Below are 133,092 nucleotides of genomic sequence, written 5' to 3'. Positions count from 1 at the left end.
CAACTGTTATGAATGATGCACACATTAAAAGACTTTAACTTAGAATATAAAAATATAAAAATCTATATTGACAACATTAGTTCAATTAACTTAACTAAAAATCCAGTGCATCATTCAAGAACCAAACATCTTGAAATAAAACCTCACTTTATTAGAGATCAGGTCACCAAAGGAGACAATAAACTCAACTATGTTGAGTCCAAGTCAAATTTGGCTGACATTTTTACTAAACCATTATCAGAATCTAAATTTAGTAATTTACAAAGATGACTAGGAATGTACACGATATATTAGGACTTTTATTATCAAACAAATTTTCAAAAAAAATTGTAAATTCCAAGAAAATTATTTACTTATATTTTCTAAAAATTTTCCATTTATCTAGTGTTGGAAAATTATTTTGGCCTTAGTCTAAATCAAACTCATAGAAAGTATGATCTTATAGATTTAGGAAACAAGCATCTCACAAACACACTAGGTATACCTTGATTGTGTATTCAAAAACATAGAATGGTGTGAGATGCGTAGGCCTCCTGCCTAGACTTTAGATGCTTATATTCGTGCATCAACATAAGTCTGGGCATAAAATACCAAAATACAGTTATCAAGCTAAGTAATCCTTCTTACCAAACAATAAGTTGGATCAAATCTTACTTAACTTGACTAACCAAGTGAGCACTGTCATCCTCTATATAGTTAGTTAGTAACTAACGATTAGATATGCACTAAAGATATTGGTAATTGAATAATTATTTTTCAAATAAAGATATCAAATTCAGGGGGAGGATAGAAAATTTTTCTGAAAAAAATTTTTCGCAGAAAATTTGTTTCTAAAAATTTCTTTAAAATTATTCCTTAGAGAATTTCTTCTTAAAATTTCTTTAGAAAATCTTACTTAGAGAATATTTCCTTAAGTTTTTGTTAATCTTACTAAGAAATTTTTCTATACAAGTTTTTTTGAAAATCTTATTTCGAAAAATTTCTCCTTAAAACTGCTTTGAAAATCTTTACTAGAAAATCTTTGGAAAATATTTACTAAGAATAGCATTCTCTTGCAAATATTTACTTAAAATTACTTTGCAAATATTTACTTAGAAATTTACTCAGATATTTTTTTTTTAAAAAAAAAGAGTTTTTTTTTGGAAACTTTTGAAAAAAGTCTACTTAGGAAATTTTGAAGTCTACTTAGAAATTTTTGAAAATGTTAACATAAAAATTATTGAAAAACTTTACTTAGAAATTCTTGAAAAAATTTACTCAGAAATCTTTGACAAAAGTTTTCTTAGTAATTTCTAAAAAATTTACTTAGATTTTTTTTAAAGTTTTCTCAGACTTTCCTTACAAAATTTTTTTTAAAAAAAATCTACTCAAATGTTTTTAGTTTCCTTAGAATTTGACTTGGAACTTTTTGTTCAAACCTATCCCTAAGTATGAGATATACAAAGTATTTGCTTTCAGTTATTTTCTACAATACTATCAGACATTATTTGTATACTTCTACTTCCTTTATCCTAGTTTTTTTTATGAATGTCAAAGGGGGAGGAGGAGGGTAAGGGTTAATGTAGAAAAATAACAAACAAATTTGATCACATAAAACAAATTCAAAACAAACTAAGATCATTTGTTTGCCTTTTTATATATTGTCTCAATATTGTTTTATTTTTCTAACTTTAACTCAGGTTGTCATTGCATCAAAAAAGGAGAGATTGTTGGTACAATTTGTACTAATAATCTAACTTAGGTTTTGATGAATGACAAGGAGCTTAAAGTTAGAATATTTTGTGGTCTAATTACTGTACCAAGTGTACAGGAGTCCAGTTAGGTCTGAAGGACCTGATACTAGGCTGAAATCCAGCTAGGTTTGCGAGACCCAATAGCTAGTAGGAAGTCAAGATAGGTCCCTAGGGCTCAATATCTAGCAGGAAGTCCAGTTAGGTCTACGGGACCTGACAACCAACCGAAGTCCAGTTAGATTTGCGGACCTAACAACTGGCAGGAAGACCTGGTGAGTCAAAGGCAAGTCAAGAGACTGCAAGTGGTAAGTAAAAGTAAGCAACTGGAGGAGAGATTCAATTAAGACGCATTCCCCGTTGAGAGAACTGTAGGCATCGCTCCAGCTTAGGTCCATTTGGGAAACCTAAGCTGAGATCTTTATTAGATCCTGGTCTCGGGGAGACAAGATCTAATTACTACTCTTATTTTATTATGTTGTGCTAACTCTGTTTTACAGGGTAAATATATTTTATATTGCCTACACTAACCCTTTTTGCAGGAAAAAAACTGTTGAAGAAAAGAGGAGTCCTAGCGCTCAGAAGGGATCCGAGCGTCAGGACCAGCTTGCCCGGGCGGGTGTAACGGGCACCCGGGTGGTCCGGACACCCAGAGTCGATCCAGGCTATCGGACCCAAAAACTCATCCAGAAGTTGAGGTGGAGTGGATTGACTGGCCAAGCCATGTGGCCCAAACGCCCGGAATGGGCCTATATAAAAGCCTTAGACCAGGAGCTTCAAGAAATCAACTGCTACAACTTTTACTCTTGCGCGGTGCTCCGAAAAAGCTCCTACGACACTGTGAAGCTCTTCCCACAACCTGTGATCAAGACTTTCTTATTTTCTTTGTTGTTGGTAACATTGCTTTTAGTTCTTGTACTTAACTTGTGTAATCGTTCGAGGTATTAGTGGGTTGCCCAACGAAAGCACTCGACGAGTACGAACCTTGGAGTAGGAGTCGTTGAAGGCTCTGAACCAAGTAAAACTACTTGTGTTAGCGCTTGATTTCTCCGTTTCTTTTCCTCCTTTATTCTTCTGCTGCATACCTATTTTTAGTCACAATTTTTGACGAACGCTATTCACACCCCCCCCCCCCTCTAGCATATTTCCGATCCAACAACTTATGGAGGAGGAGAAGTTGGGATAAATAGTCTTTCAACTTTGTGAAGGCCTGATTAAATGTATCATCTCATTTGAACTTGGTAGCTCTTCTTAATACTTTAAAAAAAAGGTAGACTCTGACCGGCCAAGTGGGAGATGAATCGAGACAATATCATGATACAACCCACTAGCCATTAAGCTTCATTAAGATTAGGAGGGCAGCATGTTTTGGAGGGCTTCCACTTTCTCTAGATTAGCTTCAATTCCCTATTCAATGAGGATATACCCAAGGAATTTTCCACTCCTGACTCCAAACAGACACTTGTGAAAGTTTAGCTTAAGACCGTATTGCCTGAGGGTGTCATAGGTTTCTTCAATGTCTAAAATAAGAATGTTGGTCCATGCAGATTTGATTAAGATATCATCAATGTATACCTCCACGTCTTTCCCAATCTGATGTTTGAAAATTCGATCCATAAGCCTTTGATAGGTTGCCCCTACAATCTTCAAACCAAAGGGCATAACAATGTAGCAAAACCTTATGTTGGGACTGATGAAACTAGCCTTTTCTTAATCCTCCAAAGTTAATAGGATTTGGTGATACCCTTGGTAGGCGTCTAGCATGAATATGATCTCACAACCAGTCATCGCATCCATCAGTTGGTCAATACAAGGAAGTAGGTAACAGTCCTTCGAACAAGCTTTGTTGAGGTCCCGTAAATCAATATAGACCCGTCACTTGCCCCTCTATTTAGAGACTAACACTACATTGGATAGCCAGGTCAAGAATTAAACCTCCTGTATGTATCCACTCCTAACAATTTATCCACCTCTGCCTGGATCACTTGGCTCTACTCAAGTGAGATTCCTCTGCCACATGGGTCGAGCCCCTGGCAAAGTGTTCAACCGATGGACCATCACCGAAGGGGAAAGTCTTGCAACTTCTTTAGGTGACCAGGAGAAGACATTATGATTGCGAGAGAGATAAGCAATCAATTCATTTCTAAGCCATGACGTGAGATCACTAGTGACTTCTTGGTAACATTGAAGAAGGTGTTTTAAGTTCAACGAGTTTTTCGAGAATCAACCCGAATTACCTCTACGTAACATTTTCTAGCCACTAGCTGACTTCCCTTTACCTCCCTGATTTGATTATCCACTAGGAATTTGATCTTTTGATGGAAAGTAGAGACAACAGCCTGAAAGTCTCTTAAATCCGGCCTTCCCAATATAGCATTATAAGTCGACTCCATATTTACGACTAGGAAAGGAGTGCACCTAGTTCTCCTCCTCAGTTCTTCTCCTAGGAAAAAAGAAAGATAGATTTGCCCCATGGGTTGTATTTGGTGTCTGGTAAATCCAAATAAAGAGGTGTTTACAGGGTATAACTCCTCCCCATCCAATTGTAACTGCTCAAAGGCTTCTTTGAAGATGATGTTAACGGAATCGCCCATGTCTATGAATACTCTCTTTATTATATAGTTGGCTATAAGAGCCAGAATTACCAAGGCATCTTCATGAGGAATCTCCACTTCCTCCAAATCATTATGCTCAAAGATGATTATGGGGCCTTGAGTTGCACCCTGACCTGAGATGACCCAGTAGTTTTCCAATAGCCAACCTGGGCCTTCCAAAGCCGAGTGGAATCTCCATGTGTTGGACCTCCAAAGTTCATGTTAATCATTCCTAAAGGATCAATTTTACCTTTGCCCCTTTTGTCATTACTTTTCTCTCTAATGATTGTAGGACCGTTGCGGCCGGCTAGAAGAGGAGGGTTGAATAGCCCTGTAAAAATAAAAACAAACCAACCCTTCTCGAACTCTTAAACTAACACTTGCATAAAATAATAAGCAATAAATAAAATCAGAAAAGTAAAAGGCACACCGAGATTTACTTGGTTACAACCGAGGAGGTTGTTAATCCAAGAAAGCGTAGCACTAGTGTCTCCTTCAGGCGGAGAAGCCTTTTACAGCAATGAAGCGCACAACAGAAGCTAAACTACATAGAAGCGTACAAGTGTAGAAAGAATGCTTGAGTTCTGAATGAATGAAAAGCTTCTGGACCAAGGCTTTATTTATAGCCTTGGTCGGGGCGCTTGGAAGGGGTTCCGGGAGCCCTGGGGGGATAAAACTTTATCCCCCAATGTTCAGATCGCGTTTGACGTGATCTGGTCAACAATTCAAGTCCGAGCACCCGGAAGGGTTCCGGGCGCCCCGGACTACTCCGGGCGCCCCGGAGCCCAAAGTCAACAGACGTTGACTTTTTAGTCCGGGACCTCTTCTCTAGTTCAGTCCCGCATCGGTCCGGTTCTTCCGCTCTGGATCCGCTCGCTTGGGTGATCTCTGCCATCCGGAAAAGGGCTCACCCGAACCCAACTTCCGGTATTCTCGAGCAGGCTTCCCTCTGGCTTCTCATCCCTCGGAATCGCCGCGTGTTTCCTTCTCGTCCACCGGCGTACTCATCCGTAGTCTTCGTCCCTCGGACGAACCACATGCCGTCCTTCTCGCTAGCTGTGTCTCTTGCTCCCCGAGCAATCTTCCGCTCCGGCTTTCGTCCCTCAGAACCACCGCGCGCTTTTCTTCTCGTCCACCGGTGTACTCTTCCGCAGCACCTCGTCCCTCGGACTGCCGTCCTTCTCGCTAGCTGCATCTTCCGCTCGAGTACCTGTGCTCCTAAGCTCCTGCACACTTAGACACAAGGTTAAACACACACAGGACATAACTTAACATGTTGATCACACCAAAATAACCTTGGGGTTCCAACAATCTCCCCCTTTTTGGTGTGATCAACCCAAGTTAAGCTAGGGTTAAAATAGATAAAAAAAATAAACTAACTAAATTTACAATTTAGTGCACAAAGATAGAAAAAATATTTTTAGTCTACCTCCCCCTAGACTTATACTAATCCTTCTCCCCCTTTGATCACAAAAAAATGGGGTTCCAAAAAAAATCTAAGGGTTAAAAACTTAGAAAATTTTGAAGAATAGAAAATATTTCTAAATCAGAAAAAAAAATCTAAAATAATTTTAAGCAGAAACTTCTAGTTTGAAAAAATTTTAACTTAAAAAAATTTGAGAATTTTTAAGAAAATTTTCTAAGAAGAAAAATTTTGACTTAGGCAATTTTAGAAAAAAAAATCTGAGCAAGTAATTTTACAAAAAATGTTTAAATAACCTTCTTAAAGCATTAATTAATTCTTGTCTTAATGCTTTATTAGTAAGTTAATCAAACATTTATTTCAATATTTTGGCTTCCAGGTCGTGGCGAGGCACTAGGCCTTCTTGGTTATTGGAGCAACAACCACTTCTTTGACAAAGCCATATAAAGAAATCTTTTGTTTAATTTTCTCACTTAAAGCGCTAATTTTAATTTTAAAATTTTAGACTAAGCAAGATTTAGGAACCCAATAAAGGTTCTAACCTACTGGATTAACTAAAAATTTCTTAGGGACATATTTTTTAGAGATATTCTTAATTTGTCCCTGGTGATATCTATAATACCAATTCAAATTATTAAACCTTCTAAAATTGATTTTAGATGAACATGCATAGTTTTTCAGGTTGTCTATTTGAATTTTCAAATCTTGATTTTCTAATTTCAGTTTTTCATTTTCTAGATTTACTTTATCTAACATTTCTAAAGGACAAGATGTAGCTAATATTCCTTTAAAATTTTTAATTTCATTTTCTAATTTCCAGCAATCTTTTGTTAAAATTTTAATGAATTTAAACATTTTATCTGGAGGAAGAGAACGTACCTAACTTACCTTGTCAGGTTCGTTGTCCGTGTCTCTCCCTGAACTGCTGTTTTCTTCTGACAAAGCTCCCCCTTCATCAATGCTCTCGATGCTCATTTCGGAAGAGCTTGACTTGCAGTCGTCGTCTTGATGACTCGCCATTAACGCGAGCCCGGAGAATGCCTCGATTTCCGATTCAGACGACGTATCGTCCCACGTTGCCTTTAGGGCCTTTCGCTTTTGGATAGGCTTCTTACCCTTCTCCTTGTCCTTGTTCTTTAGCTTGGGGCAGTTGTCCTTGACGTGCCCTTCTTCGTCGCAATGGTAGCAGCGGATTGTTCTTTTCTTCTTCCTTTGCGGATGGTTAGTAGTTCTGGATTTACAAAGTTTCTTGAATCTTCTTACCATCATTACCATTTCCTCATCGTCGAGAGAGGATTCCGATTCTAGTTCATCTCTCGAGGCTTTGAAGGCGATGTTATTCATGGGCTCCTTCATTCCTGCACATCTTGACTCATGCACTTCAAATGTTGAAAAGAATTCTTCTAACGAAATCTTTTCTAAATCCTTAGAAATGTAAAAGGCATTTACTAATGATGCCCATTTGGTATTTCTAGGAAAAGAATTTAAAGCGTACCTTAGTGAATCTCGGTTATTTACCTCTTCTCCGAGATTCGAGAGTCCGGTGATGATCTCCTTGATTCTCGAGTGCCGGTGTGCAACTGTTTCATCTTCCCCAAGTCACAGGTCGGTGACCTGATTTTGAAGAAGATCTCTTCTGGCGAGTTTGGCTTCGGATGTCCCTTCATGCAGTTCGAGGAACTTCTCCCAAAGTTCCTTTGCCGAGTCGTAGTGTCCGATTCTGTTGACTTCTTGTGGCGGAAGTACACTTAGCAGATGGAATTCTGATTTCTTGTTTGCCACGTACTCGGCCTGCTCTTTTTTTGTCCATTGATTTTTCGCTTTGCCCTCGGGAGCTTCAAAACCGAGTTCCATTGTTAGTGATAAATCGAAATTGGTACTGAAAAATACCTCCATATGCTTTTTCCAGCTTGCGAAGTCCCCCCCCCCCCCGAATTTTGGTGGGTGGATGTTAGATCCGGCCATCTCGTTGCTTCGTTCGGCGGTTAGTCCTCCTGAAGCGCCTCGGCTCTGATACCACTTATAGGACCGTTACGGCCGGCTAGAAGGGGGTTGAATAGCCCTGTAAAAATAAAAACAAACCAACTCTTTTCGAACTCTTAAACTGACACTTGCATAAAATAATAAGCAATAAATAAAATCAGAAAAGTAAAAGGCACACCGAGATTTACTTGGTTACAACCGGGGAGGTTGTTAATCCAAGAAAGCGTAGCACTAGTGTCTCCTTCAGGCGGAGAAGCATTTTACAGCAATGAAGCACACAACAAAAGCTAAACTACAGAGAAGCGTACAAGTGTAGAAAGAATGCTTGAATTCTGAATGAATGAAAAGCTTCTGGACCAAGGCTTTATTTATAACCTTGGTCGGGGCACCTGGAAGGGGTTCCGGACGCCCTGGGGGGATAAAACTTTATCCCCCAACGTTCAGATCACGTTTGACGCGATCTGGTCAACAATTCAAGTCCGGGCGCCCCGGAGCCCAAAGTCAACAAATGTTGACTTTTTTGTCCGGGACCTCTTCTCTGGTTCAGTCCCGCCTCGGTCCGGTTCTTCCACTCCGGATCCTCTCGCTTGGGTGATCTCTGCCATCCGGAAAAGGGCTCACCCGAACCCAACTTCCGGTCTTCTCGAGCGAGCTTCCCTCCAGCTTCTCGTCCCTCGAAATCGTCGCGTGTTTCCTTCTCGTCCGCCGGCGTACTCATCCGCAGTCTTCGTCCCTCGGACGAACCACATGTCGTCCTTCTCGCTAGCTGCGTCTCTTGCTCCCCGAGCAATCTTCCGCTCCGGCTTTCGTCCACCGGGGTACTGTTCCGCAGCACCTCGTCCCTCGGACTGTCGTCCTTCTCGCTAGCTGTGTCTTCCGCTCGAGTACCTGTGCTCCTAAGCTCCTGCACACTTAGACACAAAGTTAAACACACACAGGACCTAACTTAACTTGTTGATCACACCAAAACAACCTTGGGGTTCCAACAATGATTTCATTTTTTATTCTATCTATCCTCATATATTCACACATCCACCTTAACATCCTCATCTCTACAACTCTCATCTTGCTCATGTACTCAAGTCATAACCCAACATTCAGCTCCATAACATAGCAGGTCTAACTGTGATTTTATAGAACTTTCCTTTAAATTTTAGAAGTACTTTACGATCATAAAAAATACCCAATACTCTCCTCCATTTCAACCATCCTGCTTATATTTTATGTAATATATCTCTCTCAATCCCTCCATCATTTTACAAAAATGATCCTAAATATTTGAAGTTCTCAATTCTAGGCAATTCGTCATCTCCTATCTTTATAATTATTTCATTATGTCTAATATTGCTAAACTTAAATTCTATATATTCTATTTTTATTCTACTATGCCAAAACTTTTCTCTTCTAGTGTTTTCTACCAAAATTCTAGCTTAGCATTTACTCCTTCACATGTTTCATCTACTAAAATAATATCATATGTAAATAACACGCACCATAGTACTGTGTCTTGAATGTGTGTAGTGAGTTTTGTTGGAACCCCAAGATTGTTTTGATGTGATCAAATAAGTTAAGTTAGGTCCTGTTATGTTTAACCCTGTGTCTAAGCGTGCAGGAGCTTAGGAGCACAGGAAGTCAGGCAAAAGACGCAACTAGCGAGAAGGACGGCACGGGAGAGAGCCGACGGGCTCAGTGCATCTGAGGGATGAGGTGTTGTAGAAGAGTACTACACCGACGGACGAGAAGGGAGCGTGCGGTGTTTCCAAGGGACGAGAAGCCGAAGCGGAAGATTGCTCGAGGAGCAAAAGACGTAGCTAGCGAGAAGGTCGACACGGGAGAGAGCCGACAGGCTCAGTGCGTCCGAGGGACAGAGAGTTGGAGAAGGGTACGCTGGTAGATGAGAAAGAAGCACGCGACGATTCTAAGGGACGAGAAGTCAGAGCGGAAGGTTGCTTGAGAAAGCCAGAAGTTGGGTTCGAGTGAGCCCTATTCCGGATGGCCGAGATCACCCAAGCGAGCGGACCCGGAGTGGAAGACCCGGACCGAGGCGAGCAGAACCGGAGCGGAGGGCCCGGACTGAAAAAGTCAACTAGGTTGACTTTTCTAGTCTGGGCTCCCGAAATCAGGTTTTATCCGAATCGCGTTTGACCGCGATCTGTTACAAAGGGGATAAAAAATTTTATCCCCCTCTAGGCGCCTGGAACCCCTCTAGGCGCCTGGAACCAAGGCTATAAATACAGCCTTAGTCCAAAAGCTAAAGAACAACAAGCATTTCTGTATACAACACTTGTACGAGCTTTAGTTTACATTTAGCTTCATCTTTCTGTGCTTCATTGTTGTAAAGAGGCTTCTCCATCGGAAAGAGATCGTTAGTGCATTAACTTCCTTGGATTAACAACCTCCTCGGTTGTAACCAAGTAAACTGTGAGCCTCATCCTTTTTGGTTTATCTTTTTTTTCCATTCTATGCAAGTCTTCTTTTAAATCCGAGAAGGGTATTTTGTTTTTATTTATGCAGGGCTATTTAACCTCCCTTCTAGTCGGCCAACGGTCCTAACAAGTGGTATCATAGCCAGGATGCTTCAGGAGGATTAACCGGCAATCGAAGCAAAGACGATGGCCGGAGCTAGCATCTACCCACCAATATTCGAGGGGGAGTTTGCTTTTTGGAAACGACGAATGGAGGTATTTCTTAAAACATATTTTAGTATTTTATTAATAATGAAATATGGTTATGAAGCACCAAAGAATACGAACGGAGAAGAAATTGAAAAACGTCTCTTGACCAAAAAGCAGCGCGACGATTTCATGTCAAACGGTAAGGCTGAATATCATCTCATAAGCGTACTACCAGCGGAGGATCTTGACAGAATCGGCACCTACCAAAGGCAAAAGAACTTTGGAAAAAGTTCTTAAAGCTCTACGAAAAACCAGTTGAAGCTTAATCCAACTCCTCAATGGGCACCGGGTCATCGTTAGAAGAATCCGAGACCAAAGAAATTGTCAGGACAGCCCTTATAGCCAAATTCCTTCCTGAGGACACAGAAAGCTCATCCTAGATGAGCATCGATGAAGGGGGAGAGTATTCGGAAGAAAGTAGCTCAACAGGGGGAGCATCAGAAGGCGACAAGGTAAGTCAGGTACGGTCTATACCACCTGACCAAATGTTCAAATTTGTAAAATTATTAACTAAAGATTGTTGCATGCTAGAATTAGAAAATGATAATCTGAAAATACAAATAGATATTTTGAAAATCATGCATGTTCAGATAATCAATACATTAGAAAATTCTATGGATTAAATTGGTACCTCAAATACCATAAGAGACAAATAAGAAGAATTTCAAAGAAATATATTGCTAAAAAATCTTGGTTAATCTTATAGGAAGGAATCTATTTTGAATTTCAAAATCATGCATAATTTAATTCTTCTTCAACAAAATTTTAGACTTAGGGCTTTCAGAGAGAAATTTAAATATTTAATTTCTCTAAAAGGCTTTGACTAGAAAGTGGTTGTTGCTCCAATAACTAAGAAAATCTAGTGTCTCGTCACAGCCTAGAAGCCGATTATTGAAAAAGAATATTTAGTTGAATAACTGTTAAGCATTGAATTATGAATAACTTAAATATTTTTTTCAAAAAGTGGTTTCTATCGTTAAAAGTTTTTCAAATGAATATGCTTCGCTTTACAAAATTTTTACCCTTAGACTTGTTGTGATACCCCATTTTTTATGTGATCAAAGGGGGAGAAGGGAATATTAAGTCTAGGGGAAGGTAGCTTTAAAATTTTTATCTTTTGCACTTTCATGCAAAATTATTTGTTTCTACATTATATTTTACCCTACCTTAACTTGGGTTGCTCACATCAAAAAGGGGGAGATTGTTGGAACCCTAAGGTTGTTTTGATGTGATCAAATAAGTAAAGTTAGGTCTTGTTGTGTTTAACCCTGTGTCTAAGTGTGCAGGAACTTAGGAGCACAGAAAGTCAGACAAAAGACGCAACTAGCGAGAAGGACGCACAGGAGAGAGGCGACGAGCTCGGTACGTCTGAGGGACGAAGTGTTACAGAAGAGTACACCGACGGACGAGAAGGGAGCGTGCGGTGTTTCCAAGGGATGAGAAGCTGGAGCAGAAGATTGCTCGAGGAGTAAAAGACGCAGCTAGCGAGAAGGTCGGCACGGGAGATAGTCGATGGGCTCGGTGCGTCCGAGGGATGCAGACCTGCGGGAGAGTACTCTGGCGGATGAGAAGAAAGCACGCGATGATTCTGAGGGACGAGAAGCCGGAGCGGAAGGTTGCTCGAGAAGGCCAGAAGTTGGGTTCGGGTGAGCCCTATTTCAGATGGCCGAGATCACCCAAGCGAGTAGAGCCGGAGTGGAAGACCCGGACTGAGGAAAGCAGAACCGGAGTAGAGGGCCCGAACTAAAAAAGTCAATTGGGTTGACTTTTCTAGTCCGGGCGCCCAGACTCCGAGCGCCTAGAATTAGGTTTTATCCGGATCGCATTTGACCGCAATCCGTTGCGAAGGGGATAAAATTTTATCCCCCTTCAGGCGCTTGGAACCCTTCCAAGCGCCCCGACCAAGGCTATAAATACAGCCTTGGTCCAGAAGCTAAAGAACAACAAGCATTTTTGTATACAACACTTGTACGAGCTTTAGTTTCTATTTAACTTCATCTTTCTATGCTTCATTGTTGTAAAGAGGCTTCTCTGCCTGAAGGAGATCATTAGTGCATTAACTTCCTTGGATTAATAACCTCCCCGATTGTAACCAAGTAAAACTGTGAGCCTCGTCCTTTTTTGTTTACCTTTTTATTTTCATTCTATGCAAGTGTTCTTTTAAGTCCGAGAAGGGTATTTTGTTTTTATTTGTGCAGGGCTATTCAACCCCCCTTCTAGCCGACCAACGGTCCCGACAAATTTATCTATAATCAAAGTAAAAGATAGAGACTTAAAGCTTATCCTTGATGTAACTCTATCTTTATTGAATATTCTTTAGTTTCAGCTGAAGATTTTACTCTAGTCGTTACTATAAGACCGTTGACACGTGAGAGGGGCTCGTTGACATGTGAGAGGAGGGGCGAATCACATGTATTTAAAATCTTTTCTTTTGTTTTGAAATCAAGTACATAGTGAAAAGATAACTAAAAAAAGAAAACAAGACAAAAATGAGAACATAAGGATTTTTACTTAGTTCAGAACCTTCGACGACTTCTACTCCAAGATTCAGGTCCCTTGGACCTATTGATGAGTAATCTACTAAATTCTCTACCGGTAAACTCCCAGTAGAGTAATCGAATACAAAAGAGATAGGAAAGTGTAACGACCCTACTCTTTCCTTTTGCAAGTATAAAAGATATACAATCAATGAAATTGTTACCAACACTTAGAAGAATGGAATTTGATCAAGCTTGTGTATTGGTGTCAGTATGCTGGCAATGGTTGGGTATAGTAGAGTCACAACAGATGAAGAACGAAGTGGTAGAATGATTGAAAGTAAGCGTGTGGAAGTTCTGTTGTGGTTGCTGGTCAAAACCTCTTTTATGGCTATCTCCGGGTGCCTAGACCACCCCTGGCTGCCTGGATCGAGACCTATTCGATCTTGATTCATCACAGACTTATCCATGTCCAAGTGCCTAGACTGCTGGCATGGCTGCACCTCAACGAAACTCTATCTAGTAGCCTCTATCCACTCCTGGACACCTGAACTACCCTCGGGCACCTAGACGCTGATGTGTGTCAACCAATCAAAGTGCACCAACTCATCTGCACAGGTTCTAGTTTAGGCCGATCCATGCGCTTAGACCTAGTCCGGGCGCCCGAACCTCCGGGCACCTGGACCCTTCTCGGGCGCCTGGAGACCCCTTTTTCTAGCCAACTGATTTCTTGCATCATAAGGTTATCACAACAAAACATAACTTGCAAAACAGAGTTAGCACAGTTAAAGTAAAATGATTACTAGTCATGGTCTCAGCTTAAACTTCTAAAATGTATCTAAGCTGGACCAACGCCTACAGTCCCACTGGGACTCGTCCTCACTTGATCACTCTTCTCCAGTGACTTACCTTCACTTACCATTTGCAGTCGTTTAACTTGCCTCTTGATCCACCAGGTCTTCCTGCTGGAATCGTACATCCGAACTTTAGTAAATTACCTATAATCGAGCATCCCAACTGGACTTCTGTCAGAATCACACATCTAGACTTTGTGTCAGTTATTAGGTCCTCATACCTAATTGGGCTTCAGCTTGGTGTCAAGTCCTCTAGACCCGTCAATTTCTGCACACTCGGTAAAGAAGTTAGACAAACATAACATCTAACGTTAATCCATTTTGTTATTCATCAAAATCTAAGTTTGATCATTATTACTAAATACACCAATAATTATATCATCATATATATCCTTAGTTAGTTCAATATATGTTACGCTAACAACTCTTTTTTTAGAATTCTCTGTATAATTTCTCTTAGGACTCTATCACAAGCTTTTTCTAAGTCAATGAATATCATGTGTAGATCTTATTTTTTGGTCACAATATTTTTTAATTAGTTGTCTAAAAAGATGCATAGCTTTTATTGTCTACCTTCCAAGCATGAACCCAAATTAATTTTTGGTCACTGTGGTCTCCTTTCTTAATATTTTTCCTATTACTCTTTCCCAAAGTTTCATAGTATAATTCATTAGTTTAATACCTCTATAGTTTACATAATCTTGTACGTCTCTCTTATTCTTATATACGGGAACTATAGTACTTACCCTCTATTGATCAAATATTTTTTCATTTTTAATATCATGTTAAATAATTTTATAAGTCATTTAATATTTTGTTTCTCTAAGCACTTCCATACTTTTATCAGAATATCATCTGGTCCAATAGAAAAGTCCAATGGTTTTTCCATTGTGCATCCCATTTAAAACTTACTTCTGAAGTTTAAATTATACAATAAAAATTTAAATTTCTATACTCATTTGAGCTACTTAAATTACCTAAGTTAAGTTGGTCATCTAAATATTCATTAAAAAATTGATAAAAATACCTCTTCCATGACTCTTTTATTTCTCCATCATTTACTAGTACCCTATTACATTCATCTTTAATATATTTTATTTGGATAAGATCTCTTGTCTTCTTTTCTCTCACTTTAGTTATTTTATAAATGTCTTTTTCTCCTTCTTTTGTATCCAATTTTTGATATAATGATTTAAAATTTTCATTCTTGCTTTATTCACTACTTTCTTAATCTCTTTCTTGGCTATTGTATATTTTCTTAAGTTTTTCTCGTTCTTACAAATATATAATTCCTTATCAACTTTTAATTTTTTTTCTTCACTTTCTCTTATACTATCTCATTTCACCACCAAAATTCCTTACTTAATGGTGCATGTCCCTTTTGCTCATGGAGTACACTCTTAGCTATTATTTTCAACTTTGATATCATCTTATCTCATGTCGTATTAGAGTCACCGAATATTTCACCTAATTCTTATACTCCTACGTTCTCCTTAAATATATTTTCTTTCCTATTCTTTAACTTCTATCACTTAATTTTAGGAGTCATATGTATTTTTTTTCTATTGATACAATGCTTGAGGCATTTATCCAATATTATTAACCTATGTTGAGTAGTTAAGTTTTCTCTAGCAATGGCATTGCAATCTTTATAAATCTTTGTATCCCTCTTCCTAATCATAAGAAAGTTAATTTATGATTTATTATTCCCACTTTTAAACATGACTAAATGTTCTTCTCTTTTCTTAAAAAATGTATTAACTAATATAAGATCATATGCTATCACAAAATCTAACATAATTTTTCATTTTTTTTATTTCTAGTTCCAAACCCATAACCCCCATGTACCCTTTCATATTCCTCATTTTTCACTCTGACATGCATATTTAAATCACCTTCTATTAAAATCATTTCATTTGACATAATATTTGATACTATTTCATCTAAGTCGTCCTAAAATCTTGATTTGATAGCTTCATCTAATCTTACTTGTGGTGCATATATGCTAATTATATTCATAGTTTCTTTCACCACTATTATCTGAAGGGCTATAATTCTATTCATTTTTCTAACTACTACTACAACTTCATCCTTTAATGAACTATCTACAACAATGTCCACTCCATTTCTTGTTTTACTTTTTCTTATGTACCATAACTTAAAACCTAAATTCTCTATCATCTTTAACTTCTCATCTACCCATTTTATCTCTTATACACACAAAATACTAATTCTTCTCCTAATCATCATATCTACTACTTCTATTGATTTACCAGTAAGGGTTCCTATATTTCATGTTCTAAATATTAAACTATTAGTTTTCCCATAATATTTGTTCTTATCTAACCTATGGTGTGAGAACTTTTGCCTATTTAACACTACACTCAAGTTCTCATGGAGATGTAGTGGTCTTTGTCGATACGTTACAGTCGTACCCTGCAATGCGAACTCTTGCATATATAGCAGCACTACACCAGAGTTCTAGAGATGTAGCGGTCTTTGCCGAGATATTACAGTCGAACCCTGTAACGTGTTCCTTCCAGGGAACAACCTAGCACTAGTATAATTGTTTAATGGATCCATTCATTGAACATTTATCATAGTTTAATGTTGGCTGACAACCTAACACAACACTCCTCCTTTATTCAGACTTGGGACCAACCACGACTGGTTTGTCATGGACGGAGTTTTGTTGAGCAAACACCAAGGTTTGAAAATTTAAAATTTTCAAACCACATGCTTGAGCTTAAAAAGACCTTGTATGAGCTAAATCGAGCACCTATTCTCAACATTTTTTGCATCTAAAAGAATTTCATATAAGGTAAATTGACCCTACATTATTTTTAAAAAGATTGAAGGAGATATTTCTATTGTTAAGTATATATAGATGGCATTATTTGTAGTCAATAATAAAAATTATCTAAATGAGTTTATAAATTAAAAAGTGAATTTAAAACTTTGACATTTTTCTAAAGGCGGCAAATTAAGAAAATCAAAAAAGAAATATACATTTATTAATCAAAATATGCAAAATAAATTCTAAAGAAATTTGAAATGAAAAATGAAAAGAAAATATCTATTCTTATGACCACTAATATTAAGTTAGATTACTATCTTAAAGGTGAGAAAGTTGATCCAAAATTGTATCATAGTACTATAAATAGTATTATATTTCGTATAGTTAATAGACTTGATATTTTATTTATTGTGGGTATCTTTGCAAGATATCAATCTTGTATCCAAAAATTACACTTATGTACAAATGAATACTATGATACTTGAGAACACAAATAATTATGATATGATATGCTTGGCTAAAATTTTGACCCAGTTAAATGCTCCTATTTCGATTATGTTACTCTTTGGTACGAGTACACCTTAATTATCTACTCGCTCTGCTCTTTTTTTGTAATAAAAAAGTTGAATTGCGTTGAAAAAAGAAAAACAAATTAAAGAAAAAATAGCACATATAAATAATTAATACAAGGTGGAATCTATTAACCTCCAGCTTTGATAATATGAAACAAAATTATTGGCTAATGTTTGAGATTTTGGAAAGATTGACAAATTTGTTGTAAAGAAATGGGATTAATTTTCTATGGATATATGCCCTCCGAAAAAATTTCCTCCCACTCTTTAACTATGATCAACTATAAACTAATTCTTTAACATATATTGGAGATAGATCAAGAGGCATGCCTAAGCTACAAATAATCTTTTTTTTTTTTTACTTTAATTATGACATCTACTAATAATATAATCAAATTAAGTCTAATTCAAATATATCAATCAATGGATGATATTTGGATTTAATGGATTTATAAAATTTAAAATCCAAATCAAACAGAATTAATTAAATTAAAATTTTAAATTAACTAAGTCAAATTTTCAAAAAATTCAATTTAATCTATCTTTTCTTACTCTTAAATATAATCATGAAAATAAATAATCATCCTAAATTAACTTTATAACTTAACTTCCTTCATGGAAACAAATTGTAAAAGAGATAGGCATAACCAATTTTTACTATAATAAAAATAAATAATCATAATTAATTACCCCTAAAAATGTATTCTTTTGATAATTAAAACACCGTAAATAGAAAAACAAAATTTGCAAATTAGAGTTAAAACATTTTGCATAACTTTGAGAATAATTGAATTCAAACTCTAAAGTCTCCTTAAAAACAAGTTCATAAGGACATTATTTTTTAAAAAATAATAACAATAATAATACTAAAAGGAGGACACAGAAGACAGAAATTTAATGTTTGAAACCAATTAGTTTGAAAAATACGAACTAAAAGCTGTAGTGATTTTAGATAGAATTAATCTGATTTCAACCAGACACTATAATTAATTATAATAAAATTGAAAATGAAAAAAAAAAAACTAAAACAAAAAAAAATCTCTTAATTTTGAAGCATCATCTCTTGGCGAGAAGATAAATGGCAGCAGCTATTCCAGTGAATGCCACACCAACAGATACCAAAATTGTTGTTCTTGATGGTCCTGCACTTCGCACAGGGATTTCCAGTAGATGCTTCATCTGCAAGATAAAGAAGAGATCATATGAGATTCATCGAGTAAAAATTATTTATATCGACATTCCGACCACACGCAGACACAGTATATGAATCTTTATTGAGAATGTGTAAACATACATCGAATACTCGTGCACCCGAATCCAAGTAATAGTTTGACAATGACAAATTCAGATCACAGTTGATTGCAAAGGGCTGCCCGGAGGAGGTTCAGTGTGCCTGATGTGAAACAACTAGGTTTTAACTTGCGTGGACTGGGTCGAGTTTGGCCGGTAGAGATTTGATCGGGTTCCAGTTCATCCTAACTAGTACAAGTTCTGACAGGTTGCAATGGGTTTGAATGGTGCAATCTCTGCTTGTTCAAAGTGAATAGTGCGAGTTACAAACTAACTATTATGGTTGAGTTGCCGAAGTAGGGTTTTGGAGTAGGAAGTGATGTGTTGTGTGGTGTCTGAGGTGAGGGTCTAGAGTGTCAAGCCAATTTGAGTAACGCCAAATGACTCGAATATAAATAGTATGGATCCTATAACAGTCTAAAAAAATGACAGTCCAATGCATGAATCCCCCGGATCCCGAGGAAGGATCGCACCACATTAGGTCTATTGTACACAACCTTATGTTACATTTTGCAAGAGGCTTTTACTACGACTCGAACCCGTGACCTCAAAGTTACATGACAACAACTTTATCATTACGCTAAGGCTCCCCTTCCATCCTGCAATGGTTTCTCCCGATAAAAAAGGCGAAGTTACACATGGATCAAGCAATGTTCACACTAAGTTCGTCATGCATCCATCAATCCACACCACGGGTAATTTTACCCATAAGAAAAGAAAAGAAATTGAGAGGGACATGAAAAATGAGAGCAGACCTCAACGGGCTGTTTCCAGTACTTCTTTATTCCAGCTAAATGTCCTTTGCCAACAACTGCAACAACAGATGAGTGTTCTCTCGCGACATTTAGTAATGTAGAGGACATGTACCTGCGCGCACAAGTAAACATTAAACTATGCTGATGAGTATGACAAAATCATCGATAAATAAGGAACAATGTGGAATCAGAAATTGATGCTTACATAAATTATGTTGATGATCATGACAAATTACTGACAAAACTACAAAATGAAACAAAGCAGCTATTTTCGTCAATAAATAAGGAACAATGTGGAACCAGAAATTGATGCTTACATAAACTATGTTGATGATCATGACAAATTACTGACAAAACTACAAAATGAAACAAAGCAGCTATTTTCATCAATAAATAAGGAACAATGTGGAATCAGAAATTGATGCTTACATAAACTATGTTGATGATTACAACAAATTACCAACACAACTACAAAATGAAACAAAGCAGCTATCTTCATTGATAAATAAGGAACAATGTGGAATCAGAATTTGATGCTTACATATCTCTCTCATGAAGAAGAGTATCAATTAGAGTTGGGAACGCCTTGCTCATCTCTTGAATTACAAGAGTCAGCATGTCAACATTATCCATGTCCGCCAACTGGAAAAAAAAAAGAGAGAGAGACAAATATTACTGAAAATGCTACTAAGGGTAAATTACAATTTTACTTAAACAATAGGATCCTTATTTAATATTAAGTTACTCGGCGAACTAACGTTTGTAACTGAAACACAATGAAGGTGCCAACTACCGAAAGGATATTGAGCTTATCTGATTGCTAGCAAACTAAATACTAAAGTTAACTGATTGAGCAAATACCCCAAAACTTGAGTGATTAAGAAAGGGATCAATATGATCATCTGTATACTTAAACACTCCTCACGAGTGGACAGGCTGATAGGCCTGGCTCAATTTGACGAACAACTCTGCTTATGGTCTCTGCTGATAGCATGTTAAAGTTGACCCTGATCATTTATCCAGAAAGTTTGCGTATGTTGGAAGGAGAACAATCACATTTGCATTATTATTGTTTTTTTTTTTTTTTTGATAATCTAAGTGTTCGGGCTTCGCCCGATTAATCTTGGAGATAGATGGCCTACCCCTAGTTCACCAAAAGGGTAAATCTAGAGCATAGCTTATGCACACTCAGAAGTCGATCTCTAAGATATTCGTCCCATTTGGAATTTGAATCATGACCCTCTTATTTGTTCCTCCAAGTGTTTTAATCACTGCACCACACCGATAGGGGCACACATTTGCATTATTGATAGTACATAAGTAACGACAACAAAACCAATGAAATATGAATAATACAGACATAATGTGCAACGATATTTCTGAGTTTACAGCAGAACCTACAGGCAATAATGAATGGTTATTGGATACACAGATGTTCATGATATACAATTTACTAGGCAAAAAATAACAGATTTTAAGATCACTTCGATCATCGGAAGCTTCAGGTATTATGACATATTTGACATGGTGTGAAATGAGCAACATGCACGCAGACAAGCAAGGAAAATGGCAGTATAAGAAATCTTATTCTTCTTCCAAAAGGGGTATCAAATTATGTATTAGCAATTGAGGGTTCAACATACCATCTTATTTAGTTCTTCGGTACTCGGTAAACATACTGTTTGAAAGAGTATGCTGTACAAAAATTTTGTTCTAGCCCATAATGACATCTTCCCCCAAGTTCTTTTCAAGGTAATCTGCAGACATTGTAAAAAACAAAGTCAATGAGCAAAGAATGTGAAATTAGTAGATGATCGAATGAGAACACTAACAGTTAACCTCAAATACACTCTTCAATTATTAGCCACTAAGTTTATAAAAAAAAATAAAAAAAAAACTTTACTAATGCATGCATACAATAATCTTTCATAAAAAAGACCAATCTATACAAGATTATACAATAAAGAATAGAATTTAAAAGTATACAACGTTTATACAAATAGCTTGTTGATGACAAAGAAGGCAGATCAAACATGGTATAACAATTTCATAATAAGGTGTATTGAGAAGATATATTGTACATGAACAGGACGGTCACCCAGGATAACTTTGCCTCCATAACTCATTGCCTCTTCATATGCTACTCGGAACTCAGCACCTGGAAGAACTTCGAGTTTATGAGCAACCTAAGACGGAAACCATCTATGTTAAGGCCAAACATCCTACAAACAACAAATAATATAAACAGTAAGCGAAGAAAGGAAGGGCCATGCCTTGGCAAGAAACCAGCTGTAAAGAATTCCAAAAGTATTCATCTTCTTTTTCTTCCACATGTCAATCATTTCACTCATAGTCGGAACCTGAGGGGGAGAAAAAGAGAAGTAGCATCGTAATATGATATGCCTGGTACTGTTAAAGAGAAACTGCTGTAAGGCGCTAAGATCCCCATGTTGCCGGCGTTTGGTGCTTGCCTGAGCAATTCAAGGCACTTGTATGGACACACAAATTATCAATGAAACCTGAGTTTATTGTTTTTTAAAAAACAAAAATAAAAGCAAACAACACACTTAAATCAAACCTAAATCTGAAATGGAAATATTACTTTGCCTAATATTACCTCAGAAAATGATTATCAAACTCACAGTTCACAACAAGGGACAACATACTCGAGAACATTCAATTCCTAAATACTAGAATACCAAATACTGAAAACATTTTTTTTTTTTTTGAAAAAGCGTGGGCATTGTTGAGTATGTAAACCTAGTTCAGCTGTAACTTCACAGATGTTGTAGGTGGTTATGTAGTATCCTTGCACAAAAAAAGTCAATGCTACTTATTTTGTTGAGATTTAGAGATTATCTATTCCATATATGCACACTTTTGCAGAAATAGCAACAATAAGATTGCATGATATAGCCAACTGTATGCTATGCGTCACATTCTGTTCTTCCTCTGTTGAAACATAATATATTCAGCCACCAACCACTACTCTACATTGATCATCTAATCTTATCACAAGGAAATAAAAACTCATAAATTTTAGTATCTTTTTGCCTACTATTGTTTTAATAATAAAAAAAAGTTGTTTTCGCAATACTTTCTTTTATCTTTAGCTAGACTGCACCAATAATTTCCACAATATCATAGTAACCCTTTCTAACATGTCACATTTTATAGTAACGTCAATTGTATCCATTCTTTTTCTGTACATATTATGTTAGAACAAATTCTCTTGCATTAGTCATTTTGTTTCATGATAGAATCCTTGTTTGCTTGTACTTGTGTGCACTTTGTTGAAGTTTCCTCAAGGTCATACATATCTGCACACAAAGTTATATACACATCTTCTTATCTATATGAACTGACTATTTGGATGTGACCTTCAGTTTCAAGTCATGGAGCGCATAATTCACCTATTGACTAGCTAAACTTACAGGGAGGAATAGGTAGTGCTGCATCTGCAGCATCTCTTGTCTTCATTGGAGTTTATTTGGATTTAGAAAGCTGCAATGGCAGGGCCATCGAATCAAGAAGCCATATCAGTATATCTTTATGTTCCTAATGTTATAGGTAAACTTCTTTTTTCCACTACATTTTAGTATTTATGGTATATCAATCAGGATTTATCTAGTGCAGTAAAATGCTGGTATAGGTATAGATTATTTGACCAGACACTTGCTCAACACCACTTCTCATTGATTCACCTGCTGCATCTTGTCCTGACTGATCAATCATTGCTCTGTTTTTCTAAAAACTTTTTTGTATCTCATTATTAACAAAGGGAAGAAGGAAAATCCAAGGTTGAACCATCTTGAATTCAATGGACTCTTAAGTTTTAAAGGAATTGCTAGTATAAATTTGGAAGAATTGGGACTTCATATTCATAAGTGACCCTTCCAAAAGTCTCAAGTTAGTAACAATAGCATGTAAATATCTAATACATGGGTTTAATTAATGCTCAAGAGTCAAAATTAGTGCAGCCTAAACTTTTGAAAATTCATTCATTATGGTAATTATTTTATTATTTTAATAAGGTTTTTACATATTTCAAACTGCAAACACTTACCATATAAATTGTGTTTTTTGTTCATTCTGTAGGATATATAAGGGTCATCTTGAATTGTGTGGCATTTTTGGTTTGCTATTCACATAAATCTCTCTTTGCCATTCTTTATGTTACAAGGTAATTACTATGATTGTATTTTCAATTTTCTTTTTTCTCGGCTAGATTACAAATTTCATTTTGGTACTAAATCGACTGCATTACAGCTTTGTCTGTGATGCATTGGATGGCTGGTTTGCACGAAGGTTAAATCAAGGTAATGGGGGTTCTTTATATTTTAATCGTGCCAAGTTATTTCATCTGGTAAATTTCCTTCATGGCAACAATCAACCAAATTTTCTCCACTGCCCAGTGTTTCTGAGATGTAAGATTATATACCTGTCTGTTATACTGCCCCTGCTCTTGCAGAGTTAAGGCCCAGAATTATGAAAACAGGATGACATCTGGATTAAACATCAACAAAATTTGATTAGGATAAATTAAACATGATGAATTTTGTTTCAGCAGGACAATATTGATTGTGAATGAGGCCAATAAGTCACAAAAAACCACTAATGCCGATCAACCATGAGGGTTTCCTTAGGCCTAGATAACCAGCATTTATATTGTCTAAACTTATGAACATGAATTTTAATTCTATTTTTCATAATTACTAATGATATAATCTTAGATCGAGCTCAATGGATAGATAAGCTTCATGTAGCCAATGCCATCTAGTTGGGACAAACATGACTTGATGATGATATCGCATGGTTGCATCAAACTTGGCTTAATTTGGTATCATTTCTTTGTTATGGAATTTCTAAGAACTAATAAATGATTTTGTTGAGATGGAAGCTGGGATATACTTGTATTTGTTATTTTTCATTAAAAAACATTCTGCTAACAAGTGCTCGCCAAATATTAACGTTGGCGTCATAGAATATGATTTTACATGGTTGTTGCCTTGTTAATTTATTCTGATCCATGAACCAGTGTCGACTTTTGGAGCTGTTTTCGACATGGTAACAGACAGGTGCTTCTCTTCAGAACCCGGATTCTAGACGCTACTTCACTTGAGATAAATCATTCGTCTTCATTTTTTATTCGTAGTGAGCTAATATATGTTTTGTTCCATCACATTCTTCAGGGTTAGCACTGCATGTTTACTGTCTCTTCTCTCACAACTATACAGGTACTTACTTTTTTCGTTTCAAAAATATACTTTGGTTCCTTCGCTTGCCCAGATAACTGATTTTGTTTTCTTTTCTTGTTGAATTATTCAGACCAGGCTTAATTTTCTTGGCATTGCTGGGATTGGACATTGGAAGTCACTGGTTGCAAATGTACAGGTATTTATATTAATCTATTTTGGATCGAACACTACTTTTGTTCATTTGAATTCAACTCTTTTTTTTTTTCATAGTTGGTACCGTACACTTCCATTTTAAAGAACTGAAATGTATATTCGATGTGTCATACATGAAATGGATCTGTTAAAGTAGTGCTCTTTTAGAACCGAACCAGTTCGTCTCAGAACTAATGTTGTTGATATGAACAAGGCGCCCCTAGTCCAGCTAGACTCATTAATGTATTATTATCATCAGAAGCATCACTGGTTAAAGTAGTTCTTCTAATAACTTTTCTGAATGCCTTTAGTTTATCCTTTTTCTCATGTCATAACTTCTGTTCCCATGAAAAAAAAGAGGCAAAAAGGGTGCCTGAATCGTCAAAAGGGTGCATCTTTTTCAAAAAAAGTCAAAAGGACTCCCCATCATAATTTTCATACCGAAAATACCCTTGTAGCAACGGTGTTGTATTATCTGAAAGTTACAGTAGGTTTGTTTTTGCATGTTATAGCAGCTACTCCTAGCTACTACAACAACGTTGGAACAAGGGTATTTTTGGTACAGAAAAATGTGATGGGTGTCCTTTTGACCTTTTTTTTTTAATTTTTTGAAAAAAGGGCTAAGCTATAGGGGCCAAGCACCATTTTTTGCCGATATATTACTGAATGAAACAGTCGGTATGAATTCTTACACATTGGCATCGACCAAGTGGGAGTCAATCAGTTGTTATAAGAGGAGCTGTAGTCTCACTGAGGCTTTGTTAGTTTCGTAATGCCCACATAATTTCACAACGAGATCACTAGATTCAAGTTAACAATTTGACTATGTAGTACCAACAAGTTAACAATTTATGTATATATCCACTACACGTCGCTTGTTTGCATATCGATTATCCTATTGCTTCCATGTTTATGTTGAATGGTTAGAAGAAGCTTGACTTGTATAGTTATATATATATTTTTTGGTATTCCACCATGAATCTGGCACTTATTTGCCACACTACTATAGTTCGTTCTTATCCGGCAAAACTAGCCACAAAGATGTGAAAGACTCGAGCAGTTGGCTTTTCAAGTTGTACTACGGCAATCGCTTGTTCATGGGCTTCTGCTGTGTGGGATCTGAGGTAATCAGGATTAACTAGCAGTTTTTCGTGCCAAGGCCCATGTTTTATATTTAAGCAAAACCATACTGTGACACTGCAGGTCCTCTACGTTATCCTCTATCTTCTTGCCGGTGAGAAATCTGAAAGCTTGATCAGCGTAAGCTCTCGCAGCTTTCATCCCGTTTTGTTGATTTTGAATTCGTAAACATTTTTCTGCAGTTTATTTGATTTTGGTACGTGACAGGTCTATTTGAATGCTTTACGAATGAATACGCTCCTCTCTTTGCTGCTGCTTTTAGTTTCGATTGGATGGGCCATTAAGCAAGTTGTGAATGTCATTCAGGTAACTTAGAACATCGTATTACCGATTTTTTTCTTCTTTTTTTTTTTGAGATTCTATTTGACAATGAATCTTTACAACACAATCCTGATGGTTTCAGATGAAGTCGGCTGCTGATTCTTGTGTGAATCATGATACAAAGAGGAATGTTTGATCATGCGAGATGCAACTTGTCCATCGTCGAATGTACTATGTTTCAGCCGAGTGAACCCTAACGGTTTTGTTTAAGATTTGAGCTCAGCAACTTACCATTCCCTGGGACTTTAAAACGAGTCAATTCCATCGAATTGCACTTTGTTATCGTACCTAGCTCCTTAAAGCGCATTGCATTTGCAGTTCGGTTGCACTTTTGTCGGTTTTAAGTTTTAGAAATTTGTCAGGAGCTGCACGCACTTTATTTGAATCATTTGTCTTAACAAACACACTCCCGATTCATGGATGCTTTAAAGAAAGACCGAATCAAAATGAGAAGCTTTTTGACAATTCATTTATCTTAAAAGTTGCTCCGAGTCAATTCCATCGAAATGCACTTTGTTATCGTACATAGTTCCTTTAAGTGCATTTGTATGCTGTGCTTCTAGTGTTCTTATTTTTTTGAGTTTTAGAAGTTGATTACGAGCTTCACCTTCTTTGAATCATTTGTCCAGACAACCACTCTCGATTCATCGAGGTTTAAAGAAAGATGGATCGATCGAATCGGACCTCCTAACCAGTTAAACATTAAGGATTCTCTATGGCTAGCTAGTTTGGCTCGAGGGAGCTTTACCGTAACAATAAAATTACTACAGAAATAAAATTACTAGTGTGATTTGGAGATAAAGAGTTAATCGAGTTGAATATTTTAAAAATATTAATATTTGAGTTTAAGCTTGGAAAATATGTGATATTTACAATCTCTTTGGGTTTACGTTCTTATCCAGATTATAATTTGGATCGGGATGGACGACTGAAGGTCGCCCCTTACTTTGCGTCCAGCAGTCTGGTCATCTGTCCACCGTCGACGGTCTTTAACCGCTCATCCCAATCTAAATTATAATATGAATTTAGAAAAAGATCATAACTAATTACGATCGAATCATGCTCGTAATTCGACTGTAATTATATTATAGACCATCCTGGTCCTGAGGATCCTTGCTCACATTCTAGGAACTTAATGCATCAGCCTACATTTTCATGGCTAATCGGACTCGACTGGATTAAAGGAATAAAGTTCCTATCTAATAAAATCTTTACTGGATTCAATTGATAATAAAAATCGAATTGAATCTTTACTGGATTCAATTGATAATAAAAACCAAAGGGAACAGATGAGCTTTAACCAATGGACCCTGCTATCCAACTACAAATGTACAAAGGTTACAAACTCTCAATACGAAAACAATTTATTCACATCCTCCTCTCAGATTATATGGTAGATACATTGAGTGAATCAACTTATAATCAACTGTCAAATTACTAAAAATAAATAAAGAATATTTCCTCGAAGAGGCGAGGACATACGCCTATCGAACAAACATTTTATAATCATATATAAACTTTATCCCAATCATAAATTGTTCATGAACTTTATCGAACAAACATAGATAAACTTTTATCGAATCATATATGGAATATCAAACTCGTCAGAAGAACATCTTATTCACCTCCCATATACAAACAAATGAACCATGATAACCGATATGAGCACGACTAATTAGGAAAAACTTTACTTTGTCTACTTCAAAGGAGGCATTCGCAATCACACTTTGAATAATTCAAAATGACAACATTTTATCCTAAGCATTTTATAATCCGAGCTCTGAGAGGAGTCGGCGCCATCTTGGTGTTTCTTCCTCAAAAATGTATGTCAGATCAGATACCAAGACTCCACTGCCGCCGACCTAGAAAGGTTCGGGTAATTCAATTAAGCAGCCAGTTTGTCGATTTACTAACAGTTTACAGAGTTTAGATATATCAATATATCAAACTAGTTTCATATTAGGCAAAGTATCTCACTGATCGCAGTTGCTGAACAGATTTGTAAAGCTCCTTTTGCGGCACACATATGACTATCGCGAAGAAGTCCACTACGACCTTGCCGTCACGTTTGCAGAACACTGGACTTATCGTAGGGCCCTGTTTTCATGAACCAAAATTCATGTTTATGTTAACTAAATTCTCGTTGATTGAGCAAAAGTGGGGTGGACTAAAAACTCTTATTGTGTTTACCTGCAAGCCAGATAAGGAAGGTTGGCTAAGAACTCTCTCTGCCACTTCCTCTGCGCTGTTGCCTCTCATATTCGCAACGACCTTCCATTCGATCAAGGAAACTAAGATGAACACAAAGGATAGGATAAAGCATGATACTAACAACAATGCTTTTGGCATACCGTTACAACCCCAATAGCCCTTAAATGTGCCTCAAGTCGTTCGAGCATCTCGTGGGTGATTTCTAGTGCACCCTTGCGCATGTTCAAAGATCTCCGGCTTGCAACAAGCACAGCCTTCAAAACATGAAACGAAGTCACTTCAGAAGCCACATGGGGAAAAACAGTTTCGCCTTGTTTAGTAATTTGAAAACTTACTTGACTTTCTAAGACAACTCCACCTTCGATTTCTTTCAAATTGTTCTCTCGTAGTGTTGTGCCACTGCTCACAAGATCTAAAATGGCATCGGTTGTGCCCATCTGGAGGAATAGAAAGAACACCGGGAGTGCTCACATCGATAATATAATATTTTTTCATAAATAATTATAAATTTCAATAAAAAAACATTAACTCATTGAAACAATAGAATATATAAACATATACAAATCTTTTAAAAACAAAATAATATTGAATCTGTTCATTAGATGTTCATGTTATAGATTTGTCAACAAAATATAGCACTACACAAAATAAATCAATAGAACAAAAAGTTGACTCACTATAACTCAAATCAAGATATCAATATATTCTACTGTGGAGAAGACAACTTTATGAGTAGTGTTGATATTTCCTTACGATAAATAATTGATATAGTCCACTAAATATATTAGTGAAAGATTTTAGCAGGTGTAGCTAAATTCATCATAATGAAAAACTTTTTTTATTTACTTTACAAAATTTGATTCTACCATTATCAAAGACACTTGTCAAAAATTGTTCGGCGTGATACTATCTAACCCTCAAATTAGAATAAAGGGTCTGATGATGATACTTACAGCTGGATAAGCCTCGAGTGCTCCCTCGGAGCGTTGGAACTTGACATGCTCGAAACCTCTTTCCTTAAAGAACTTTTGTCCTAGCTGTCACAGAGATTTTGAGAACTTGATGATAAGCACCTAGTAAAATGAATGTGAAAAGAAAAAGGCTTGGTGATCACGTACATATGAGAATCCAGATTCTACCCGTAGCGGCCTTTCCTTGGTCCATTGAGGCATTTTTGATAACTCATATAGGGAATGTATTTTTTCAAATATTCCATATTGCGGTATCTGTGTAGCAGAAATTTTTAATCAATCGAAACTCAAAAGATTTCCTTTGGAAAACCTGCACAGGGAATACATACCGCAATTGATAGACGACAGGCACCAAAACCGAGTGCCTCATGAACCACAATTAAATCATTGCTCCCCTGCAAATTCGTAGTACTTGAATTACATATCTTCTTACAGATATATACCCTTCTGAAAATCACAACTAAAAGAGAAAAGCCTCTAAAAAGCATCTGGTCATTAGTGAACAAAAGAAACAAAGTACTTCTCGATAAGGGTGATCTCTGATAATTACCTCACCACATTCACAAACAATGTCGTAACCTACAATACCAAGATCCAAATCGCCTGACTTTATTTTACGAACTATATCTTTAGGTCGCTGAAACCACACCTCCAGGTTCGAGAGCTGAAAAAAAACTCATATGCATCAAATGAGACATATTCTAGGAACAGTCAACTTATATGGAAACTTATAAGTTATAGATAGGTTATAGAGAACAATACTAGTCATGAGAAAAGTAAGCAACATCCATGTTGCAAAAATGACAATTTGAAGGAGTAAATCGAAGAGGGCCATCAAATCTTTGATAAGAAATGTCACTAAACATCCACAACATCCTCATTGTTTAGTTAAGAATTGCTCAAGGATATGTAAGTGACTATAGCATTAGCAATTTCCCATACTTACATAATCTTAACAATCAAAATATCGATTTGAAATTTTTTAATACTAAATATTTTAGACATGCAAGTCATAAACCTGTCGCATATATTTATTTGCAATTATTTTACCACCATCAAATTGAAATATATGTTATGATTTTATTAGTCAAGAATAATCAGCCAATGGCAATGTGATCCCCATAAGGCCATTTAGACAACAAGGCTATTCAATACATTACACCTAGGACCTTTGTCAATTATTTACAAGTTTAACTATTGTTAATTAGTTTGCTTGATAACATTAATTGATTTGTCATTTTCATCATTCAAGCCAAGTCAAGCCAAGCTTTGTGTTTTTCAAGTTTGTTTAATAAGGTAACCGAGTCGAGTCGAGTCAAGCCAAGCTAAATTTAAAATAAACAAAACCGTTTAAAACGGTTGTTCAAGCTTGATTTGGTTTCTTTTGTATGAGTTTAAGCTTGACTTAAACTTGGGTTGTTTAGATGTTATCGAGCTCTCAATTCGAATTTGTTGAATTATATGAAACTTTTACATTTTTAATTTTGTTTGGTTGGTTAGTGAGTTTGATATTACAAACTTATTTGCTCATTTAGAGAGTTTCTTTGTTTATTTATAAGTTTAATAAAAGCTTTATTGATGAACATGATTCACAAACTATGTTCATGGACATTGTTTGAAAAATTCATAATTTTTGTTCATAAACATTAACTACTTGAATTCATGTGTTCATGTTTGTTCATTTGGTTTAATGAGTTATTAAGCTTGTTCATTTAATTGACTTTGTGTATATTGAACACACATAAACAAGTTATTACCAAGTCAAACACCGAGCTTGCTCATGACACCAACACATTGCTGCTATTGTGCATACAACGTCTAGGTAATAAGGAAATGACAGCAACAAAAGAGAAATACCTGAGGAATGTCAGCTATATACTGTCGTGGATTAAGTTGCCTCACAGAAAGCTGACAATTCTGATAAAGCGAACAAATCACAGAACAGAGAAGACTCATCAACCAAAAGCACAAGCATAAATAACCCAATAGAACCCAATTCACCTTAAGAAGATTCAGAGTTTCATCAGCCATACGCCCCTTGCTCGGGAGACCAAGCCGAACAGCTTTGCGCTCAGGCGATTCCAGTCCAGAAACAGCAGAAGGAACCACTACCGTAGAAGAATTTCCCGTCGAACAACACACAGTGCATGAGGAGAATGGCGAAGGGAAGGCTCGACCGGAGAAGGCGCGCGCATGGAAGAAGCTCGAGAGGTCCAACGAGGTTATCATCTCTTGTTGGGAGTGAAACAAACACCAGAAAAATCAAACCTTTGGTTAGACATCATCGAATGGAAATCATCCGAAATTGCCCCAAATCGCGCAGAGAATTAGCCTCGATACCTGATTACGAAAATGGCAAGTGATGATAGAGAAACTACCTTGAGATTCCGGTTGAAGCGAGCGCAATGTGTGCCGAGCGGCGGCGGGCGGCGGCGTCGGGGATTCTATCCAAATCTCCAAAAAGTTTAGGGCTTTAAGACGGGAGACGGAAGTTCAGTGGGCATTGCGAAAAGACCAAAACACCCTCCTTATATTCGAGTGATTTAATTACATGATAGGGGTGTTTTGGTAATACCGTTAAGGTTTTAGGCGCATACATAACGGACACACACATCTACTCTCACTGTCGCTCACTCACTCAAATCACGAGGATAGGAAAATTGTCGATTTTGCCCTCCTACTTTTAGTTTTTAGAAGACGTTTTCATTTTCACCACAAGAATTATCTTATTTCTTAAAATGCACTTTTTTTTCATAAAAAAAATATTACAAAAATTAATAAAAATGAGCGAGGTGAGTTATTGGAGATTGTTTCTTAAAGTAATCAAATTAAGTCAACTAAAATAAATTTATTCGTGTTCAAATTTGGTTTCAGTTTTTTTTTTATAAGTTTAAGTTTAGTTCGAATTTGACTTAAGTTTAATTGTTTAGATATTATCAAGCTGATTATTGGAGATTTGAAGTATCACTTAGATAGTTCCATAAGAAGCCAAATGAGAAGCCAAGTGAATGAAAAAGAATCATTTATTTACCTCCTCCGTTGGGCTGGGTCGCTCGATTCGAATTACAAAGTGTAGCAATCAGCTTGTTGTCGATATCATGGATATCTTGCTGTACATGGAAGTATCTATGATCGCAAAATCATGGGACGAAAGGTAAAGAACTCGACATAGATGCCCCCAACCAATCTATCCTTGTCACATGATGATGACCATCATCAACAACAACTAGGGTCTCGATGAGTAAATGAGGATGGCAGCCATGACAAGCCTTAGCCTCGAGTAGATTGTGGGAACTGGATCGAGCGAAAACAAAGAGCAGTGTCGGATCAAAGATTGTCTTTTAGCCATTTAAGCGCTCCATTAGCAACAGACCTGCGATGTATGTGATCCACTTAAACATGAAGTTATCAAGACATGCAAACTTAAGTTGGTCGATAATGGGGGAAAAGATATATAAAGTCTAAATACATATACAAACTTTCAACTCATAATACTCGTGAATTGATTGTTTGTCCGGATCCAAGTTCAACCGACTTTGATGAACGAACATCAGAGATTGAAACTTACGAAACTCAAACTGCCTAAAGGAATGTTCATATACTATAAGACGAGCGATGTGGAAATGAAAAGAGGACAAGCAATTGAGGAGGTGCATATATCACACATTGAGGGGAGCTTTGAAACTGCCTTATGTTTTTTTGATCCCATAGCAAAAAGTTAAGATTCAAATAGACCAACTAATTGTTGAGAGATTGTTGGTGCAATCATCTTCATCGGATAAAAGTTGACCAGTTTGACTAATCTCAAATGGGCTCGAGTTTGAATTTTGATGTTTGGACAATATATGAGAAAAGGTCAAATAGGTCAAAGTTGACCGGATATTTGATGATATGTGAGATGAGAGTTAAGTAGGTCATTGAGGACTAGATAGTTGATTGGAAAGTCTTAACTGGAGATTAGACAAGATAAAGTCATAACTCAAGGGTTAGGCAAGGACAAAGTCCTAACTAGAGGCTAGGCAAGGTAAAGTCTTAACTCGAGGGTTAGGCAAGGACAAAATCCTAACAAGAGGTTAGACAAAGTAAAGTCCTAACTCGAGGGTTAGGCAAAGGAAAGTTCGTAAAGTCCTAACTCGAGGGTTAGGCAAAAGAAAGTCCGTAAAGTTATAACTCAAGGGTTAGGCAAAGGAAAGTTCTAACTACGGTTAAACAAAGGAAAGTCCAAGTGGGTCAAGGAAAACTTCACGTTGGCAAAGGAAAGCCCTAACTCGAGAGTTAGGCAAAGGAAAGTCCAAGCAGGTCAAGGAGAACTGCACGTTGGCAAAGGAAATTCTTAACTGCGGTTAGGCAAAGGAAAGTCCAAGTGGGTCAAGGAGAACCGTATGTTGGTAAGGAAGAGTTCTAACTGAGGTTAGGCAAGACGAAAATCCAAGTGGATCAAGAATGACCGCACTTGGTGATCGGAAGTCCAACAGGAAGTTGGCACGAGAGGAGGTCCTAACAGGTCACGGTTGACTAAATATTGGACAAGGGAACCCTAAACTTAGATCAAGCAAGTTAGGGTTAGGCAATCGATTAGGACAATCAATTGATTGGGATAATCGATTAACGCCGCTCTGATCGATTAGGATGAATTCCTAATCGATTGGGAGCTTCACAAAGAGAAATCGCGAAAATAATTGTTGAATCAATTAGACAACCATTGCTAATCAATTGGATCAATCGATTAGGCAGTGTTTTGTTGTGAGAAGAAAGAATCGATTGAGGCAATCGATTAAGATTGACTTAATCGATTAAGATCTTTTCACGAGCAAACAAAGAGTTCAGAATCGATTGGGTAATCGATTAAGACTCTCTGAATCGATTGGGATGACTCACCAATCAATTAGGGTTCAAACTATTCCGTAAGTTTAAAGAGTTGGTTGACGTGTCAATCGATTAGGGAAAAAATTAATCGATTAGAGGCGTCGAGTGAACTATAGAAAAGGGTTTTCGCGAAGGTTTGAAGGCAACGCTCATACACATTTTGGTCACCAGTTCTTGGGTGTTTGGGAGAACAAGTGCTGTTGCATTTTCCACCACCAAGAGGCATCAATAAGCTACAAGGGATCAAGTTAGGTATTTATTGTATTGTGTATTCATTTCCTTGTATTTTTTTGTTGTGAACTTGTACGAGGTTTCTTCACCTCCGGATTGTTTATGAGAATAAATGTTTTTTATAGTGGAGTGTATGCACTATGTAGATCCTTAGATTAGTCACCTTAGGGAGGTGGATACTAAGTAAATCTGGGTGTTAGCATTGCTTCAAGTTTTTCTGATGCAACAAATCAACAAGACGAAGTGATTGGAGCTAATCACCCCCTTTAGCTCCCGGAGTGTCCTAACAAGTGGTATCAGAACAAGATCGCTCTTTATTGGACTAATCGCCGAGAGAGCAACAAACTAGAGGAAGAAGAAGTTTTGAAGATTGAAGTCTTAATTTCAACAAGTCAAGAAATTATCATTTAAGGAGCTCAAGTTCAAAAATAAAGTGCCAAGATAGATTCAGATACGAAATCCGGGTACCTCCACCATTTGGATTGGAAAGTTTCAGTTTTTGGAAATCAAGGGTCGAAAACTACTTCATGATGGAGATAGAGCAATGATTTGTCCTAATGGAGAACTTTGAAGCTCCAAGAGACTCAAAGAGAAAATGGACCGAGGAGTAAATCAAGAGGTGCGAGGCAAACAACAAAGTAACCAAAATTTTGGTTAATTAATTGTCGAGCTCTATTTTGTGCAAAATTAGTGAGTATCAAGATGCCAAGAAATTATGAAGTAAACTGGCAAAGCTTCATGAAGACTCATCCTCATCGAATGCAACGACAAAGGTAAAAAGGGAAACTCTTTGTTTCATGTGCATGAGGATCGGAAGTTGAGAGGTGCTCAACATCCGAGGATGAAGTTGAAGAGGCATCCACCTCAAGGATTGAGGGAGAGCGTCAATCATTGACACTGGAACAAGAAGAAACTTCTACTAAAGGTTTAACAATTTCAATTTGTAAAAATAAAAAGCATATCATTTACTTTGAGTGTATGGAAAATGGACCCTACAAGAGCAAGTGTCCAAAGTACCAAGAAAAATAGTCAAGTGGCACCTAAGGCCAAAGAAAAATCAAAAGAAGTCGGCCTCATGATACGATAGGGCAAGGAACACATTGTGTGCTTCTTGTGCAAATAAAAGGAGCATTATCGGAACCAATGTCCAAAGGGAAAAAATCCAACCAAGAAGAAAGGAGGAAGCTCAAATCAAGGGACGCTTCCGAGGGCAAGACTAAAATACCACTAGTTAATGATACTTATTTAAAAAATGATAAAAAATATACTAGAAATAATTTCTATCATTTTAATGTGATTTATCATAAAAACATGAAGCATTTAAAATCTAGGGAAAATTATAAATCTTTTCATACTAAGACTACCTTATCCAAGGATAAGAAGGTAGAAAACGGTTTAGGCAAAAAAATCAAAACAAATTAGATATGTGCCTAAAAATAAGAATATCCAAGGAAATAATAGAAAGTCTAAATTTGAGGATTTAAGGATAGAAAATAAAAATTTAAGGTCAAGACTTGATAAATTAGAGAAGACCCTTAAGAAAATGAAAAATGAAGTCTTAGGGTCTAAAAAGTAAAACCTATGTTTAGGAAAACAAGAGTCATTCAATAGCAAGAAAGGTTTAGGATACAAGCCAAAAGCTAAGAAAAATGTGCCTTCATACAATAGAGTTCCATATGGTTATGAAACTAAACCTAGGTCTAGGAGTCAAGCAAAGGTTACAAGAGAGGTTGTCCCTATAGTTGACTTTGAGGAGACTAGTATGACTACGGCTTCTAAGAAGTCTAGGAAGGTCATTAGAAAGATATTAAGGGAAGTTATCCTTAGTGAATATCTAGAACACCTAAGGAGCATGAATAGGTTTTGAGTTCCTAAGAGTGTATTCTCTACACCCTAAATGAATTTAGAGTGTGTGACATCTAGGTATTTTTCTTTATGCAAAAATTACCATGCTATGACATCATTGCCTTTGTATTCATATTGTTATGGAAAATATCACATGTCATGTCATACATATATCATTTAGATATAATAGATTTCTCTTTGAAAATATGAATTTAATGTATGTCATGATTATTTTCATGCATAAATTTTAATTCCTTTTAATTAAGGACATGACATCAATTAACATCCTAAGTTGGATGATCAAAGTGTAAATGCCTAGTTAAAAATGTATGATCCTTTAGTTTTAGGGAAAATCTTTTTTACATCTCACAAGACCATAGGTTTGACTTGTATATGCTTTTGAGACACATTAAATACAAGTGAAATGTTAGGAGGATGAACAAAACTCAAGATGTTGATTTAGTGTATCTTTTTGAAGTTTTAGTATCATCAAAATAATAGATTATATGAAGTTCAATGATTGGAAAAGCTAATGTACAAGTCATATGCATTTAGCCTAAAGAACATGGTTAGAAATTTGTTTTGAAAAACATTTCAAAATCATTTTGGAAGACTTTGATGAAGTCTATCTTAGGAATCACCATTGATTAGTTGAATACAAAGTAGAGTAAAACACTGAAGTTTTCAATGGTTTCCAATTTTGTATCAATCTTTGAAAATGAGAGGTATTTTCTTATAAAACTAATTTTCCATGATAGTATATGATATAACTAATGTCTACCCAAGTTTTATAATTTTTAGAATTTTGTAGTATTATTTATGCATTTCTGAAATTCGGTCTGAAATCGAAATTAGAAATTCAATTATAGTAATCGACTAGGTCAATTGATTATCACACTCCAATCGTTTAGGGCAATAGATTGGAGTGAATTTCTGCGAGCATAGAGGCTCGCGGAATTGATCAAGTGATCGACTAAGAGGTACTAATCGATTAGTGCAATAGATTAGCACACAATAATCGATTAAATCCCAACTTTAATCGATTAAGAGAGGTTGTAATCGATTGGTAGCTGAAACCAATCGATTAAGAAGACTGATTTTTGTTGAAGTGGTCTGATCTCATTAAGTCACGTTTAGTCGAGTTAATCATCCCTAACCCTCTAAAGTGCTTTAATAAGTATTTAAGGGAAATATTCTAGATGAAAATAAGAAAGGAATGGTTAAACGGGACTAAGTTGGAGTTAATAAGGAGGTTTAGTTTTGATTTCAATTTTGGGTTTCCTAAAGGGTTAGGAACTCTAAATTATTGTTAGTGCAATGATAGAAGTTTGGTCTATATTTTAAGGGAGATGTTTTCTTTAAAGGCATGATTTAGATTTTATTTTTTTAAGGATAAGGAGACAATGAAGGTTGAGAACCTTCATTGTTATGGATAAATGCTCAAGGGTGAGCATACGATAAATGTTCAAGGGTGAGCATACGATACAATGAAATGTATGAAACTTTCATTGGATTCCCTTTGAGACTCTCGAGAGAGTTTTTGATGTGTGTCAATGGGGGAGAAAACTATAGGGTTTAAATTAGAAACTCTCATTAATGGGTTAGCCTAACTTAAACATATTGTCAAAAATAAAAAAGGGGGAGATTGTTGGGAAATTATTGGTGCAATCATCCTCGGGTCAAGGTTGACCAGTTCGACTAAGCTCGAGTGGGTTCAAGTTTGAATTTTGATATTTGGATAATATGTGAGAAGAGGTCAAATAAGTAAGACTCACCGGATTTTTGACGATATGTGAGATGAGAATCAACAGGTCATGGAGGACGGGATACTTAACTGAACAACCCTAATTGGAGGTTAGACAAGGTAAAGGCTTAACTCAAGAGTTAAGGGCAAAGTTCTAATTGAAGGTTAGGCAAAGCAAAGTCTTAACTGGAGGTTAGGCAAGGCAAAGTCCTAACTCGAGGCAAAGGAAAGTCCTAACTGCGGTTAGGCAAAGGAAAATCCAAGTGGGTCAAGGAGGACTGCACGTTGACAAAGGAAAACCCTAACTTGAGAGTTAGGCAAAGGAAAATCCAAGTGGGTCAAGGTGCACCGCACATTGACAAAGGAAAGTTCTAACTGCGGTTAAGCAAAGGAAAGTCCAAGTGGGTCAAGGAGGACCACACGTTGGCAAGGAAGAGTCTTAACTGAGGTTAGGCAAGAGGAAAATTCAAGTGGATCAAGGATGACCGCACTTGGTGATTGGAAGTCCAAGGAGAAGTTGACATGAGAGGAAGTCCTAACAGGTCACAGTTAACTGAATGTTGGATAAGGGAACCCTAGACTTAGATCAAGCAAGTTAGGGCTAGGTAATCGATTGAGCTGAGTCTAATTGATTGAGATAATCAATTAAGGCCGCTCCAATCGATTAGGATGGATTCCTAATCGATTGGGAGCTTCGCGAAGAGAAATCACAAAAATAATGGCTGAATCGATTGACCAGCCATTGCTAATCGATTGGGTCAATCAATTAGGTAGTGTTTTCTTGCAAGAAGGAAGAATCGATTGAGGCAATCGATTAAGAGGCTTAATCGATTGGGCTAATCGATTAAGGCATTTTCACGAGCAAACAAAGAGTTTCTAAATTGATTGGGTAATCGATTAAGACTCTCTGAATCGATTGGGATGACTCACTAATCGATTAGGGTTCATAAAAAGAGTCATTTTGCAAGTGTTTGAACGGTTGTCTGACGTGACAATCGATTAGGGAAAAGCTTAATCCATTAGAGGCGTCGAGTGAACCCTAGCAAAAGGTTTTCATGAAGGTTTGAAGGCAACACTTACCCACATTTTGGTTGCTAGTTCTTGGGTGTTTAGGAGAACAAGTCTTGTTGCATTTTTCACCATCAAGAGGCATCTACAAGCTACAAGAGATTAAGTTAGGTGTTTATTGTATTGGGTATTCATTTTCTTGTTGTAGTTTCTTGTTGTGAGTTTGTACGATGTTTCTCCACCTCCGAATTGTTTCTGAGAAGAAGTGTTTTTCATAGTGGAGTGTGTGCACTGTGTGGATCCTTGAATTAGTCAACTCAAGAAGGTGGATACCAAGTAAATCTAAGTGTTAGCATTGTTTCGAGTTTTTCCACTGCAACAAATCAACAAGACAAAGCGATTGGAGCTAATCACTCTCCTTTAGCTCCCGGAGTATCCTAACATTATGACTTTGTCGGTATCAACTTTTGTAGTCGCAACAACTGGGTAGAAAAATACTAGCCAAACTAACTAATGAGGCCGAAATATAATCAACAAAAATTTGGATGGAATTCAAATTTTAAACAAGATTTGTTACTTAACCTAGTGTTGGTTCTTGTCTAACATTACGACATGATTTGTACCCTCGAAATGTTGAAGGGTGCATGTGTTGAAATTATTGATCAAAGAGGGAGCAATATTTGTAATTAAATCAAAATAAACAAAATTGCGAATAAACATTATCACTATGTTGAAAGTGAAAAGAAAGGAAGAGGAAGAGTAAATTGATAGATGATACTAACTAAATGAGAGAATGTATAATTGAGATAGGACATTAAGTAAAGGGCAAAAATCAAAATAAAAAAGGTGCCCTTTATCATTGTTTTCATCAAAAGGGCAATCATTTTAAAATTTTAAAGTCAAAATAGTACCCCATCATATTTTTCATCCAAAAAAAATACTCAAGTTGTTATAAGAGATACGATGTAGCTACTACAACATAGAGCAAAATTGCTCCAATTTAATCAAAATTAACGTGCACAAAGTATGCACCATTAATCAGAATATTCTTTACTAACTTGGTCATAATTGTTTTAAAACTATTGTAGTAGCTACAACATAGCTGGTACAACAATTTTAAAATGATTTTGACCAAGTTAATGCAATTTTGATCAAGTTTGATAAAATTGGTAAAGAGTATTTTGATATAAAAGTAATTTTGATCAAATTAAACAAAAAAAAAAAGTATTAAGCCAATTTACTTTAACACATTATAGAACTACGGCGCAACTCTTACAAATAAAGGTATTTTTTAAATGAGAAATATGTTGGATGTTGTTTTGACGTTTTTTTTTAAAAAATAAATATCCTTTTGATGAAAAGGATAGTAAGAGGCACCCTTGTGATTTTTGCCCTTAAATAAAATACGACAGCTAGATCCTGAGAAAGAAAAACGCATGCTGAAAAATGAAATTGTAAGCTATATGAAGAGCTTATAGAAAAGGTTTTGGAGGAGAAAAGTAGGAATGAAATGGGCAAGAAAATGGTAGGATGGAATTATCTAGGCCTGGCCTCGTAAACTCGATGAGAAAAATGAGAAAGAAATGGCGATAAAATGGTGCTGATGGAATTACCTAACCCTGAGCTCATCACAATCTTTGAAATATAAAGTCGATGAGATTAAGAAAGAAAAATAGCAAAAATTAACTAAAAGTACAAAGGGAATTGTGGATGTTGATATCAAAGGACCTAAGCATATAAAAATTGTTCTTAGCTTTCTTATAGAGACAAAGACATACCCGACAAAGTCCTTTAGCGGCTGCCAAAAGTCATTTTGACTTGATTGCTCTTTCTCCGAATCCCGAGCCTCTGTAGTTGTTTGGCTTTTTGTTGTGTCAACTGCAAGAAAGGACATCAGGATTGTCCATAGAAGCATAAATCATTTCCAACTCAATACTCACAATAAGCAACTATGGCAGATAAAAGTATTGGTGAATTCTTTCTTATATCTAACATCAAATTCAGAAACTCAAACTTCTTACGTTTACCTAAATTAGTTTTAACAGATATCAAGCAGCAATATAATTTAAAAAAAAATTTGATCTTACTCTGTGTTTTTATATTTGAGCGAGAGCTTGCGCGGGGGACGGAATTACTGCTCAAAGATGCAAGTTCTTCAAGCAACTCTCGTTCCTTTCCACTGCTGACATATACAGAAGTGTATATAAGAAATACATGAGGACAGAACAAGAAGACTGCTCATCCAAAACCAGTAATTTGATATATTTGATTTCGACAAAATATTGGGGGAAAAAAAGCAATGTAGATCATGAGATTAAATGCTTAGAAAATTAGTTTTAAAAGATGACCATGATGATCCCAAAACCAAAGTCAAAACAACTGAAGGTCGCTTCATGCCACTGGAACAATACCATGTCAAAAATCTTATGAGCATGGACTTTATCCATATTAGTCAATCAATTGGGTAAGATTCGTGTAGTCAAGCCGAATAGTTAGGACTCATGGCCTATTACTGTCGTAGTTTTCTTAAGTGTCAGCACCAAGTTCAAATGACATCTGTATGTTTACATTATGTCACTGAGAGCATGAACTTGACTGTAGCTCATTAACAAGAGTATTGTATGTTGACAAAGTGTGTAATATAGTTCATCAGTTGGAAAACCTTCTATGATGAAGATGTTTCACATACACACGAGCAAAGTGAAACAAATGACATGCAGCATGTGGATGTATATAGGACAAAACACCACATTTCAAATACCAGAGGCAGCTTTTTCAAACACGATATAATGGCAATGTAGCTGATAGAAGAAATGGTCAACCTGATACGATTTGGTATAGTTACTTTGATATTGAATAAATGATCACCGCGTATTGATGACTTGTTTAACTTAGGAACACCTCTTTTTGCTAGAACAACCACATCACCAGGTTGAGTACCAGGAGGTATCTGAAGTTCACTAATCCCATCAACTGTCTTGACCTGTCAATGCATGTTTTCAAAAAATCAGACATTTATGACATTGAACTATGAGAAAGAACTAAGGAGAGAAGACTTTCACAAATACTAAAACCTCAAACCTAGCTTGTCCTTGTTATTCTTAATTTATGTGTCCTTGTCTAATCAATTGATCTCCCCTAGTTGGCTTATTCCTGTGCCATCTTCACGTTTTCTGGTTGCACTCACAATTCTAAACTTAGATCAGATTGGCCATGAGAGGAATATTACAACATAGACCTAATCAGTAGTTTGAAATTTTCCTAATAATTTAATTTGGGATAACTGATACTGAATCAAATCTTTAACACAATCTCAAAGATCAGTTGGGATTCTCATCAGCATACTTGCACTGCAGAATAATCTTTCCATGGGGAACTTTTCAAATCTGTATTGATCAATCTGTTACTTTTCATCAGCATATCTTTCCAATTTTCCTTTCTTTATCTTAATGTCTTTCATTGTCCTTGAGGATTCCTATTCAAAATTGTTTCTTTCTAATGCAAACTATGTGGATGAAATACTTTATTCTGCCTTCAAATAGTATGGCAAACCATTCTAATTCTCAAAAAGAAAGTATTTAATGGAAATTGCAATTAATCATGCACCTAAAAAACCAAGACCAAGCCTAAATATTATCAGTTACGAGAGAGAGGTTCTGACTTGTAGAATACTTCAGTGAGTACTTGGGTATTAATAGGTATAGGTCAGTTTTTGAGGAGAGGATAAAATGTAGCTCTGATACAATGTCATGAAGCGCCCAAGGAGAGCTTGTCCATTAACTTGAGAATCCCAACCACTAATCTTACATACTTAGGTCCAAATTAATAATAACTCACTCATTTAAGCTGTATAAACTCATTAGCCGACCAGTTTCACAAGACTTAAGTGAGGTGTTACAAAGCAAGACAAAGACAAGAGGAGCATCCACTGAGTTTGGCTGATTTCCATGAAGCAGTCCATGATGACCAGGAAAAGCCAGTTGGCAGGAACAATAGAACAAACTTGTAGGCATGAGTAACACACACTTCCCTGCCTGAAGCAATAATGCCTCATTTTGATCATGAAACCAAAAAAGAACACAAAGTGAGCAAATCTAAGTGGAGTTCAAGTCTTTGTATAGTCCGTACCTAACATAAAAAGGGCAACCTGGTGCACGAAGCTCCTGCCAACGTGGGGTCCCGAGGAAAGGCCTATTGTACGCAGTCTTACCTTGTTTTCCAAGAGGTTGTTTATGAGACTCAAACCCGTGACTTCTAGGTTACACGACAATAATTTAATCATTGTACCAAGACTCCCCTTCATAGTCAGTACTTAACATGACCATTTAAAATGGAAACTATGACAAGCCCTTGCATTAGAAGTTTCAGTGCACACAATTCTAATGCAACCTTTCTCATTTCCCTTTCATCACCTAGACAATTCATTAGACATAAATGTGCACTAGATTTTCTAAGAGAAGGTAATCATTTTATTGAGCGACAGTGATGCATTTGAACTTGGTCCAATTTCTCTAGCAATAGTAAAATAAAAATTAAAAAAGAAGTTCAGGCATCACCTTAACAGTTGTCCCTAAGATAGCTTCAATGTAATTAATAATAACAATTGAGGATAAGTTAATGCCATCCCGTTGAATTTCAGGAATTTCTTCAATGTCCAGGAATACATAAAGATCACCAGGTGGACCCCTTAAAACAACAAAAGTGCAACATGTTAGCCATTAGCCAATTCTAATAGAAAATAGTGCAGTATAGTTAGTTACCATGTCAGAAAATCAAAATCAATGTGTAAGAACAATTTAACACTACCCTGGAGAAAAAGTGGCTGGAGAAAAAGTGGTGTGCTTGGGAGCAAATTGTTGTCTGGAATAAATGCATCTATGACATATTCCATGTACAACTTCAGCTAATGCAAAACATGTAGTTTGACTAAGGCTCACTTTAATGTACCCACAATAAGGCTAATGTAAAACCTGCCATAACAGTCACTCGTTCAACCTGAAATTATTCAAGAGCCATAGTCTCCAGTAACACAGATCTGATCAATATCATTTTAGTCAGATTCATGCATGAAAGCTATTGGTTTCATACTTCCTAAAAGCTGAATGAGCTTGGTCAAACCACACTATAAGAAGATAAGAGGGGAGTGCCTTTAAATAATAACAACAAGAAGTTTCAACCAATAGTCGTAATCCTTTTTAAATTTGGTCTTTTTTTTCTAGAAATTGCAATATCATTTAAATATCTATTAATTGTGTTCATTTTTCTAGCCATCCCTCTTCCCCTCTTATTGTTCCTCATTGATTTGAATCGTAAAACTATGAAATCTACAAATCATCTTTCAACATAGTTAGTACTAAACTTATTTCATCATCTATGAGCTTTCAGCACATTATATGATTCAGAAAATTGAACTAAAAGCAGGTGTAAATATCCTCTCTGTTTTTACTCAAAATTAGATAAATGATCACTTAACATCATAGCATGGTCGGTCTGATTACACTTGTTGCACAATTCAATTAGATTGTTTGGATTCAAGGTGAATGACAGGAACAAAGGAACTTAAGTTTACTTCAAATTTTGATCCCATGAGAGCTAGATTCTTAAGTTTCTGATTACACTATTGGGCCAAGAACCTAGTAAGAATGATAGCTGATGTATGAGTTGAACTAATACCAAACCCCGGATGATTGTTGTCCATAGAAGCACATACGCTGTACTTTTAATATCTTAAAAGCCCATTTACCATGACAGAGAGAGGAAAGCACCAATTTCGAGGTGTTCTCCCCTAGTTACCTGTCTTAGATTCAGGCAGAGAGGAACCATTTTCCTTCTCTGCGGACCATCACACTTTAGATATGAAGGATACAGATATCTGAACTAAGGAAGAATCAGACACAAAATTTTCAAACAAATGAAGAATACATAAATTAATCCTGGTAAATAGATTCCGATACCCTTTTGGTCCTGCATCACCTTCACCCCTTACACGAAGAGTACTGCCTTTGCTAACACCTGGTGGGACTTTTACATTGATATCCTTTCTAACGCGTATGCGTCCTTCCCCAGCACACTTCTGGCAGTATTCTGAAATAATTTCACCTTCTCCCCCACAAGATGGACAAACGGAAACCTAGGGAGGAGCAGAAACTTAGTGCAAAGGACATTAGCTTTCATGCAATGAGCTTCACACATAGTTGCATACAAGAAAACTGCAGTAGCATGTACGATAGACTCATAATTGAGACTAACATGACTTATCATTGTTGTTATTGTTTATGACTTTCTGTAAGCTAAAATTCATTTGAAGTAAGGCCAATCAATGGTCCCTATAAAATGTCATATCATAAATGCATAGTCAAAATATGTGCCCTAATACTACAGCAGAAGGCCAGAAGCTGAACCAAGAGTAGGTCCATCATCACTGAACAATATAAAGAGATCTGGAGTTAGCATCACTTCCCATGTGCCTCTTGCTTTGCTTAACTAAATAAGAGTTAATTAAAACAACAATCCACTATTACATGCTAATACAACATCACAACTTTTGAATTTCTTAACCATATTTTGTAATTGAGACCAAAATTTTCAAATGCAGTTACTATGATGTTTCACAGATTCTTAATTCCATTTCCCAAATTTTCATTATTTATCACATAAAGTTCTGATTTCCCTAAAGTTATTAGATTCACCATGTTACCATCAAACTATGTGAGTCCCATCTATCTAAAAGTCGTTGGATTGCGCCCAACCAAATGTGCACTAATCAGCAGAAACAACTATATGATAAAAAGGTACTTGCAAACCTGGGAGAACATTCCAAAGGGTGTTTGCTCAGTTCGCATTACTTGACCTCTACCACCACAAGTTGAGCATATTCTCATCTTGGAGCCAAGTTTCGATCCCGTACCAGTGCAGATATCACACGTCTCCAAATGAGACAATACAATTTCCTTTTCTGCTCCAAAGATAGCCTCTGAAAACTCCAAAGTTATGTCATACCTAAGAATATTCCAAGTATCAGTTAATAACTCTGTAATGCAATCTCTTTTTCTTATAAATGTGGGTAGCTGGATGAATCTGATAAGGATTGAGGTAGAACCATAAATCAATATAAAGCTGTGTAGCATAGTAAATAATTGAATCTAAAAACTTAATCCAAGACAAATGAGTTCTCTTACTGCATGTGCTAAATGACAATACATAAGAGCTAGTAACAAATACATCTTTATTAACCTGAACACATTATCTTAGGTTCAAGAATTAGTCCAAAGTCAAATGCACTAGCATGAAGCATAACTAAAAAAATGCTAGAATTATAATTTCAAAACAAGAAAATTGTCATAATATCTTTAATGTAGCTTACCGTAGATCTTCTCCCTTTGTAGCAGCACCACGTCTACGTGTTCTAAATGTAGTTTGATCCATACCAGAGAAACCACCCATGCTCGCACCAAAAAAGGTCTCAAATAGGTCAAAAGGATTGGTCTGCGAGTAAGGGAAGAGATGAAAAATATTTAATAATTTCACTTCATATATCTAAATACTTTTAGTGATCGTCGGCAAAGTTATCATCACCACAAATTATTTGAATGCTGGCATAAATCCCTTGGCTACAAATTGTATATTGTGGATAGGTAAGAATGAAATCATAGTCACAACTCATTACCGTGTATGCTCCAGTTGAACCACCTACCCCGCTCTTCACTCCAGCTTCACCATATTGGTCATACAAAGCCCTCTTTTTATCATCTGACAGCACCTTTTAAACACATAAGCAATACCATGAAGAGGGAAAAGAAAACCATATTATAACTAAACTGTTAAAACATAACATACTTATATAAGTAAATGACAGGATTTTATAATAGCGAATTGCAAAATCCAGACCAAATTTGTGAAGGATCTGATACAATTCATAGGTATACAAATTGGACATATATAGTATTTGCACTACAGCATGAGAGGAAATATTAGGAGTATCAGAATTAGTATTAATAATCATAATGTTAAATTACATGTTGATTGATATAATGATAGATATACTAGAAGCATGGTTGAAAAAAGTCATCATAAGGTTTCAAATATAGGTAAAAAAACTAAAGAAGTAACAAGAGTATACCAAAAATTAAATAAACTCGAGTAATAAAAAGTACCTCATAAGCAGTGCTTATTTCTTTGAATTTTTCTGTTGCTCCAGCTTGTTTATTGACATCAGGGTGATACTAAACATAACAAACCAAAAAAAATCAGCACACTGTTGTGGATGAGGCATAAAGGATTCACAAGTGAATTTTGCTAAGCATGATCAAATAACTTCTCCAAACATACTACTGAATAACATCAATATTTTTATTGTGTGAATCTGTAAAATCTGCAAATATGTATATTTGATATGATCTTAAAAGTGTTTTAAGCCTTTAGAAAACATAATGTAGATAGCATGCTATCCTGGACTTACTACGTGAGCAAGGCTCACATAAGCACAGATAAATCTAATGATCCATACAAATTTTGGTGTCCCAAAGAGTAATAAATATCCATGAATGTCTGCAATAGAAGACTGAAGCCAAGGTTATGATTCGACCGAATAAGAAAAGATCATTGGCTATACATGATATATGAATTTACACTTTCAAGTAAACCAAATTTTTATGAAGTTCATATAATCTTCAAATATTGTTATGTTCACATTAATATAGTAAAATACCATATGCATGAATTTGTGAAACATATGAGAAGGAAGCACTAGATTCTAATAATAAGTTGTGGTCGAATGGACAAATCAAGCTATATGAACTTATAAAAGGCAAGAAATCCTTGAAGAGGCAATTAATTTTTGAGAGAGAAAGGTAAGTAGAGCTCCACCAAAACTGCTCATATGATAATTATTATAATAGTTATAAGAATATAAGGGTAGAATGAGAAACAAAAGATTAGAGTAATGCAGACTGTTAGAAAGCATAAATCCTTCGACTTGAATTAAAAGTAAATCAAAAAGACTACTCATAGTGGCTACTTTGGTATTTGCGCATCTTCATGGTTTGTTTTCTCCAAGAAAATAGAGAAGAAGTGGAACGCTTTGGGTTTAGGTGAAGTTAGTTACAAAACCATGAGGAACACACGACTAAACAATCTAAATGGCATCTATCAAGGAGCCCTCCAATTCCATGAACCAGTTGCTCGAGTACTCTAATTTCAGATGGAATACTTTGTTACAGGACATTTACATTTGCCGATTCTAACACACAAATACCACGGAAACAGTCCCAACAACGCCAGGATAAGCAACAATTTTGAGGGATTGTAGTGATGAAAAAAACAACAACAACAATTTTTGTTCCAAATTCTTCATACCCAGAATGACGAGGCAATAGGATAGACCATAAACATCAAAAACCACAAGGAGAAAGGAGTACCTGACGAGCCAATCTTCGGTAGGCGGCCTTGATCTCCTTGATGCCGGCAGACTTGGGCACTCCAAGTGTGGAGTAGTAGTCGGAGGAGGCGATGACGAATCTGGAGAATCCATCGGCGGCGCGACGCCAGCGGGGCTTCTTGCGGCGGGGAGGGCGGAGGGAGAGGGAGAGGGAGCGGAAGTGAGTGGTGCGGCAGGCGCCGACGGAGGAAGGAGAGGAGGGGGAGGAGGTGGGTCTGGAGGGAGCGACGAGGAAGGAGGCGGAAGAGAGAGCGAACGCCATTGGAGCTGAGCGGTGGTTGGATTTGCGATTCTACTGCGAGTCCATTGGAAGATCGATTTCCTCTAGTTCGCTTGCGGCTTTGTATGGACCAGAACGTGGAAGAGGCGGACAATATTATTTGGTAAAAAAAAATCAAAAGGACCCTTTTATTTTCATTTCACTAAAAAGACCATTTGTTTTTTAAAAAAAATAAAAAGGTACATTATATTTTTAAAAAATACTTTTATTTCAATATTATTACAGACAACTTTAATTAAAATAACTCTAACTGATTTGATTCAGTTTGATTTAAATAAAAAGTTATTTTTTTATTTTAATTTAGGATTAAAAAATGGGAAGAATATTTTTGAAATTGTGTCCTTTGAAAAAAAATAAAATTACGATGCACTTTTTAATAAAAACAATTATCGGACATGTTGCAATTAAACTAAATTTAAGGGGCAAATTGACATACCATTAATATCCGGGGCTAAATTTAAGTTTTCCACTGCAGCAGTGGAAAGCCTCTTCTCCGCCATCCCATTTCGTTACCCTTCCACCGCCTCCGCCGGAACTCGGAGTGGCGCCGCTGCTCGCGATTCCGATCGGAGAAGAAATCTATGGAGGGAGTTGCGAAACGCTCCGGCGTGAAATCTCCAGCCATGTCCGTGGAGCAATTCGTCTCCCTCACGTCCCCTCTGATCGACTTGGAAAAGGTCCTCTCCTTTAGATAATGAACTTGTTATTCTTTATCCATGATGTCCCGCTGTTACCCTAAGTTCTATATGTTTCGGGTGTTGCTACAAATTTTACGGTTGTTAAATTTGTTCCATTTATACTACATTTCTCTGCTAAGATTTTGATGGCGAATCGTTCAGACCGTTTGTATCATGATTTTTAGGAGGCTGAAATAGCGGCATCTATTGGTTCTGCTTCATCGAAAGGCTTGGATGTTGCTCAAAAGAGAGGCTATGCTCTTCTTAATCTTAAGTGCACAGATGCTCAAGTTCGCATTTTTTTTCCTTTTGTTACATAAAAATACAGTTCTGTTCTTATCGTAATGCATTCTTACTTTTGTATGCACTTTTCCAGACAGGTTTGATGGGAAAAGCACTTCTGGAGTTCCAATCAAATAAGGGGGACCTTCTTCCTGCGCACAAGGTTTTGTTATTGTTATCATTATAAGTTATAATCATACAAGTAAATGAAGAAGATGTTTCTTTTTTGTTGTTTGAGGTTTTTGTAAAGTTTTCTATTTTGGAAATTTTCACTATGATAAAAAAGTCTTAGCTTAATATGGGGATCTCAATGCTTTTGGGTTCAGGGTTACTCTCAATCTTCTTCTTTTTTTTTGTACAAAGATGTAAAATCTGGTGGTATAACATAATTTTCCCTCCAGAACCAACACTGGATTTATCAACTTCTGTTAAAATGGTTGAGCAAAGTCAATCGGTTTAACTTACTTTTGCTCTAAGTGTTCTCAAGTTTGTTTCTTAATTGAGATTTTGGGTACAGTTCTCGAATCACGATGTGGTTATTCTCAAACCAAATAAGGCTGATTCTGGTTCTCCTTTACTTGGACAAGGTGTAGTGTATCGCCTCAAGGTATTTGTAGTACGAATACATAATTCTTGAAGGATTCCCTTCTCATATTTTGCCTTTGAGAACTGATTTTATCTCTTGTGATGTTTGGAAACAAGGACTCTTCGATCATTGTTGCTTTCGATGACATTCCCGAAGATGGATTAAATGGCTCTCTGCGTCTTGAGAAGGTTGCAAATGAGGTATGTGATTGACAACATATCATATTGTCAAGGGCTTATGCAGCTTCTGTAAGCTCATGGTTTGTTAAATAGTTCTGTTCTCTTTTCTCAACTAGATCCCCGGCTAACACCTGACAAGGTTTCAGTAAATTCTGTAATGCTCAGAAAAATCAGCCAGCTCTTTCAGCTAAGAGTTTGTGATACCCTAACCATCTTTAAATGTTATATGAACTTGCAACCAAAACCATAAGCACATCATTAATTGAATTAAAATCAATACCAGTTGGTCAATGTTGTATGGTCTATATGATTATATAAATTTATCTTGTAGCCATTTATTTTTTCCTTTTGTAACCATATTTTTTATCCTTATTCTTTGAATTGATTATTGCCAATTTGGAGCAATTAGGTGTACCCCAATAAATGATAAGCTGAGAGAAAATAGGTTAAGAAGTGGATATGTTGAAGAAGATCAACAGAGTGTATAGTTAAACTAGGTGAATATATTAAGACTTTTACAGGTGTCATGAGGGAGATGAATGAGGAATCTAATTTACATAAATTCATGTAGCCCACTAAAATCATTGGGACTTACATCACTGGTTGTTTTTTTTTATACTTTTTTCCTTGTTTTCCTCTCTCTAAATTACATCATGAATGTTTGAGATGGATCATTCAGTGTCTATTTCTTTCACTGGTGCAGCTGCCTTTGTTTTATGGTTGCATTTTAAATTGCTCTTCTTTAGCAATTTTTGCAAGGGTATCGATTATCTTATTAGACGTCCAAAAGACTACATAGTTATTTTATTGTTGATTTATCTGAACTTGAGTGGATTCTGTAATATTGTAGGTGACATATAGAAGTATGAAGGATGCATTGATTAAACTCAGCAAGGGCACACAAAAAGGGCCAGCTGCTGACCTGATTCCTGTATTATTTGGGGAAAAACCACCTGTTGTTTCTAAGAAAGTCAGTCAATTCAGTCCATTTAACAAGAATCTTGATCATTCACAGGTAGTTGCTTTTCTTATCGATGTTTGTTATTTTTTCATGTTTTGATTCTACCTTTTTTTCTTCGTTTTACTAGAAGGTTAAGGAAATATATCGGGTTATTTAGTAGATTGTTTCATATATGTCTAACGATTATAGAACGATCTCATATAGCCCCCTTGGTTTTAAGATCCTGTTGTTCTAATACATGGTCAGGTTTATATGATAAACTGAAAGTTTGAAACGGAGTATTGTACATTATATGAATGGAAAAAGTCAAAACGAAGGATGCTTGATGCTTGATGCTTGTGCATACTACATCAACAAAGCTCATTCATATTATAAAAAGAATATAAGAAAAAGATCTATATTACGCAAATAATCTCTTCATAAATATCTTGTTAGCCATTCCCAATCAAAACGAAGGATTCTTAATTATCTAGGTATGTTTGATCTTTATCATAAAAATTTTGGGGCATGGATACTAGTTGGGCTAGCATATACTTGCACCAGTATCTATATGTGGCACAAGCATCACCTTTTTTCTAGGATGGAACAAATCAACCAATCATCTCTTTGAAACTACCTTGCTTATGTCAGCTTTCATACTTAAGATTGGACTTAATATGATACAGGAGATTAGATATTTGGATCCAGCAGTTCTTACACTTCATTTTGAGATCTAAATTGTTGTTTCTACCTAAAGAAGAATCACTTGTTCTCTATGAAGAGCAATAATCAAAAAGTGAAGATCTATGCCTATTAGTGAATGGTTTCCATTTTGCTTTGGTACTACATACCATTTTATTGTGATGACCTTAGATCATCCCATACTGGTTAATCTATTCCAAATCCCTCAGTGGACTAACAGTCCTAAGGGATCTTATGGGACAACTGTCCTATGCTATTATTTTACCAATATGTTTTTCTGTGCGCTTCTTTTGGTAAATAATTTTCTCAACTGATTAATCTAATCTATTTTATCATAGAGGGATGCTGTCTTGAAGTCTCTTTCATGTAGGGATGTATTTTTGCTTCATGGTCCTCCAGGAACGGGGAAGACAACAACTGTGATTGAAATTATATTGCAAGGAGTCAAACAGGGAGCTAAGGTTCTTGCATGTGCTGCTTCCAATATAGCTGTTGATAACATGGTTGAACGTCTGTTTCCATTCAGGTGCATTTAGATTGTAGACTTTCTCGCCGTTTACTTAACCTACAATTACTTAACAGCCTAAAAATCCATCTTTCAGTTTGAATATTTACATGCGTGTCACTCTTTTACAAGTTTCTTATTATTATTCTAGTTGTTTGTTTTGCTAATGCCAACCCCTTATGGTCATTTTGAACTCATCATGTCTCTCTCAGCAGCTATCACCTTGTTACTACTACTGGTCAATCTGGAAAACTGATCTTGGTCTCGAACAATTGTTTATTCTTCCAAAAGTGAATCCTAAGTCAAAATTAATTTAGGGCGTATATAATGCTGCCTGAACATCATTCAATTTTATTATTTGTTAGATACTAGGTCGTGCAGATTTGTAATATTGATAATATGGTAATCTTGCTGTTGCACAGATTGATCATGATACCACAACAAATTGAGCTACGACATACCAGTTTAGTCCCACATGGTTAGTAGATTAATGAGGAGGTTGATACGGCTTAGACAAGGGAACTATGATTAACTTGTGCTTAAGCATTTTGAGTTTGTAGTTGAGTCTAGCAAGTAGATTTGCTAACAGTGGCATATTCTTACATAGTGTTAGCTGGAGGGACAAGATTCACCTTTGTTGAATAAAGGATTTAGGATATATAAAGCATTCACTTCTGGGAATCATTTATCCATTTAGTTTAACTGTTCCTTTAGTTTTCTTTTAGTAATGCTAAAGTTACATTTGCTATGTTGACTCTTAATTCTTAATGTATGCACTTTAGTGCTAGAAATCTGTCTTGACTATTCAAAATTTTGATTTATCATAGTTAAAGCTTTTTATCAATTAGCATATTTCCATCTACATTTACAATCCATGTTCATAAGGTTTAGATACTATATTATGCTAGTTGCTAAGGCCTAATGCATTCCTTGATCTTTTAATTTTGACTTGACGTTGTCATAGCACAATGTCATCTACAAATCATATATGCACCTTAATAGATATATGTTTTTCTTGTACAATGTAATAATGATTTAAAGTTTACGTTGGTGAACCCTCATTCTAGAGAAAGGTGATCTGTATCAAACAAAATGCAAAATCTTATTTTATTTCTTACTTACAAACACATCATTCTAGAAATTTATGTACTATCTTCGCCTTTTGTTTTCATGGCTTATAGTTAGTTTAATATTAACCATGCTTTTCTAGGGTAAAGTTAGTGAGGTTGGGACATCCTGCACGTTTGTTACCTCAAGTGTTGGACAGTGCACTTGATGCTCAGGTATTGAACCTTATCCTGTCTCTGTACAGTGTTTTTTCCTACTACCACGAAAAGCTATTTGGCAATTTTTTTAATGAATTTGTTGACAATTGATAAAAATATGTATAGTCATATTAAATTGGCAGTTAATGTTCAGTTGAGTTCTTTAAATGGAAGGCGCGTTAATCTACAGAGTTAAAAATACACTGTTAATAGTGCTTATGTATTGCAAACTTTGAAAGCAAGATAGAAGCTTTGAATCAAAGTTACTTATTAATGTATGATGAATCTCCACCTCAAACCTCTACCAACTGGTCTTTCTACTTCTGTAATTTTCTTACCAGTCTCATCTGTGTTATTACCACCCTGTCACTTCTCTCTTCTCTATTTTCCTCCCTTTGACACATCCTATGAAACAATTATCTAGGTCGATTACATAGCCGAGTAATTCATCAATCATATGCATCTCCAAGTAATCTCCCTTCTAAAGAACCAACTCCAATGTCAAAGAAAGTCAAAGAAATAATCATGGTGGAAGTATATAATGAAAAAGAACCAACTCCAATTCTGTGGTTTGGTTGAGTCGAGAAGAAAGTTGTAGAGTTGCACTCTTGGGGAATTGGTTGGCAAGTGGCACTAAGCTGGTTTATAAACTAGTAAGTCATTTCTGCAACTGCTTTCTAATCCATTGGAAACCTGAACCATATTCTCAAAATTTTGAGTGGATTTTGGGAAGTGTTATTGATTAGAACATTTATTGAGCTAGGAGTGTGCTTTTGTGCTAACATTGTAAAGGACACCAGATGTTTTGATTTTGAACTATTCTGTTTATTTTTTTATACGAGAAGTTCCATTCAAGAATGGTTTCAACTTTCAATTTTGTTAATATGAATACAATGCTATTCCATTTCAGTCAATAAACAATTTGTTTAAACATCTGAAACATTTGATATGTTACGGTTGCAGAGAATCTGTACTAAGTGATAAATATTTAGAATCATTGCTATGAAACCTGAACGATATGATAGCTTCAAAATATGGTCTATGATCTAATTCTTCAACTACTACAGGAAACAAAATTTCATGCATGAGATTTTATGTCAAATCTCTTTGGGGTTTTTGGTTACTATGGTGTTGTACAACCACCATAGTAGTTTCTGAATTCTTCTTCTCTGGGGTTTTGGCCTATTGTAGACTTAGGTTTATATTTGCTTTCTGATAGACTTTCTAGCTCTATGGAGTTATTAGAGCATGAAAAGTTTGGTTTTGTGTTGATATCTTGGAGTTGCTTCAGCCACTCCCTGTGTTTAAATGATTTTAACGTTTGCTTTCTCCCATATTCTTTTTTACTGTATTTCAACAGTGAAATTTTGTTGTGGTCAACTGTCCTGAATTGTAACATGTATACGATACAAGGTCATGCTATTGTTCAGTTTTACTAATTAATACTAATTGTTTAAAAAACTCTTTAAAGGGCTTTAACTTTACGAGTCTCTTCATTTGTGTTCAAAATAAAACTACTTCTCATTATATAACTTCTAATTCCTAATTTAATTGCTCCTTATGACTAGGTTTTGCAAGGTGATAATAGTGCACTGGCAAAGGATATTCGTAAGGAAATGAAGGTATGCAAACCTTTGACAACTCTCTGCTTCATGATTTTGATGATCAGTTGTGAGATTATAAGTTATGTACCTTGTGTTATTGTTAAAGTATAAAACTATAAACTTTGTGTTGTATCAATTAAAAAATATGGATCAGTTATTATTCAGTTATAGTTTTGTTTTTTTGAGGTAATCCATGGCGTTTATTGCATGTTGTCCATTTTATATGTTTTTTTAACCTTTTCAGGTCTTGAGTGGGAAGCTGTTAAAAGCAAAAGATAGGAACACCAAAAGGGACATTAAGAAAGAGCTGAGAACACTTGCCAAAGAAGAGAGGAAGAGACAGCAGTTGGCAGTCTCAGATGTTATAAAAAATGCAGATGTAGTTTTGACAACTTTGACTGGTTCATTTTCTCGCAAACTGGAGAGTATTACATTTGACTTGGTTATAATTGATGAAGCCGCTCAGGCACTCGAAGTAGCGTGTTGGATACCATTGCTAAAGGTATTTACTAATCTCAGGTTTTGGAGAAAGTGGAATGTGGGTAATCATCACAAATGGCATCAACAAGAACTTTTACTCAATATAATATCATGAATGTGACCATTATATAGCTAGTCAACCACAGAATTAATCCCGAAGTTTGTGAGCACTGGTAACTGAACTACCAAAGCATGAACCTTTGCCTAATTCGTTCTCATGTTTCAGAACTCTGAAGTTAATCTATAATATACAAATTTATTTTTCTGCTAAAAATTTATGAAGCATTCAAAAGTAGTTCCTTTGGTATCATGTACTTGTTGGTGCTGAAAACTTCGAGAGTAAGTTATCTTCTTTTTTTTATGAGAAAAACAAGAATTTGGCTAAGAAAAATTGTGAATGGTTCTGAGAACATCATGACTGTGGAAAGTTTGTGGACTGGGAAACCTAGTTGGGCAGTAAGATGATATCAATAATGGCTAGAAGACTGGTGTACTCTGGGATTGCCACAACCCAACCAAAATGCGGGGAAAGGAAGAACCAAAGAAGAGTAAAATAGAAACAATAAAAGGAAAATTCATGTCCTTGTGATTTAATTAAATTTCTGAGAGGTGAAATGTAGGGAGTAAGAGGTTTGGAATGTTTGGATATACCTTTTTTGCAAAATGGCTTTGTATTCTAGAATCTGGGAAAGAATTCTATTTTTGGATACTTGGATGGATTACACTTTAGAGAAGACTATAACTGCCACGATGATCTTAGTTTTAACTTGTCTTTGCAGGGACCGAGGTGTGTGCTTGCAGGGGACCATCTCCAGCTTCCTCCGACAATCCAGAGTGTGGAAGCTGAAAAGAAGGGTTTAGGTAAAACACTCTTTGAACGTTTAGCAGGCTTGTATGGAGATGAAGTCATGTCCATGCTCACTGTACAATACCGAATGCATGAGCTTATTATGAGTTGGTCATCCAAAGAATTCTACAATAGTAAGGTACTTCAACCTTCTTTTTCTTTGGATTTTAGTTCATATTTCATAATCATGGAATTGAGTATTCACTCCTTGTGATTTTTTTGTTGTATAGAATAACTAGTGATCTTCTTCGAACTTGTTGCATCAGGTAGAAGCCCATTCTAGTGTAGCTGGTCATATGCTGTATGATCTCGAGGGTGTAAAGAGATCATCAGCAGCATCACCGACCCTTCTTCTCATAGATACAACAGGGCAAGTGTTATTGTGCACAATATAATTTTTATATTTTCGCAACTGCTAACTGGTGATAACTGACATACTCTCAAGATAAGTTTTGGAAAAAACATGTTTTCCCTTGTCAGGATCTGCTTTTAAAATCACATTATTTTTATCTGATTGATCTGCACATTTGAGGTCTATCAGCTCATCTGATCTTCATATTGAATTTGTGATGTTCTTTCATATAGGTGTGACATGGACGAGAAGAAAGACGAAGAAGAGAGTACTATGAACGAGGGAGAGGCTGCGGTAACTATAGCCCATGCAAAGCAGCTTATTGAATCTGGAGTTCAAGCATCTGATATTGGAATAATTACTCCATATGCCGCACAGGTTTCACTCTTTTCATCAGCATGAATCGATCATATCTTTTCAATGATTTGTCGTTTGAATTTATTGTTAACACCGTGTTATGGAAGTGATTCCTTGGCATCTCTCATTCTTTATGTTTCGATTATGTAGATCTTGCGTGCAAGTTCTAAAGTATAGTTTCATGCTCAAGTTTTGGCTCACTTTAATGCTTGTTGAGATTGATTCATAAACTTTTAATCCAATAATTCTCTTCTACTTAGCTCATTTATATTCAAATATAAACTAGTAACAACTACAAAGTCAATCAATTAAAATTTTAAATTAACAAATTATTGAAATGAATTTCAACAACTTGCAGATATAGTGTCACTAATGGTTGACATCCGAAAATATTTTGGCCATGTTGATACTTGAAACCGCGCTTGTATATTTTCCTACTTGTTCATATCCTATGCTTTGGGCATGATGATACTTGTTTCATTTTGCTCCTTCCTAGCGTGATTGCCTTGATCTTGACACTTGCAGCAATTCGAGTTAACAATGTGTGTCGATTAAATGCTTATATACAGGTGACTTATCTTAAGATGCTGAGGAGCAAAGAAAACATATTAAAGGATGTAGAAATTTCAACCGTTGACGGGTTTCAAGGCCGAGAAAAGGAGGCCATTGTCATATCTATGGTCCGGTCAAATTCAAAAAAGGAGGTAAGCTTTCAGAAGCCAAATATAGCCATATAACTTTTCGGCCCTCAAGGCTCATTCCATTTCCATCACTTGTTGAAAAATATCGTGTCGAACTATTGCACTGCCATTAATGTCCCCTCTTTTCTGTTTTCCATCGTTCATAGGTTGGGTTTCTGAGCGACCACAGGCGAATGAACGTGGCCGTGACTCGCGCTAGAAGGCAATGCTGTCTGGTATGTGATACAGAGACTGTTAGTCACAACACATTCTTGAAGCGCCTGATCGAGTACTTCGAAGAACATGGAGAGTATCTAAGTGCATCCGAATACGACATGAATTGAAGCAAAACGGTTTCGGTTCGATGCTCTGTATTCAGCTTCTGCTTCAACTACTTCTTCCATTATATTCTTTAATTGTGGTGGCAAATACAAAAGAAAATCTATGATCTCAAGCCACACTCTCTGACCTAGTACTGCTTGAATTTACATTCTCTTAGAGACATTCATGAAATTCATAGTTGTATTTATCTTCATAGCTTTGTCTTACAATTTCAAAATTTTCTTTTGTCGCCACATTTTATCTTTGAAATTTCAAAATTGTTTCAAGTATTTCATGTCGTATTTCACTAAGCGAAGTGACTCGCTTGATAGCTCAACAATTTACAAAGATAAATGGGAAGAAGAGTCGAGAGGAAGATGGTATAAGAATGAATATGATGGAGAAAAGCTCAACTAGCATGTATTTATTTTTTAAAATGCTAAAAACATAATTTAATTTATTTTTAAATAAAAAAGCTCAAATATTTAGTGCGAGACACATGTTATTCTCTGGTCGTTATTCGTTGCGTCTTACGTGCAGCGACGTGATTGGCTGGGTCCAAAAGATATTTGAATTTGCCGTGTTATTATATTTATCCCATTGTCACTGCTCCATCGATCGGTCGATGGAAGCTGCTGCAGTCCTCCTTCCTCTCCCTCGCTCTCGCCCTCTTCTTCCTCAAGCGGCGCCGATCTCGCTCGCCCTCGCTAGAACAAGCGGCAGCAGTCGCCTTCGCGGTCGCACCTGCGGCCGCCGCCAAACGGCGGGGATCGATGCCGTCCTCGTCGACGGAGCCGCCTCCGCCGATCTGGCCCCTGTTCAGATCACCTGGCAGATCGCCGTCGGCGCACTAGGTATTGTCCATTCCTCTCTCCGTATCTGTATTCATATTCCCCCTGCGTTAGCTAAACGTATGATTTGTTTTTCCCACTCTCAGCTGGAATCACGCCCTTTGTGGTCGCGGGGATCGAGTTCAGCAAGAGGATAGTGAGTTCGATACTTCCTATCTATGCTTATTTTACATGTCAAACTTATTTGATGAGCGTGATGTCTGATAACCTACAAATTTTAACATTATTCGATCACAAATCAATTAGAACACATTCGAAACAGAAATTAGCATGATGATTGATGTTGGTTTTGTTGGCCTGTAATTGGAAGTGGAATAACATGAGAATCTCCAAACCTGAAGGTCACATTCCTTTGTAGGGTTAGTCTGATTGTGTTGTGTCGCGCTGTCCATTCTGATATTGATAGCTTTACTCTGATGCGCAAGTTAAAGAAGGGGTCCGAGCCTGTGTGTTTGATCGAGTTGACAGAGAAGTTATATGTTTAAAGCATACTAATTTCTCAGTATATTACATTTAAAGCTTTGGCAATACAGATTGATTTACCAACAAGAATAGAAGTCTTATAGCCATTTTGGATATGACTATCTAAGTATTTTTAGCATATGATTAGGTTGGCAATTTGTGAAGAATCTAATAGATAAGGAATAAGTTTTTCTTGTTCATGTATTGCAATAAAGAAAGAAGAACTATTCTCTTGTTTGTTGGGAGGAATAGTATAGAGAGTATAAAAGAAATAATTTGCATGGCTAAAAAAATTTATTTAACTCTACTTGCATATCCCAATTTGTTTGTCTATAGAGACAGAGGAGATCCTCTGGACCACTTTTCTGGTTCAGAGGATCCTCCCTTTACATGCATTAGTGGGGATAGATGATCCCCACCTATTTTATAAGTAGAGGTCATCCATCTCACCAATGAATGCATTGGTGGGGATAGTGGTCCAGAGGATCTCGCCTCCTATAGAGGTGCTAGTCACATAAACTCTTTAAGGTTGAGCTATGAACTACCAAATGACTAGTCTTGTTTTGGGGCAGTATAATAACAACAATTTGTAATATGGTGGTAGGAATCTTATGCCAATAAGATGAACTTAAGCATTTTTATTTAGAATACTTATACTTCAATTTTTGTTGCTTTATGTAGAGAAAATACTTATAGTGTGCTGGTAGCATGGGCAATTGTATTTTACTTATCAACCTGCTCATGCCTCTCGATACACACGGTATTCAAGGTTGCTAGCTCGTGAGGATTCCCCGAGCAAACATTACTCCTTCCTCAACGCTTCCATGAGCTAGTGTTCTATGGAGGCTTTCAGAAGGATCCACGAGGCTTCCCTGAGCTGGAGGCCATCGGTGAGGTCTTCTATGAGCTAGCTCAGTTCTACTAAAGTGGCTCTATTTGCTTGCAATCCGCTAATGTTAGTTCACCATATCCATAGAGGTTTAATACATGTCTTCCTCCCTTGCTTCCTCTTCTTCCCCTTTCAATTCCACCTATTGATCAGTGTCGACTTGCACCACCACTGATACATCTCTTTCCAGCCATGAATTAAAACTCCAACATAAAATGAGTCTTCAAACGTTGCTAACAATATCATGCATGTATATATTCCCTCTATGTTATTACTTTATATCAAAACTCATAGCTAGCTGATTTACAATGCCAAGAGAATTCTTTAATCCAATTCCTATGCTTTTCAGATAGCACAAAGAAAATGTGGAGTTTGTGGAGGCTCTGGCCTTATTCTTCTTAAAGATAAATCCTATGCTCGCTGCCCCGGCTGTGGTATATCCAATTTGCTCCAGCTTTAGCAACATAGATTCTTGCTATGTTGATCATCATAATTTCATGCAATTAATTTTATGACTAAAACGTGTTTAATCAGGTGGATTTCTCCCATGGCAGTCGTGGAAAAGATTCTTCACAGGATAGAAAAGTGATCAAAGTGATATATGACTTTCCTCATGCAATCTGAATTTCTTGTGATCTAAAAGCAAAGAAAATACACCTTTTCTGTATATCAAGAATACTAGTCAAAAAATGAGTTAAATGTTGGTGTAAACTTTCCAAATTTGGTGGCAAATTTGCAGCATATGCATTTGTATATTATCTCCATGTTTCTTGCAATTGATTGCTTTTAGGAGTATCGACAATGGTGAAAGGGAACAATGTTTCCAACTCCAGCTACAGGATCAGATGTGTAACATTGTAACAGTTCCATTTCAGAGATATTCACATTTCTCACAATCAGTTTGAATCCTCAATCAGAATACAGGTATGGGATTTATATGCGTATCAGTTTGCATTTTCGGTTTACCCTGATATGCTTTTGTTATCTTCCTCGTCAAAGTTTAGGTTTGTAGACCTTGCCAACTGTTGAATCTCATTGCTTGTAAACTGGGTTTGGTTGGCGAACTGATTCATCTGCTGGTTTTGATACTCAACCTGTTCTTATTCGATCAAGTAGCAGAGAAGTAGTGAATGGTTTAGAATGTTGCTAAAGTTAGGGCATCTCGTTAATGGTATGTTTGGACTACTTCAAAATCAGTTCGACTGATCTTATGTTAGGTGATCCAGTAAAGCGAACCAAAAGATAACATTAAATGTAGTTTCCGAACATTAGCAAATCTGAGATGTTTTTGTTATCTTCGCTTTCAAAGTCTATGCTCAAGATCTTGCCAACTCTTAACTCTCATTGCTTGTAAATTGGATTTGGTTGGCGATCCAATTCAACAATTGACTTTACGACTCAACCTGTTCTTATTCGATCGAGTAGGAAGGATGTAGATAAAAGTTTTATAATTTTGCTAATCTTTCATACCTCATAATAGAATGTTCAAGCAAGTTAAACTCGCTCAATTCACTTTGCTTATTTATGTACAACTTGCATACAAAAATAATTATAAATCAATTCCCTATGTGTAAGTAAATATGCATGACATTAAAAAAAACAATGGCAAATAATAACAATAATTTATATTAATTAATTTAATTATTTAAAGGACGTGTTTTTGTTGGTCATGTTTTTTTTATGACAAGGGCACGTGAGGTCCGTTTACATCTTGCCTTCTTTAACACGTGACGTTGGTCAAAGCGATCTCTCCCCTTCCGTGAAAATATTCTCTCTCATAAAACTACCCATTCCCAACGTATGCCCACGACCTTCCATGTGGGGCACCAATGGCGTCCTATATAACCCCTTTCACGTACCCCATTTCTATTTACTGCGTGATCTGGAATCTTCTTCCCTCGGGAAGGTCATAGGAATCTCTCTGCCTCTCAGGTGATTTCTCCAGATCGCCTCCTCTCCCCACGTCTCCGATCCGATCGCAGAGGGACTGATTCGGCTTGCTGCCCAGGTAACAGAAGCATCCCATTGATTTTTCCTACGTTGGTTAATCCTTGGTTCTATCATTTCGATTTGATCGATTGTATCGTTGTCTGTGGTCTGGATCTGAGAATTCCTTCATGTCGTTTGTGAAGATTTAATTGTTGTCGTCGTCTTCTAGGATGAAGTTGTGAAGGCGAGGACGCGCCTCATTCTGTCCTTGACCCGTCGGATTTATTCGTGATTTTGAACGAATTAACACCTTTTTTTTTTGTATTTTGTTTCCAGCTTAGGGATGTTGATCCTGTCCGAACCAGGGGTCAACGAACGTTGGGGACGTGGCGCTCCCTGCTAGATCCTCGAGTGCTCCGGCGAACCTGCAACAGAACCGAGCCGGGGGGGTGTCCCGGCGACGGCCCTCCGACGCTCAAGTCAGGTGAGGAATGGATGAAGAAAGTGGCTGCAGAATAAAGACTTGTGTACCTCCGGTGAAGAAATGGAGACCTTATATAGACCTCCCGAAGAAGCCTGAGCGCGCCAATCGAAGCAACCACCTGCCTTTGACCTTGCCCAGGTATGGGTCTGTTAGAAGGGCCATGCCTAGATATGGATCTGTCAGGAAGATGTTCATGAGGCCATACTGCTACTGTATCAACCTTGCCATGATGTGACGGCAAGATCCTCCCTTGTGCGATCTTGTGTACGGCCTAATCATCAGACATGCTTCTGCTGATGTCCCATATCCCGAGCCGAGCGCATAGGCCGCTCGGCCACATTTGTTCCCTCGCCCTTATCTTGGCCGAACGGACGACCCGCTCGGCCCTTTGGTTCCAGCCGAGCAGCTCCCGCTCGGCCCTTCGATTCTCCTGCCTTGGCGTCGGAAACCCAAGCCCCTGGATGGGTTATCTCTAGCTCCGCTCGGACCTACTCAGCTGCTCGGCGTAGCCATTAACCGCTTAGTCAGCCCTTCATCGGTCATCAAGCTGAGACCCTTCAGGAAATGGGTCCCCCATTCTTACCGCCGGATCACTTGCCTTCCCTTCAAGTCTAGTTGAAGGAGGCAGTGAGTCCGACTGACTGGACTATATGTGTCCGAGCGGGCGGTCGCCGCCTTTCCGTAGCTTATAATATCCCTGGGGCCGTTCGGCCCTTCCGCCAAACTCAGCCGTTCGGCTCTTCATTTCGGTTGTCTTGTCGCTTAATGTGGATATTTGCTTGTCTAGATCTTCTCGAAAATCATGCAAATCCTCTCCATTAAGTCGGAGCATGCGCGGTATGGGCGCATTAATTGCACTCGGTGACAGGGCGCCACGTGTCGACCATTGTGTGACGGCGGCGTCACTCACGATGGGACGCCCCCGTTTGAAATGGACGGCCCGAGGGCGTCCTCGTTTCTCGTGACCTAGATCGGACGGCGGAGGCTGGCCGTCCTCGGCCGTATAAAGCCTCCTTCCCTTTTTTGGCCGCATATTAGCTCGCGCGTTGCCTTCTGCCTCGTTCTGTTGCTGCGGTCTCCGGCGATCTAGTGTCTGTTTTTAGGCGGCGATCATCTCATCGGTGATTCTTTCCACCCGTTTCCTTCCCAGTGAGTCTTCTTCCTTCACTTACTAGATCTTCTCTGCTCATTTCGCCCCTTTCGTTTCCCTTCCTTCGATTTCTTGCCATTCTTTCGCTTCTCCGAGATGGCAAGCTCCTCTGCACCCGCTGTTGGTGTTCATGGCCCTTGGTACCTGACCATGGAGAGTCGATTTGATGAGGAGGGTGCTCGGCGTCTTGTTCGGACGTATGGAATTCCCGATAACTATGAAATAGTCGTAGCCGACCCGACCGACCGACCACATGACCCGCCGATCGGCACAATCTGTTTCTTTTTAGACCAATTCCAGGGTGGCCTTAGATTTCCTACCCATCCCTTTGTTTTAGAGGTTTGTAACTATTTTCGCATCCCGCTCGGCCAACTTGTGCCGAATTCCTTTAGGCTGCTGAGCGGGATGGTCGTCCTCTTCAAGCTGCACAGTATCCCTCTCGACCCTAAAATATTCCACTTCTTCTTCTACCCCAAACAATCCGAGCTGGGGACTTTTATTTTCCAAAGTAGAATAGGCTTTAAATTTTTTGACAATATGCCGACCTCCAACAAACACCGGAAGGAGTTTTTCTTTATATCCGACTTCGAGCGGCCAAGATTCGAACCAAATGGCGGATCACGCCGACTCACCGGAGCTCGGCAAGTTCGTAGCAACCTATCTTCATGCGGCGAACTGGTTGTCCGGTCAGCGATACAAGATCGATCACCTGCTGCTCAAGGGGGTGTTGTATATTTTCGGATTGTCTCCCGTTCGGGCAAATCTCTCCGTCCGCATGAGTAAGGATTCTTTACTCTCTTAGTCTTTTTTGTCTAATTGATTTTAATTTCGCATCTTGATTTTAAGGCTATTTTTGACTGAATCTGAAATTGAAGGCCGTGGAAATCGAGGCGGCCACCAAAGGAGCTCGCGGGGTCTCATCCCAGCCGCCCGGCAGATGCGGGAGGGGGGGGGGGGACAGATGCTGCCCCATCCGCTTAACAGAGGTTGAGGCGGATCCTGCTTCTCCCGCCGAGTGGGGTCCCTCAAGTCGGGATCCACCGGAAGTTCGGCAAAGCGTCAAGAGACTCGGCCTTCCGCCACAAGAGGGAGCACCACAGGTGCCGATCTCGCCCGACCGCACGCCGTCACGGATCGGGACCCCTACCGCACAGCCTTCCGGCTCTCCTCCCCGGACTCGTCGCCGTTTACGTCGGTTGGGCGAAACTTCCACCATAGGGGAGTCTTCGCAACAAGCGGCTACAACTGAAGAAGCGCCGTCCGGCCATCCGACCATCAAGACCACCCTCCGATTCCCATCGGAGGAATATTTACTGTCTGCCGATCGACCATCGAGCCCTGTTCACGAAATAACCTTGATGGGTCCGCTCGCCAAGCTTTTTGAGGACGCCTAGATTCAGGTTGCCCTCATGACGCCCAAGCAGCTCGGCGATAACAATATGCAGCAGGCCACACAGGTAAATTCATCTTTCTTCATGTGCCATGCTATTGTTTGACTCCTGATTTTATTATTTCCTTACAGCGTTGGGCTGAGCAAATCGCCACCAGCCACCGGCTGGCCGAGCTGGAGGATCTCCTGTAAAAACTCCAAGTATCAGGGGGTCCATCGGCCGAGCGGGAGAAACAAACACTCGAGGCCGAACAGAAGAAGGCTGCTGATCTGGCTGCAGAGGTGGCCCGACTCGAAGACTTGGTGAAGAAGCGGGACGGGGACGTGAAACGCGCCAGTGGCCGGAAGAGGCGGGCGATTGCTAATCTGGACAAAATGAAAGTCGAAGTCCGGGCCCTAGATCAGCAGTCTAAGAAGCTAGAGGCCGAGCTGAATGCCGAGCGGGAGATCCGTTCGGCCGAACACACAAAAGCTGCGATGGACTTGAAGGCAGTCCAAGATTCCCTAATTGCCTCCCGGGCGGTGCTTAAAAGGTATAAGGAGGGAGAGCCGAGTCGCTTAGCAGCGGCGCGCCAAGAATATCTCCACTCGGAGCGGTTCGGCGCGAAATTCGGCGACAATGTCTCTTCTACATTCGCCGAAGCGGTCAAGGTCACCCTGGCGTACCTGAAGAAGGGTGGTCACCTTCCCGAGGGAATGCATATTCCCGCCTCCGACCTGGCGGCCATGATTGATGACATCCCGGACGCCTTTTTTAATTTTGAAGACCCGGAGTGAGGCGAGTTCTTTCAAGTGCTTTTTGTATTTCATCCGCTCGGCGGATGCAAAAACTTTATTGTACGTGCCGTTCGGCTCCCTTATGCGCCTTGTATTTTTTGTTTGCCTTTCATTGCCCCTTTTTAATGCGTTGTTGCTCATTCGTATAATCTGTTGGGCTCCCCGGGTTTCCTACTAAACGACCGATCGGGTTAATCAATTGACTCGCTTCCTCAAAATCACTTAGCGCTTAACCATATTGTTTGCACTTAGCGCTTAACCATACTGCTTGCATTCAGTGCACGCGAAGTATTGGCAAACCGACGGCCGACCGGCATTAATCAATCTGGTACTTGTGAACGATCATGAGCTCGTCGGCGTGGATGTTTATAGTCGATCGGCGCGGCTCTCGATCTTTAACGACGGTGCTCGTCGGCGCGGATGTTTATAGCCGGTCGGCGCGGCTCTCGATCTTTAACGACGGTGCTCGTCGGCGCGGATGTTTATAGCCGGTCGGCGCGGCTCTCGATCTTTAACGACGGTGCTCGTCGGCGCGGTTATTTATAGCCGATCGGCGCGGCTCTCGATCTTTAACGACGGTGCTCGTCGGCGCGGATGTTTATAGCCGGTCGGCGCGGCTCTCGATCTTTAACGACGGTGCTCGTCGGCGCGGATGTTTATAGCCGGTCGGCGCGGCTCTCGATCTTTAACGACGGTGCTCGTCGGCGCGGATGTTTAAAGCCGATCGGCGCGGCTCTCGATCTTTAACGACGGTGCTCGTCGGCGCGATTATTTATAGCCGGTCGGCGCGGCTCTCGATCTTTAACGACGGCACTCGTCGGCGCGGATGTTTATAGCCGATCGGCGCGGCTCTCGATTTTTAACGACGGTGCTCGTCGGCGCGTTTATTTATAGCCGGTCGGCGCGGCTCTACGGTTTAACGTCTGGGCTAGACGGCGCGGTTATTTATAGCCGGTCGGCGCGGCTCTCGATTTTTAACGACGGGGCTCGTCGGCCTTTAAGGCTAACTCCTTACCAGGTCGAGCGACCTTGGCCTTCCTTTCAGCAGAGAATACTCAATGTGCTTTCATCTTTCTACTTCCTGCATCGCAAGTACCTCCGACCGGACGGTACGGGGCCTTCGTTCCTCGAGCGCTTGACTCGACCCATTTACCACCGGCCGAGCGGCGCGGGGCCTTCGTTCGGAAAATTACGATGAATTCTACGCCCGAAAGAAATTATATCTGAAAAACTAACCTGCCGATCATCATAAGATCTAACGCAATTTCTCAACTCCCGAATACCCGTGGAGTGAGGTGGATACAATGTACTTCGTCGAAATTTATCAAGGCCCGGAGGATGGCGAAACTTCCCGGTCGGTCCTCCATGGCCGCTCGGCCTACCAGAGGTGGTGGCGGCCTGCTGCTTTATCCTTTTACTTGAGCCTTCTGCTCCCATTGCTCCACGAGCCTTCGTTATCGAGCGCCTGGCTCGGATACTATACCTCCAGCCGAACGGCTCGAGGCCTTCTTCATCGAGCCAAGAGCGCTTGGCTCGTATCTTATACACCATAAAGATAGGCCGCTTGGCCAATAATTCCAATTGCGCACATTATAACATTTCGCCTTCTACATTTCAAATATACAACCAAACAGAAAATATACAGCACATATCTCTCGCCCTGCCCCGGACAGGCTAGAGATAATTTGTGCTTCACGGTGGATCCAAGTGCCAATCCCTCTTCATCCGCTCGGCGGCTCGTCCACCCAACTTCCTCGTATGCGGTCGATTCATCGCCTGACATCAAACTCCCGCTCTTGAGGTTCCAGAAGGAGGGGCTTGCTATAAGTCGAATTCGGGAGATAAAGTATCTGCTTTTGAGGGAAATGGAACTGTGGCAGTCGGTGCTTCCGCTCGGGAGGATTTTGCCCTTCCTATGATCCCGCACGGGAGGCTCATCAGATGAAGATCCTTGCCCCCCGTGAGCGGGCGCGATTTCTGGGGGAGTACGGAAGAGTGCCTGAGGGAACCCTCCTGTTGAAACATATTCCGGGCGGTCTGCTTGCGCCGCCCGGCCTGCTGAAGCCGAGGTTTGCTGTTGCGCTCGCTCAGCCTGTGCTTTCTCCTTTTGCTGCGCCACTATCTTGGCTGCCCTCGCCTCGACTATGGCGTCCAACTCTTCTTGTGAGAGTGCCACGGTATGTATTCTTCCAGCCTCGCCCATCGTTCCCTTTCGGATACAGGTGCGTTCCCACAGACGGCGCCAATTTGATCCTGTCCGAACCAGGGGTCAACGAACGCTGGGGACGTGGCGCTCCCTGCTAGATCCTCGAGTGCTCCGGCGAACCTGCAACAGAACCGAGCCGGGGGGTGTCCCGGCGACGGCCCTCCGACGCTCAAGTCAGGCGAGGAATGGATGAAGAAAGTGGCTGCAGAATAAAGACTTGTGTACCTCCGGTGAAGAAATGGAGACCTTATATAGACCTCCCGAAGAAGCCTGAGCGCGCCAATCGAAGCAACCACCTGCCTTTGACCTTGCCCAGGTATGGGTCTGTTAGAAGGGTCATGCCTAGATATGGATCTGTCAGGAAGATGTTCATGAGGCCATACTGCTACTGTATCAACCTTGCCATGATGTGACGGCAATATCCTCCCTTGTGCGATTTTGTGTACGGCCTAATCATCAGACATGCTTCTGCTGATGTCCCATATCCCGAGCCGAGCGCATAGGCCGCTCGGCCACATTTGTTCCCTCGCCCTTATCTTGGCCGAACGGACGGCCCGCTCGGCCCTTTGGTTCCAGCCGAGCAGCTCCCGCTCGGCCCTTCGATTCTCCTACCTTGGCGTTGGAAACCCAAGCCCCTGGATGGGTTATCTCTAGCTCCGCTCGGACCTACTCAGCTGCTCGGCGTAGCCATTAACCGCTTAGTCAGCCCTTCATCGGTCATCAAGCTGAGACCCTTCAGGAAATGGGTCCCCCATTCTTACCGCCGGATCAGATGTTTTGAAGATGCTCTTTTGCTCGAAGTTTTGATGAGTTAGGTTAGCCCAATGGAAATTGAAGTTTTATTTATTTATTTTTTTTTTGGTGTTGGAGATTAATGGTAAAAATTTGTTTAGTCGTTTTGATAATAGTTTACGTCTCATTGAAATTAAAGTTGGAATTTTTTTTCCATCCATTTCTGGCTTTTCTGCTGGTATTCTAATTTGGTTTCGATTTGCGTATTTCTCTATCATTTCCTGTACGCTTAGATCTTTAATCTCGCTCAGGCAATGGAGATTGATGAAATACTTTGTGATGTTCGAGCTGTCAATCTCCCGACGAAGAGTGCAATATATCTTTGGGGTTACAACCATAGTGGGCAGACTGCTAGGGAGGGTAAAGAAAGCCACCTGAGGATTCCAAAGAGTCTTCCTTCCAAGCTCTTTGATCGTGCTGGAGGAGAGAACCTCAGATGGTTGGATATTGCTTGTGGCAGAGAACACACTGCAGCAGTGGCCTCGGATGGATCTCTATTCACATGGGGTTGTTTTCTTTTATCCCCAGACTTTCGTTTATGATATCTCATTGTTTTTGTAATTGAATTACATTTTTGCAACACTTTGGTTTTGGATACGAATAACTTAAAATGCGAAATGCACCAAATTTTAATTTGCGTGATGATGGTCAATATACCAAACAGTGGGCATGTGTTATAGTTGCACATCTTATCCTGAATGTTTTATTTAATTTTTCCCTAATCAATCATGTATCAGAGAAATAAGTTTATACAAATTCAGTATACCTTAATCATAACATTCATAAGAATGACTATCATGGCAAACTATGTGGCCTGAATGATACAATTTGTCTTGTATTGTCAAGATGGGTGTTTATCAAAGTTATTATGAATGTAGGAGATAAGGGGGAAAAAAAAAAGTGGAACGACTAAGAGGGAGAAGAGAGAATGGAAAAGGGCAAAGGACTATACTCATTGCTCCAGTAAAATCACACATCCCAAGTCTTGTTTAGTTATTGTCATTTCTTCTTGCTTGTTTCAGCTCTTGGAATGACATAATGTCTTTGCACACTAACTTTTGACTTGCTTCTTACTTGTTTGATAACTGCTCCTCACTGTTGTGCATTCTTCTGAAGGAATCCAATCTCACTCAAGTTAGAAAGGAATTGAGTTTAATAACGTTAAGTTAAACACCTAAAAATAAACTACAAGGAGTTGGCAAATCCTCCTGATGGAAATGTCATGGATTAAGTATTACTCATAATAGAAGAGTGATTAAAAAAACATAAACCAGATATGCTACACAAGAATGATGTGGTTGTAAATTTGGTTTATACAGTCCATAATGATGTTGGTGTTGGTCCTTGTATTATGATTAATATCCTATGAGTTTGTGTTGTTGCTAGGTGATCAATAATCTTCCTCACAAATTGTCATATTTGTGCTTACTTATATGGATATATAACTACAGTGACTATTGCTGAACATTGAACTGGCAAATTTGTGACATGAGTATCACCTTGTTTTCCTTGGATTTGATTTTTTTCCTTGAGATATTCATGGAAGAAATGAGGACTAACTTCAAGGTGGTGTTTGCATGTTGTGATAATTTAACTTCAAATAAGAGTTTTTCTTCAGATGAAATTACTAGCCTGTTTTTTTGCTTCAAAAAGGTGCTAATGATTTTGGCCAGTTGGGAGATGGAACTGAGGAGAGAAGCAAGCATCCCAAGAAGGTTACGTCATTGAAGACAGAATATGTGAAATCTGTGTCCTGTGGAGCACATTGCACAGCTGCTGTTGCAGAACCTCGAGAGAATGATGGTACAATATCCACAAGCAGGCTTTGGATCTGGGGACAAAATCAAGTAATATGTCTATAGATTATCTGCTCTTTTGTGATGCCCATTTTCATCTTTAACAACTTTTTTTTGGTGCTTTCCTCAGGGGTCAAACCTTCCTCGTTTATTTTGGGGCGCCTTTCCTCCAAACACGGTACTTAAATACCTTTGATTTTCGTATGGATGATGATGCAAAAATTTATTAATATACTGTGTTACTTATCATCTTAGGAAAAGGTTAATGTTCCTCTCTCTGGATATGCAAGTTCATTTTATGTATATCCATCTTTCTAACCTTGTGGAGCTTCATGGAAGCGGACACATCAGTTTGACATGGAAATATGAACAATTATAAATGTAATACTTGTAATACTGATGGTGTTAACTCCCTCAAATAAATAGTGATGAAGCAGAGAGTATGAAGTTGGAGGTCTTGCTTTTGTACTCAGTGTAGGGAGTTGTATCTATACGCTTAATATGAAGCTCCTGGGGTGAACAAAAAAGAAGTCCGGTAAGAGCTTTTTCGAGATGCTGGATTGCCCTTTACATAACCCATACAAATTTCTGACCACATTCAAAATCCTTTGTTTTTGACATACCAATCAAATACAACGTCTGTGAGTATTAATTTCTGTCAGTGCTATGTTGAGTGGTAAGTACTGTTTTGATGTTTCTAGTCTGCATCAGTGCATTCTGAAAATATTTAAAAATCCGCCGAGTAGTAATGTCATTTGAAGTTAGATTCTTTTTATGGTTCCAATGGATCATGTTCAGAATTTTGGTTCTGTAAATTGATTTAAGATATTATTCTCTCTGCTATGATGGTTTGTAGATCATGATTTTCAGCATTTCTAGTTTATATGTACTTAACTTCTTTCATCTGTCATCTGTACTTGATTGCATGCAGCATTTAAATCAAAATTAGTGATTAAGGATGGATGCTATGGAAGCTTGTAGTTGATGCATGTTTGAAATACAAATGTGTGTATTTGCTGTCTGGTTTCCTTTTTAGGTTTTTTATATGAATAAGTTTTACTCTTTATATATTTTTGATTGTATTTTCTTCCATAGGTCATATGCCAAATTTCCTGTGGAGCAGTTCATGTGGTCGCTCTCTCTGAGAATGGCTTACTTCAATCATGGGGTACTTATTCAACACTTGTAAAGCTTTTTAAACTTTGTTATATTTGAATGGTCAAGTTGTTTCTCTGCCTCGCTAAAGATTGTGTTGTGGCTGATGATGTGAAATTTGTAACAAATATCTTATACGAAGCACAGATGGCTTATCCATGTCTAAAAACAGAAAAAGAACAACTAAATAAGAGAGAGAGCGTGAGAGCGAGAGTGAGGAAGAGTATAAAACTTGAGTTGTGTCAGAGAAAACCAATGCATGTCTTTTGGAATCTCTGACCAGGTATTAACTCAATGCATGTTACTCTTCTGATAAACCAGGCTACAATGACTATGGCCAGCTTGGCAGGGGTGTTACCTCTGAAGGATTACAGGGAGCTTGGGTATTGATGGCCTATGCCAAGTTCCTAGATGAACCACCTGAGCTTGTGAAAATCGGGCAAGTCGCATGCGGGGAGTACCACACGGCAGCAATATCAGAAGATGGTGACGTGTAAGTGTATCTGACAGGGCCTTGGCTATCAGAGATATACTGTGCAATTTGACTAATTTTAGTAATTTCTCACATGAGACAACTAGAATCTTGGACATTAAAATGCTTACTGCATACAAGAATACCTAGTTGGAAGAGGGAGCCTTTTTAACTTATTGGAAGATGAGAGGAATCTTAGGAATACCTCAAAGGCACTGCCTCTTCCATATCTTATTTTTGTAAGATCATTTCTGTATCCTTGATCTTAATCGTTCTGTTGTTTTCCATGCTTAAAATAACTTTTGATTTTTCATGTCATAATTATAATAAGCGATATAAAGATCTAAACGTTGGTGTATACCCATACTAATGTATCATTTTTTTAATATTGGCTCACTTCTTTTTTTCTAGCTACATATTTTGCTGGTGGTATGTATAATGTTTTGTGGTGCATAAATGAATATTTATCATGCAAAATATTGCATCTTTAATTTCTCTCTCTCTTAATTTGTGCTTTTATAGTGATTCCATTTTTATCAGGTCTTCCTAAGAATAAAACATCATCTTTAAATCTACTACTGCTAGGAACATTCCCCTGATTTTATTTTTTCTCAAGTAACTTACTAATCTTTAAGGGTTCAAGCTTTAGAAAGGGTATCATGTAGACTATGAGAGCAATACGAAAAATAATAAAACAAGTGATCCTACAGCTACAAATGTTAAAAATGATTGAACCTGTCGACATGGTATCTATTTTACTTTATAATAAGATCCCAATTATACGCATGATAATCTTTGACGAATTCAATAATATATTCTGGTGGTGCTCTATCCTTTGCAGGAATATTGAGGGGAAAAAAATATAGAAGCAAAATATTTAGTAGTTGGGATTTCAGACTAACACAAACTTGTTAATGTTTGAGGCTGTTCTTATGAGAAATATTGTTTTGACAATTATTTTGCCTTCAGCCCTGTTTTTCAGTACATTTGAATGCTTGATTAGAACACTTTCTTCCATATGTTGTTGTGGAATTTATACTTCTGATGCTACATAAATTTGAGCAGAAGCTGTGTTCCGTATGCAGAATTTATTAAAATAGGTACTTAGTATGATACTTTTGACCTGTGCTAACAGCAGATTTTTCTATATGTTGCGCCCGGCTTTGGTTTACATTTTAGTCATCTTAAATCTTTGTTTGAGGATATATATGGGATATCCCACCTGAATGATTCTGATTCCAAGGCCAATTGCAAAACCATTGAGATCCTTACTAATCGTTCCAGTTGGCTCATTCAAGGCACTTAACCTTGTATGATTCATGATCCAGTCGACTTGAGCTAATGTTGAATCCCTCCAAAACTGATAACAAGCTTTAGCTACCATCCTGCTTTGTGCATGGGTCGTTTCTGAACTGAATATTTCTGTTGTGGCAGTAGCATAATCATAACTCAGTGATTAGTTACTCTGAGATAATCTTTCTCTCGATCTTTCAGATTGTTTTTTTTTGTAAATACTTCTATTATTTTCTTACTTTTACATAGTGCATGTTCTCTTTATTTGAAAATATAGACTTTAAATTGATCAAAAGATGTTAATTGTAGACGGGTGTCCTACAACTGATGGTGGTTGTTCAGGTACACTTGGGGTCTTGGAAGCATGGGCCAGCTTGGCCATTGCTCACTGCAGAGTGGTGACAAAGAACTGCTTCCAAGGCGAGTAGTCGCTCTCGATGGTCTGTCAGTAAAGGATGTTGCATGCGGCGGAGTTCATACTTGTGCTCTAACCACCAAGGGAGCTCTGTACACCTGGGGAGGCGGTCAGGCAGGGCAGCTTGGACTGGGTCCTCAGAATGCTCACTTTTCATGTGTTCCTGATGCATCCAATATGATGCTTCGCAATCTTCCCGTCCTCGTTCTCCCCGACAGTGTGCAGCTTGTTACCTGTGGTCATTCGCACACACTGGTGTCCATGAGAGATGGAAGAATATATGGATGGGGCTATAACAGTTACGGTCAGGCAGCGAATCACAAGTCTTCATACACCTGGTTTCCTTCTCCGGTCGACTGGTGGGTTAGTTCATGGAAGTTATGATCCTTTTCCTCTTTCTTGTATTGATCACTAACTGTTGCTGCTCTCAAATCTCAATCTATGTCTCAAGGTGTGTTGGGGAAGTCCAAAGGCTGGCAGCTGGCGGTGGGCATTCTGCTGTTTTAACTGCTGCTCATACCCTGAAAGAGCTGTGCGAGTTCAGGCTCGCTGAAAGCGTGAACCTATCGAATTGCTTTATGATTGCTGATGCTGCATCTCGAACAGGTGCTGATTCGTTAGCGCATCTGTGTGAAAGATACTGGTAGAGTTGAACTCCATAACTTTTCTTTCAACTATTATCTTCCAAAAAGTTTCGCCTTGCAAACCTTTTCCACTTCACCCCCTAGAATTCAGTAAATTTTACCTCCTAAATTGAGTTGAATAAATTATAGGGAAAGTTCACTCCCCCCTGTAATTTTACATTATTTTTTTCTTAATGCACCTAGGCTTTCAAAATGGAAAAAATGCTCTTCAAACTCTCATCATTTTGCTTAGGGACGGATCAAGAATCAGAATGGGAGGATGCTTGACAACAAATTATTAAGGAGGTGGGTTGCGCTTTGGTGTGCAAGGAGTGGGCATTAGTCGACTAATTAGAAAAACTTATATAGGTAATATAAAAAAATTGGCGGGTTGGGTTAGAGTCCAAGACATCCCTGTTTAAGATCCGTCTTTTATCTGTCTAGAGACGGATTCAGGAATTAGAATTGGAAGAGGCTTGACAACAAATTATTAAGGAGTTGGGTTGGGTTTTTGTGAAAGGGGTGAGTTTTAGCGGGCTAAGTAAAAAACTTATATAGGTAATAAAAAATTGGGCTGGTTTAGAATCCAGGACAACCCTAATTAAGATCCGTCTCTGATTTGCCATGGTTCATCTAACTATAAGTTGGTCGAGTGAAGTCATGATTCTAAAACTCACCCACAGAAATTTGGTTCATTAAGCGTTGGAAAGAATTAAAGTTAATGTGGCTGGCTCATGAATAGATTGCTGGTTTGGTGTTTTGTTTTTTTGTAGGGAACATTTGCTTGAGCAGGCCAATTTGGAGAATGAAGAGGAAGAAGACAACACGTAATGTAACACTCATTCTTTCTGCTGCTAATTAATTAATATTTTTAGTAATGTAAAACATAAAACCATTTTTCCCTTTAAAAATGGACCATTTTGTATTATGCATCCTTAAACTCTCTGAAAAAGGGAAGGGAAAAAAAAAACAATGGCCAACTAATACATTAGGAGTGTATTTAATCATGACTGATTATATTCTGTTGCTCATATCAATCTAAAATTATATAGAATAATATAAAATATGATAGTTTTACATGGTTCTCTCTTGACTCTTGAGTTGTCCCCGAGGTCATGGTGCCACGGTAGGACATCCAGGTTGTCTCCCAGGTACCCACGGTTCGAACTCCAGCTACGGCGTATTTGTAAGAATTTTTCCTCTAAATGGAGGGTGTAATCAAAGGATGCTGGACTTCTGGGTTGGCCGTTGCGTGCGCTTCCCGATTTATCTTGGTGGTTGGTAGAAAATTTCCGTGGGATCGGGTCGATCATCCAGAGATAATCAATGAGGTTAACTGGAATTATGAATTTTTTTTTTCTTTTGACTCTTGAGTTAAGATTAACTGGGATTATTATTTTTTATTTTATTTTATTATTATTATTTTTTTTTTTTTTTTGACTCTTGAGTTAAGATGATAATGTTGTCCGCCTTGAAAAAATATATATGTATAGTTTTGTTGTTTGTTTCGTGAGTGTTTTTTTGGTGCTCGATGGTTCTTGGGTTGTTTAGCAAATTTCACCTTTTTCACAAATAAAATTATCAGTATTTTTAAAGTTTAAAGGAAAAAAGGGAAAGTAAAATAACGAGAGGGGAGAGAAAGGAAAAAGAGAGAGAGAATGGGTGACTTTTGTTCTTAAAAAACAAAAAATTGAAATCTTTCACTCTAGCGCCGTCCCATATTATTAGGAGTAAGTAAATCAAATATCCATTAGGTTTTTATTTCTATGTGGAAAGGTTTTTTATGATTTTTGTCAATTCTATTGCTCTTGACTTTGTAACGTTGCAAGAAAATTTGTATCGTTCGATTTTGAATGGATAAAATATATTTAAAAAAGTGATTTTCAAATGATTTTTTAATCTTATTTTATAGTGGGTAGATAAAAGAAAAGATATGCAATAGATTGTTTCTCGTGCATATAAATCAGTTTATCTCCTAAAATTATGATGTTTGTTTCATTTCATATCCATTTAACTTTGTGTTTAATTAAATTAGCAAATTTAAGTCGGATTCTCATGTATTTAAGTGTTAATGTATTATGTTTGTGTAAAGTTTAGATGGTAAAACAAGTTGCTGAAGCACATCTAGTTCAAACCGTGTTCGGAAAAATATGAATAAACAACCCATTGCCATTCATTTCCACTGGATTTAGTATTTTTTTTTTTCCATTTTAATTTTAAATTATTCTTGTCAAATCGTATAAACTTCTTCGAATTGTATATTAAAAGTGAAATGAAATGGATTTTAATCAGGTATGACAAAATGATGTTTTTAAAACGAAAATTATGAAAGACCAACAGTAAATTACCCTAATATCCTTAATAGTAAATTCAACTTCCCCCTAATTCCGATGTTAGAAAAATTTTATTCCCACCCTCTAGATGTATTTTTTTTTTATTTAACATTTTAATACACACTAATTTATCTAATTATCTTTTTTTAATTAACAAGTCTAAAATAAGATAATTTTTTTAAAATTTAATATCATTTAATTAGAGTCTAATATATTATCTTTAATCGACTAACAATCGATTGACACTCAATCTATTTGTTGTGAAAGACCAGATGTCCTTGTTATTTTTTATAGGTACAAAAAAGTTTAAAATAAAGTATAATTTCTTATAAATTTAGTATTATTTAATTAGAATTGTGTATAATTTTTATCTATTTGAGCATGATTTTTTATTGTAACGTTACAACCCCTCGGCCCCTTGGGCGGCCCAACTGACGACTAATTTGGCGGCCCTTTGGCGGTTCCTTGGGCGGCTCAACTTGCGGCCCAACTTGGTGACCCCTTATGTCGTCGACCGACGACCCTCGGCCGTGCCGTTACACACAAGGTCTTTCCACCCCTGTCCAGTGGATTTTTGCCTTCCCCAGGATTCGAACTCTAGACCTCCAGAATAAGTACTAGAGTTTATGAATCCTGATAGCCAAGTGAGTACGACCCGAACCCTCGGCCCCTTGGGCGGCCACAATGGCGGCCCAACTATTAGCCCCTTGGCGGCCCATTGGGCGGCTACACTGGCAGCCCAACTGGCGACCCCATATGTCGTCGACCGACGACCCTCGGGCATGTGTCATTACTCACAAGGTCTTCCCACCCCTGGCCAGTGGATTTTTGCCTTCCCTAGGATTCGAACTCCAGACCTCCAGGTTAAGTACTAGAGTTTATGAATCCTGGTAGCCAAGTGAGTGGCATTCACTTGGCTACCAGGATTCATAAACTCTAGTACTTATCCTGGATGTCACGCCCCAGAGGAGTCCCCGTCCGAAGAAATTTCGGCAGCATCTCCCCTGTACGGCGGACAATCTGAAACTTTCTACATATCTTCATACCTCAGCCACATGCGGCTGGAATAATAACAATAAATAAAACACAACCACACAAACATCCACGCAGTTATATATAATCAAACAAAGCAGTAATACTCTGACTCGAAAACCACCCTACTCAACTACACTCGTAAAACTCAAATCCGACGAAACTCACCTCTTATGCCGACCCGGCAGACATGTAGTAGAATAAGACCAAATAAAATCCATCGACATCACAATAATAAATATAACGTCCAAGTATCAAACAAATCAAGTCTAAACATAGACAAACGAGAAGAAAACTCAAAAGTCAATCAATCCTCGAGGTCTGCAGGGGATCTAGCACTACGTGTAGTGGGGACTAGCGACTGGAACTCCCTCCTGACAGCATCAACCTGAAAATAACAACAATGGAGGCGGGGTGAGTCCAACACTTAGCAGGTACAGTTGATATGCAAAGTAAAGAAATAACACCTAGCACTAATCATGCGTACAGTCTCCTGATAAAAATAAAGATAAATACAAACCGAAGTAGACAGGAGAGAATCTGTACTAACCAGGACCCGGTATAAGGACAACCGTCTGAAAGGTATAGAAGACCTGTATGCATGTCAAACATGGTATCCACACAATATGCAGCATATAAATGCAGCAAACACAAACACAAGCAATAAATGCATCATGCATATGATGTCAATGTCATGGTCACCCCTGACGCCAGTCAGCCAACTCACAACAAAAGTGGGACCGAGTGGGTAGGGCTGTGACGACCGTGCACTCTGCATCACTACCCCTGATAAGTGACCGAGTGGACGGGATGCTGTCGGAGTACACACGTACTCCTACCCCAAATCATAAATGGGGGAGCGCAATGCTCTCATCTCCCGGTACGCTATGACGGGGAGGGATCTCTAACGTGCTACACGCTGTGTCACACTACCCATGAGCAGACCAACGGAGCACCGGAAGAGCCAAACTGACGTGCTACCACGCTGTGTCACGCTACCCATGAGCATCACAACGGAGCACCGAATAGTGATGAAAACTGGCAAAGTGCTCAACAATAATGGAGCAATCTATCGCACAGCATGCGATCATGCAAATGGTGCATGTCACTAAGCATGGTAATATACTAAACCAACCTCTGGGCATATAACAATGGGCACCATAGTGAATAGATCAAATCAAGACATACTGATCAAAAAGGTATCAAACCTAGGTCCTGAACATGTGAAACATGGTTATATCACTACCCATGAGCATGATAGATCGGTACAAGATCAATACGAGATGCAATCAAACAATCAATCAAACAGGTAACATGTATTGGGCAGTGATTAACCGAAACAAATAGGAAATACAATTAATGCAACATATTATTTTCATTACTAAGCATATCAAAGACAATAAGTCAAAAGTACCCGCCTCTAATAGAAAAGTCCAGTTGGATCCAAATCGGACGTCGAGATACTCGTCTCGCGTCAAAGTCCTGAAATACCAATACACAGATATTTTATTTAGCTAAAATTCAAATGAATTGCTAAATAAAATTCTCAACACAATTTAGGGCAAAACCCTGAGTCATAATCATCAACCTACCTAATTTAACACATATAATTTAGTTACTCAACATATATTAAATAACTAAATCAAACTACTCACTCAATTAGGAAAACCCTAATTATTGATCAACCTTAACTGATAATCAATTAACTTATCCACATCAAGACCTAAATCCACAAACGTTAAACCCAAAAACCTTACCTTTCACTGATCTCCTGGTTCAATCTGTATCACCAACTCCTGCAACCATTCTAACCAACATCTATAACGAAAATAAAAACCCTAAACCTTACCTAAATTTCCAATCCCAGTGACTGCGGGTGAGAGGTTGCTTGGCTGCTGGAATTTGATCAGAGTCGAAGGTAGAATCTAGGGCACAAGTGCAGCACAGTGAGCATAGAGGAATATCTAAGCCCAAATCATAACTGAGATCAACACTCACCTTCAAGGTCACCACATAGAAACGAAATGCTCTCCAAGATTGCAGCTAGGGCAGAGGAAAGATTGGCCGGAGCTAGGGCACGGGGTGGCTGGCAGTGGCGTCGGCTCTGTCCGGTGCGGCGACGACACTCTGCAAAGGAAGAGGCGTCGGCGGTGTGGCTCAGATCCACCGCACAGTGGTCTGCGTTCGCTCTAGGGCACGGCTGGGCGGAGGGGAAGTGGGGTTCGGCTCGGTAGAGAAGAAGATGATCGGGGTGGCTCGGTGCGTCGCCGGCGGCTAGGGCACAGGGGAAGGAGATCGGCGCAAAGAAGATGAGGAGAAAAATCGACTCGGGGAGGAAGAATGAGAAGAGGAGTAGCGGCGCCGGAGGAAATAAACCGAAGATGCTCGTGCGGTTAGGGCAGGGGGAAGGAGTCGCGCGGGAGAGAAAGGGAACAGTGAAGAATTCGGTGAAAACAAAAGAAAAAGAAAAAGAAAAGAATATAAATAAATTCAACTTTTCCTCACTTAAATGGGGTAGCCTAAACAGGCTTTTCCGGCCTCATTTTTATCCCCGTCAACTCATACGTACGAGCTCCGAAAAATTCCCGAAAAATTTCCAAAAATTCCAGAAAAATCCCTTATTAATATTCGCCTATTTCCGGTATTTTACATTCTCCCCCACTAGTAAAAATTTGGTCCCCAAATTTCATTATCTACCATCAGCAAGTACTAACAATAAACAGGAAGTATAAATGCTGAACGGTAAACTGAATCACATACCTCAAGTAAAAAGATGGGGATATCGAGCTCGGATAGTATCCTTGAGCTCCCAAGTAGCCTCCTCGTCTGAATGATGCTGTCATCCGACTTTAACCAGCCGGATAGTCTTGTTCCGCAACTGACGCTCTTTCCGATCGAGAATCCGTACCGGAACCTCCTCATATGAAATGTCAGGCTGGACAGGAACTGGAATATCTGTCAGCACATGCGTCGGATCGGGTACATATCTCCTCAGCATGGATACATGAAATACATCGTGCACGCCTGACAGGGACGGTGGTAGTGTCAGCCGGTAAGCTACCGCTCCGATCCTCTCCAAGATCTCGAATGGGCAAATGTACCACGGAGCTAGCTTACCTCTGAGGCCAAATCTCTTCACCCCTTTCGTGGGTGAAACTCGCAGAAATACATGGTCGCCAACTGAGAACTCTAGTGATCTGCGTCTCCAATCAGCATAACTCTTCTGGCGATCCTGTGCCTCTGACATCCTCCGTCTGATAGTACGGACCAACTCTGCATCCTGCTGAACTCTATGAGGTCCCAATAGCTGGGCCTCTCCAACCTCATCCCAGAGGACGGGTGTCCGACAAGGTCTACCATACAACGCCTCAAACGGTGCCATCTGGATAGCCGAGTGAAAGCTGTTGTTGTAAGCACACTCTACCAATGGCAAATGGTCCTCCCAACTGCCTCCAAAACTCCAATACACAAGACCTCAGCAAGTCCTCTAGAGTCGGAAAGGTCCGCTCTAACGGTCCATCTGTCTGCGGATGGAAAGTTGTACTGAAACAGAGCTGCGTGCCCAAGGTCTGCTGCAGTCTCTGTCAAAAACGAGACGTGAACCGGGGGTCTATCCGAAATAATAGTCAATGGAATACCACGTGATCTGATAATCTCCCGGCAAAACAAATCTACCAATCGATCCAGGAAATCAGTCTTCCGGACCGCTAACGAGTACGCGGATTTGGTTAATCGATCAACGATTACCCAAATCGCGTCATGGTCTCGTCGTGTCCTCGGCAAACCTACCACAAAATCCATAGTAATGTGTTCTCATTTCCACTCAGGATTAGGAATCTGCTGAAGTAAGCCGGCAGGTCTCTGGTGCTCGGCCTTTATTTGCTGACAGACAAGACATCTAGCTACAAAATCCGCGATGTCTTCTTTCATGTCGTCCTTCATGTCGTTCCACCAATAGAAACATCTCAAGTCTCGATACATACGGGTCCCGCCTGGATGGATCGCAAATCGAGAACGGTGTGCCTCCTGAAGTAGCTCCTGTAAGACCGGATGAGACTGAGGTACGCATAATCTGCCTCGGAAGAATATAATACCCTCCTCGTCTCGTGTAAACTTGGTCTGCTGCCCGGAAGCTATCTGACTGCTAATAAACTGCATATGCTGATCACTGGCCTGTGCCTCTCGGATCCTCGTCCTGATCGACGACTGAGCAACCATGGTAACAAGAATACCTTGCTCTGTCGGTCCCTGCTCCTCAAGATCTAACTCCGAGAAACTCTGAATCAAGTCCGTGACTGAAGTCCGGTGGCAAGCTAAAGTCCTTCTGGACTTCCTGCTGAGTGCATCTGCAACCACATTAGCTTTCCCCGGGTGGTAGCTAATGGTACAATCGTAGTCCTTCAGGAACTCCATCCATCTCCTCTGTCGAAGATTAAGCTCCTTCTGAGTGAAAATATATTTGAGACTCTTATGATCAGTGAGAATCTCAAATGTGATACCGTATAAATGATGTCGCCATAGCTTCAGAGCAAAGATGATGGCAGCTAACTCCAGATCATGAACTGGGTAATTCTTCTCATGCTCCTTCAGCTGACGAGAAGCATAAGAGACTACTCTGCCGTGATGCATCAGAACAACGCCCAAACCCTGAAGAGATGCATCGGTGTAAAGTACAAATCCGTCCTCTCCAGAAGGTAAAATCAAAACTGGAGCCGACACTAATCTCCGCTTCAGCTCCTGAAAGCTGGTCTCGCAATCCTCGGACCACATGAACTTCACGCCTTTCCGGGTAAGACGTGTCAGTGGCATAGCAATACGCGAGAAGCTCTCGACAAAACGTCGGTAATATCCGGCCAATCCCAGAAAACTGCGGATCTCCTGAACTGACTTCGGCTGCTCCCAACCGGTGACAGCCTCGATCTTCTGAGGATCAACTGAAATACCTCTGCTAGAAACCACGTGTCCCAGAAAACCAACTGAGGATAGCCAGAATGCACACTTGCTGAACTTCGCGTACAGCTGATGTCGTCGAAGAATCTCGAAGACTGTGCGAAGATGCTGTGCATGCTCCTCCTCGGAACGAGAGTAGACCAATATGTCGTCAATGAAAACGATAACAAACTGATTCAGATACTCCAGAAAGATGCAGTTCATCAAGTCCATAAACACCTCTGGAGCATTGGTAAGCCCAAATGGCATTACCAAAAACTCATAATGACCGTATCTGGTACGGAAAGCTATCTTCTGGATATCAGGATCTCTGACTCTCAACTGATGATATCCGGATCGCAGATCAATCTTAGAATACACTGATGTACCTCTGAGCTGATCAAACAAATCCTCGATCCATGGTAATGAATATTTATTTCTGATGGTCACTGCATTCAGCTGCCTGTAGTCAATACACAACCTCATAGTACCATCCTTTTTCTTGACAAACAGAACTGGAGAACCCCATGGTGAAACACTAGGGCGAATAAATCCCCTGTCTAAAAGCTCCTGGAGTTGAACCTTCAGCTCGTTCAACTCTTTTGGTGTCATACGATACGGAGCTTTCGATGTCGGCTCGGTTCCCGGAATCAGCTCAATAGCGAACTCCACTTGCCTTCTGGGAGGCAAACCTGGCAGCTCCTCTGGAAATACATCTGGGTACTCCCGGACTACAGGAACATCGGAGAGCTGCGAACTACTACTGTCCTCAGTACTGATCAACGATAACAGAAAACCATGATAGCCGTGAGACAGCAGCTTCTGCGCCTGAATCGCCGAAATAATCGAGATACCGTCGTCTCTGATGCCAGTGAAACTCCACGAGGGTTGGTTCGGAGGCTGGAAGGTGACCACCCTCGTCTGGCAATCAACGGTAGCATGATAAACTGACAGCCAATCCATGCCAAGTATGACATCAAACTCGACCATCTCCAATACTAGAAGATCTACCGTAAGTATCATGTTGCCAAAGTCTAACGGGCAACCTCTGATCTCCTGGGTGACTTCTAAAGTATCACCGGACGGTAGCGAGACAGTCAATCGCTGGGGTCTGCAAGTGGGTAATCTACCAATCTCCCGCATAAAGGTACGGGATATAAAAGAGTGCGAACTACCAGTATCAATCAAAATATCAGCGGAAAATGCATAAATGGAAATCATACCGCGGAAAACGGATCCGTCGGCTCGCTGCGCATCCTCCCTGGTAATCGCATGAACTCGTCCAGTCTAGCGGCTGCTGCGACTGGGCAGAAGCCTGCCACTGAGGCGCTGCTGGACCATGTGCCAGAGAAGACTGAGAGGATGGTGACTGATACTGTGCAGCTGGCTGGAACTGAGTCTGGTACTGCCCCTGAGTCGGATAATAAGGTCCTGGAATAGAACTCTGGGGTGCTATGGAAGCACTGGAGTACTCCTGTCCAAGCATGCCAAATGCTGCTGCTGAGGGAGCTGCTCCCTGCTGACGTTGTGAGGGTGAGAATCTCCGCCCTCCTCGTCGAGACACTGACTGACTAGACTGTCCCCTCTGCTCTGACCCTCCGGAAGCCGTGTGCTGAGCCTTCAGCTGACAATCTCGGCTCTGGTGCCCAGGCAGTTTGCAATAAAAGCAAACTGACTGTTCCAGAGTGCAGGCTGAAGTGATGTGGTCTCTGGAACCACATCGGAAACACTGTATATCGCTGGTGGACTGTTTCCGATCCTGCCGAGGAGACCGGAAACGTCCTGAGGAAGACTGTCCTGACTTCTGAGGCCTACGAGAAACCCCAGAAGAACTCTGACCTGATCGTCTGCGACTACTCTGATGTTGTCCTGTCGCCTGTGTCTGCTGGACCTGCCCTGATGTCTGACCCGTATGCTTTCTTTTCCTGTCCGGATATGCTGTCTGCCGAGCTAACTCTATCATCAAAGCTCGATTCAATGCATCAGAGTAAGATGTAATCCCTAATCCGGCAAGCTGTACATGCAGATAACCATCCAATCCCTGTATAAACTGCATCATGCGAGTTCTGTCCTCCGCAACTAACTCTGGACAAAACTGTGCCAACCGGAGGAATTCAGTATTATACTCGGTCACTGAGCGATTATTCTGCCTCAGACTCATAAAATCCTGTCGGCGAGCCATCTGATAGGACAGTGGAAAGAAACGGCTCTCAAAAGCCTCTCTGAACCTGGTCCATGTGACGTTGCGCTCACCAATAATAGAACGCTGTGTAACCCACCAGGTATTAGCTTCATCCCGTAAATGATAGGCAGCCAGCTCTGCTTTCTCCCACTCGGAGCAAGCCATATAGAAGAAAGTCTGCTCCATAGTCTCTATCCATGACAGAGTCATACTCAGATCGAGATCCCCGCGGAAAAGAGTGAAACGAGTCTTCATCGACTCAGCCAGTGCTGGAATCCTAGTTCGTGCAGCGACAATATCGACTGCAGGAACTGGCGGAAACACTGGAGCTGATACTACAGGTGGTACCGCGGAATAAACCGGAGGAGGAACTCCCGATGCTGCTGTATATACCGGAGCATAAGCCGTCGGTGGTACTGCCTGGGGAACAAAAGTGGTGGCAGCTGGAGGTACGGTAGGTAATGGTACCGGATATGGTGCAGCTGCTGCTACTGTAGGCACTGGGGGCACAGGTGCCACTGGTGTCGGGTACGCCAATGGTACACCTGATGGTACCGTAAATACGGTAGGAGTGGATACCGTCGGTGTGGCCAAAGTAGGTATCTCTACAGGAGCTATCGGGATTTGAGAGCCCGATGCTCCCGCTGCATCCTGAGTCTGTCCCTGACTGACAGGCTCACTAACAGTGGGCATCTCTGGCATATCCAGAGATCCCGTGGTCCTCCAGCACCACGTCTCGCAGCAATACGAGTAGATTGTCTCATATCTGTTAAATTAAATTACAGATATCAATACCAATATAACAAACATAAAATAACAACATTCCTATTTGCCGTCTGGAGATGTTCCGTCGCTGTCCAGTCCCCAATTTGACCTCATATCGCCGGAAATCCAAATAAATCCGAAACGGAAATCCGAAACATAACCATATCGAAAATCCGATAATGCCCAGTTTGACTCGCAAACCTGGTTAACCCAAATATCCAGAATACCAACAACAGGTATCCGATAAATCTCCAGAACACCAAAAGCAGGTATCATAACCCGCTCTGATACCAAATAAATTGGTATCAGATAAATCCCGAAAATCCAAAATACGAAACAAAAGATCGTAAAACTGTTCTCTGATACCACTAAATTGTCACGCCCCCAGAAATTTCGGCAGCATCTCCCCTGTACGGCGGACAATCTGAAACTTTCTACATATCTCCATACCTCAGCCACATGCGGCTGGAATAATAATAATAAATATAACACAACCACACAAACATCCACGCAGTTATATATAATCAAACAAAGCAGTAATACTCTGACTCGAAAAATACCCTACTCAACTACACTCGTAAAACTCAAATCCGACGAAACTCACCTCTTATGCCGACCCGGCAGACATGTAGTAGAATAAGACCAAATAAAATCCATCGACATCACAATAATAAATATAACGTCCAAGTATCAAACAAATCAAGTCTAAACATAGACAAACGAGAAGAAAACTCAAAAGTCAATCAATCCTCGAGGTCTGCAGGGGATTTAGCACTACGTGCAGTGGGGACTAGCAACTGGAACTCCCTCCTGACGGCATCAACCTGAAAATAACAACAATGGAGGCGGGGTGAGTCCAACACTCAGCAGGTACAAAGAAATAACACCTAGCACTAATCATGCGTACAGTCTCCTGATAAAAATAAAGATAAATGCAAACCGAAGTAGACAGGAGAGAATCTGTACTAACCAGGACCCGGTATAAGGACAACCGTCTGAAAGGTATAGAAGACCTGTATGCATGTCAAACATGGTATCCACACAATATGCAGCATATAAATGCAGCAAACACAAACACAAGCAATAAATGCATCATGCATATGATGCCAATGTCATGGTCACCCCTGACGCCAGTCAGCCAACTCACAACAAAAGTGGGACCGAGTGGGTAGGGCTGTGACGACCGTGCACTTTGCATCACTACCCCTGATGAGTGACCGAGTGGACGGGATGCTGTCGGAGTACACACGTACTCCTACCCCAAATCATAAATGGGGGAACGCAATGCTCTCATCTCGGGGAGGGATCTCTAACGTGCTACACGCTGTGTCACACTACCCATGAGCAGACCAACGGAGCACCGGAAGAGTCAAACTGACGTGCTACCACGCTGTGTTACGCTACCCATGAGCGTCACAACGGAGCACCGAACAGTGATGAAAACTGGCAAAGTGCTCAACAATAATGGAGCAATCTATCGCACAGCATGCGATCATGCAAATGGTGCATGTCACTAAGCATGGTAATATACTAAACCAACCTCTGGCATATAACAATGGGCACCATAGTGAATAGATCAAATCAAGACATACTGATCAAAAAGGTATCAAACCTAGGTCCTGAACATGTGAAACATGGTTATATCACTACCCATGAGCATGATAGATCGGTACAAGATCAATACGAGATGCAATCAAACAATCAATCAAACAGGTAACATGTATTGGGCAGTGATTAACTGAAACAAATTGGAAATACAATTAATGCAACATATTATTTTCATTACTAAGCATATCAAAGACAATAAGTCAAAAGTACCCGCCTCTAATAGAAAAGTCGTGACTCCGAGATACTCGTCTCACGTCAAAGTCCTGAAATACCAATACACAGATATTTTATTTAGCTAAAATTTAAATGAATTGCTAAATAAAATTCTCAACACAATTTAGGGCAAAACCCTGAGTCATAATCATCAACCTACCTAATTTAACACATATAATTTAGTTACTCAACATATATTAAATAACTAAATCAAACTACTCACTCAATTAGGAAAACCCTAATTATTGATCAACCTTAACTGATAATCAATTAACTTATCCACATCAAGACCTAAATCCACAAACGTTAAACCCAAAAACCTTACCTTTCACTGATCTCCTGGTTCAATCTGTATCACCAACTCCTGCAACCATTCTAACCAACATCTATAACGAAAATAAAAACCCTAAACCTTACCTAAATTTCCAATCCCAGTGACTGCGGGTGAGAGGTTGCTTGGCTGCTGGAATTTGATCAGAGTCGAAGGTAGAATCTAGGGCACAAGTGCAGCACAGTGAGCATAGAGGAATATCTAAGCCCAAATCATAACTGAGATCAACACTCACCTTCAAGGTCACCACATAGAAACGAAATGCTCTCCAAGATCGCAGCTAGGGCAGAGGAAAGATTGGCCGGAGCTAGGGCACGGGGTGGCTGGCAGTGGCGCCGGCTCTGTCCGGTGCGGCGACGACACTCTGCAAAGGAAGAGGCGTCGGCGGTGTGGCTCAGATCCACCGCACAGTGGTCGGCGTTCGCTCTAGGGCACGGCTGGGCGGAGGGGAAGTGGGGTTCGGCTCGGTAGAGAAGAAGATGATCGGGGTGGCTCGGTGCGTCGCCGACGGCTAGGGCACAGGGGAAGGAGATCGGCGCAAAGAAGATGAGGAGAAAAATCGACTCGGGGAGGAAGAATGAGAAGAGGAGTAGCGGCGCCGGAGGAAATAAACCGAAGATGCTCGTGCGGTTAGGGCAGGGGGAAGGAGTCGCGCGGGAGAGAAAGGGAACAGTGAAGAATTCGGCGAAAACAAAAGAAAAAGAAAAAAAAAGAATATAAATAAATTCAACTTTTCCTCACTTAAATGGGGTAGCCTAAACAGGCTTTTCCGGCCTCATTTTTATCCCCGTCAAATCATACGTACGAGCTCCGAAAAATTCCCGAAAAATTTCCAAAAATTCCGGAAAAATCCCTTATTAATATTCGCCTATTTCCGGTATTTTACACTGGAGGTCTAGAGTTCGAATCCTGGGGAAGGCAAAAATCCACTGGTCAGGGGTGGGAAGACCTTGTGAGTAACGACACATGCCCGAGGGTCATCGGTCGACGACATAAGGGGTCGCCAGTTGGGCCGCCAATGGGGTCACCCAAGGGACCGCCAAGGGGCCACCAGTTTGGTCGCCATTGTGGCCGCCCAAGGGGCCGAGGGGTCGGGTCGTAACATGGATTTCCTTGTGCCAAGTATCTGGTCACTCTTTTAACCTACTTGGATTTTGCAACACTAGGTGTTCGGTCAACCTTGACCCACCTAGATTTCCATGTGCATGGCTTCACTCGCCAGGTCTTTTCATCTGCCTAACTTCACTCATTTGGACTTTCCATCTGCCTGGCTTCACTCACCAGGACTTTTCATCTGCCTGATTTCACTCACCAAGACTTTCACCTGTCTGGCTTCACTCACCAGTACTTTCACCTAGCTTCACTCACTAGGATTTCACCTACCTTCACTCACAAGGATTTTTCAACTGCTCGGATTCACTCACCGGGACTTTCATCACCAAGTGTCCGATCAACACTGACCCACTTGGATTTTTACTTCCGCCAGCCTTCCTGTTGGACTTGTCTTTACCTAACCTACAGTTAGGACTTTCCTAGTCAAGTAATCGGTCAACCTTGACCTAATTGACTCTTCTTCACATCTAACTGGTCAAACCTTGATCAGAGGGGAATTGCACTAACAATCTCCCCAATCGGATGATTGCACATGCAGTCTCCATATATTGTCAAACATCGAAATTCATACATCAAGACTCAAACTTGAGCCGACTCAAGGTTAATCAACTTAGTCAATCCTAACAGAGGGATATTGCACCGACATTATTATTATTATTATTATTATTATTATTATTATTATTATTATTATTACGTCAGACTAGATGAATAAACTATATTTAAATAAAATAATAATAATAAAACTATAAAAGGCACGTTAGATGATGGCATTTAAAACTATTTACTTTCTCTATAAAAAGACATTCTTAAAAGAGGTAAAATCTTTTTTTTCCTACATATAACAATGATATCAGTATTATTTCACTAATTAAGGTCAATTATATAGATGATTTTATATATCATTGAACTATATCTTTTAATATATCACCATCTATATTTAAAGAAATTTTATTTTATTATTATTAATTAAATTTTTTTATCTATCTTTTCCTCGTTTGATGTATGTAATTGTCATAATTTCACATCGCTTAATTAAAACAGTTATTGAGATAATGATTTGCAACGAAAAACTTAAAGCAATGTTAACACCCTTGATTTTACTTAGTATCTATCTCCTTGAGGTGACTAATCTAAGAGTTCACTCCTACTTACAATATACTATGAAAACCTCCTTCTAGAAGAAGAAGAAGTCTCGTACAAGCAAATATGAGAAATACAACAAGAAATATAACAAGAATAAGAAAATAAATACAACACTAAAGGACATTTGCTCTTGATCTCTTGTTGTTGTGGATTGTCTCTTGATGCTTGGGAATGTAGCAACACTTTGCTCTAAGAATCACCAAGAATCGACGAAGAAATTTAGAGAAGAAAAGTTGTTGATTTGAATCCTTCGAACACCTTATATCCTACAAATTAGGGTTCCCAATCGATTGATCTTACTCCTAATCGATTACCATATTAGATCCGAGCAAATCTAGCCGCCAAACCTCGCAACGGTTCTTTTCTTCTTTTCTCAATCGATTAGCCAATCAATTACGCGGCTTCACGGCTTCAATCTATCACCTGATCGATTAAGAAACCCACTGTTTGTCACGAGTTTCTCCTCCCAATTGATTACCTAATCGATTGGGAAACTCAATGTTCGTCGCGAAGAAACGCTTTTAACCGATCACCTGATCGATTAGCAGCTTCAATCGATCATCTAATCTATTCAAAAGCTCATTGTTCGCTCACAAACTCTCTCAATCGATCAAGACACTTTCAATCAATCAATTACCTGATTCAATTACCTGATAGATTGACCCTCCCTCCAATCGATTCGCGAGTTTCTCCTCCCAATCGATTGGGAAACTCGCTGTTCGTTGTGAAAAAACACTTTCAATCGATCACCTGATCAATTGACAGCTTTAATCAATCACCTAATCGATTCATAAGCTCACTGTTCGCTCACAAACTCCCTCAATTGATTGAGGGAAGATTTTGACGATTACCCGATCGATCAATACACTTTCTATACTATAATTTGTCAACCAACCAATTACCTGATCGATTGCCCCCCCCCCCCCCCCCCCGTGTAGAGCTCTAAACTAGCTTTGTTTAACATTTGAGATCTCTTCATTCCAATATACAAGTCAAAAGTTATGACCTTTGGAAGTTTGCTACGTTGGAACTTCCTTATTTCATGTCAACTCTCTATTGGACTTATGACCGCCAAGTGTCCGGTCAACTTTTTATCCACTTGGACTTTCTTTTTGCTAACTTTCCGTTGAACTTTCAATCACCAAGTATGATTCTCCTCGACCCACTTGGATATTCCTCTTACCTAACCTCAGTTAGGACTTTCCCTTGCCAACGTGCGGTTCTCCCTGACTCACTTGAACTTTTCTTTGCCAAAGTGTGGTCCTCCTTAATCCACTTAGACTTTCTTTTGCCTAACCGTAGTTAGGACTTCCCTTTGTCAATGTGCGATTCTCCTTGATTCACTTGAACTTTACTTTGTCTAACCTCCAATTAAGACTTTCCCAGTAAAGTATATGATCCTCCATGATTTACTTGACTCCTCTCTCATACATTGTCAAGTATCCAATTAACCTTGATCTACTTGATTGTTTCTCACATATTGTCTAAAATATATTGTCCAAACATCAAAACTCAAACTTGAATATACTCGAGCTTAGTCAAATGATCAACCTTAACCAGAGGATGATTACACCAATAATCTCCCAATAGATGGTCATCTGGATAGATCTTCATTAATAATTCTTAATTTATCCTAATTATTGATAGAAATTTTAAATAAGATTAGATTAATCATCTCCAATAATAATCAATCTTCTATGAATGAAAGTATCTTATTCTTATCACCATTGTAAACCCACTCTTTAATTCTTTCCACTAGTTTCTACCTAAACAGATTTGCAATTTCTTTTTAACGAGTATAACTTTAAATAACGTATTATTGATTTTTATAAATCAGTAATATTATATTATTAATTTTTAAAAATCAACAACATAATAAAACAATAAAAATATAAACTCCGAATATCTTCGTACTGTATTACTACTTATTTTCAAAAATTAGTAATACAGTGACAAGATAAACTCTGAACATCTTTTTATTATGTTATTAATTTTTGAAATTAGTAATACAGTAAAAAAAATATAAACTTCGAACATCTTTTTAATATGTTATTGATTTAAATATCTTATTGATTTTCAAAAATAGCAACAAAAGATGAACTCTGGACTTCTTTTTACTGCTATGTTGATTTCTGAGTGGTTTGTAATTTTTTTTAGAAGAATAATAAAAAATGAAAAGAAAGACTATTATTTAGATATTTCCAAAATATATACGTAATTGGAAAAAATACATATTCACATTTAAATCGCCGAAGAAAACTTGGACAAAACCTTATTTTTCATTATCATTAAAAAGTGACTTATTTTTTAAAAAAATATATATATCAAAAGGCCGGCCTGCAGTAACTTTAATTAATATTAAAATAATTTAGATCAATATTTAAAAATTATTGTTATTATGATTACTTAGTAATAGAACTATGGTGTTTCTTCTATGATAATGAGATTCTTATTGATTTAAATATTCTTAATATAAAATTTAGAAACTCTTTTATCAGCACTGACTCCATGGCCCAATGGATAAGGTGCTGGTCTACGGAACCAGAGATTCTGGGTTCGATCCCCAGTGGAGTCGGATATATTTTTTGTTTTTTTTCTCCAGTTTCTAAATTATTTATTGCAATCCGGAAGCAGATTCATGTTTTTTCTGTATTATTTTCTCACTCCACTTAGCATTACTATTTTTTCTTGTTATCAATATCTAAACAATAAATTTTTTACTTTTAATTACTCTTTTAAATTATGTCATGCACTAAACAATATTTTTTGTTTTTTTTCTCCAGTTTCTAAATTATTTATTGCAATCCGGAAGCAGATTCATGTTTTTTCTGTATTATTTTCTCACTCCACTTAGCATTACTATTTTTTCTTGTTATCAATATCTAAACAATAAATTTTTTTACTTTTAATTACTCTTTTAAATTATGTCATGCACTAAACAATATTTTTTGTTTTTTTTCTCCAGTTTCTAAATTATTTATTGCAATCCGGAAGCAGATTCATGTTTTTTCTGTATTATTTTCTCACTCCACTTAGCATTACTATTTTTTCTTGTTATCAATATCTAAACAATAAATTTTTTACTTTTAATTACTCTTTTAAATTATGTCATTCACTATCAACTCTCTGTATTATTATTATTATTATTATTATTATTATTATTATTATTAATGTCGTTATGATGATAAGAAAAAAATTATATTTAAATAAAATAATAAATAGTAAACCTATAAAAGGCATTTTAAATAATAGTCTAACGGGTATTTAAAACTATATTTACTGTCTCTTTAAAAGGCATTTTAAAAAGAAAGGTAAAATCACATTTTTCTCTAAATATATTATTTATTTTACTTTGATTGCCTGCTTAACTAAGTTTCATTCTTATCAAATATTATTTGTATGCCATGATAAACATTCATTCTGCCATGGCACCTCACCCCATATATAATAATATTTTTTGGACTCTTCTCTCATGTAAGGAAGACAACACGAGAAACAGGAAGAGAAAGGCAAGCAAACACACACCATCAGTTTATTTTATTCTCATCACCTCTGTAAAACCACTCTTCAATTCTTTCAACTAGTTTCTACCTAAAAAGATTTGCAATTTTTTTTTTTTGTTTTGTTCTGTGATGCTTTGGTGAAGATTTTGAAATTCATGTTTTTTCTTGTTTTATCTTTTTTTTTCTTGCTTTGGTAAAATCTAGTCTTCACCAAATTGTCGAACGACGACGTTAAACTCTCACCAAACCGTCGAGCGCCGACGTTAAACTCTAGTTTTCACCAAACCGTCGAGCAGCGACGTTAAACGCGAGTTTACATCAAACCATCGAGCGACGACGTTAAATGTGTGTCTATATCAAATCGTCGAGCAGCGACGTTAAACGCGTGTCTCTACCAACGGTCAAGTGGCGACCTTAAACCCAAGTCCTTATCAAGTCGTCGAGCGGCGACGTTAAACGCGTGTCTGTATCAAACCGTCGAGCGGCCACGTTAAACGTGTGTGTACATCAAATCGTTGAGCGACGACATTAAACGTGTGTCTACATCAAATCGTCTAGCGGTGACGTTAAACTCGAGCCTCCACCAATTCGTCGAGCGGTGACATTAAACGCGTGTCTTCACCAACGGTCGAGCGGCAACCTTAAACCCAAGTCTTCCCTAATTATCGTACCAAATCGTTGAGCGACAACGTTAAAACCCAGTCTTCAACAAATCATTGAGTGACGACGTTAAAATGCACTTCCTCACTAACAGTCGAGCGACGACCTTAAATCTGAGCCTACCCCTATGGTCAAGTGGTTAGTCATAGATACGAGATTAGGGACATTTACAGGCAAAGAGAAGAAAAGCTGTGAGAGGAAATGCTTCGCCGAACGAGCGCGCATATATTAAAACCAAAATTCTCAAGATTACATTTCGAGATTACAGTTGCAAGATAAAAACAAAAGCTTGGCCGAACGGGCAAGCTTACATTAGGACTTCAAAAATATACAACGATCAACCTCACTTAAGATAACCAAGAGCGTCGTCGGGCAGTGACTCAGTCATTTTATCCTGATTGATGACGCTATCCTTCAAGGTCTCGGGAAGGTGGCAACCCGCCTTGAGCTGGTTGATCGTCTCATCTATTACCAGGTTGCAGAGCCGAAGATATCGAGCGACGACTTTATCATTAAACGGGTCCGAGCGGATGTAGTTCTGTCGCAATGTTGCAAATCGGTTCGGCTCGGCGTCCTGATAGATCTTCATCGCCGCTCGGGAGCCCTCCAACTTAGTCTTCACCTTCTCTAGCTCATCCCGGGCCAGCTTCAGCGCTGTGTCATTAGCAGAGAGTTGGCCCTGGAGCTAGGTTTCCCTCAATGTCCTACTCGCTCTCTCAGTCACCATAAAATCTTCAGCGTCTTTAAGCTTGCTGGCGAGATCTCGGGCCTCCTTGTTCTTCAGTTCCAGGTCCTCGATGGCTCGGTTCTTCCTAGCGGTGACCGACTCGATCTTCTTGTCAAACATGCTGACTTGCTTCTTGAGTCGGCCCAGCATCTCCTTGTAGCCGGAAGATTTAGTTCGTTCGATCTCGAGAAGCTTGATAGTCTTCTCCAGGTCGACCTTCAATCTAGCCATCTCCCTCGGATCGGCAGTGGGTTGGCTGCTGGAAATTTGGAGCTTCTGGAACTCATCCTCCAGATGAGCTAGCATGTGGCGCATGGTCAGGCTCTCCACCCAATATTACAAGCAGGTAAGAGGATTAGAGACGATCGGAGGAAAGGTAATCACAAGGAGCTTACCCCAGTTGTCATTTGGGTATGACTGTTGGCGAGCGCGCCCGAGGGCATCACTGCCGCTTGGGCTCGGGCTTCTTCCCAAACTTGGGCGAGCAGACCCCGTATGATGACTTGATGCTTAGGAGTGCTCGACCGGGTGTTCGGCTCTCTATACTCCTGCGTTGGCAGGTGAAGGATCGCCGTGATGGATCGTCGACCGCCCATAGCCAAGTGGGTCGAGGTTGTTGGGCCGATCGGCCAGGACGCAAATGCCGGGAGGATGGTTGTTCGCTGAACCCTCAATAGCCGCGAGGGCGGCATAGAAGCCAGGGGCTCCGCGGCGATAGGCTCCTGCGGCAGCTCGACCACCGAAGGAGTCCAGTCGGAGGATATCTCAGGCGTAGTCTCAGGAACAGCGGAGGGATTCGAGGTATCGACCTCAACCCTTTTGGCAGATCCCACCACCGAGGCAACAGAGCGCGAAGACTCTGTGCGACGCCTTTTATACCTTAGCAACGGCTCGCCAGAGGAATCCGACCTCTCCGAGCGGGCGATGAGCACTTGCTCGAATGGTTGCTTCACGCCACCAACAACCTCGACACTGGGGGCTTGGCTAGCTGCCCCTCCCTCACTAGGACGGGAGTCGCTGCGCTCTCGTCTTGAGAGCCAACCGGTTGTAGGCCGCGGTTCGCCAATTCCTCAACCTCGACAGCCTCGATCTTGGCGTTCTGAAGCTTTGCAAGGCCGGACATCCGAGCGCGCATCATGACTTCGGCTGCAAAAGAAGTAGAAGAATCAGTTAGAATCAAAGGAGAAATGTACTTGGAATTTCTTACCTAAGCCGGTCGGGAGCCCGGTGAGGATCGGACTCAGGCCAAAAATGTGCATCACGCCCTCAAACAGTAGCTTGTGGATGCCATACTTCTGGCGGGCCAGCATGGAGGTGGCATGAAGGTAGTCCGAACGGCTCTTGTATTTCTTCAGATCGGGTTGAGGTGGTAAGCCGACCTACCAGCGAGTCCGGAAGCTCGGCCATTAGGGGAGGCATACAAAAAAGAAATATTCCTTCCAATATTTATTGGAAGTCGATGTTTTGTCGAAGAAAACCAACCCGATTCGAGACTATAACAGGAAGGTACCCGGTTCGGACTATTTGGGGTAATAGAAGTAATGAAAGGCTTGAGGGGTCAAAGGGATGTCGTGCAGCCGGAATAACACAATGACGTCGCACAGAAGGCGAAATGAATTCGATACAAGTTGTGGAAGGGGAACACTAAAATAATTACAGACTTCGATGATGAAGGGATGGATAGGGAAGCGGAGACCGACCACAAATTGGTTTCGGAACAGACAAATAGTGTCGGTCGGTGGTTTATTTGGCCGATCGGATGAGGAAGCTAAAATGATCTTGTGATCAGGAGGAATCTCAAAAGTGTTTTTAAGGTTCTCAACGTCATCCTCATCGAACCGGGTCTCCATGATGGTGTACCAGAGTCCGGGAGGGGGGTCCGACGACTGAGAAGAGTTCGCCATTGCGATAGAAAGCAAAAATAGCGAAGGAAATGCGAAGGAAGAAGCAAAAAGATCATCGGAAAGACACCGGGAGCAAGAAGAGGCCGGCGATCGAAAGAGAATAAGAGAAGGAAGCTTACAGGACGAGGATCGTCGAAGCAGAAACAGAGAAGTGGTCGACAACACGCAGAAGGCCACCGGAGAACACACAAAACCGCCGGAGAGCGCGCACAGAATCGCCGGAGAACATGTGCACAGGATCGCAGGAAAATGCAAGTGCAGGAGCACGAGAGTAAAGAAGGCGGTGCGCCAGCGAGCTCATATACCCAAGGCTCGGCCGACCGGAGCCGTCCAATCTAGGTCGCGAAAACCAATGTAAAGATCTGACTGTTGAATTTAAACCGCCAAACATCACCATCAATGTCTGTCACGTCAGACGTGCGACGACTGTGAGTCTGACACGTGGCGTGCTATCACTGGGTGACAATTAAGAACGACATGGGAACCTATTCTGCCTTAATGAAAAATGATTTGCATGAATTTCAAGATATTCGGGTGGCGTTAGTCGAGCCCCCGCTCGCCTAAGACAGCCGAAGGAAAAATTCTACAAGGGCAAACCTTTGTTCTACCGATCGGATCAAAGAAGCATGATGCTCAGCCGAGCGACTACTTTCAGAAGGCAGATCGGCGAGGATCAGGTATGGCCAACTGGAGGCTATACAATGATGAAGGCTAATCGGAAAGAAATCGACGCACACTGGTCCAGTCAGTCGAACTGCAACCTCCTTTAACTAGACATGAAGGGGAGGCTTGTGATGCGTTGATAAGGAGGGAGGGCCCCACTCCGTTGCCATGATGGAGGTCAGTGTCATGGTAGGGGCTAGTCAAGGCGACCAAACTCCCCTAGACCACTGTCCGATCGGGTAACACGATCGCCCCAGCGGGATAAGGGAGACCCGATCCGAAATCATAACAGCTCGGCGAGGTTTCGAGCTTCCGACACTCATAAAGACTTTGGGTATCTATAAGAGCACGCCGAGCGGCATCCTCGCTCGGCCTTATATAGAGCTATAAGAGCATAGCGGATTTATGACCGAACTATGCAGAAATAGAAAGGCGGCCGAGCAACTTTCTCAAGACAGCGGAAGCGCCAGTCGAACGGCCTCCCCACTCGGCCAGAGAACACACTCAGCCGAGCCGAGCAGCTATCCTGCTCGGCCCAGTAAAAAGACATTGCTAGCTGGATATTATCTTTTTGGGAGCATGTGCCGCTGACAAGTGGCATGGTCGGTGGTTGGTTCAGACAGAAGATCGTACGGCAGAAGCTTCCACTATTACTTCGGAGATATGCTCGATTCGTTAAAGTATTTTGTTAGGGACACTTTATCGATACATCTTTTCAGGAAATCTCGAGAAGCGTGCACACGTGCTACAGGAGCCCTATATAAAGGAGGCCCAAGTTTCAGCAGAGGTATGTGATAATCTACTGTTGCTGCTACTATTCTTTACTTTGTTCTGCTTCCACACATCGCCGGTGACTGAGTTGAGCATCGGAAGAACATCGTCGGGGACCTCTTCCCTGATTCGACACTGACGCAGTTGTGATTGCAGAGTCTCAAGGAGTCGACATGTGGTCAACCGGAGCATCACGTTTTCAATTTCCGTCACCTCAACTATCGGACAGGATCAAACAGCATAATAAAATAATAAAAATATAAAGTCCGAATATCTTCCTACTGTGTTACTACTTATTTTCAAAAATTAGTAATATAGTAACAAGATAAACTCTGAACATCTTTTAATATCTTTTATTATGTTGTTAATTTTTGAAATTAGTAATACAGTAAAAAAAATATAAACTTCGAACATCTTTTTAATATGTTATTGATTTTAATATCTTACTGAATTTCAAAAATAGCAATAAAAGATAAACTCTGGACTTCTTTTTACTGCTATGTTGATTTCTGAGTGGTTTGTAATTTTTTTTAGATGAATAGTAAAAAATGAAAAGAAAGACTATTATTTAGATATTTCTAAAACTATATACGTAATTAGAAAATAAATACATATTCACCTACTTAGTTGTTTAAATCGCCAAAGAAAACTTGGACAAAACCTTATTTTTCATTATCATTAAAAAGTGACTTATTTTTAAAAAATATATATATATCAAAAGACCGGCGTGCAGTAACTTTTATGTTGGAGCGACTTGGACTAAATTTAATTAAATTGCAGTGACTTTAATTAATATTTAAATAATTTAGATCAATATTAAAAAATTATTGTTATTATGATTACTTAGTAATAGAATTATGGTGTTTCTTTTAGATTCTTATTAATTTAAATATACTTAATATAAATTTTAGAAACCCTTTACCAATAATGACCCCATGGCCCAATGGATAAGGTGCTGGTCTACGGAACTAGAGATTCTGGCTTCGATCCCCAGTGGAGTCGATTTTCTTTTTGTTTTTTTTCGCCAGTTTCTAAATTATTTATCGCAATCCTGAACCAGATTCATGTTTTTTTCTATATTATTTTCTCACTCCACTTAGCTTTACTAGTTTTTTCTTGTTATCAATATCTAAACAATAAATTTTTTACTTTTAATTAAAAACAAAAAGAAAACCGACCCCATATATAATAATATTTTTTGGACTCTTCTCTCATGTAAGGAAGACAACACGAGAAACAGGAAGAGAAAGGCAAGCAAACACACACCATCAGTTTATTTTATTCTTATCACCTCTGTAAAACCACTCTTCAATTCTTTCAACTAGTTTCTACCTAAAAAGATTTGCAATTTTTTTTTTGTTTTGTTCTGTGATGCTTTGGTGAAGATTTTGAAATTCATGTTTTTTCTTGTTTTTATCTTTTTTTTTTCTACTAAAATTTGATGCAGCAGCTTCTGCTACAACTGGTAGCATACTTTTTGAGTTTTTGATGAAATAAAGTAACAGAAGAAAGAAAAATTAGCATGAAGTTTGATGCAGCAGCAGCTTCTGATTATCTCTGTAAGATTTCTTCTTTTATCTAATTTCCAACTAGAGTGTGCATCTTTGATCAATAATTTGTCAGTCATTTATGTTCTTTTTGGTTCATGTTTTTGTCAGCTAAAAAGTTTGATGTTTTGTTTTCCAGTTTAGCCTTTTAATTTAGGGTTCATGTTCAGATGAATACTTCTTAGTCAATCCAAACAGTTGGCACTAACATAGCTCAATGATGAGACAAGGAATGACTCGAATCACCGAATTCTTGTAGTCGAAATTATGTGAGACAATTTAAGCTTATTGAAACTAGCTTATTATTCTAAAAATATTGTTTGTTATTAGTAGGGGTGATCACGAATCGGGTTAGTTCGGTTGTTGGGGTAAAAAACTATCCGACCCTACTAGATCAGATAATGTAATATCAGGACCTACATCCGGTCCTATATCCGGCGGTTCTTATGTGATAGATATCCGACGGGTTGTCAGTTATTTGGATATCCGACCCTATATCCAATGAAATATAAAATATAAATATAAGTACAACAAAAAAAATAAAATATTTTAAGATGATAATAGACATTACTCATTATACGTTGTAGCAGCTAATCGGAAATAGCTACTATAACATGTAGCAGTTTATCGACAGTAGCTACTATAACGTGTAGCAACTTATCAATAGTAGTAACTACAAGTAGAGGTGATCGTGGATCGGATTGGTTCGATTATTGGGATAAAAAATTATCCGGCCCTACTAGATCAGATAATGCAATATCAGGACCCTACATCCGGCCCTATATTCGGTGGATTATTTTTTTTCGATTCGGTTCGGGTCGGTATAAGCGGGTTGGTCGGTTTGACGGGTTGACTGCTCACCCCTAGTTATTAGTGACTCTTAGACAGTGTTAAAGAATCTATGTTTGATCAGTCATCGGCTATGAATTCATTATAGCTGATCCTACCCATGCTCATAGTGTATCAGTGGATGACGAAACATGGGTAGAAGAATAAATAACTAAGATATCTACCAGCTTTAAACATATAGATGGGCAATTAAAATATCACAAATATACTATCTTTTGCTAGGATTTCGTGAACAAGCTCGATTATCAACTTGTTAAGAGTTCATTCATATTAAAAACTAAATAAGATATACAAGCCTGAAAACATGGGCTCAGGTTATTAATATTCACCAACAAATCTCATTAACAAACTATTGATTGAATTGTCTAGAGTTGTGGTTTAAATGTTAGTTCTTCAGTTTTATATTTAAATATATTTAAAATATATAGTATCTACAATTTTATTGCATCAATGTTATAACTAAACTATTATAAGGACAATAATATCTCTAACTGAAGTTGATGATAGTAAAAGCTCAATAACAATAATGGAAATATACATGGAATTAATAGCAGTGCATGAAAAATTGCACAACAAACATAAAAGAACTTCATTTTTTCTTCATATTATTTACGGTATAAAAGAATAATTATAATTCCACAAGAATCAAGAAGGCCAACTTGACTACTTAATCTAAGCTATTTCAATATTGGAGCCAACTTGACTACTGGTCCTAAGCTCAGCAGGGAGTATCCTCAGTCAGCAAACTGCTAACAAGTGATGACACCATTTCTATTTTAATTCATTCAAGCAGGCTTACTTTTTTTTTTCCATATGATCTTCCAGGAAAATTTCATCCTATAATTACTGAAATTTCATAATGTGCCTCGAATTTCAAGTTGTTTGTGCCTTGTAGCATACCATTTATGTCGTTATGAGGACACACTGGGAGATCGTGATGTGCTTGAAGATAGGTAGTTCTCATGGGTCTTCAAGTGCTGTGGAGAAATTTGTTGCAGAAGATGGCAGAGCCGGATCTTCTCATCGAGTAGTTTGCACTGAAAAGGTGTGTGACTCAACATCAGCAAAGCGATTGCATCCGGTGGAATTTTAAGAGTTTGTGTTCAAAGTCAAACCTTTAGTTTGAAATCTTCCAATTCATTTTCCAATGAATTGATATGGTTCTTTAGTCGACATAAACCTTCCTCTGCAGCTGAGGGGTGGTTTGAATTGTTTGTTGGCTCACTTAAACCAGCAGCCTGCACTCATGTTCATACACAAAAAATTAGTCTTTGTATGCAAACAATGAAAAATATTAGCACTAGAGTGCTGGAACCGACCTTCAAAATAGAGGTACACAAGCTCAACAACTTCTGGGCTAACTGTATCCTTTCGCTTTCACTTTCCTGGTTTAGTATCCACAAACATTGCTGAGAAAATATGCTAAATTTTGCATGTGTGTTAACTACACAATGCTAGTAGTTTACAGACCTCTAGTTCCTTCCTCAGTTGCTCTTCTTCATCAAAGTCAATGTAAGGACCCTTTCCACTAGATGATCGGTAGCGAGCAAGCTCTTCCTTCACTCGTGAAAGAATTTGCTCAGATCTCTTCAATCTAAGGGTCATATCTTCATTTTCTATCTTTAACATGGTGTTCTCTTCCTGTTTATTATGACAAATGCTGGAATATGACATTGAATCTTCCATGATGAAATCCATGTTCGATATTGGGTCATACCTTAATTTTAGCATGGTGATGGATGCGGTGCTGGAAATTTTGATGATTTGAAAACTTCTTGACTTCATCCTCAAGTTCCATGATCATCTTCTTGTATTTTGTATTTTCAACCTACAAAAATTATAATGTTTTATGGCTACAAATAGAACAGAAACTAAAGATAGAAATCCATAAATAAAATAGGTGATTGTACCTTTAGCATTTCATTTTCAGTGTTAAGGAACTGTTCCCGCTGTCGAAGCTTTTCCGCCATCATTCGTGCATTTGCCATTTCACTGTGTTTTTGTTTAATCTCATGCAACCAACTACCAACAAGAAGAAAGGGGTTAAAATGTTTTACAAAGGCGCACACACACACCACTATATCCTCTAAGGGAAAGGTAATTGCTGTTCATCGTATCACAATTCACACGTACCTTTGCCTTTCTTCAATAAACTCATTGAGCTCCTTCTTGAGCTTGCTGATGTCGTCTTCCTAGATAAAAGTGAAACAAAAGATTGTCAGGGAGAAGAGATTTTATTGCAGATTATTAGTGTCAGAAGAAAAAAAAACCTTTAGCCCAGATCGAGTGCTTTGAGTTTGAGATGTTTCTTTCATCTTAGGTGTTTCAGGTTCATCTAACAAGGACTGCCACGAGAGAAAAGAATAGTCAGAGACTGCCAATAGACAACTTATTTGAACAACTGCACTTTATATCTGTAGTCCAGTTCACATGATATGTTGTTGCATATTTATTACACATGAACAGATATCATAAATAATAAAAATACCAATCGAAGATCTCTCATTTTATATTTAAAAAAGAAGATTAGTAATGATTCATGTAAGCAAATTTTAAAGTTTGTCTTAAAAGTAAAAATGTTTGCATCTGACCGTCATGTCTAACTTGACACCTATGAGATCCCTGATAACATCATGTGTCATACTCTCTGCTTGTGCTAGTCTTGTATTCAGCATGAAGATCTGAAAGAAATGAACAGTTTTGTTGTTTTCTTTTCCTTTTTCACCTAAAACACATTCATGAACGATAATATAAGCACAATGGAAATATACCTCCTTTTGTCGGCTTGCAGCTAATGATTCAAGTTCCTCAATCTTGTGCCTTGCAGCAGTTAAGTCCTCATCTTTCTCAGAGTTTATTTGTTGTACTAATCCCAAGCCAATGCATTTAAATGGGGAACTTGATCCTCTAGGCTTTGCTGAACTTTTCTCTGATTTCATTGTGGATGAACTTGCAGCATTGGAGGATGTTGGGTCTCCATTGACTTGTTGGGCCATAGCCTCCAATTCCCTAAACTGTACGTGTTTTCTATTAGCCAGAAATTATCTATAACAGCTGAACGTCATGATCCAGAACATACAATCGTAGAGAAATATGCTGTCCATTTAGCTGTGCATAAGAATGTCTTACCTTTTGTTTGTACTCTCTTGCCTGTGCCTCTGCATGCATATTCAGCTCAGATATGTGAGCTTTGAATTGGACAATCTGTGTAAATGAAAATGTAGAATTTAGCAGCTTAAACTACAAGGAGCAAGTTTTATGTTCGCCAAACATGTAAACATTTCTTTTAAGTCTGCTGGAAAAACACTTAATTTCTAGTTTCCACATTTATTTAAAAAGTGATTTATGTTTCAATTTTAAAGCATCTCTCTGATGATATGAAACGTTCATGAATTATTGCTACAGCAATAATCTTAGCATGACAGTACGAAACAAATGATGCTAACTATTGACTCAAGAACCAAACTGGACAGTTTTTAACACAGTAATTTGGTTTGTTGATACCTTTCAATGGACACAAAGAAGACATTATAAGTTTAGTGAGTTCAGGGTCACACCTCTGCATCTCTTTTTACAATTTCTTTCTGAAGAACTTGTACATTCTGCTGCACAACGTGATCCCGCACCGAATGAAGTTCAAGTTCAATTTCTTCTCTCTGCAATCGCTGTTTTTCTGCTTCCTCTTTAACAATATCAGCCTTTTTATTGAAAGAACAATATGAAAGTTCTATCAAGAAGAATATACAAGAAATTTTACAAGAGAAAAAAAAAAGCAACTTCAGATAAGGTTACCTGGTTTTCTAATGCATACACTGTGCACTCTAGCTCCTCAATAGACTGTTCCAATAGCTTGACCTCTTCTTCCTTTTCTTCAGCATACGCTGTTCTTGCTTTTGCTATCTGTGAATAAGGTTGGATAGTTTCGTCAACCATAATCTTGTTAGTAAATAACTAGATGCATTTCAGGAACACTGGACATACAAACCTGGCGAGCTTCCGTTGCAATAGCTTCATTTTCTTCAGCTTGAGCTTGTAACATTTCCATCTTTTCTTTCAAGGCAAGCACCTCGGAATCAAGTTGATCCTTTTCTTCTTTATGCTTGCTTATTTCATTCTGCAAATCTTCAATTATATTGTTCCTTTCACCAATTGCCGTGCTCAAATCAAGTATGTCTTCTTCCAGCCTTTCAATAACTACTCCCTTCCCTTTTATATCTTCCTCCAGGGAGGACTTCATATTAGAAACTTGCTGCATGTGAGATTTCAGCTCATAATTCTCAGCATATATTATGGTTAACATCTCATTCTTTTCTGCAAGTTGACATTCAAGAGATGATATTAAATCATTTTTCTCTAACAGTTTAGCCTCTAGCCTCTTCCACTGACAAACAGCTTCATCCAGTTCATGTGATCTCGATTTAAGTTCATCCTCTAAAGACTCTATTGTTGTAGCCATCTCCTTGAGTTCATCCTCTTGATCCTTCTCAATAGATGCATGCTCCTGTAATAAACTCAAATCAAACAGAATGCCTTTTATAATTTCATCTTTATGCATCAACTCTGACTGAAATTGAGAATTCTCAGAAACCAAGGTTTTCATAGCTATCCCTAAAATATCTATTTCATCAATGAACTTTTTTGCCATTGTGCTATGCTCAAAATTATCCCGATGCATCCTCTCCATCATTAAAAGGAACATACCATCAATTTCATGGAATAATCTACTCACAGTGAGATCTATGTATTGAGCTAACTCAGAGCCATGCCTAATCCTGTGGCCAAGCATATAAAAAGTTCCAGTATTCTCAGTCTGCACTGAAAGTAGTTTGTTTTTCAACCAGTCATTCTCAGACTTTAAGGACTTTGTTTCCTCGCTCTGAATGTTAAAAAATTCAGTTTTTGTACCAAGTTCCTTAGATATAACAGTATGAGCATTTACTAAATCCCGTAGTTCCACTGTTTTCCTGCTTAGATCTGATTCTAGATATGTTGTAAAAGCTTCCAGTGAGTAAACTTTGTCCTGCAACTCTTTGGTGATTTTCAAATGATCTTCCTGCAGCTCCAGTAGTTCAATCTTCATTTTTTCATTTTCATTGTACAAGAAATGCATCTCCTTGCAGTGTAATTCACCATTGACTTTGCTTAAGATTAGTTCTAACTTAATGTTTTCAATCATGGAATTGGAAATGCATATCTCTCTTTCTAACTCAGCTATGCGTGAAGCCATTTGGTTATTACCAAGCATATTCAGCTCCAGCTCTGAAAAAAGAACAAGTAATTCAATTTCATTTGCAAATGAATCAGTGATAATCAACTCAGTTCTGTGATTCGTCAAGTTTTCTATGAGTTCAGAATCTTTGCAGCATCTCTTATTGCCAATGATAGAAACATCTGGTTCCATCTGAATTTTGGGTTCATCATGAAGTAGATCTAACTCTTGCCTAAAGGAACTAATAAGCATTCCATTCACCATCTGCACTTCACTCAATAGTTGTGTTTTAGCTTCAAGTTCCTTTTCTTTTTCCGCCAAAAGTTTCTCCTGGCTTGACAATACTGTTAGTCCAATCCTGTTTTTGTCATCCAAATCTTTCATCAAGACACTAAGTTCAGAAACAATGGAGTTTGATCTAGCCAACATTGATGCTTCTTGCAATTGCAATTTCAAAATTTTATTTTCAAATATATTCAGCCTCTCATTGAATTCATTTGTTTCAGCTTCCTTTCTTGCAATGCGGTTGAAACCATTATTGATGTCAACTAGCAACTTACCCTTAAGAATGCTACACATTTCAAGTTCTTTTTTGGATTTAACATTGCGTTCGCTCAGATCAGCAATTACAATATTAGACCTACAAAGCCCATGTTGAAGCAATCTATTCTCCATGTCGAGCCCAGTTATTCTCTCTATCAAGATTCCCATGTGACAAAGATGCAACACAGATAGAGCACAATCCTTCCGGATTATCTCACACCAAGTCTCTTCCAAACAACTTCTGGTCGACTCTTTGTATTCTTGAACATGGGATTTTATTAATTCAAGCTCTTGTGCTAGAGACTCAAAATTATCAGTAAAAGCCTCCTGTGTATTCCTGTAAACATCTTCTAGATCCAGAACTAAATCCTTTGTGTGTATGAGTGTTGATTTGAAATTCTTCTCCAAGGATTTATATTCTTTCTCCTTCATTTCTAAAGAAAGTTTTAAACATTGCATCTCATCAACCAAACATTCTTTTTCATAGCATAATGTGGTTTTGGTGTCCTGGAGTTGCTCTATATCAAGTTTTGCTGTTTCATTTGCTTGCAGCAGCATGTTGACCATGATATCAGCCTCTTGCATTGTTGCTTGAGCCTCCTCAACCTTAGCTAGAAGATGAATAGCCTCAATTGATTTCTGTGCTGCCATAGCCTTTGTATCATTCACTTCAATCTCGAGCGCCTAGACAAAACATATTATATGTATGATAATGATAGTGTAAAAAAATTACTTTTCATATGCCATAAGAAAGCAAATTAACTGATAGTGTTAATTATATAAAACTTTCATTCATAATGAACAATAAACAATACCTCTTTGGTCTTCTGCCAGTAGGTACTATTTTCCGTAGTATTGTTTTCCATGGACTGAAGCTTATTTTCCAACTGCTGCAATCCAAGTTTGAAAACTTCTTCTTTTTCGACCATCTCAAATTTCAGTTGAAGAACATCATCTCTAAGTTTTGCAATAAATGTTTGACTTAACTTCTTAGACTTCTTAAGTTGTTTATTTTCCTCCACTACTTGAACCATCTGAGTCTGTACATCCTGTAGGTTTCTAACTGCAGTCTGCATTTCCTCCATCATGGATTGTTTTTCAAAGGAGTTTTCTGACATATATCCACAAGAAGACTCGCACTCAGTATTGCTCAGTAATTTGTCAGAGCCAACATTTAATAGGCCTCTAACAATTTGCAGCTCATGCTTCTCAGAATCAGGGATCATGTTATCCTTCATCTGCAAATCCATTTGACATATGATCAGTAAAGAGTTAAACAGAAAGAAATCAGATACAAATTTTTGAAGAACGTCAAGAGCAATGAAGTTTGTGCAGATAAGATAACACAGGTTTCTAGTGTTGCTTGAATATCAAATGCAAATGTAAAAAAAGGCATTATCTTACTTGGTCCACTGAAATGTGGCTTTCACCTTTAGTACATCTTCCAACACTCTGTACTTCAGCACGGCCAGTAACTGGTTCTGACACATCATTCATACAAGATTTAATAGCATTCAGTCTAGATTTGAACTCATTTATACATCTTGTAACTTTTGAAAGCTTATCATCCTCTTTCCTTTCCATTTTCTCCAATTCCCGGGCTCTTTCCTGGTCCTTGAAAAGTTGTTTTAGTTCGGCAATGATATCTTCATTCTGCTTCAATTTCATGCTAAGAGCCTGTATTTCTTTCTCCGCATTGACATTCAAAATAATTTGATGGTGTAATACACTCTCTTTCTCTGAAATTACTTCTTTCGATTCATCAATCAGGAGTTTCACATGTGCAATCTCACGAAGATGGACTTCATTCATCTCGGACAACTTGCCCACAGTCATGAATGCAGCAGTGGCACATAGCTCAGATTTCTTAATTTGTTCTTCATTATCTTCAATCTTCTTCTCGAATTCTGAAAGAATAGATTCCTTCTCTGCTATATCTGAGGACAGTCGAACTATCTCTCTTTCTTTGTCATGACTTTCCTGCAGTTGAGCCTCAAGCAGGAGTTTCACATGTGCAATCTCACGAAGATGGACTTCATTCATCTCGGACAACTTGCCCACAGTCATGAATGCAGCAGTGGCACATAGCTCAGATTTCTTAATTTGTTCTTCATTAGCTTCAATCTTCTTCTCGAATTCTGAAAGAATAGATTCCTTCTCTGCTATATCTGAGGACAGTCGAACTATCTCTCTTTCTTTGTCATGACTTTCCTGCAGCTGAGCCTCAAGCAGGAGTTTCACTTGTGCAATCTCACGAAGATGGACTTCATTCATCTCGGACAACTTGCCGACAGTCATGAATGCAACAGTGGCACAAAGCTCAGATTTCTTAATTTGTTCTTCATTAGCTTCAATCTTCTTCTTTAATTCTGTAAGAGTAGATTCCTTCTCTTCTATATCTGAGGAAAGTCGAACTATCTCTCTTTCTTTGTCATTACTTTCCTGCAGTTGAGCCTCAGTTATTGCAAGTGTTGCTCCCTTTAAAGAGCTCAACTTCTGTTCCATGTCACCCCTTATGCCCTGTGCCGCCTCCAAGCTTTTCTGAAGTTCTTCTATAAGCAGATCTCTATCAGAAATGCTCCTAATTATCCTCCCAACTTGCTCACCTATCCAATTCCTTTGTGGAAAGGAATCAGAAATGGAAGCCATCTGATCAGTTGCTTTGTCAAGAGAATTATTTCCATCAGCAAGAATATTCATAATTTCAGATGCTAAGGCTTTCCAATTATCAGCCAAGGACCTTAGCTCCCTCTCTTTTTCATCAACCACTTCATGAAGCTTTCCATTCTCCTCATTTACCAGACACAGTCTTACCTGATGCTCTTTCAGTTCAGCTTCTAAAGCAATCAGGTTCTGCTTACAAATGGCCTCATTCTTTTTGCTATCATCTGCTTGTTTCTGAAGTGCTACAAGTTCTTCCTGCAAGCATACAATCACCTCAGCAGTCTCTATCTCAACCTGTCTCCGGACTTCCTCCATTTCTTGTTCGAGAGAAATTTGAGATACCTGATCACTTAACCTAATGTTCAGATCTCTTGCCTTTTCTAGAGAAACTTGCATTTTTCTCAGTTTAATTTGCAATGGCGAATCCTCAATATCATGACTTTGAAGAGGAACGTCTTTCTGCTCCCCTTGAACTAATGACAGCTGTGTTATCTCATTGGAATGGAAAGAAAGCTGGTTTCTCAATAAGGATATCTCCTCATCTTGCTTCTTTAAAAGTTCTTCTTGCTGGTCGCACTTGTCCCTTGTCCCTTCAAGGTCATTTATTAGCAATATTTGTTCTGATTCAATTGCTTCAATTATGGATCTTGCATCTTTTAGTTCATTCTTTATATCATCGTACTGCTTAGTCATATATAATACCCTTTCTTTAGCCGATTTAAACTCATTATTAGAATGATCAGCTCTTTCCTCCACCAGTGTACGAGATGATCTCTCCTCTGCTAGGATTGTTTTGACTATATCCAACTCCAGCTGCAAATTCAAAATTTCCTCAACTTGCTTAGCTATATCATGTGAGCATTCTGCCTTCGATTGGTAGAATTGGTGTTCTATTTGATATGATTCTAACTTTCCCTGAAGATAACAAGAGCATTATTTACATACCATGCTAGATAAAGAATAACACTATGAAAAGAAGACAAGGTGGGCAAAGGATATGATTGGTAGTCTTGCATACACTGTTTTGATGCTCGAGGCTGGCATGCTGAACATGATTGGCAGACATAGTATCATTTAGTTCAGCATGAAGATTGTTTATCTCTCTGAAAGACACAAATTAATGAATAAGTAATGGAAGAGGAAAGCAAGCATAAGCGTGTAAGGTGAAAATGGTACAAGCAGCATTTTGTAGGTATATCTGCATTTACCTAGTGAGCCTTTCATTTGTTTCTAAGCAAGACTGGAGCTCACTCTTGCAACTTTCTAACTCTTGATTGGTCTTGTTTAACTGAGACAACAAAAAATAATTGACAAAAGAAATATAATATAGAGAACTTTCAAAATGAAGTTCATTTTGCAAAGTGACATTACTTGTGCAAACAATGATTCACTATCTCGGGATGAACAAGCAAATAAGGAATTTCCAGCCTGATGACTCAATCAGAGAACAAATGTAAGCTCAAAGGAAAAATAAATATAAAGACTAGAATTTGTAAAGGAGCATTACCTGGCCTACCATGTCAGACTTCAAAAGTTGATCAAGCTCAGATTTTCCATCAAAGACTTGAATAAGCTGCCATGAGAAAGCAAATATGAGGAAACGTCAATATTTGAATCAGATGTGCAAGTTAAATTGATGAGAGAATGATTATGGAAACCTTATTGCGCAACTCTGTTATGTCAGTCAATAAAAATTCTCTCTCTCCTTCGCAAAAGTCCTGGTACCTGTCAAGGAATATCATGAAAAGAAATAACTGAATCAAAAATGGAAGGATACAAAATCAGGCAGCTATTAGTTCATGTTTTGTCTTACCTTCGCAGTTGATCTAAGAGCCTGATGTTTTCCAAAGCAAAGCGAGTCACTTCAGGATTCCTATCAACTTTTGCACGAAGTAATTGCATCTCCTCTGAAAGAGCAGCCTTTTCCTCCAATAAATATGAATCAATTGGCATTTGGCCTTCCAAAATACTTTCCATTCGTCGGATCTTGTCCTCCCGAAATTTCAGCATCATTTTAGTACTTTGAGTATCCTCCTCTCTTTGTCGAACCTGTCAAACAGTAAATGTTACTAAAAATACCTTGCGAATTAATCAGAATTTTTTTCCATGCTAACTCCAAAAAAAACTTACCAGACGGTTTAACTGTTCAATTTCAGCTTCGAGTTGCTTGATTGTTGTGTCGGCCATTTTCTCTCTTCGAAGTGCACCAGCTAGAATAGCTTCCAGTGACTTCAACTGGATTATAAATCATAAAAACTTCAAGCATACTTATTCTTATTCTATTTCATGAGAAATTTCATCTGGTTAGGACTTGAATTTTGTAACAAGCATTTAGTTCCTCTAGAGACACTACAAAGGAATTAATGCATCTTCACTATAGTTATGACTTATGGATTCATGGCCCATGGTAAGGAAAATTTCCTGTCTTTTTTCTTTGCAAGAATACATGAAACAATAAGCTCAGGTTGCCACAACTTGTGGCATAGCATACCTGCTTCATTGAAACTTTTATGCTGTTCAAATTGTCATCAGTCTGCAACTCATCAACATTTGCTTCAGTCATTATTGGGAACCTCTCCACAGAAATATCATCAGCAGTTTCACTCTTACAATCTTCAAAAATTGCTGTTCTAAATGATAAAGATCTTGAGACATTTTGACGTTTAAGAACCGCTAGTTCCTCCTGTCATTGTCAGTTTAAATTAGACATGAATGCTATTTCAAATGAAATAGTTATATGAAAACTAGTCCACCTTTAACAAGCGTATTTGTTGCCTCAATGCAATTACATCTCCTGAAGCATCTTCATTTACAACAGCCTTATATTATGAAGAAGGAAATGAATAAGCTAAAATATAACAAAAAGTTAAAAAAGAACAATCAAATCCTAAATCAAGAAACCATAAGCCATATAGAATTACATTGTTCTGAATGAGTCTTGATCGCTGGGCAAATTTAAGGGTACTTAGAGTCTCATTAGCGGAGCTATATTCAGATAACAAGATATCAGTTTGCATCCATGAGTTGTATCATAAGAACTTGCAAGGAGAAAATAATTCAGTGAAGCAGTCATTTTACCATATGGAAGGGCTGACATTTGCAATTATCATGGTTTTAGAATTGCCACCTAGAGAATCCTGTGATGATGACAGACATGAATAAGTTAGCTTTGACGAAACTGGCATAAGCACTAAGTATGATAAAGTCATTCAATTATTTCTCACTTGGAGGAGAAACGTAAGCCTTGAATCCCTGTAAGGAACATGTCTCTGCTTCCCATGAGCCACATCAGCTAAAACCATTATCACATGACTGAAAACACATCCAAGTGAGAGACATAAAATTACACTTCTGTTCCAAGTGAAGCAAAAGGTGTTGCATGGCAAAAAAAAACAACAGTTAAATAAATACTCAAGCATTATATTAATTGTTAGATACCCTAGTGTTGATAAGGATTTATTAATATTCACAGCTTCCTTCAGGCGTTCACCTTCAGCCCCTGAGGTTTTCTGTCTGTTAAAATTTGTATATTAAGCATTAAAACCTCTGCATGAATTACCCATAGGTAATGTTGCAATAACCTATTTTGCCACATCATACCTTTCAGAACCAGCTAGATCAACAAGATTTAGTCTTGCAAATCGTAAGTTCATGGTCGAATCTTTTTCCCATCTACTCTCAATTATACAAGTAAAAACACTGTGTGAACGACTGCTCTCACGGTTCATATTTGTCGCTGCCACTTTCCTGTTTGCAGCACCCTAGTAGAAGGATTTACAAGTTTTTCAACCAACATCAAGTAAGGTTTAATAATGATGGACTTTTAATTCAAAAATAGCAATCACCTGTATGAGAAGCTTCAGAATGTCATGGACATTCTCCACTACATACTCAGAAAGGTTTTCTACATAAACACCTTTCCTAATATCTTCCCGCAGCTATTCAGGAAGGAACATGCAAAAAAGAAACAAAGAATTATAGCACTAGCTAAAAAGAAACAACTTTGGAGGTTATAAAGATCGCACAGGTCTCTACTCAGAGACAATTGAGCTTACAAGTAGATTGCTGCAGGAAGGATCTAGAAGATCAGTAATTTGTTCATTGTAAATTTCAAGGAAAGAACACTTGCAACTGTACTTTATGTTTTCATCTCTCCTGCTTTCTTCCTCCTGCTTGAGGAAAGAACTACCAATTATTCCCTACAAAACCCACATTATATTATCAGTAATAGAAATACATTACCGCTTTGATTCTTGCAAACAGAAATTCAAATATCCTTGGAGTCATTCCACGATTCAGACTAGGTTTCACTTCTAGTTCACCAAACTCTCCGAGCATCGTATATGTTTTTCCACTTCCTGTCTATTGTAAGAAATGTAAAGTTCAAACAATGAGTATCAATAACAAACATATCAGAAGATAAACATAAAAGTAAATATATCTATAAAAAAACACTAGCATCTGATTTAAACATGCAATGTGGAATGTGGAAGGTACCTGTCCATATGCGAACACACAACTATTATATCCAGACATGCAATTCTCAACCATTGGCAAACCAGCAACTCGAAAAAGCATCTCCTGCACATAACTCCAAGGTATTAATCAAAGGATGATTGACAATTATCAAAAATTCAATTCAAGACTAGAATACCTGATTGATTGTTTCACAGGCTACATAGTCGAATGTAAATCGAGTTTCTGGTTGTCCTATCCAAGTGATGTTATGTGCACTTTCTTGCTTCAAGCATCTACGGAAACCTTGGAGGTTTTTCTCTGTAGTATTAAGTGGACGAACACGAATGACAACCTAAAAATATACAAAAAAAAATTATTTCACACTGCTAATCTTGCAAATATGCAGATCAGATTACTGGCTTATCTGTTGAGTTAGAAGCTTAAATGATATTCTTATTCTTTCTTGCATCAATTCACCTAGTATTTTTTTAGTATAATGTGGAATTTAGATACATGTCATCATTCCAAATGCAAAATTTTAAGAATGTTGAATCTGAAGCTATCTTGGTATATATCGTATATGGTATATGCCACTAGCATTTAATTTTTTGCTTCTCTCTAAAACAAATATATAGAGGTTCATGAAGAAAAAAAGAACAGGTAGACATGGAAAAACCATTGAGTAACGCCAATCTAAGATAATTTTTTTGCAGTTTTCTCAAACAAAATTGATAACTAGTTCAAATCAGTAGAATGAAGATATTATGAACCATTATTAGACAGATATTTGATATTTGAAACCAGATATCTTGCCAAGAATAGATACATTCTTTTTCTAGTAAGCACTATCACTACATAGATAAGATCTAAAGAAGTCTGAAATCTGTCTTTAATACCCAAATGGTCGTATGTGAATGCACAGAACTAAGCCTATTGCTACAACAGCCCGTATCCTTAATTGAGTTGATGTGAGAGTACAGGAATGATCCAACAAGTCTAGTACAGCCACAACATAAGCATAATGACAAGGATGGATCATGGAGCAAGCATACGTGGATATGTAATTGATTCTTCATATCCTTATCTTCCATGTTTGATGTGTCAGTATATCTTGGAAGGAATTAGATGACAATCAATTCATGACCAATGCTACAAAAGCTGTGCTTTTGAAACGTCATTTGTGTTTGTTGTTTGGCACAACTTCCAAAAACAAACAAATTTTGTAGGCTAAACAAAAATAAATAAATAAATAAATAAATAAAACACGGCACCTGAACATTATGATCCATCCAGAACGATGGATCCTCCTTCAGCTCAAAGTGAGGAACTTCGAGTGAATTCACTACAGACGGCGTGGTGACCAACAATGGTGCCACTTTTGAAGCCATACTAATTGTCCTACTCCCCACACTAAGTGGAGGACGAGTGTTGCTGAAACCAGAGTTGGCAGGCTTCGAGACACTCTTCGTTGGGGTACTTTGAGTGGAACTGCAATCTGAATGCACTGACGACGCCCTCCCAGTTGTCCTACATGCCCGAGGTGTATTCAACCCGTATCCACCACCTGGACCACGGCATAACGGCGGAAGGTGGCTGTTAGGCCCATGACAGCTCAGATCGTCGCCACACTCCGCTCCACTCGCTCCCAATTCCCCCTTCGTCGCCAAACTGAACCTGCGCCGACCCGTCATTTTTTCAGGCGTGCGGAACTGCAAGTGAGACGAGTCTGGACCATTCGCCTGGCTCTTCGAGGGAGTCGTCTCCAGCTTCCTTCTCAAAATCGTTCCTTGATCCACCCCCGTACTAGGGTTTTGGTCCTGTATCGTCAAAAGAGGCGCCCGACCTGGGTCGGATTCAGGCTGAGAATCCGGCGGGTGTGAGGGATCTGCAGCAAGGTTCTCATCGTTGCTCTCCGAGGTGTGCGCCTTCCCAGCGTTTGAGTGCCGGCGAAAAATCCTCAGATCCCGCAACATTCTAAAGAAAAAACAAGTAAATTTCACCTAAAACACAACGTAATGCAAATCAAAACCGACAGAATGGCGAGAGGGAAAAGAAAAATACCTGAACCAGGAATTCAGGAACGAGATCCGGAGTGAAGAATCGTGTAGAAACAAATCCAAATGGTCGAAGAGGCTGGATCTAGCCGGATCTAGCTGGATCTGAGGTCGGCAGATCTCGGCGGAGTCGTCGTCTGTCTCTTCCTCCTTCCCCTTCACAGAGGCGAGTTCGAGCGGAACGGCTATAGAAAAACTCGAGAAGGGCAGAGGATTTTGAATTTGGGAGGAGGGACGAGAAATGGACGGGATTCGACGCGGATTTGAAATGGACGGTTCCGACGTGGCGAGGGTTTGAATTCAGGGGTAATTTGGAGAAGAAAAAGAATACTCTGTTTTTGACCGTTTCTTTTGGTGGCTAGTTAAAATTAATTTCAAATAACCCCACACTTTTAGGGGCTAGTTAAAAGGACACCACCCTTAATTATGGGATCGTGAAAATAGTGTCTCTCACATAATTTAATATTTGACATACCTTCTGTGCAATAGTTTAAATCAACTTTCAAATTTCTCATACCAAGATTCAATGATGTTGTAGGAGCTACAACATTAAAATCAATAAAACAGCATAAGGAGAATTGAGGCTGAAACAATAGGGACAATTCGAACTTTTAGAGTCAACTGTGTTGGACTATAAACCAATCAAGTCCAGCTAAATTTTATAATGTTAAAACTTATTTGATAAAATAATCAAATTAAATTAAATCAAGTCTAAAAATAAATCACATCCCTGAAATGATTATTTAAACTTAACTTAATTTCTTTTTTACAAACTAAGTTTAATTCAAACTTAGCTTGAGTTTAATTTATTTATATGTTATCCATTTTTTAATTCAAACTTATTGTTTGAAATTTTTATATTTTTAAACTTGTTTAATTGGTTGTTGATCTTAATAATACAAATTTATATGTTCATTTTAAAATTTTATTTATTTATTATGTTGATAGAAATTTCATAAACATTATTCATGAATAGTACACGATCTATATTCTAGAATGTTAACACAAATATGTTCAAGTTTATTTATTTAGTTTAACAAATTATTCAAATTTGTTAATGTAATTGACATCATAAATAAGCTCTTCCATAAGACGGTCATCTGAGGATTAATCAGCATAAATTGAATATATGATGTCGACTAAAAAATAAAAAAATAAACTCTTGCCCCTGAGACAATGGTGCAGCGGCGGAGCACTTTCTCAATTTCCCAAGCATCTAAGAATCAATATTTTATTTATTTACAATCCTAGTTAGGCTTGAAACATAATATTCATAAGAAAAGCAAATAAATTGCTATAGAATGAAGAATAGATGAAAAATAGTATCAACTTCATAATTACATTCATCATACAGATTGTAGAAATCAGATAGAAATACCATGTAAAGAACAGAAGTAGCAAGTTCACTGATGTGTAAAATACAAGGTTTTGCTTTGGGATGGTCAACAAGTACCATTTACAAAAATTAGGGTTTAAGATCTCTATCTTAAATCATTTGGAACATAAAAAAAAATTATCTTGAAAAGAATTACACCACAAAAAAATGAAGATTAGTGATTATCACTTGAATTTTGGTTTCTGCTGCTGAAGTGAACTTGTTTGTTAGCCTTGGAGTGAACTTACAACTTGAATGATCTGAGAAGCTGCAAGAGTAAACGAAATGACCTCAGGAGAAAACAAGATTGAGTTCGGTTCAAATAAATAATCACATGTCTGAATTTTGATGAAGTAGACATTTTTGGTTGAGCATGTCGAGCGAGCCAACTAGGCCTTGTGACCTAGTGAATCATTGTCTACTACTAGAAGGAATTCTTCTTTCACTGTGAAGATATATGCAACACTCTTATGTATCATAAATACAAACAAAAAAGATTCATTTATTTGATTCCATGAACAAAATTTACGAATTTTCATTATATTCCTTATCAAATTCACTAAAAAAAGATGATCATTGTCTACTACTTGAAGAAACCTTATTTCATTGTGAAGATTTATTCCTTATCTACAACTATTTTTCCTATCGAGGACTAACCATACTATTTTTATCACATAAATAACATTACATGACACCGAGTAAAGATCATAAAGAAAACATGATCGAGCAATGTCCATTCATACTTTATTTTATTCTCCATAGAATAACTATTCTTACTCTATTCATGAATGAGCAACGATGTTGGGCATATCGAGTGAGCCGACCACTGAGTGGGTTGGGTTAGCCTGCTTACCCAACTACTTGCAGAAATCTTTGTTTTGTTATGAATATTTATTCCTTATCTATTACTTCCAACATTCCTAAAAATCAAAAAAAGAAAAGGAAAACAATGTATTTAATTCATTCCATAAACTAAACTTTCGAATTTTTACTCAATTCTCTATCAATTCTGTTCTAGGGGAACAAATATTCTATTCTCTATCAATCTTGTTCCATGAATAGCATTGAGTGTTAGAGAGTAGAACTCATCAAGAACAGAACAGAACATTACTAAGGAACACAGAAAAAACGATCTATGAATGTCTATTCTTACTTCATTTTATTCTCCAAGGAATAACTATTCTTACTCTATTATTGAATGAGTAACATCGTTGAGCACGTCGAAGACCACATTGAGTGGGTTGGGTCAGCTGTCTACAATTACTTATAACATTCCTATAAATCAAACGAAGAAAAGGAAAACAATCTATTTAATCCATTCCATAAACTAAACTTAGGAATTCTTATCCAATTCCCTATCAATTATATTCTAGGGGAACAATTATTCTAGTCTCTATCAATTTTGTTCCATGAATGGCATTGAGTTTCAGAGTAGAACTCACCGAGAAAAGAAAATTGTTCAGGAACGCGATTGCATCATGGAAAACCGACGACGCAAATCCAATAGTTCTCCAGATGCAGACCTACAGATGCAGCTCAAGTTGGTCTTTTGTGAGTTCACGGCAAAGCTTCTGGCGTTTGCAAAGAGCAACAGAAGAAAATTCGGAGCTATAAAACACTAGACACCTTGCGTTTAAAGTAATGGATCCACTGTACTGGGATTGATCAACAACAAATGGGAAAGTTAAAGAAAGTAGTGTGTTCAGTCTTGGATCGTATGACAGGTAGAGGCAAACAAGACCTTGCACTTGCCTCATGCATTTGTTCAAAGAATTGATGGCGAAATTCTGCAAGGCTATTGTTGAATTGCAAAGATCCGTCAGAAAAAACAGGAATTCTTGTTCATGCCAAAATATCATGCAGGAAAACGAAATCACTGGTAGAGAAAAAACAAAGAACAAAAAGTGACCTGAATGGTCATTGAAGCACTTGAGATGAAGAATGAAGTGGAGACAGATGCCATGGTTGTCCGATCCCAAAAAGGTAACCTGCAAATTAGACAAGGAAAATCAGATCTTTTTGATGAAGAAGAGGCTTCGATCTTGTTTAATAAAGAACGCAATAAATCGTGTGGGTCGTAACTCGTAAGGTTAGGCAAGACAAGAACACGATAATCCACCAAAATTTGGGGGAAATGGGCAAACCTCAGGTAGTTCCATTCGCCGAGATCGAGAGGGCTCGGAGGCTGGTGATTAGGGTTGGGTGTCGGAGACAGGGAACCGAACCATAAATCCGCCAAGTGCGGATGCGGATGCGTCTGCGTCGACCCCTGCGGCGAATCGTAAAGAAGAACCAGAGGGTGATTCCGTACGCCATGAGGAGTCCGCGAGCGTGAGGTCGCGCCGCCGGTAACGACGTCGCCGTAGATCCGGCGTTGTGTGTGTACAGTGTGTTGCTCTTCCATCGAGCAGAGAAGCACTACAGAAGAAGAAGCTTAGACGAAATGGACGAAAATGCCCTTTGGAATCACCTAAATGCCATTTAAGTGAGTGAATTATTTGGTATATACATTAGATATATATAATATATATATTAACTCTAAAAGAAAGCTGGAATAGCTCAGTTGGTTAGAGCGTGTGGCTGTTAACCACAAGGTCGGAGGTTCAAGCCCTCCTTCTAGCGTTCCGTTTTTTGTTTGATTTGTTTTATGTTTATTATATCTAAAAAGGTTTATAAAATAAAAAAAAAAAAATTCTTCCTTATCATACATTTATTGTCCGATTTACCGTTATCTTTTTCTTGTTTCTTTTTAAACTTTCTTTTTCCTTTTAAACTAGCGAGGCGGGTTTATACCTTTCAGCGCTCCTTCTAGCGCTCCATTTTTTGTTTGATTTGTTTTATGTTTATTATATCTAAAAAGGTTTATAAAATAAAATTTTCTTCCTTATCATATATTTCTTGTTCGATTTACCGTTATCTTTTTCTTGTTTCTTTTTAGACTTTCTTTTTCCTTTTAAACTAGCGGGGCGGGTTTATACCTTTCGGATTCACCCGAACCCGCGCGTGGTATACTATTAAAGGAACCCGATCCGCAGAGAACAAGAGTTGCAAGACGACTCACTCTCTCTTCGCAATGGCCGACGATCTTTCCTCCCAGTTCCCTGGTCTCCGCCTCGACGACGACGACGACAACGCCGACCAAGTTGCCGATGCCTTCTGGTCCGGTGCCTACGCGCACGAGGTCTCCTCTAGCGAGGGCAGCGCCGCCTCCAACCACGAAAACGGCTTCGGGGACTACGACGCCTTCGTGGACGATGAGGATCTTTCCTTCTCCGGTAGCAGCGCCGAGAGCGCCTCCACCCAAGAATCCAACTGCGAAGCCTTATACACTTCCAGCCAGCGCTGCCAGAAGATCCCCGGGAAGTGGATCCCGACGGCCGACGACGGGAAGAACAAAAAGCTCATCGAGATCATCAGAGACAACGCCCTCCGCCATCTTCCCGCCGACAACCTCCTCCGCCTCCTCCCCGTCTCGTCCTCCTGGGCCCGCCTGATCTCCTCCCCATTCTTCCGCCATTGCCAAGCCTATACCCACCGCTCCGTCTCCGGCGTCTTCTTCCGCCTTAAAGACAAACCCGCCTTCGCCCCTTTCGGCTCCGCCTCCGTCCCCGACGCCGCGCTCTCCTTCCTCCCTGAAATCGTTGTCCTCTCCTCCTCCAACGGCCTATTCCTCTGCTACGCCCAATCCTCCTCCACCTTCTTTGTCTGCAACCCCATCACCACCGCTTTCACCGCCATCCCCAAACCACACGTCAACCCAGGATCCTTCCCGGCCGCCGTCCTCATCTTCCACCCCGGAAGCTTTAATTTCCGCGGCGACTTCTCCATCGTGGTGGCCAACCGCGATTTCTGGTTCCAGACCTTCTCCTCCGCCTCCGGCGAGTGGTGTATTTCGGACCACCAGAGCCCCATCGACTGGGTCCTCCCGGCGTCGGGCATCTCAGTCGGCGGCTCCGCCTTCTGGAGGAGCACGATGCGTACTGTGGTCCGGTACGACCCGAAGTCGGATCGGACGTCGAATCTTCTGCCGCCGATGGGGTCCGAATCCGACGCCCGGTGGGAGATCGGAGAGATGTGCGGCCAATTGCACTGTGCCGTGGTGACTCAGATGGAGGTGCTGGTCTACAAACTGGTCGGGATCCCCAACGAGTGGGCGCTGGTCGCGAATCTCGACTGGATAACATGGCCGCAGGCGGAGGGAACGGAGGAGCAAGTGCCAAGTCGCTGCATGCTGGATCTCGAGGAGCGCCCATGGCCAGTCAAGTTCCAGAGCGGGGATGAGGAGATCCTACTATGGACGCCGGGGCTGGTGATCGCCGTGAACGTGAAGAGCAGAGACATTCGGCTCGCGGAGGTCGACTTCGGCCAGCCGCCGGCAGACGAGGGGTCCGAGTACACGGCCCACATCAGCACCTTCGCTGTGATTGCCTCGTCCCCGTACAAGCCCCGACCGAAGTCGTCCTCCAGCGAACCTGCTCCACCGTCGTAGGCGTTCCGTTCTTGAGTTGTGCTCTTTTTTTCTTTGAGAACGACGATTCATTTTGAATATGTTTGCTTTCTTTTATCTTTGATGTCAATCAGACCGGGCCGCTAATGGTCCAACCAGGCCGAGTTGGGCCGGATCTGGTTCAACCTGGATTTAGTCCTCGTGATAACAAAACAAGAAGTAAATGGAAAGGCCATGGAAAACCTGAAATAAAATAAATACTCAGCCAAAAATTAGACAACAAGATTTCTTTAAGGTTTGTCCTATTTTTAAAGATTTTTTCTTTCTTTTTTTTTTCCTCACAATAAGATTCCAGTAAGCCACACCTTCCACGGCCATTGTGAGAGTAATGGTGAGGTTAGTGTGGCTTATTCTTCGATTATGCTTGGTTTCCCGGCGTGAACCTTTCTTCCAGGTGGTCGTAAATCGTCAATGCCGTTCGGGCGGCGCAAGGAAGTAGTTTTCATCCTCTTGCTGCTTGGTTCAGGTAATTGAGCATCTTGGCTGTCCACTGAGAGTTCGCCTTCTTCCGCATTCTCCATTAGATCTATATTGTTTGAAGGCTTGGACCAGTTATGACTCTTCTGCTTGTTCCGTTCATCCTCGACCGCCAATTCAATGCCGTGCTCCAACTCCCTCTCAATAAGGTCTTCTTCGTCCATGTGATCTGGTTTTCTGGCAAACTCGGGCCTCGATCGTTTCCTTTTCTCCAGTGCAGCCTTGACTTTCTCTTTGTCGATCTTCTTTATGGCATCCATTGCAGGGGACTGTACTTTGGAAGCTTGACTCTGGGCGAAGATCCTGTTCGAAGGAGGAACTCCATATTCTTCAGCTGTAGGTTCAGACCTGCTGGGTCTACTGCCAAGAGTATCTGGATCATTCACTGGTTCGTGATGCCACGCGTCCTTCGCTCCGACAACTTTGTTACCGGAGACTCCAGTTTGCAGCTCGTGCCTTCCATGATCATTACCGTCATGACTTCCAACATGCTTATTGAAGTGAAATTGTTCAGAATGAGTAGGTGCATTTGCAGGGCAACCACTCTCCATGGCAGTATTTATCATACCTGAGAATATCCACTTCGTGTTGTAGGCTCCTCAATATCGATAAGGGCTTTTGCAGGAACCCGCTGATTCACACCGCTAGCAGAACTACCTTCAGTTTCATTGCCTTGCGATGCTGGTGCAGGACGGTTTTGTTCATATAGTTCCAACATTTGATTGCTTATCTCTGAGAGCAAGAAGTTAAGAAAATTCAGTAAACAATAAAAAAGCTGTCAAATTGCAAACTAATCGATCCACGATCCACGGATGGAAGATGTTTAATGAAAAACAATAGATAGGGATATTTACTGGAAAAATACCTTCCAACTGCCGAGGAGTAACATCAAATTCTTGCCACCACACTTTATCCCCATCAGAGGGAAGCTTTACTTTTAGAAACTTAGCGGCCAGGAAGATTGCACCGGCTGCGATATGGTGGGGCTTAAATTGCAAGCAAAGCGATGTTCGCAGCCTGCACACCCCTTTCCAGCGTGTAGTTAATACACATTACCGAAATTAACTTTAAAGCAGAGAATTAGTTTTCTCATACCCATCATTGACAAAATTCCATGCAACTTGTGCAAGGGCGTTTTGAGCAATCTTAAACTTCTTGATTGCTTCAACGAGGGGTTTGTATGGATGTAGTACATTTAGGTCAAAACCTAGCGTCGCAAGTACCAAACGTTCCCCAATCAAAATCAGCTCTTTCTGCTGTTCATATACTTCCTGCAAAGCTAAATGGTTCAATATAGGACAAATAGAGACTGTTCATAGCGATATAGAGACATCCTCTGCTAATGGTACCAAGTGAAACTTAATGTATCGAATAAGAAATTTAATTAAACCCAAAGAGATGGTAGAAACTTGTATGCAGTGAAACTTAGGAATTAACAAACAGTTCATCGCTTGTAAAAACAATAAACAAGATTACTGAGCATCACCTAAACAAACAATAGAATGATTTATATATCATGCATCTGTAGACTCTAGACATTTCGCTGTATTTCTTGATTATTAAAGGTCCTAAATTGACATTAAAAACTGAAGCCATTCCTCACATTTGCCTTGCATTCTGTCTCGAGCTTTACCAAATGAAAAAAGTTTAGATGTAATTTCCGGGGACAACATCTACAAAGCTTCACGGGATCATGTAATAAAAGTGTCAACCGAAAGCCAATCAAGGTCCACACCATCAGTGAAACCAGGTTCGAAGATTCAAAACGAACTAACCTAAGAAAATACATTGTTAATCGACCAAGCAATATTGATGCGTCCTGGCACCATGATCTTTTGTGTTCTTAATACCCTAGACTTTTATAATATTACACTTAAAAAAAATGCACACAATATATAAAGAATTCTATAGTAAACGACTTCCCGCACATTTAACATGCACATTGACCGAACAGGCCAAAGACCACAAATAATCATCAGTAGCAATTAGACAAAAGCTAAAAGATTATTACAATATAGCAAATGATAGTGTACATTTTCCTTCAGATGTAGCAAACTTTCATACCGCACACCTATTACAACAATGAGGCAACAGCAAAAAACCTAGATCTACTACAAAAAAAGATTAACTGTGATAATAGAGGGCACAATGAAACTGAGAACTATTTGGAAAACAGACATCCTAGTGGTTATAAATTCTTACCCTAAATTGTAGTGAAAATTTTATAACTATCGGTGTTATGTGTCTGCCAATGAAAAAACACTATGAAGGAAGAAAGTAAACAAACAAAAATAACAGGATCCAACATATACCATCAATCCCTACCCTTTGTTTGATTCTTTGAACAGCAGTAGGATCTTTTTTGTGGATGATCTCATAAGAAACAAGAATGACATCCTTTAATGGTCTAGGCGATTCTTCCACCTTTCCCGCCAAAAACATGCAAACAGTAGCAACAGTCTGCAAATGATGATCTGAAAGGTTAAGTGTCAAAAGATAAGAATAATTAAAGGATCACATATAGCACACGACAGCAACTTTGGTCAATAGCTGATGCCTATATTTAGCAAAAAAAAAAAAATAGATTTAAGGCAACTAGACAAGTTCTGAGTGGGATCAGTTTTATTTTTTAAAAAAAATGAATTGACGTAAAATAAGCCTAATAAATATAAATATATAATAAAGAATATTTAAGCTATGAATGAGAACTTATAATGAAAACAAAAAACAACTTGTGAAATTTTTAATATATTTATTCATAAATGAAGCCCATAAATCAACATAATGAAAAGACAGATTTATATGGAGAGGGAATAGATCCCTTTCTAAGACTAAGTCTCTTAGGTTATCTGTCCTGATTTGACTAGAAAATCCAACTAAATGGCAATGATCATATTTTATTCCTTTCCTTTTAAGGGAAAGAAAAAATGAACGCTGACTTATAAGCAAGGATTCCCATAACCATACATCCACTAGGAGAAAATTATCATAACAATGTATTGTTTTCTTTTAGGAAGGGTGAAAATTTAGCAGAGGAACTCTTCGTATGCCGAGCCCAGGAGTTTACATATTCTAGGTATAACATCTGAAGTTATAGTGGATAAGTATGGCAAGCCCAGGAAATTTCTTTTATAGGCTTCACAATAACATGGCCTTACCAAGACTTGGGCAAAATAGAAAAGGTTCTGTAGAGATTATAAAAGTATACAAATAAGGGGAAAATAGAAATAAAATAAATATTTTAGAACAATAACCTGTTTAGTATTACATTTGTCTAATGTTATTTGCATCAGTCAAACCACAATAGGATGCATCTGCATCACTTAAAATTTTGAGATGTCTGCCAGAATTAGTAAAAAAAACACGTAACTATTCTACAAAATTGAATATGGAAAAGATACACAGAAATGCATTCATATAGCAAAGATGTGAAACATATTCATTTAATTGAAGGTATGATTTTAGGAGCACGTACTGTGTAAAAATGAAAGATTTGGCCATTTCAAAGAGGCAACAGATTAAAAAAATTGAGATCATATATATAATATATATTTGGATAAATGAATTTATGCTGTCTCCACAATCTGACGAAACAAACAAAAGAAGTCTATGGTGGGATAGAATTCATGCAGCACATCTCAATAGTTAAGAATAATATGGCTTGGTATAGTTTTATGCAAAGACAAAAAAAACATGTAAAACGATAAAAAATTACAAAATCATAGTATCAATGAGGTGAAAATGAAGTGATACTTACTCTCCTATCATTTCTTGCATGAGATTGGCGGAGAAAAAAACGGTGACAGAATACAATTGCAGTAGCTATTGTAACTTGAGGTCTGAATTTAAAAAAAGGTTCAATTTGTAAGAACAATATTGCAATAGAAGCAAAACTAAAAAAACCTTGTAACAAATCAACACACCAATCCATCATAATAAAAAACACAGCCAAACATTTTCCTCATTAAGCAAAGTGGCTTATGTGTAAGTTAGTAATATTAGAGTACATACAAATGTTTATAAAACTGTTCAGAATAAAGAAGAAACTTCAATGTTTTTTTTAGTGTCTTCGGTGTCCTTTTTGAATAAACACATTATTATCTGCATGGCATAGCAACATACAGGAATCATAGTATCCATACATGTTCACATTGATCACTAAGATAGTAAGATCATACGAATAATTATTATCTGCATGCCATAGCAACATAATGGACTCATATTATCTATTCATGTTCACAATGATCACTAAGAACATACATATAATTATTGTCTGCATGGCATAGCAACATACTCCACTCATACTATCCATACATGTTCACATTTATCACTAAGAACATACAAATAATTATTATCTGCATGGCATAGCAACGTACTGGACTCATACTATCCATACTCGTTCACATTTATAACTAAGAACATACAAATAATTATTATCTGAATGGCATAGCAACGTACTAGACTCATTCTATCCATATATGTTCACATTGATCACTAAGAACATACAAATAGGGCAATGATGTCTAGAATACTAGTAATCTAGGGATAAGCCAATGGATACATTTTCATGCCAGGCATCTTCAACTATTATCTAAGAAGGATTTAGAGGGGTTTAGCAAATATAAGATGAATTACATACCATATCATTTTTTTCTTCTATCCTACTTATAGAATTTCCTTCACAAGCATCCATATTGTTAGTGCAATCATGAATCAGAGAAGGATGCTATGAGACATAGAGCATCAGAGTGCAGCTAAATCGGAGGAGGTAAACTACGTAGGTAAAGTGTGAAGGATAAGGCATGGAGGGAGCCAAGGGCTTCGATGCAAATGAGGGATGAGTAGCCTAATGGGACATGGTCTTGTGGCAAGGTAAACCTCTTAAGTGAGTTGAGAGCTGAGAGACATGTATGTGGGAGTGAGTAGTTATCAAGTTAGGTGAAAACTCACCATTAGGATGGTCGTAGTCGACGATCCAACCAACTGAAGGTACCTTCAGTCAACTGGTTGTTGAGCCAACCAAGAAGTCGACTCTAGTAAATCAATTAGCAAGCAGAATGTTTCTGTTTGGAGTTAAATCAGGCAACTCAAGCTAATCAACCAACAAACAAAATATTTCTAGTCGTAGCTAAGTCAACGACATAGTCAACCAATCTAGCATTAGTCGATCTAGCATTTTCAATCAGCTACAGAAGAAAAGTTGAAGAGAGTCGTTGATATGACAAAGTTACGTGACAATAGCTTGATGACCTAACAAGTACTATATATACAGTATAGTACATCTCTCCACTAATGAAAGATTTTGATCCACTGATTAGATGCACAATGGAACAGTAAAGAGAAGGTGAAGGTGTACGAAGACTACAAAAAGGGAGCAATGGAAGCATTTGAACGCTAACATTCCTAAAACAATTTATTATTGATTTGAGTTTTATTGTACACTCATCTTCATTCTTGAGCTTCAATTGTAATCATCCAAAGAACTTATAAAAGGTTTCTCTGCCAACGGAAGAAGTCTGAGAAGGAGAAAATCGAGTGGAGTCCTAAAAACATATTAGTTGGGTTTCTCCTATGTCTACATTTATCCATATTAGCAACCATTTATAAATTCTAGCTTATAATCGTTTAGTAAAATAGTTGGTACTATGAGGCCTTATCAGGTCGAGTTTGATTAGGGTACATTGATGTAGTGTTTTAATGTGATTGTTTATCCTATATTTCTTTTGATTTGAAGGTTCAAAATGAGGTGAACTCAAAGGTGATCAACAAACAAAGCATAGAACAAGCTTTAATTTGATACATCCGAGAGAATAGAAATTCCTAGTAAGGTAGAATGAGGAGCATGGACCAATTACTGGTTTGATGACTTTAAAACACCGAAGAAAGACAAAGGATATTGCACAGCAGCAACAGCAACAAATACCAAGCTTTATCCTAGTAGGTGAGGTCAACCAAAGGATATCGTAAAGCAAGCTTAGAATTTGTGCAGCAATGAGATTAAAGGCCTTGCAACACCTATAGAATGAATGAAAGAATGAACATCGACAATAGAAGGGTGAATGAAATTAACACATTCAGAATTAATAAATTGAATGCATGCCCAACACATTTCTTGATTGGACAACAAAGAGATGAGATGAAGACAATAGTGCCAGAACATATCACTAAAGGAGACTTACACTTTCAATCTCATGCCTAAATCTTGAAGGAAAGTGCAGTAAGACTTCCGGAGATAAGTTTCTTTCTTGAGATCAATGCCATCTCGCCTAGATGGGAAGTTTTCCTCAATATCCTTACGACCCAAGTACCAAGAAGCGCCAGGCAGTTTAACTTCCTCGGGCCTGTCCTGGGAGAACTTGTAGGTACTATCATCTGCCATTTCATGATGTGAAAAATCCCCAGCCATATTGATATTCACTCAAATAGTTGAATGGTTTTCTGATTTAGTATGTCTGTCAAAGTAAGCTTGTCAAACCAACAAACACAGTGGTATCATCCTGCACATGATGGTAAAGAAACAGTAATATTTAGGAAGACATGAATTATTTGCACAAAGGAAATTGTATGTTCTAGGCGCGACTATGCAAGTTATTTTGATTTTCCATATCAATATCATATGTTCCAGTATTTTTAAACCTGGATCAGACAAGAAAATAGAGGCCTTGTGATTCCCAGTCTTTCTAATTAAACAGTTACTGGGTACCCTCCACTAACAGAACCTGACCAGTATGGATTCCAGTTCCCAATTTAACCGGTTGAACTGGCCAGCTGAGTTCAGGTTTAAAATTCTAGATTGGTAGAAATTATCTAGATTCATCCAACTCAAAAACAAAAAACATAAATGACTCTCGATAATGAGTTATACAACTTGCATTGTGCCCAGATGATGGTTTCCAGAATCCTGCTCTCAAATTAATCTTCTGCTATATATATAATCAGATTAAATTGAAACTTCATCATGGTCCAACTTACAACTATAAGGAATTTAAAAATGAAAAGGCTTGATGAGCATATGTTTGACTTATATGATGCCTTAGCAATGAAGGACATAAATAAGATACAAAACTTCAAATCACATCCCTGACTCAATCCATTGCCGGCGCATGCCATTATCTGAAGATAGTAATTCGGACTTATGAATCAACCCCAAAATAAAATAACGATAATAAAAACAGTTATATAAACACCATCTTCCAACTATGTATCAGATATGTTTTATTAGTATGACATAAATAAGAAGGAAAAAAACATCTATGACATAGACCTGTTTTAGATATTCCAAAAGTAAGTAGGAGAATGATTTTGATAGTTTCAGGAAGACATGGCAATCACTTGTATATGTAATATAAATCCAGATAAATAGTAACATCTTATTTAGCATGTACATAAATATATGATTACATTGTTTTCGATGATGTTTTCATTTAAACACAAAAGTGTATTGATGAGTGGTGAGTACGGTTTGGAGGGAAATCAGAATGCTGGAACCAAAAAAGTTGACTTTGAATATACTCAATAAACAACTCCCCGTCATAATTGAAATGCCAAGTGGCGACAGGAGCAATTTCCAGGAGAATCTCAGAGCAATGAATAAAACTAGATTCAATTGACATTGTTCGCAGAACATGAGAAACAGATGATGAATTGTGGGATCAGTAGCGTGAAGACGATTGATGATGGACAAGACAAAGACCCAAATGATGCCAGTTAATCCTATATGTTCTAAAGGTAGGACATAAATGTGTGTAAGTGTCTTTTGAATGAATAAGATGTCGTGACAATTCCAAATGTGAACTGATTTTGAGAAAACTTGAGGCACTCTCCAGACGTTCGATGTAAGATCAATATCTATTATTATGCTTATTTCAAGTATTTAGGCATTTAAACATTTAATACAAAGTCAAAATGATGTCAGAAAAGAAATGCAAGGAAAATATAAGGATCGACAAATGATGAATGACCAATAAATCATTACTCTAGAAAGTGTTTGCATAAGCTGCTTACAGGACTGTGAATCCTTATGCAATGAGGCTGCCAATATCGGACCCTACTGAGTTTCAGTACAGACAGTACTGGTTCAATGGACCATTGAAATTGACATAAGACCAGAATTTTAAACCTTGCTGCAAATTTGATATCATTTTGGATAATAACACCGAATCCAAAATTGCAAACAATTTAAAATTTGAAGACACTGTTGATATCTAGTGCTAAAATTTTACTAAGAGTATGGTCTAAAAAAGGTTCTGAAAAGCAAATAAGTTGTTTCCACAATTCAAGCCTGGTGACTAGCTCATCTATGTCAGAAGAAGTTAGCAGTTACTACTCCCAAAATTCATGCACTTAGTCAAACAACTAAATATAAATGACATATAAGAACCAGATGGAAGTCCTAAAGTTCAACAAAATTTAACGCCAATGGCCTCTAATAGAAAAAGGTGGTAAAAAATCCAAATTCCGAACCAATGACAAATCTAACAACAAAAAAGAGAAGGCCTAGAAACAAAATGACACTTGAATTAGAAGAATCAACAAAAAGGAAAAGACCTAGAAATAAGCAATGAGCATAATGGCTCCTTCATTCGCCCCTTCAAAAAAAAATCAAAGAGAGAGAGAGATCAAAAGATCACAGAGATGGCAAGAGGAACCTTTAAATATCCCTTGAGAAATTAAAACCCCCATGGTAACAGAATTTATATATATGCAATCAAAATTTTTTTAAAAAAATACAGATATCATGAAAAAAAAAAGGATATAAATTTGTAAGGCACCTTTATTCAGTTCGCCAAAGCAACAAAAAAAACCTCCGCAACTCTTGAACACATCCTGCATTCAAAGAAAAGACACATTAGTTCACCAAAATATCAACTTTCCCTTGATAATTTCTCCTCCCCGGTAACAAGAAAAGGCCAGTGCATAAGACAAAGAGCCTAAGACTCTAGCAATTTATCATTTAAGAATCACAATACAATTGTCAGGTTATAAAGTGTATTCAATAGATCTATGTATTTGTTGATCTAGGAGAATATAGAGTAAAGCACAGCATCAAAATAAACTAGACTTAAGCATATTGATCAAACAAATAAGGATGTTTAACCCAAAATGGATTTAAATGCACATGTAGAGTTCCAAGCAGAACATCCACATTATTGAAACAACTATTTTGGCGGGATTAATATTGTCTTGGTATTTCCTTGTGAACTCTAATATGTTTCTTTATAAACCATGTTTGACAAATAAGCAAATATAAGTTTCTACCTAAGTGAATTCCAGATGGATTCAGTGAGTACGTTAGAGATTTTAGCACCATGCTCTAAAGAGAGCAATGATGGTTAAACCAATGGAAACAAGAGTCATGTTGGCTTAACTTGCAGCTTGCATGGACCCATTTCAGAATCAACGGCTGAAATTACAAAAGGATAAGGATACCAAGCATAGGGCTCTCGTAGATCATATGATAAAATTTTCATTTTGTTTACTAGTTTGTTAAATGTTTCTAAATTCCTTAAGAGTTTATGTCAGCAAACATATAAAACATATAATGAATGTAACTAATGTATAAACAAATAGGAAACAACCAATAAGATCAGATGTGCCATGTACCTCAATACACACAAAAAAAAAAAACCCATCAACCGAGAGACTATGTTGGCAAAATAACTTGTTTCCGGACTCCTAATTCGCAGTATTTGTTTTAATTTCAACTAAATCCTCACACCTAAAGATAAATCCAAGTAAAAAATAGAAGAAGTTTCGAAAGGGTTTGCACTGACCAACCTCCAGCGTGCTCAACTTGCTTACAAAACTTTGAAAGGGGACTCGATGACAAATGCAATGAGCGTGGTATCGAAATGATTAAAGAGGCCAACACTTTTCCAACTCAGCCGGCGGCGGCCGCGGAAGAGAGAGGGAGGAAGTGCCGGAAAATTAAGACGAGTTAAGTCATATTGAAGGTGGAGGAGGAACCTCTACCAGGTGTAGGGATTTAGGCGGAGGAGGAGGAGGAGGGGACGAGGTGTTGGATCGGGACTCACCGCGATAGGTTGTAAGTGTCGGACTGGTGAAGTGCTCGTAGCCTTGACGGAGGTGGTACCGGAGAGAGAAGACGTGAAGTCTCTCGCCGGCAGACCTGAGCAGCTTCTCCTAGCCGTCGAGGCGGCAGCGGCGTAGGCGGCGGCGAGGGAAGAGGAGGAATCGGGGAGATTTCGCGTGCCCTAGGGAAAGCCGCAGTCACGGAGACGAAGTGAGGGGGAGCAAATATAGCTAAGGAATCTGACCGTCCGATCGCCCATGGACGACATGATCCAGCGTTCCTGTCCGTCGATTTGTATCAATTCGATGTGATCCGACGGATGAGACGACATGATCGACGCGGCTGGCCGTGGGTTCTTCAAAATCGTTATTTCGTCGACGAGATTTATTGATGAATGAAGTTCGTTAACAATAATTATCCTGTAACGTACATGTAAATTTTACCA

General features: G+C 38.7%; 10 protein-coding genes, 1 long non-coding RNA gene and 2 other non-coding genes across 29 annotated transcripts; 7 read left to right on the top strand and 6 right to left on the bottom strand.

Annotated features, from left to right (window-relative positions):
* Positions 1–17,987: 17,987 nt before the first annotated feature.
* LOC121971352 (traB domain-containing protein-like) lies at positions 17,988–21,850 on the bottom strand. The gene is made up of 6 exons (XM_042522583.1): positions 21,424–21,850; positions 21,232–21,336; positions 20,794–20,907; positions 19,692–19,792; positions 19,151–19,262; positions 17,988–18,284 (listed from the first exon to the last, which is right to left on the bottom strand). Exons 1-6 carry the CDS (start codon positions 21,499–21,501, stop codon positions 18,162–18,164), a joined length of 633 nt encoding a protein of 210 aa, XP_042378517.1. The 5' UTR covers positions 21,502–21,850; the 3' UTR covers positions 17,988–18,161.
* A 689-nt stretch (positions 21,851–22,539) lies between these two features.
* On the top strand, positions 22,540–26,403 carry LOC121971351 (probable CDP-diacylglycerol--inositol 3-phosphatidyltransferase 2). Its single transcript, XM_042522582.1, has 10 exons — positions 22,540–22,720; positions 23,249–23,333; positions 23,420–23,469; positions 24,189–24,228; positions 24,343–24,387; positions 24,479–24,544; positions 25,550–25,664; positions 25,744–25,800; positions 25,888–25,986; positions 26,084–26,403. The coding sequence occupies exons 1-10, from the start codon at positions 22,660–22,662 to the stop codon at positions 26,135–26,137; spliced, it is 672 nt and encodes a 223-aa protein (XP_042378516.1). The 5' UTR covers positions 22,540–22,659; the 3' UTR covers positions 26,138–26,403.
* Positions 26,404–27,486: 1,083 nt separating this feature from the next.
* LOC121971350 (ATP phosphoribosyltransferase, chloroplastic-like) lies at positions 27,487–32,041 on the bottom strand. Of its 2 annotated transcripts, none has more exons than XM_042522580.1 (12): positions 31,524–32,041; positions 31,185–31,414; positions 31,041–31,100; positions 29,734–29,847; positions 29,513–29,578; positions 29,331–29,438; positions 29,166–29,249; positions 28,548–28,649; positions 28,353–28,466; positions 28,192–28,272; positions 27,979–28,098; positions 27,487–27,863 (listed from the first exon to the last, which is right to left on the bottom strand). In XM_042522580.1, exons 2-12 carry the CDS (start codon positions 31,410–31,412, stop codon positions 27,768–27,770), a joined length of 1,173 nt encoding a protein of 390 aa, XP_042378514.1. In that variant the 5' UTR covers positions 31,413–31,414; positions 31,524–32,041; the 3' UTR covers positions 27,487–27,767. The 2 variants fall into 2 exon arrangements, with proteins under 2 accessions (XP_042378514.1, XP_042378513.1); XM_042522579.1 differs by having other exon boundaries at positions 31,562–32,041.
* A 147-nt stretch (positions 32,042–32,188) lies between these two features.
* LOC121971349 (chaperone protein DnaJ-like) lies at positions 32,189–48,668 on the bottom strand. Of its 2 annotated transcripts, none has more exons than XM_042522577.1 (11): positions 48,294–48,668; positions 47,031–47,099; positions 46,544–46,636; positions 46,241–46,362; positions 45,681–45,876; positions 44,832–45,007; positions 43,434–43,563; positions 41,700–41,860; positions 40,965–41,059; positions 40,656–40,755; positions 32,189–32,556 (listed from the first exon to the last, which is right to left on the bottom strand). In XM_042522577.1, the coding sequence occupies exons 1-11, from the start codon at positions 48,573–48,575 to the stop codon at positions 32,511–32,513; spliced, it is 1,470 nt and encodes a 489-aa protein (XP_042378511.1). In that variant the 5' UTR covers positions 48,576–48,668; the 3' UTR covers positions 32,189–32,510. The 2 variants fall into 2 exon arrangements, with proteins under 2 accessions (XP_042378511.1, XP_042378512.1); XM_042522578.1 differs by having other exon boundaries at positions 40,965–41,056.
* A 391-nt stretch (positions 48,669–49,059) lies between these two features.
* LOC121971347 (DNA-binding protein SMUBP-2-like) lies at positions 49,060–58,584 on the top strand. The gene is made up of 15 exons (XM_042522576.1): positions 49,060–49,270; positions 49,456–49,560; positions 49,647–49,715; positions 50,070–50,159; positions 50,255–50,338; positions 51,168–51,332; positions 52,298–52,485; positions 53,675–53,747; positions 55,298–55,351; positions 55,578–55,835; positions 56,593–56,799; positions 56,927–57,030; positions 57,246–57,390; positions 57,939–58,073; positions 58,217–58,584. The coding sequence occupies exons 1-15, from the start codon at positions 49,175–49,177 to the stop codon at positions 58,391–58,393; spliced, it is 1,950 nt and encodes a 649-aa protein (XP_042378510.1). The 5' UTR covers positions 49,060–49,174; the 3' UTR covers positions 58,394–58,584.
* Positions 58,585–58,972: 388 nt separating this feature from the next.
* LOC121971346 lies at positions 58,973–61,330 on the top strand. The gene is made up of 4 exons (XM_042522575.1): positions 58,973–59,224; positions 59,308–59,357; positions 60,922–61,006; positions 61,107–61,330. The coding sequence occupies exons 1-4, from the start codon at positions 58,996–58,998 to the stop codon at positions 61,151–61,153; spliced, it is 411 nt and encodes a 136-aa protein (XP_042378509.1). The 5' UTR covers positions 58,973–58,995; the 3' UTR covers positions 61,154–61,330.
* Positions 61,331–62,393: 1,063 nt separating this feature from the next.
* On the top strand, positions 62,394–75,982 carry LOC121971345 (ultraviolet-B receptor UVR8-like). 4 transcript variants are annotated; one of them, XM_042522574.1, is made up of 9 exons: positions 62,394–62,580; positions 69,552–69,807; positions 70,974–71,147; positions 71,227–71,274; positions 72,192–72,264; positions 72,573–72,744; positions 74,359–74,790; positions 74,883–75,074; positions 75,828–75,982. In XM_042522574.1, exons 2-9 carry the CDS (start codon positions 69,787–69,789, stop codon positions 75,883–75,885), a joined length of 1,170 nt encoding a protein of 389 aa, XP_042378508.1. In that variant the 5' UTR covers positions 62,394–62,580; positions 69,552–69,786; the 3' UTR covers positions 75,886–75,982. The 4 variants fall into 4 exon arrangements, with proteins under 4 accessions (XP_042378508.1, XP_042378507.1, XP_042378505.1 ...); XM_042522573.1 differs by having other exon boundaries at positions 62,397–62,580; positions 70,954–71,147; positions 74,883–75,037; XM_042522571.1 differs by having other exon boundaries at positions 62,401–62,580; positions 70,954–71,147.
* Positions 75,983–93,205: 17,223 nt separating this feature from the next.
* Positions 93,206–93,278, top strand: TRNAR-ACG. Its single transcript has one exon. It is a non-coding gene; the product is annotated as a tRNA-Arg (tRNA).
* A 6,911-nt stretch (positions 93,279–100,189) lies between these two features.
* LOC121971344 lies at positions 100,190–108,274 on the top strand. The gene is made up of 3 exons (XR_006109117.1): positions 100,190–100,490; positions 102,223–104,343; positions 108,135–108,274. It is a non-coding gene; the product is annotated as an uncharacterized LOC121971344 (long non-coding RNA).
* LOC121971343 (kinesin-like protein KIN-12E) lies at positions 101,907–116,471 on the bottom strand. Of its 3 annotated transcripts, none has more exons than XM_042522567.1 (37): positions 116,263–116,471; positions 115,473–116,175; positions 114,398–114,553; positions 114,241–114,324; positions 113,986–114,105; positions 113,799–113,912; positions 113,589–113,681; positions 113,344–113,504; positions 113,182–113,256; positions 112,968–113,055; positions 112,822–112,880; positions 112,665–112,728; positions 112,497–112,562; positions 112,235–112,426; positions 111,874–111,978; positions 111,557–111,792; positions 111,402–111,468; positions 111,251–111,316; positions 111,115–111,171; positions 110,952–111,031; positions 110,762–110,846; positions 108,484–110,658; positions 107,895–108,317; positions 105,313–107,763; positions 105,120–105,227; positions 104,885–105,025; positions 104,457–104,531; positions 104,099–104,341; positions 103,919–104,008; positions 103,598–103,672; positions 103,461–103,519; positions 103,238–103,349; positions 103,045–103,155; positions 102,798–102,968; positions 102,647–102,712; positions 102,443–102,565; positions 101,907–102,364 (listed from the first exon to the last, which is right to left on the bottom strand). In XM_042522567.1, exons 2-37 carry the CDS (start codon positions 116,172–116,174, stop codon positions 102,239–102,241), a joined length of 9,219 nt encoding a protein of 3,072 aa, XP_042378501.1. In that variant the 5' UTR covers position 116,175; positions 116,263–116,471; the 3' UTR covers positions 101,907–102,238. The 3 variants fall into 3 exon arrangements, with proteins under 3 accessions (XP_042378501.1, XP_042378502.1, XP_042378504.1); XM_042522568.1 differs by having other exon boundaries at positions 111,260–111,316; XM_042522570.1 differs by lacking the exons at positions 114,398–114,553; positions 115,473–116,175; positions 116,263–116,471 and having other exon boundaries at positions 113,986–114,101; positions 114,241–114,265.
* Positions 116,472–117,575: 1,104 nt separating this feature from the next.
* Positions 117,576–120,083, bottom strand: LOC121971341. 8 transcript variants are annotated; one of them, XR_006109116.1, is made up of 5 exons: positions 119,775–120,083; positions 119,540–119,618; positions 119,372–119,425; positions 119,073–119,285; positions 117,576–117,898 (listed from the first exon to the last, which is right to left on the bottom strand). XR_006109116.1 is itself a non-coding variant. In XM_042522566.1 (5 exons), exons 1-4 carry the CDS (start codon positions 119,787–119,789, stop codon positions 119,090–119,092), a joined length of 327 nt encoding a protein of 108 aa, XP_042378500.1. In that variant the 5' UTR covers positions 119,790–120,083; the 3' UTR covers positions 117,576–117,898; positions 119,073–119,089. The 8 variants fall into 8 exon arrangements, 4 of the variants coding, with proteins under 4 accessions (XP_042378500.1, XP_042378498.1, XP_042378499.1 ...); XR_006109114.1 differs by having other exon boundaries at positions 119,372–119,417; XM_042522566.1 differs by having other exon boundaries at positions 119,073–119,153; positions 119,257–119,425.
* A 95-nt stretch (positions 120,084–120,178) lies between these two features.
* Positions 120,179–120,252, top strand: TRNAN-GUU. Its single transcript has one exon. It is a non-coding gene; the product is annotated as a tRNA-Asn (tRNA).
* Positions 120,253–122,417: 2,165 nt separating this feature from the next.
* LOC121971340 (cyclin-T1-3-like) lies at positions 122,418–132,877 on the bottom strand. Of its 3 annotated transcripts, none has more exons than XM_042522562.1 (9): positions 132,649–132,877; positions 131,386–131,440; positions 128,794–129,111; positions 126,372–126,453; positions 124,940–125,074; positions 123,710–123,885; positions 123,480–123,631; positions 123,183–123,346; positions 122,418–123,102 (listed from the first exon to the last, which is right to left on the bottom strand). In XM_042522562.1, exons 3-9 carry the CDS (start codon positions 129,018–129,020, stop codon positions 122,485–122,487), a joined length of 1,554 nt encoding a protein of 517 aa, XP_042378496.1. In that variant the 5' UTR covers positions 129,021–129,111; positions 131,386–131,440; positions 132,649–132,877; the 3' UTR covers positions 122,418–122,484. The 3 variants fall into 3 exon arrangements, with proteins under 3 accessions (XP_042378496.1, XP_042378494.1, XP_042378495.1); XM_042522560.1 differs by having other exon boundaries at positions 122,418–123,105; positions 132,649–132,876; XM_042522561.1 differs by having other exon boundaries at positions 122,418–123,105; positions 132,392–132,870.
* Between the last annotated feature and the right edge of the window lie 215 nt (positions 132,878–133,092).

Source organism: Zingiber officinale, chromosome 4A, assembly GCF_018446385.1.
Source record: "Zingiber officinale cultivar Zhangliang chromosome 4A, Zo_v1.1, whole genome shotgun sequence".
Classification (NCBI taxonomy): domain Eukaryota; kingdom Viridiplantae; phylum Streptophyta; class Magnoliopsida; order Zingiberales; family Zingiberaceae; genus Zingiber; species Zingiber officinale.
The sequence above is the reverse complement of the archived record's forward strand: the minus strand, read 5'-3'. Positions and strand labels throughout refer to the sequence as shown.

Excerpts from the sequence above, each read along its gene's own strand:
- LOC121971352 (XM_042522583.1), bottom strand. The coding sequence starts at position 21,501 with ATGAGTGAAATGATTGACATGTGGAAGAAAAAGAAGATGAATACTTTT. Across the intron at positions 19,793-20,793 it reads CCGAAGAACTAAATAAGATG|TTGGCGGACATGGATAATGT; the intron begins GTATGTTGAACC and ends TTTTTTTTCCAG. Across the intron at positions 18,285-19,150 it reads ACTGGAAACAGCCCGTTGAG|ATGAAGCATCTACTGGAAAT; the intron begins GTCTGCTCTCAT and ends TTTATCTTGCAG.
- LOC121971351 (XM_042522582.1), top strand. The coding sequence starts at position 22,660 with ATGGCAGGGCCATCGAATCAAGAAGCCATATCAGTATATCTTTATGTT. Across the intron at positions 24,229-24,342 it reads TTCGACATGGTAACAGACAG|GGTTAGCACTGCATGTTTAC; the intron begins GTGCTTCTCTTC and ends CACATTCTTCAG. Across the intron at positions 25,801-25,887 it reads AATCTGAAAGCTTGATCAGC|GTCTATTTGAATGCTTTACG; the intron begins GTAAGCTCTCGC and ends GGTACGTGACAG.
- LOC121971350 (XM_042522580.1), bottom strand. The coding sequence starts at position 31,412 with ATGATAACCTCGTTGGACCTCTCGAGCTTCTTCCATGCGCGCGCCTTC. Across the intron at positions 31,101-31,184 it reads AAACTCTGAATCTTCTTAAG|AATTGTCAGCTTTCTGTGAG; the intron begins GTGAATTGGGTT and ends TCGCTTTATCAG. Across the intron at positions 28,467-28,547 it reads GAGTTGTCTTAGAAAGTCAA|GCTGTGCTTGTTGCAAGCCG; the intron begins GTAAGTTTTCAA and ends CATGTTTTGAAG.
- LOC121971349 (XM_042522577.1), bottom strand. The coding sequence starts at position 48,575 with ATGGCGTTCGCTCTCTCTTCCGCCTCCTTCCTCGTCGCTCCCTCCAGA. Across the intron at positions 47,100-48,293 it reads ACCGAAGATTGGCTCGTCAG|TATCACCCTGATGTCAATAA; the intron begins GTACTCCTTTCT and ends TGTTATGTTTAG. Across the intron at positions 45,008-45,680 it reads CCTTTGGAATGTTCTCCCAG|GTTTCCGTTTGTCCATCTTG; the intron begins GTTTGCAAGTAC and ends GCTCCTCCCTAG.
- LOC121971347 (XM_042522576.1), top strand. The coding sequence starts at position 49,175 with ATGGAGGGAGTTGCGAAACGCTCCGGCGTGAAATCTCCAGCCATGTCC. Across the intron at positions 53,748-55,297 it reads ACAGTGCACTTGATGCTCAG|GTTTTGCAAGGTGATAATAG; the intron begins GTATTGAACCTT and ends CCTTATGACTAG. Across the intron at positions 55,352-55,577 it reads ATATTCGTAAGGAAATGAAG|GTCTTGAGTGGGAAGCTGTT; the intron begins GTATGCAAACCT and ends TAACCTTTTCAG.
- LOC121971346 (XM_042522575.1), top strand. The coding sequence starts at position 58,996 with ATGGAAGCTGCTGCAGTCCTCCTTCCTCTCCCTCGCTCTCGCCCTCTT. Across the intron at positions 59,225-59,307 it reads GATCGCCGTCGGCGCACTAG|CTGGAATCACGCCCTTTGTG; the intron begins GTATTGTCCATT and ends TCCCACTCTCAG. Across the intron at positions 61,007-61,106 it reads TGCTCGCTGCCCCGGCTGTG|GTGGATTTCTCCCATGGCAG; the intron begins GTATATCCAATT and ends GTGTTTAATCAG.
- LOC121971345 (XM_042522571.1), top strand. The coding sequence starts at position 69,555 with ATGGAGATTGATGAAATACTTTGTGATGTTCGAGCTGTCAATCTCCCG. Across the intron at positions 72,265-72,572 it reads TGGCTTACTTCAATCATGGG|GCTACAATGACTATGGCCAG; the intron begins GTACTTATTCAA and ends CTGATAAACCAG. Across the intron at positions 74,791-74,882 it reads TTTCCTTCTCCGGTCGACTG|GTGTGTTGGGGAAGTCCAAA; the intron begins GTGGGTTAGTTC and ends CTATGTCTCAAG.
- LOC121971343 (XM_042522567.1), bottom strand. The coding sequence starts at position 116,174 with ATGTTGCGGGATCTGAGGATTTTTCGCCGGCACTCAAACGCTGGGAAG. Across the intron at positions 113,257-113,343 it reads GATCTAGCTGGTTCTGAAAG|ACAGAAAACCTCAGGGGCTG; the intron begins GTATGATGTGGC and ends AAATTTTAACAG. Across the intron at positions 103,520-103,597 it reads GCACTCGATCTGGGCTAAAG|GAAGACGACATCAGCAAGCT; the intron begins GTTTTTTTTTCT and ends ACTTTTATCTAG.
- LOC121971341 (XM_042522563.1), bottom strand. The coding sequence starts at position 120,034 with ATGGAAGAGCAACACACTGTACACACACAACGCCGGATCTACGGCGAC. Across the intron at positions 119,619-119,774 it reads GGCGAATGGAACTACCTGAG|GTTACCTTTTTGGGATCGGA; the intron begins GTTTGCCCATTT and ends TCTAATTTGCAG. Across the intron at positions 119,418-119,539 it reads GTGCTTCAATGACCATTCAG|AATTTCGCCATCAATTCTTT; the intron begins GTCACTTTTTGT and ends ATAGCCTTGCAG.
- LOC121971340 (XM_042522560.1), bottom strand. The coding sequence starts at position 129,020 with ATGGCTGGGGATTTTTCACATCATGAAATGGCAGATGATAGTACCTAC. Across the intron at positions 125,075-126,371 it reads ATGCAAGAAATGATAGGAGA|ACTGTTGCTACTGTTTGCAT; the intron begins GTAAGTATCACT and ends CATCATTTGCAG. Across the intron at positions 123,347-123,479 it reads TACTCCTCGGCAGTTGGAAG|AGATAAGCAATCAAATGTTG; the intron begins GTATTTTTCCAG and ends TCTTGCTCTCAG.